We start from the raw sequence: 144,179 nt of genomic DNA on the forward strand, positions 1-144,179 counted from the left end.
CTACGATTTAAAGCATGTGGTGGCTTCCTCAAAACTTCAACTTGCATAATTTTTGAAAAAAAAATACAAAATAAAATTCTTTGTTTACTCAGTTTACACTGGGTAAACAAAGACATGTAGCTACTTTTACCATGGCAGGTCAGTGGAAAAGTAATGGAAATTACACTATTCTCTAACTAAGTGAATTTTATATTTGATGTTTTTTTTTGTGAAAAGTCGGCTATCCTGCAAAGGAAGTGTTAATCACAAAGCATCCATCTGCAATGCATAACTAATGATGGGCAACATGTTGCCCTTGGAGTTGGTGGGTGGGAAGCTGGTGGCTAGTCAGATTAATTTCAACACATTTCTGTGTTCACGTGTGCAGGGCGGTCGCTCAGCAATGACAGTGACGGAGGGTTAACTGAAGGCGCGCAGTAAAAGGGATATTTCTTCTTCCCCTTAACATGCGCTGACAATGCATCGGATTAGTCACGTGACCGTATTGTGTTGTGTTGTGGTTGTGTTGCATACTCCATGTCAACCATTAGTTTGTGACCTGCGGATTTGTGGCGAGTTTTTGCAATCTAGCGCCAAACGTGCTGATGTGGTAAATCAAGTGAGAAGACGGATGTTTTTTTTTTTTTACTCACTGTAGACACAAACATATTTCACTGTGTAACCGGTGGAGTCGCCCCATTGGTTATTAAAGAGAAAACACTATTCAGACCCCATTCCCCATTGACTTCAATTTACGGACTCAAAACTACCTCAAATCTTTTTTAATATACAGTCAATCACATTCAGCCCGACCGTTCCATTTGCTTGTCCATTAAGCAAATGCAGTGAGGCTAAAGGCGATGATTAATAATGGATGGCTAAATCATCTCTCGGCAAAGTTACATGAACGCATACAGCTACAGTAACAGAGTGTGTTGTAAACTGATAAAGGGAGCAGGATTTAAACTGTGAAATCAGTTTAAGTTCCAGCTTTAACTTACTGTAATTACTCCTCATATATTTATTCAATTACTCTTAAAGGGAAATTATTCTTTCGTTTTTTTTTGTTTTTTCCCAAAGTTGCTGGCACTTCAAGTCAGTGAGAGAACACCAACAGTCTGTCAGATGATGTGTGTTTGAAACACAGTTCAATGTCAGTTCTCTACAAACAATTAGTGGAAACTATTTTGTAAAACTCAGTTATGAAAGCAATCGAATATGAAAAGGCCCTGAGCGACTGTCCGTCGTAGCGGCAGATCATGAAGATAATAGCGACTTCATACGCTTCAGCATCCTCTGGTCGTTGGGACAGAAGGCAGACAGGGGAAGTCACAGTGAGAGGGGGAGTCTTTCGGTCTGTTTGTTTCCATCCCATTCTCTGAATCTGAAACACATGAATATTCATCATTTAGGTGACATGTGACACAACTGTCTCCATGTAAACCACAGAGTGTTACACTGAGATGTAAGGTGTTCTTTTTTAACCAAAAAATTAAGTATTTATTCATTTAAATCTTTTTTTTTCTCTTTTTCAATACATTTTCAAGTTAAGGTCAACATTGAATAATTTGTGGACAACAGTTCAGGATCAGACCAGTCCATTAATCATCACATTATTATCCTCAAACCACTCCCTCTTTAATTAGACACAAACATTATGTTGTTATTTCCCCAAAAGGAAAAGGAAAAAAAAATATATCAAAAAAGCATAAACAAACATCTTAGGATATAAAATGAATGAATGCACACAGATACACACACACACACACACACACGCACGCACGCACGCACATACACACACGCATCTGGAATGAAGATTGGCTGTCTGTGGGACAAAGCTGGCCAGCGGCCAATTCCATGAAACTGTCATTTTGATTAGTCTTAAATCACTGCTGCAGTTTGTGCCTTATTGCCTTACAAATGGCCGTGGAGAGGATAAGAAAAAAAAGAAAATTGTTAACACACAGTTGTCTGCAGTTTGTGACCTTCAAAAAAACATTCTTAATAAATCACCAAAATACAGCGAAAAGTATGTCAGCCTCACAGCCGTCACTGCGTCTGTCCACTGCCCCCCCCCCCCCGCCGCTCTATTCACTTTTCTGCTTTTCATTATGTCTTAAGTTGGTTATTTTTACAAAACTGGTCATAGAAAATAAAATACAAATATTTTCCAGAATGTCATTTCTTTCACGACCCAGACGGCACTGCTGCGACAGCGGGGAGTCAAGTCCTCTGCCCCCCCCCCCCCTCCCAAAGAGTCCTTTCTTTCTTTTGTTGTCTCCGACTTTCTCGACGTCCTCCTCTCTTCCCGTTTTTTCTACGGCACTGGAACAGAGTTCACTGTTACAAATCATGGACCGTGAATAAATAAATAAATATATAAAAACAAATAAATACATAAATATTTCCCCTCCTTAAATAAATACATGTTTGTCACAGAGTTTGCGTTTCCTTTTTTTTTTTTACTCTCTAAACCTTGAAAACAGTCTTACAGCTTTAACATAAGGATTCTCTTTAATGGGAGATGAAACAAAAGACAGTCGTCGACTCACACGTGCCTTAGTGGCAGTTTTGGGTGAGTGATTAGCTTTCGGGAGTTCAAACTTTGACACTGGTAACTTTCTTTCAAAGAAATAAAGAAGCTGTGCTCTGTTTTAAGGAGTACACAGTGCTGGCTCTGATGATCTCGATAAGAGTGCCAGGGGGTAACAAGAGGAGGCAGAGAATGAGAAGAAGGAGATGTGGGGGGGGTTCATATGTCTCTCAGCAGGGGGGGGCAGAAGCGATGCTAGGATCCTTCCTCCTCAGGGTTTCCTGGAGCGTAGTACCCTGCCAGTTGCCTGAAACGTGGTCCCCAGTCGCTGAGGTAGGAGAAATCCTGCTCTGAAGTGGTGGACGGCGTGTGGATGGAGCTGAGCGAGAGCGCCGGTGAACTGCTGCCCTCAAAGGCATACGTCTGAAAGGAGTCATACGGCGGGACTGACAGGTCAGCGTCAGCCTGCTCCACTTTCTTTCGGATGTAGCCTTTAAATAAGGAGAAGTCCGCCGCCGCCGTCGTCGCCGCCGTTGCCGCCGCTGTCGCTCCCTCCGCCGCTCCTCCGGCCACTCGGCTCGCTTGTATCCACTGTGGCAGCGAGCGAATGTCCGCGCCGGACTCGCAGTTCTTGGCCTCTGGGAAATCATAGAGGTTCCTCAGGGCGCTCATGTCATACGCCTGTGTGTCCTGCTCCCCGCCGCCCTCGTCGTTGTACTTGATGACGTTATCCCTCATGTCCTCCTCATCCTCTGCCATCCTCTGGCCTTTCCTGTGGCGTTTCAGTGTCAGGATCAACAAGACGAGGACTGATGGAGAAAGGACAGAAAGCAAGACACAGAAAGAGTTATATTACATTTCCAAATTATATATGCACATGCCAATTGAATAATAATAAGAAGAAAACCCTCATGTTTTTTATACTGACAGCATAAATGATATGTATAATGTATAACATCTATGTCAGGGTTCTCAAACTCAAATGACCTGGGGGCCAATGCACATCTATTGTGGTCAAGAGGGGGCCGGCCTCGAGAACAAAAAGTGGGAAAAAAATCTGTTCACAATATTACATCATGATATCATACGTATACTTAATAATACTATTTATGATGCAAAATCAATGTATTAATATCAAAAACAGACATTTATTTTAAATTGCATAAATAACAGTGTCGACAACTGTAATTAAAATTCGTACCAGGAGCCGTTTCATCAACCTAACAAGCGTATTTATATATGTAATTGAATGTTGTATATGATACATTTAATAATGGGATAATTATGACCAAATGTCTTATTGTTACTGTTATAATAAACATTTCTAGCAAACATATATTATATTCTATCACCTCACTGGCAGCTGAGCCTCAGCTACACACTGTGTTTAAAAGACGGTGAGGTCGTGGGCCATGTTTTTATTATACATGATATTAAGTGGGGGGCCGCATGTAATCGATTGGTTTGAGACCCCTGATCTATGTCGTATGAAAGCCAGAGGAAAGCCAGGCTCTTATTTAACAGATATTAGAATTGAAACAACTGCAGCGTTCACTCTCATTTTGCACAGACGTGGATTAAGAGTTGTTAGGCTGAGTTAAAAGAGGATTACGGCAATATGGTACGCCTCTTTATGTGGCTAAGAATAAGGGGCATTCTGTAATTATTATATTGATTTTCTAGTATTAGTATAATTTCCCTATTTTTTTTCGTCGTTACAATCATCGTTATTTCTGTTCTTGGTTGTTTTAGGTTTACGGCATACGGCATGATATTGCGACATATTTTCTCCACGTTATTAACATTATTCATGTTTTCATGTGCGCACACGGTTCGGCACATGAAGCATGAACTGTGCCTGATGGATTTGCGAGACGTGTCCGTGAAAGAATATCGCTGAAAGTTAGTTTCACCTCTCAGGGCAAAGCAGCACAGCGGGGGGGGGGGGTAATAAATGATTACGTTTTACATTAGAAATGCATGAACATTGATTTTTTCACACACCTGATTGCTTTGCCCAGAAATATGATTCAAACCCAAGCCTAATGGAGAGCAATCTGTATATCAATACTTATCCAAGTTGAATGAAACTTTGTGATGATCCCATCACTGCTTAAAACAAAAAAAAAGGATAGAGAAGAGGAAAACAAAGGGTGTCTGTGTAGATAAATCATTACAGCTTAATTTCATCTTAGATATAATTGATACCATCCATCCACTTTCTTCTGCTTTATCCTCCACATGAGGGTCGTCGGGAGTGACATAGGGTGAAAGGCAGGGTCACACCCTGTACACTTCGCCAGTCCATCACAAGGCCACACATAGAGACAAACGACCATTCTCTGTCACACCTACGGTCAATTTAGAGTGTCCAATTTACCTAATCCCCATATTGCATGTTTTTGGACTGGGTGGGTGGAAGCCGGAAAACCCGGAGGAAAACCCATGAACACCAGGGACCGGGTCTCGAACCTGGATCTTCTTGCTGCAAAGGCTTACCACTGCACCAACCGTGTGGCCCCTGACATTTCTTCAAAATATGACTATGGAAGAATAAGGGAAGATGAATACTCAATAACAATAACAATATAAAATCCCATTCAGTTCATTTGCTTATTTATTTATAATAGCTAATTGAATGAAGGGCTGGTGTCTGTTTTAATGGATAATTCTTTAGCTTAAATCTTAAATCAGGATTCTTATGGTTTCATTGACTGACCAGTCGGCTATGGACTTACTGTGTAACCACACAGAATCCCCTTCATCTTGAACACAATCTTTAAAAAGAAAGAAGCCAGTAGAGGCACTTTTAGATAGATCATTAACCAGTGGGTACCATGCATCTTCTGGAACAGATCGCCTGTTACCTAAAACAAATGCCTACAAGCCCAGATAGATAAAAAGACTATCAATTACGCTGGGACCATGCAGTGTTTTCCAAGACAGCATGGACTGTTTGACGCTCTGAAACCTCTAGTAAGTCAAACTGAATAAATGCCGAGCATTGTATCCTGTGTGTATGGAAAATGTACACATTTAAGCAGCCATTACTTATTAGCATGCCCAGTAAAGCCCATAAACAAACTCTCAAAGTCACCGTGAAAGGATGCGACTTTAAAACACTGTTTTCACCTGTGCTTTCTATTGCTTCCAAGGTGCAAACAAAAAGCACACAATCTGCACAAAATGACTTGTTGCTGCTCGCGGTAATTGCCTTCATGTGTAAATGGCCCAAAACTAACACCCAACGTGTTCCTTTCCCTGAACAGCTGTGCTGATCCTGAATGGGGGGGATTGTGTGCAGTATATCTGACAGATAATGTTTAGTCATTCTTCTCTTACATTGTTTGCTTGGCTCCGGTAGGAAAAGAGGTGTCGGTAACTATTGTGCTTATGCACCTCCGCCATGAATGGGGTAAAGTAATTGCCACTGGGTTGAGAAAGACAGTCATGGTTTGTAGTAAATTGCGGCGCGCGCTGCCGTGCATGCTAAACAAGCAGTAAGACAATTACTCTAAATTCACTCTAATGAGGAGTAACAGGAGGTAGAAAAACGTCATTTTATGAACTCTGTCATTCCTACAAATCAGCTGCTTTAGCCTTGTTCTCAGACAACGCCGGTGTCATCACCTATTACGTGTGCAGACGCTTGCAGACTGTAAGCCATCGGAAAACCTATTTAACTTGGAAATTAGCATGCCTCTGGCAGTGCTAATACAACACCGTGTACAGATCTTACCTTTGTGGGAAGCATATGTAGACAACCACATATGCTGCACACCACCCCCCCCCCCCACACACACACACACCTCTACCCCCCTTTACATACAAAGCTGGTCCCCATGTGTACAGATGTTGTGAAAAGTGTTCCTGACAAGATGGTTAATTTACCCTTAGGCTGTGATGGTTGCCCCCACCCAGGAGTTCATCACAAGCAGATGGGAGGTAATTGGAATGGATGCATGCAGATGCTGCGGCGCAATGGAATGAATTCATCACATCAGGTCCATAAATGAACTGATGGAGGGACTGTTTGTTTGTAAGGTAATTAGGCAGAAATTTGTTTTCATTTTTCTCATCATCCGACAATTGATGTAATAGAGGTGGTCCGGCCTCTTGAGAGATGGAGCGCTGGCTGACTGGTTAGGTAGTCACTGTGTGTGCGTGTGTGTGTGTGTGAAAGAAGACAAGGTAGATGGTATGCAGTAATGTGCTTAGAGAGAATGGATGGCATTGCATTTAATAGGAGAAGAATGATTCATCTAAGCAGGTGGATGTGTGCTTCGCATGCACGAGTAGACACGTATTAAATTTGTTGTTAATTTGGCTTGTGTGTGTATGTGTGTGTGTGGGGGAGGGGGGGGGGGGTATGTGTTAAGCAAAGAAGGAACAGGAAAGAACTGTGCAATGTGCAGTCGATAAGATGAGATTGCTGCCACATGCCGGGCTGCTGTCTGTTATTCGCACCACACGATAGTTGTGAAAACACTGCTCACGCTCCCTGATTCCAGCACCTGCAGTCAGGAGAATTTACTGACCACATTATGACTGGCAGAAGCCAAGTGCTCTGACTTAGCCTGTACTCCAGTGCTCGATGAAGCGCGCTCAGTCAATTTTCAACCAATCTCTATCATTCTCTCCAAGTGGAGTGGGCTTAGCCCTGATTAGAGTCACTGACACTATTAGAATCATAACATCATTTAATTGGTGGACCCGGTGGCACGAAATATAACATGGCAATCGCTCACAGCCTTTAGCATGAGCATAATGTACGTTGTCTTCCTGGGTTAAAAAATAAAAAAAATCTCTACTAAGTTATTTCAGAGGATCTGTCGCAGGATGTCGACATCGAGATACACGACAAACAGTCGTTCTTTATAGGCAGCTGGTTGCCTCAAATTTGTACATAGCATTCTCGTTGAGGCTTTTTAAAAAAAAAAAACAAAAAAAAAACATGATGAATAAATTATGCTCTGCTTTTGAAGTTCACTCCAGTAGATGGTTCGGTCAACGGAGACCGAATTTTAACAACTCTCATTAGTATCGCTCTTAAAAGATACACAGATAGAAGCGCTGGGCACCATTTACAACCCGAGTACTGTCACACAGTCCATCATTCCCCGCCGCCCGCGTAATGTGAAATGTGCAGAGGCAGGAGCGGAGGAGACGAAACAACATGACGGCGATGTCTTTTCGCGCTGTCACCGAGGAGTGGGATGCTAAGATGTACAGAGGGGAAGAAGGGGAAGCTAACTCATAAAATTTTCAAAACATGACAATACCAAACCTCTTCAGTCCCTGAGAGGGTGAACGTGTGCGTGCATGTGGACGTTGTGTGCATGCGTGTGCATAGTCTTGTGTATAAAAAAAAAATCAAAGAATGTCTGGAAAGCTTAAAGCGTGCTGTTCCATGGGGACGCGGATGCTGAGGCAGCTCTTTTCTCTACTTGTGCTCTTGCACCACTCTCCTCCGCCTCCCTCTACTTTACTCCCATTCATTTAATCTCTGTCTCTGTTTGTAGGATCAAAGTGGCTGGGTGTCATTTTCCAGGCATCATCCATCCTCCTGTACTTAAACGAAGGCCTCTCATAAATGCTCTAACAAAATATTCTGCAAGACGGCCACTCAGAGAGATCAAAAATAGATTGTACTTCTTTTAAGCCACTCTTAGTCTTTGGTTGTCTTCCACTGCACGTGCAAGTCCATTCATGAAATATAGATGACTTCTAAATGCGGTCGGTCCATTAAACGTCACAAGTTTCATAGCATAATTTTTTACGAGCGCGGGACACGGAGTCATAGCTTTAGGTGCATCCTTCAGACTTCCTCGTTCGCGGTACATCTGTCTGTTGAACCTCGTTCCCCAGTGAGCGTTACTCAAATAATAGAACTTAGCACCTGAGGAAAATCAAGCTCATCCATCCATCCATCCATCCATCCATCCATGAGTGCATCCATCTGCTTACCAATGAGGATGAGCATGCAGACCAGTAGTGCTATAAGTGCCCCGGGGCTGAGAGCAGCACTCATTACGTATGCTGTGGCGTTGCAGGATTGGATGGCTCCCTCTGTGTAGAAAAAAAAATTAAATAAATAAAAAATATCTTCAGATTCAACAAAATCATTTACATGGTCATATTAGTTTTAGAGAAATAAATCATTTTAACATGCAGATGCTATTTCCCCCCTGCTGTGATTTTATTCCCCCAAAAACAAAACAACATATAAACTGATAAGCAGACAAAAACAATGCCACTCGAAAGAAAGGCATGACAGTCACAGTAGCAGTGCAGGATTCTCTCGTAGTTCTCACCTGTGTCACAGCCACAGACATGAATGGTCAGAGTGCCTGTGGAGCTGAGGGAGGGAGGCCCACTGTCGACCACCAAGATTGGGAGGAAATACACATTTTGCTCGTGGCGGTTAAAGCCTGACCTCTGGGTCCGGATGCCAGCGGTGTTGTCTGGGTGGAAAGTGGAGAATTGCCTTGGTGACTTCACGTTTAAAGCACAAAAAAATACAGGTTTTGTTTGCTCACTGAAGTGTGTGTGTGTGTGTGTGTGTGTGTGTGTGTACTTGTGAACCAGTAGAACAGGGGACTTTGGTGTCGTAACACACCCACAAACAGGGGACTCCACGTTGAACAGGGGACATTTTTCAGGTCCCCTCTTTGTCAAGCATTAAATCAAGCTAAAATCATGTTTATGATGCTCTAGTGATTTTTTTTTATTTATATTAAGCAAAGTGGGGACTTGCAAGTGTGTGAGTGTTAAAGCCCATACTCAGCAGTGCCCCTGCTGGCTGGAGAAGGGATTTGAACACTTCATTCACACAGTTAGTTTCTTAACACTCCTAACTAAAAACTGGACCTCAAAAAGCAGAAACTCATCCCCAGACTCAAGATTTGAATTGTGGTTGGGTTATGGTTAGGCTTAAACATTAACTGGTAATGTTAAGGTTAGGGATAAGGTTTTGGTTACACTGTCCAGATGAATGGAAGTCAATGCAGTGTCCTAAGAAGAATAGCTGGACAAATCTGTGTGTGTGTGTGTGTGTCACCTCCCTTTATGTGTTTTACTCCCTTGTCCTCAACATTGTCAAATACGTAGAGAAAAAATATTGCGTTGATAATGCAGAAACTTACTTACTTAAAACTTGATAGTTGACAAAGAAATTAGTTTGACATTTGATTAAAAAACATCTGTGGAAATCACTTATTCAACAATTGAGCAAAAGTGTCCGTGTTGAAAAAAAAATAAAAAATAGAAGACAGAATTAATCATATTAAATAATGCAGTTCAAGGACTCTAAACTCAGAGGTGCCCAGCTTCTGTCGCTTTCTTCTCATATGGCAAATAAACATGGGCGTGTAAATGAGTGAGAGAGGTACCGTTTGAATTAAACCTCACTGGTATGAGATGTCTGCGAGAGACATAGATGAATGTAACAAAGAACACAAGAGGAGGCTTTGACAAATAGAGCCGGAGCAACTTCCTGGAGAGACTTACATGGCGGATACCAAGCAATCCATCTCCAGAACATATATCACCATTACCCATATCACTCTAGAGCTCCTCTGGCACATGTAGAACAATCCTCATATTACCGTTTATGTACTGGAACGCTATGCCCCTACGTCTGTCATTTTGACTGTGACATAGCATTGACTTCAGTGGCTGGTTCAGAAAAAAAACATCCTCTCTGAATACAGAGGATGTCTTAGTTGGCCATTATTTAAAGATATGTAAATTGTATTGCTGACCTTTTTCACCTTTTTTATTGTACTGTATTTTCCAAGTAACAGTTAAGCATGGGGAGGTTGGAGCCTTTTCATCCTCGTGTGTCAAGGCTTGGAGACAGAACACGATGTGAGGCCATGATAAGGAAAATAAGTGACAGATTGAAAGTGACAGGTTGACAAATGTGTCCATGAAAAGAGACACCAGAGTGGGGGGGGAAAGACCGATAGGAGGATAAGAAGGCTGTGGAGGGGTTTTGTGTCTTTCAAAGAAATGAATAAAAAAGAAATAGGATAACAGTCGGATAATAATAGTAACTACAAATGCATATGCGTGTGTATTTATATGCACTCACACACACAAATATCTTGGTTTATTTGTTTATCCGTTCAAGTGAAAGGAACATGTGCAGAACCTCCCTGCCTCGGCACAGTGACATTTCCTGAGTGCAGGCTGCTCCCCTGACATTTGCTTGGTGTCAGATCGATCCTGATTAACCAGATGTCACATTCACTTAGGTAAACATTGCTAAACATGGAATGTGCACATATGTTTGGCAAAAATGCAGACAAGCATCTATAAATGTTTTTTTTTTTGTTCGTTTTTTAAACACCAGCAAATATTCTTCCTGACAAAGCAAAGCCATCTCTAGTGGACAGTGATGACAGTGTTCCCTGTGCTGATATATAAAAATACCAAAAATACTAGTGTGTTCCAAGAGGTGATTTACTTAATGGATAATTTATAGCAATGCAGTTCACAGTTTTCAGCAGTCACTCTTTATCAAAAACATTGTGGCAGTGTACTGTGATCCACCTTATGTCAAATCCGTCAGCAATCTGGAATCTATTCAATAATAATAAATTCAAAAATGAATTATTCCTTAAGAGGTTGGCTATTATTTTCAACAGATCCTTGTTCAGGGCGATGGCGATGACTATTATGATGGCGAATTTCAAGTCATTCCGAGATACTTTTTGTTTTTTTGAAGAAAGTCAGCTCACTGTCAAAAGTGCATCAGGGCAAATGGATCATTTCCTGAATTTCAAAAATTCATTAAAATTATTTCTTAAGAGGTTTGCACATATTTTCAACATAGCCTTGTTCACGGTGATGCCGACTATTATGATGGTGAATTTCAAGTCATTCCGAGATACTTTTTTTTTTGAATAAAAATAAATTCACCTCACTGTCAAAGTGCATCCGGCATTTTGTTGCGGCAGTATTTTAAACTAGGTCATTTTTGTTTTGAGGTCTACATCTGCAAAAACGTCCTGAAGCATTTATTATGAGTCTCACACTCTCAATCACTCTGGGGTAAGTCGAGATCACATTAACTGTTCCGTCTTTATGTGCTTCATCCTGACGCTGCATAAGTGTCAGTCAAACTGTTCCTGCAAGTTTGCAAATTTTCATTATACAAATAAATAAAAATAGGGTTTCGACCAGCAGATGAATATAACACTGCATTTTTCCCCCCACTAAATCAGTGGTCAAATCAGTAATCACCCCTGATGATCAGACTCCGAGTGGTGTGGATCATCTGCTATCCAAAACCTGAACACATCACACCAATATTGGCCCCGCTCCACTGGCTACCAGTTAGTTTTAGGATCACGACTGGACTGTGCCCCTACACAGTCCAATCAGAGCATTTAGGCCGGCAAACCAACTGCTTTTTGACGTCCCTAAGACAAAGTTAAAGACCAGAGGTGACCGAGGCTTTGCAGTGGCAGCTCCTCGGCTCTGGAATGCTGATTTTTTTTTTTTTGTTATTTGACATCATACTGTACAGCACTTTGGTCAACCTCTGTTGTTATTAAATGTGCTCTATAAATACATCTTTGAGTTGAGTTGAACTAGAATTCCCTCTCTACATTTCACCCTGACATTAAAGTAACATAGTGCCAACGCAGGCAATGCAGACCTGCTCAGGCTTTGCCAGAGGCGCCATTCACCCTGCTGTAAGTTGATGTACCATCAAAATAATCTCAGGGACATTAATTTAAAGGTTGAAATCCGACATTCCATCGCATTAAATGATGCTGAGAATGCAATAAACCACACAAATACGGTCATTTATACACATCACCACAAAGTAGTCCAATAATCTCTCACCTTTAACATCCCAGAGGGTGAAGTGTCGATTGCTGGACGCCTCGGGGGCCAGGGTGAAGTAGAAACGATGTCCAGACTGTGGTTCGTCTCTATCGACCACACTGATGGTGTGAATTAGCTAAGAGAGGAAACAAAGGTGGTGGAAAAAGGAAGTAAAATATAAATATCAAACACAGATTTCAAATGCCCTTTTCATGAGGGAGGACGTGAGGTGGAGTGAATATACTTGGATGTAACAGACACAGAGGACATAGAGGGTTTTCTATGGAAGTGCAGTTAAAAGGGGATAGAGTCTCAAAGAGATGGAAAAAACCTTTGTCCAGAGAAGCTAGCACGGCAACACAGAAACATCTTTATGTTAGAAATGCAAAATATACCGAACTGAAAGGCTGGAAAAGGGCAGCGCGTATGTGAGGCTGCAACTAAGAAGGAGCAAAATGAAAGAGAACAGAAAGACAGAGACAAAAAAAAGAGGGGGGTATATTTCTCCTATCTAATAAAGTAATGCACATTCATAGATGAAACTGAACCGTGATCCGATTTCAAGCACTTTGTGTGGACACAATAACACGAGATATGATTCACTGCGAGGTGAACGGCTTCAAATAGTCCCCAAAGATCCTTCCACCTTAACACGAGGGCTCTCAGTGACAATCTCTCCTCCTATTACTGTCATTATTCTGCAGCCAACATTCACTTCACAATGGTCATTGATGCTTCATCTGCTGGCACAATAGTATAGCCCATTTCATTGTTTTCCTTCATATTTCTGTATGTATCTAAAAAAAACAGCTAATATAAAACAGTACAGTTACAAGAAACCGACATACTGTTTGTTTTTTGTCTTAAGTACATCCTCCAAATATCTTGATGTGAAGAGCTGCGCAATTCAAAGCATCCCGTGACCCGGAATCACGGAATCTGAGCAGGTCTATTACTCCGATTGGCTTCAGGCTATGACATCAGAACGACTGACTCACAGGCAAACAAGATCCCTATTCCTGCATTAGCTGAGACAGCTCACACAATAAAAGTATAGGTGAGCGGCTGGGCAGAGTGTGAGGAGAAAGCAGACAATTTCCCTCATGCTAGTGTGGTATTTATAGTGGATTTTGTGTGTCATCAAACGTCCATAAGCTGTGTAAGCTTCTACTAGGAAATGTTTCATTATGAAATTAGTATTAGTTAGAGCTGCAACCAACGATTATTTCCGTAATCGATTAATCTGTCAATAATTGTTTCGATTAATCGATGAATCGTTTGGTCCATAATAAAAAATGTTTGCCAAACCTGGAAATGACAATGTTCTCGAATGTCTTGTTTGGTCCACAAACCAAAATGATTCGGTTTGAATGATTTACTTGTTATGTGGAGCAAAGAAACAAAGAAAATATTCACATTTAAGAAGCTAAAACAATCATGTTTTAATCATGAAAAAAGCTTCATATCGATTAATAGATTATCTAAATGTTGACGATTCATTTAGTAATCGATTAATTGTTTAAGCTCTAGTATTAGTGTTATAATGACTAATAATACAGTCACAAAGAGTCATGAAATATATGCTTATCTTTTTATTGATTTATTGCCAGAGAAATCAACATTTTTGTCTAGATAGCACATATTGCTACTAATAATAATAATTATACTATTCTTCATTTTGTTTTGTTGATATTTCTACTACTGCATTTATTTTAGTAGCATTTTGAGCCTTTGAGCCACATGCATCATCTGGTTCCCATGACTTCAGAGGACATTACATTCATTTCCTGGAGACGTACTGTAACCATAAGGAAGACAAGTCCCCATAGTGTGACTGGGGACTCTGTCCACTCTCTCTATGACTTGCTTTTCCTTCCGATTCCTTGTTCTTAGCATCTCCTCCAAAGTACCCTCATAATAATCCCCTGTCCGGAAAAAAAGGTGCCTCTCATTCGTCATTCAACCGCAGACCGATGACTCAAACAGCAGCACCTTTCATCTGCTTTTTATTCTTCTATTTTTTGATGTTTTAATGTTGCCCAAGAATGTGAGACATGCTCATGAAGTTTATTTCATCCGCAGCGATGCATTGTGAACCCGAGTGATGCCTAAGCATTACACTGACTAAGCTACTGTCGCACAGACCTCTGGGGGCCTTGTGCTCCTTCACAATGAACCACTCTACAGCAATGACATCTCATCATGGAACAGGCTTAGTCATATCCTCAGCTCAGTGGGTCAGGGAGTCTGTTTGGAATAATAAGGCTTACCTTATAATTACAAAATGGCACAGCATACTTTTGGAATAAATCTCACTGCTGCAACATCCACACTTGAGAGACACAGAAATGTATGGAAAAGGACCAGTCACTAAAAAGAAATAGGAAAATATCTGCAAGCATGCCTATTCTATTGTATACATGTTTAATTTAATGTGTAAAATAAAACTTTTTTGCGCCTGACTGAAAGCAATACACATCAGCTGTGAATTATGTGTGTCAACATACCATAATAGCATCTCTGCAAGCTGCAACTATCGTGAATGTCCCACCCATTCAGATTTGAACTTTAAAAAAGTCAATGCTGCTTATACACTCTTAGAAATAAGGGTTCCAAAAGGGTTTTTCTACAAGGGCTGAGGTTCTACCTGGAACCATTTGCTCCTGAAAAACCCTTTCCCGAAGAAAGTTTTTTTCAAGCGTTCTTGGTAACACTAATGGTTCCAGTAAGAACCATTTTGATCCAGAGAACCCTTTAAAACCCCTTTCCTGGATAAAGGGTTTTAAAAGGGTTCTTGTTGGAACCCTCCAAAAGGGCTCCAGGTGGAACCTTTTTAACCTGGAGCCAAAAAGGGTCCTCCTATGAGGACAAGCCGAAGAACCTTATATGGATCTATTTAGCACTTTTATGGGGAGTGTAGGTTTAGCCTTGAACTTAAAACTTACATACTTTTAGATTCTCAAAATATAAAACTGTTTAAAAAAGTGAATGAATTCAGGGAACTAAAACTGTAGAGTGCTTTTATTTTGAAATGGGTTGTATTTGTGACATATGCAACAGATTGACGTTGAACAAAAATAGGCGAGTGGTCTATTTCCAAAAAGACTGCTATTGTTATTATTATCTGTAGTATTATTAGATGTTTAGGTTTCTCTTTATTATTTGAGCTCTCCCTTACCTTGAGATAATTAATGCTGTGGTGTAGTGATTTTGCAATATTGACTCAGTCAATGTCAGTGTCAGTTTTGCTTTTGGGTTTCTGTGTAACTATTGAAAGCAATGCATACACTCTCTCACTGAATAGTCGTACAATCAGTGTTTACTTCATATTCAAGTCGCCTATTTCCCATTGCATTTAATGTACACATAGGTTTTCACACACAAAGGCAAAGCAAAGTGAGACGACGCAGAAACCATTCATTACACAGTGATCTGTTAAAAAAAAAACGAAAAAAAAAAACGACGCGCTGAATATCAAACCAGACTTGATCTTATCTTCTCATTGCTTTGTCCTTTTCAGCTTTGCGATCGGAAAGGTAAAAGAATAATGAGCAAAGAGTCGGAACTGTTTGCAAAGGTTCTTCTGAAACCATTTTCTTTGAAGAAATAAGAACAGCAGTGAAGATGTAATAAGTGAGCTATGATCTGAATTCTGTGACTGTGCTCTCAGCGGGAGGGACGCTCAGGCGGCATCGAGGAGTGAGCATGAATTGCTGAGGGAGAAAGAGAAGCAAAAGAGGGAAATGAGAGAGAAGACGAGTGAGTGTGTGGGAGTTTATTGAGTAGCGGGTGAATCTCCCTCGAGCACAATCACCTAATTAGGTTTTTTATCGAGCAGGCCCCTACTCCTGACCTCCTTAAATCTCTTGCATCTCTGGAAAACTAGAAGGGAAGACCCAAAAGTAGGAGCCCATCTGTGCAAAAGGTGTCTGTAAGGTCAAGGTCATAAGAGGGAGGCGGCTTTCTCATTTACTGCAGAAGTCTGTGGTTAAGATTGGCAGAAAGTCGGAAATGAATAAATGCAATAGAAAATACACAAATACAAACAAAAGCCGAGCCAACAGACTAATCATCCCACAAACCCGGAAGGCACTGTCAGCGGCAGAGGTACTATATGTTTTTAACTGTATTCAAATTTCTCAAAATCACTGTTCTGAAATTGATTCAGTTTCCATTATGCCAAGATAAAAGGCATTCAAAGTATAAAAGGGATAAAAGCTACAAGACACTTCTCAAGTTTTTTTTGGGGAAATGATATATTCTCTTGCCATTGATCACATCTCACTATGTCCACATAACATACACCCAGGGCTTTGTATGAGAAATCAAAATCAAGCAACTACAAAATGCACTGTGGTGATTTCAATCAGCTGCATAAAGGAAGCTCAGCCTCAAGAGAATAGACACGAGTTGTCGAGTCAATAATGTAAGTTTTACGTCTCTGAAGGCCACGATAAATCACGCTGTGAGTCTAAGACTTACAGCTGAGTGACATCATGCAAATAAAAATGGTGATTATTCAAATATCAATTAAAGGACTCATATTATAACCTATTTTTAAGTTAACCCAGTTCCCTGGTGTCCTAATGAACATGCTTCAAAACACCTTAAGGATGAAGCACCACGGCAGTTCAAACACCCTGCTCAAACCGCCCTGTTCAGAACGTTCGGTGTTGAGTGCCTGTCTCTGTAAATGCAAATGAGACACAGGAAACTACGTCAGCGTCACTGAGGCTCCGGCAGCTAACAGCAGTTAGCATTTGGAAAAGTGATCATTTGCCTACTCTAGCCGGCACATTGCCGTCATATATAAAATGTATCCACTGGACACGGATACAAACACGGAGAAAGTTTGTGTAGAACTCTGTGCTGCACTGTGCAGCCAAGAATAGAACACTTTGCAGACTTCCGCTCTTCCCGATACTATTGAAGTCAACATAGCTTGTTTTACCTCCTGCACTTAGACTGAGTCATCTTTTGTCACACTTTGCCTACTCATAGGGCCTCTAGAGTCCCAAATATAAGTATTCAAATGATTAAAATAATTTTTTATCTCTCTTAACTCTAATTGTGTACAATTGTTCAGTCAAGTATAACCAGTCATCAAACGGTCAATATTTTCTCAATAAGTTGAACCCTCTGAACATTGTTTTTCGCTACAAATGTTTGTGCCATAGTTTAATGATTTCACCCTGAAAACAATTCGGAGGATTTTCCACCTACACATAGCCAATGAAACGTCAAACGTTGTATATCAAAAATGTGTCGGACCTGTACGTTTACTCCGAAATCACTAAAGGTGTAACTGTGACTGCATTCCACTCTGTGTGGTCTGATGGTTCCTTCGATTCAATGTTGACCATTAAACAACGAAAGGAAAAAGGCATTGGGTGAGTATACAGGGGAACCGGAGGGAGTCTTCAACTTGTAAAATACTGCAAATCGGTCTCAGTTTGTCTACGTTGTTTGTCTTTTCCCTTACACCTTTTTTTTTTTTGCACTGTGTGTTACTTTTTGTCCCCTTTCTGTAAGTGGAAGTGAAGTGAGTCAGTGTTGGGCTCATAAATGACGGGAGCGTTGGCGTTCGAGACAGGCTTTAACATTTATACAGTATTTCAAAAAATGACTCGCAGCGCTCGGAGGGCCATGGTCAAACTGAGGTGATCTGTCACAGTGACCCACTCAGCCAGCTGTGAGTGACCGCAGCAGAGCTGACAGGCCTCAGTTACCCCAGGCCATACTTAGTATTTGGCTTTCCAGCCAGCTTTTTCTCTGTGCACACATGTCACAATATGATATGTGTCCCTCTGTATTTAGCCAGATAAATACAACGAGGTGGACACTGAGGGGGCCGAGAGACAAAGACTCTGCTCATGTCTTATTAATGCGGGATGGTGAGAATCAGTAGGGGATTTAACATGCTCGTGAAAAAGAATAACATTATTTAGCTAAGATTTGTATTATCGTTTATCTGATTCTGTAATTAAACTGGATCGCATCTTAAAATATTTAAGACCCTTTTATGAACTGTGTTTTAGGGCAGCCCTTTTGCTCACCAGGTGGAAAACATACACTACCATTCAAAAGTTTGCCGTCACTTAAAAATGTCCTTATTTTTGAAGGAAAAGCTCTTTTTTTTTTCAATGAATATAACATTAAATGAATCAGAAATACACTCTATACATTGTTAATGTTGTAAACGACTATTCTAGCTGCAAACGTCTGTTTTTTAATGGAATATGTACATAGGTGTATAGAGGCCCATTTCCAGTGTTCTAATGCTACATTGTGTTTGCTAATCGCGTTAGAAGGCTATTGGATGATTAGAAAACCCTTGAAAACCCTTGTGCAATTATGTTAGCACAGCTGAAAACAGTTTTGCTGGTTCTTTGACGAAAGCAAAGTTTGAAGGGCAACATTTTTATTTTGAATACAAATTAACGGCGGTTAATGGCGTCAACGTTAGCGCACGTTAACGCATGACGCGTTTCCATGACGACTGACCGGAAAAAGACGCGCGTGCCGTCATGTTTGCGTAACTCCGGATTGTTAAAATGAGTTTCTAAAGTAACACTAAACTTTAAAGACAGAGGCACACATACGCAGCACACAGGTACGCTGGTTATTTGTTATTTGTCAATAAACACTCCAGTTTCGACTGTAGGCGCGCTAATGGCGCTAAACGAGCTAACGGAGCTAGCTGGTAAACGGTGCCTGGACTCCAGTGTTGCGGCAGATAAACATGACTTCACGCGCGTCTTTTTCCGCTCAGTTGTCATGGAAAGGCGTCGTGCGTTAACCTCATGCCCAGCACTAAATAAAAATCATTATTTCTCATCATGTCAATGTCTTGACTATATTTTCTATTCATTTTGCAACTCTTTTGATGAACAAAAGTGTGAGTTTTAATGAAAAACACAAAAAAAATTGTATAGGTGACCCCAAACTTTAGAGTGGTAGGGTACCACATGGCAAAACCTGGTTTCTCTATACTGCTTATGAAAAATAACTGAAAACAATGTAGAATGTGTGCTTTTTTGGACAGTCTAGAGATGAATCCACTGTTGGCTTTGTTTATATACATTTATGAGCAACATAAAAAAAAACAATCGTATTCCTATTTAATGGATTTGCATACCACTATTTGCCAGAGAAACTTGCAATTACCGATACAGCACAGCATAATTAGTATGAATATAAATAAGTCCAAGAATGTGTGTGTGTGTGTGTGTGTGTGTGTGTGAGAGAGAGAGTGGGAAACAAAGACAGAGTTAGAGGCAAATTCTGCTAGGACACCCCTCTCTGCTTTTTATGCAGCCATTGCTAATGACAAGGACTTGCTTCCAGTCAAATTGTGAGTAAATTAAAAAAAAAAAAAGAGGAAAGAAAAAAAAAAACATTAAAAGATTAGAACTGGAGCATGATGGAACAGAGCTAATAATAATTTGATGTGCAATGATAGCAGGCACAGGCTGAGAAAGAGATTGCTTTAATTTAGGCTTCACAGTATTATAATATCATATCTACAGTAGAGTAAGTTTGGTCAGGGTACATCGCTTGCTCCAGTGGCGTTATTTATGTTCCATGCCCGTCCGTCATCCATCTCGTGCGTGCATAGTCGTCGCTGTCGTTTCCTCAGGCTAACATTTTGAGCGATCAGATGCTCATCACTGGCTCTGACTCTCCAGAAACTCGGCAGCGAATAATCTCTGTTGCCCTATCGTCTTGCCGCAGTCTTTTCAGTTCATTCATGCCGCTGTAACACACACACACACACACACACACACACACAACTCCCCGTCATCGCCCTGTCTTCACAGTATCGTTAGATCCATCATTCTTCATCTAAACCACGAACCACCATTACAAGTGTCTAGAATCTGAGGGGGGTTCACCTAATGTTGGTGCTAACTCCCTGCTGAGTCCAAGCGGCATAAAAATCTATGAAGATTTCATCATCACGTTGTATTTTTTACAACATAAAATGATTGTCATTCACTTGTCTCTCATGATTTCTTTAGTGTTGTCATGGTATAAATAAAGCATACTTGGGAGTTTCGCAGTCTCAGTGAATCATTCTTCAAAAGTTTGAAAATCAGGTTTTTCGGACGGATGTGAAACTAGAAAATTTAGAGGCCCACTGTGTAACATTAAGGAGGCTTTATGGGCAGAGAGTGAATCTACGACCCATCGGTATGTTTCTGTACAGCAGTGTTTACCTCCCTTCTGGTATATAAAGGCCACTATAGTTCCCTGACATGCTCGGGAAAGCAGGGGTGAGCAGAGGGCTCTGTTTGTTCACTGTAAAAAATATAAAAATATAGAAAATTGAGAAAATGCAACATTTCAAGGCAACTTACTGCAATCAATTTTTACAGCCCAACAAAAGATCTTGAGTTTTTTTTTTAAAGTTCCATGAACTAAAATTATTTTCTTATACAAACTTGTAAATTGTGCCAAATCAAAATTCAAAATTGAATTTTCTAATATTAAGGAGTATATAATACTCAAGATCTTTTGTTGGGCTGTACACTGTAAAAAAGAAAACTCAAAATTTCAAGGCAACTTGCTGCAATCAGTTTTTGAGTTTATCAAAATTCTCAATGTTATTTTTTTTTTTTTAAATGTACATTATCTGAACAAGATTAGTTTGCCAAACTCTTTGAAAAGAGAAATTTTGAGTTTTCACAACTCTAACTTACAAGTTTGTCTAACAAAATGATATTAGTTGATGGAACTTTTTTTATAAACTCGAGATCTTTTGTTGGGCTGTAAACTCAAAAATGTATTGCAGTAATGTTGCCTTGAAATGTTGACTTTTCTCTACGTTTTCTCTTTACAGTGTTAGAATCTTTCTTACAAAGTCTATTTCTTTGACAAGACAAGTAGAAGAAGACAAAACATATCTATTGTTGCATCCTAATGTGCTAAAATGTTTGGGATCTTTCATAGCAGGACGCTAACTAATCCATCTCGAAACACTTAAACACCTTTTGTGATATTTTGGTTTTCATCTAGCATTTCAGCGGGGGGATTTTTATGCCAAAAATCAAAAAGAAAGAATGAAAATAAAGATGTCTCGTAGTGTGCAGACGAACCTGTAACGGATGCTCTAAAAATACATTCCTTGCTGGCATAGATGTGCGCTAGCTCCATATGGTAGAAAGAGATACAATGAGCGTGAATCCCATCTGAATTTACCTTGAGAATTACATTCCCTAAATGCTCCATCACTGGACATCAAACACAGACTCCTCCAAGGCCCCATTAAAAAAGAAAAAGCGGTGAGAAGTTGCTGAACACATTCAGTGTCTTGAATGGTATCCCACAAGCGAAAGCTCCTTAGCCAATGTCACCCATTTTTTTTATTTATTTATGAACCAACCCTCCCCGCTGCATCCCTTTCTCCCTCGAAACACAAACAAAATAGGCCATGTTGCCAACTCTCAAATGAGATCAAATCCAACCGCAGTTAAAAGGCTTAGGTTAATCTGATTTTCTCTGCGGTTCCGTGGAAAAGCCTCCCGACCTGAGCCAGGGAGCTGACACTCCGTAAACAGAACTGGTGATAACACAACAACGCACACAACAGGAGACAATAGATCGCTCCTCGTTAACTAAGTATACCGGAGTTGGTCCGAAGCCTGTAGCGGCGGAGAAAATGTGCGAGCAGCATGTGTGTGGGTGTGCGCATACATGTCTTTATTTGGCTGTGAAGTGTTCAAGAACAGGCGTGCAAGCCTGTGTTTATGGTATAATTTATGGTAAACAGAGAGAGCTGCAGATATATTCTGTTTCACTTCGCGGAGGATTTTCAACATGGAATCAAACTATTTGAGTATATGTATTGAATATGAGACCCCGTGTGTCAATGGGATAACCTGTATAAGTGAAGGTTAAATTAAAAAAAAAAAAAAAAAAAAAATGAATAAAGAAAGAAAAGAAAACAAAGTAGATACTGAATAGAGCAGCAATAATCATTTTCTGAAGTGAGCAAAGTGCACGTTCTCTGTGTCTGGAGGCATGCATGCAAAGAAAGGTGAAAGACAAATTTACTTAATTATGGTTATTTTCAAAAAAGCTGTTGCCCGGTGTTCAAGCTTTGAAAGTGATTAACAACATTCTGGGATGCTGAAAACAAATTGAAACGTATTTCACATGCAAATATCTGTGGGCTTTCACCTCGAGACAAGTCCTCTGGCAGCGTATATTTCTTTTTCATTTTCTTTTTTTTTTACTAAAGAAATAAGTCAATTCTGGGAGGCAGAAGGCGTCAAGGTATTTCAGCAATTCAGAGCAACATCCCTCAGCTTTAACAGATCCTTGTATTTTTGACCTCTGAATTTGTAACTAAAAAGAAAAACGCTTACAAGGGGCGGAAAAACCTTGTTTAAGTTACAGCTCTATTCCAGGCAGAAACAAACATCTAACGTTTCACTCTTTTCAGATAATGTCACATATCAGCCCAACAGAGCTACTTCAAAAATAACATGGTTGTCCTAGGCTCCGTCCCATTTCACCCCCTTAAAATTCCCACTTGGTTTGGAGTGCCCTCAACCGTAAATTCCCCTCGTTGAGGGAAGTGGCTTCCCTATGGAATTGGGACACCACTATATGCAAATTAGTGTAGTGATCGTAACGAACATGCTAAGCTACGCCACATGTTGACAATTCTACCGGTGGAGCATGCTTCTACTTTCATTCAGGGAAAAAGTCGGCTAAACGCTACATCACGAATGAAATCTGACAAGTCCAGGGTATTCGTGTTCAAGTGAACGTCGGTACACACATCCAAAACACTGACAAAACTACCCAAATGTAGCAGAGCTAGCTAGCTAGTGGCTATTTGCATAGTGCTTCGAGAGCGTTTGCCCGTCATGTAGCTCTACATGACAGGCATACTCTCTCGAAGCACTCGGCAAATACCCCCTAGCTAGCTACTTAGCTAGTTAGCTAGCTGCTTTCATAAATCGTCAGTTATTTTCTGACATTAGTGTTCAAAGCTCAACGGTCCTATGGATGTATATCAAACCAACATATTCCGACACATTTCGACATTGTAATGTCCTTATTAGTCAAAATATATTACAATGAAATTGTTCCTCGGCAGATGTGGCCGCCATCTTTGTTGAAAAAAAAATCAGACGGTTCGCTGAATTTGCTAAGCATCATGGGTAATTTCCTCTTCCACTTCGTTTTAAGCCCGCATCAGAGCTCACTACAATTTGAGGGTTGATTATAAGGGAAAAATCACACTCCCCCTTGCTCCCCCCTACACGTGAACGTGCAAAATTTAGGGTTAGGGCAAAAATGAAGGGTTAGAGGAGGTATTGGAATGGCGCCCTAGTCTACAAAGTTAAAGTCTGCACAGACCAGCACTTACCTTTACCTTGATTTGCTTATATTTTTTACTGCACTGATGTCTAGTGACGGCAAATAGTAAGCCAAATACGGTACATAATTGGTCAGAATAAGTGCATCCTATGTTATGTGACAGGAGTGTGTTTGTAACACAGAGTCACTCTAACCTGCAGAAAATATCCATCAATATAATAAATGACAGACATTGTCAGTGGCCATGAGACATTCCTTTGTCCTACGTTCTTTCACATAACTGCATGCTTGTGTTCCTTGACCACACACACAAACATCCATGATAAACATATATATGTATCTATATATATATCTATATATAGATATATATACAAACAGTGGCCAAATTGCTCTGATTGGATAGTTGCCAGGCAACTGAATTACACCTCGAGAGAGCATGGCTGAGTGCCAACACCCATGATTTTCTCGGAGTATTGTGATTCACGTTTTTAAACTTTTTGACAGGGAGGAATTTAGTGGCATTAAGCTGACTACAGGTTTGCAAAGCAATTTTTTGGTTCAGTGCTCCTTATCTTATCGGTATCTAAACTTTTTTTGGCGTCTCGTCAGTGAAGGAAAAACACAATATTGTATTATTTTAGTATTGAGTTATTCATTAGTCATTAAGTTGGTAACTTTTTCTTTTGTTTGGATGCTGGAAGTCCAAGAGTTTATCAGTTAAATGTGCTATAAAATAGCAGCTGAACACACACCAAATACAGAACTCCAAGACCTTTATGTCACAACTTAAGGTAAATTATGTAGTGGCTGACAACTTGTGAAAAATCTGTTGGTTGGGTTTTTTAATTGTTATTCTGAAAATAGCATGACAGGGGGTAATTTCTCTCCTCCGTGCCTTCAAGTAGCTTCCCCTTGAGGCTGAAAATGAGTGTTGGAAAGCCTTTGACCCTGGGCTAACACGTTTCTATTCAATCTCAGCAGGTGACTCAGACAGTGCTCACCACAACAACATCAAGAGCAGAAAAAACAAACATGAAAATAAAATATTGAAAAGACAGTATTGGGTGATTTTGGATGGATGTATGGATGGGATAGATGAAGTGATAAAATGCAATATGTCCATGTGTGTACTTTTAAATGCCTTTTTGCAATTTGAGCCCAGATTATTTCATTGCATATTTCCCCCTAATGAGAGCATTAAAAAACATTTCTTGTTGCATAGCTGGGAGCCAGGAATGATCTTTTTGGAGGAAGACTAATCATCTCTGTGTGATTAGAAGCTGAAGGTTAATGTGAGCTCTTGCAGATGGGAGAGGGAATCAAGACGGTCTAAGAGAGGAGAGGCCAAACAATGTTGTAGAAAAGCACAGGTGGGTAGCTTTACAGAGGCACAGGGGGGGGAATAAGTGGTTAAGAATCTGTCGATCGGGGCAGGCTGAGCCTCATTACACATGTAAATGCAGCTTCCAGCATGGAGGCCCCACTTTAAAGCCTCACTTTTTTTTAATTATTCCTTTGCTTTGCACATGATAATTGGGTCTAACTTAGCCCAGGGCCGGTCGACAGTGTAAGTAGAATAAAACACTCTAATGACTTTGTCAATTTTTAATGATGATCGGTGGAAGGAGCTGGACTGGTACTGTCTTTGTCCTCATTTTTTTTTAAATGCGTCCAATTTGATTTGTACCGCAGTGATAATGAACGTCATGCTGGAATTGTTCATCGCAACATTGTCCTTTAGTAGGCGACTGAAAAACTATTCCAACTCAAAGCATTTACATAATCATGCAGTTTTAGAAAGATGCTAAATAAGCTGTTGAGCTTGAACGGGGAAGCAAATCAATCTGAAAATATCTGTGGGAAAAAAATCTATATTAAATTGCTACGTTTAATTCAAAATTGACTTTTAATTTTTTTGTATATTTGATGTTAACGTGAACATATTTCAGACAGAATAAAGATATAGTACACTAATTTATTTAAAAACAGGTTATACAGTATATGAAGGTCTAGTGTTTATATACATATATATAAAAAAAACAGACCTAAAAACATATGCCAGTTTTCATTCACTATAACAATATTCATTTTATAGTATTTTATAGTTTGTCTGAGTGACTGACTTAAGAGCAATCTTAATTAATCAATTTCAATTTTGAAGCACTATTCATATAAAATAAATACAGAAGACAGTAGCAGTGGATGCAATGTTGGTCTTTGTTGTTCTCTTTCTATGTTTCATGCAATTGATTTCAAAACCACGAGCCTGCCTGATGCAATACGAAATTAGTATTGTTCTAATATTCAGCCCACAGCTAAATAGACTCCAGCTCCATTCATATAATTCCATAATTAAATGTTGTTTTGTGCATGAATTAATGCGTCGTGTATCATGTGTGCTACTCTCAGGACGGTTGTGAAAAATAATCACCAAAATCTCACCAGCGATCACGTTAAGAAAGCCTTACCTGGCCTGGTTTGGAATCTTCGCATATCGAGGCTTCGTACGGCGTGGCCAGTTCAGGAGGATTGTCATTAACATCCAAAATCCGAATGCTCACTGCCGAGTGGGAGGCCATCGTATGGTTATCTGCAGGTAAGAGAAAAATACATCAGCAACATCAGCCTCACTTCATGTGCTTGAGCTTGATCTGGAGCAACAAGTTAGCGTTATAGACTGAAGAGAATCAGAGTTTAGGGTTTTGGATGGACCCTGTGTACACTGGCTTCTTTTGGCCCTCTTACACTATGGCCCCAGTTCGCCACTATAAAAATAGTCCCTAATCAGTGCGGGCGGAGTCATCACTGCACCGCTGCATGAAACCGACTTCGACACGATTGTACACACGATTGTAGACATTTCCTTGGTAATTCTTGGAGATTAACCCACATTTTTAGTCTTTTTAACTGATCTACAGTTCGGCATTGTTCGGTTTGATTCTAGTGTCGGACGTCTCTTCCTGTGACGGCACTCTGACCAATCAGTGCCAGAGCAGGTACTAAAAAAAAGTATCTAGTACCAGGTACTATGCTAGTGGAAACATAAACCATGCCGTGCCAAGGCGAGGCGAGTTGTATACATAGAAATTATTTGCATGCAACAGCACATATATTATGCATTTACTTCAATCAGTCCAGCTGTCTGCACCAGATTCAAAAGAGCCACATGTTTATTGCACATTACGCATAACTGAAAACCTCATCTATAAAGAAAAAATTTACGTTTCGCACTCATTACGAACGATGTGCTGTTGTGTGTAGAACCACAGGGATCGTGAGCTGAGCAGATCCAGTGTAAACACTAACTGACACTTCTGCCTCCGTGCAGTTGACCGTCCAATTTTGCCCTAAAGAGGTTGGTGTGTACAGGCTTCCAGACTCCATGGACTAGACTCGTTATGTGTTTGTAGCATAGCCTTCATTAAGAGTGAGGAAACAGTCAGGGGGGGATATAATTTAGCAAAAATAAGCAGAACCTAGGAGGGCTTTAACGTAATGTCTCCTGAAATTGCACCAGTTACTTGAATAACACTTTTTTACGAACACCGGAGTGACATGAAAATTGCAGCACATAATCCGTCGCTTCTTTTTGTCCCCAAGTTCTCTTTATCTGATGTCTTCACAATAGCATGTAGCTGTTTTATAGTCGGAGCGGAGCAGCATGGTGATAATGTCAAATAAATGTTTTTATTGTTTGGTTGTTCTTTTTGTAGTGTTGTAATTTTATTTATAATAGCGTTTCAAAAAAGGACGAACACAACAATGTAGTCTCAAGACAATTTTCCCTAATATGCTAGAATTTAAAAATGCCAGTGGAGAAGATTATATAATTAGTACAATCAAAAGCCACTTCAACTGAGCTAGACTTTTTGAATCTTAATTCCCGTTCTTAATCATATGATAATGTCTGACTGAGTTTTCGTTTTTACTTTCTAAAAACACGACCATGCAGAAGGAAGCCTGTAGTGTATCTGCATATGTGAGTGTGTTACCGAGGCAAAGAGAGGGAGAAAGAGATTATCCCCGTGTTAAATGAGTGGTGTAGGTGCTTCAAGTGTTAGTCTGGGTATTCCGGTTAATTTGAGCACACGTCTTATGAATAAATCAGTACACACATCTGTCGCAACCCCTGCATCGGAGTGACACGCTACAGGAAAAAAAAAAAAACGCAACACCATGCAGTCACTGACAATTACCCCGTGATTAAAGGCAAACAAACAAACAAACGAAACAAAATGCGTAAGCGCGCGCATAACTCTTTGCAGTCACTAAAAAAAAAAAACCGGCAAATTCATTTCAATTGTTGCAATTATGTGACTATAGCAGACAGTTAAGTGTAAGCGCAATTATGTTACTTCACTCTCAAGAATTGACTGCTTTCATAGAGGAAGCACTCAGAGAGAGAGAGCAAACCTCTGCCAGGGCTGCACAGTTTTCCCAGAGTGTCAAAACTATCTCCTGTCTCATAAGGTTTTTGTTTTGTTTTATTTGTTTTCTGTGTTGTGTGAAAGGGCAAAATGATTATTTTTGAATAAAAATCATTATTTCTAATCTTGTCAATGTCTTGACTGTCTTTTCTATTCATTTTGCAACACTTTTGACAAATAAAAGTGTGACTTTTAATGTAAAACACAAAAAAGTATATAGGTGACCCCAAAGTTTTGAACTCTAGTGTATGTCAGGGGTAAAGCTTTCCCTTCTAAAAAGACAACAGGAACCTATGGCTGAACTCGGAGGCACTGTATCTCTGACGATCTACCATCTACAACCAGAGCTGATGATAGAAATGTTGACAGCTGACATGCAGGCGGGCCACATGTTACCAAAAAGCCTAATTGGAGTTTAACAACAAAGGCAAGTCAGAGCAATAATCATCAGACTAAAGCAGTTTTTCTCTCTCGCTCCGTCGCTCACTAACAACACACTTCTGTCAAACAGTGGTGCAGCAGCAGCAAATGAGAACGCTGCTCTGGACTAATAGCATAATCCTCACATCAATGCTGAGTTTTAATTGACTGCTTTTTGCAGGAACAGCAAGAACATAAATATACACAGAGAGAGCTCCACCAGTGCTCGCTTCATCCTCTTCCTCTAATTCGGTCTCCACTATTATGCTGCTGTCCCCACTCTCTCACTGCAGAATGAAACCGTGACTTGAGCTACACATTTTACATTTCAATTCAAAGGATTGATGAAACAATATGAGCATGCCCCACCCACAACCATGCCAAACTCTCGTCATGGGGGGAAAAAAACAAGAGTATTCAGCAAGATAAGTTCATTCATCTGGACCAAGTGGTGCTGTTCTAAATCTGTCTGCAGATAGCGCAGGAGAATAAAAAGGATTTCAACAGATTATTGGCATGCTCTGCTTCTGCGAGGCACACACCAGCTGTTACAAATCTTCCAGAAAAGTAGATCTTTCAGGCACTGAAATATACTGACATAACTTCAGGGAAGACAGAGAGTGTGGGAGACTGTAAGTGTGTCTGTGTGAGCGTCTTTGCATGCAAGTCTGTGTGTGGGTTTGTGTCAGGAGTGTCACGCTGCTTTTGACCAAATGGTTCTTTGCTGGAGGAAAGAGTTTGGTGTAAAATGTCACTTTTGGCAGGAGGGGAAAAAACGAAAAATACAGCTGTACAGTGACTGCTTTCTGCTCTCTGTACTGAGCCAGAGACCCATATGAAGGCAGAGGCTCTGGAGGAACACAGTCATTTGTCTTCAACGACACAGCGCCGATATTACACAGGTTCAGCGTGTCAGACCGAATCGTCTCATTATGTTTTCCGTTTTCGTGTGAACGCTCCTGATGTTAACAGCAGCACAACATATTTCAAATAGTTCACACTCTGTGTTCACAAAAGTTGACTCACATTTTTCTGACATTTAGCAAAGGACTTGCTCATTTAGACTTAGATTTGTTTTCTTTGTCCCTAAACACAGCATCATTTCAAGAGATAAATGGTCTGTATTTATGCTTCACACTACAGTCTTGCCATTCTCCCATTCACACACAGCGCATCTACAGTACGTGCAGCGCGCTTTTCTATCAGTCATCTTTCACGCTTCAACAACCTTCAAGTTAAAAGACGACTCGCTCTTCCGCGGAACTACGGTCGCACCACCAGATGTCTTCATCCACATGAATTCCCCCATAACGACTCTAAACACTGTCGTAAATCCAGAGAAGGAGACGGTAAGCATGCGGAAACGGCAACTGTTTTTTTATTCGAGTAAAAAAAAAGTATACAAAATGTATACAATTACAGAAACAGAGACAGAATGAAGACAAAGCCAGGGCGAAGGAAAGAAATGCAAAGTTATCATCAAACGAATGGACCAGAAAATGTCAAAATACAAGAAGATGACAAAGCAAAAGTGAATGCAAGCACAAGAGAAAGGTGGGATTATGGGACATAAAAAAAACTGAATTTAAGTGCTCCCAAATGCAATGTAGTATCAGGGCCAAAACAGAAGAGAAAAAAATTATAGAATCTTAGAATAAAGTTGTAGTATTAGAAGAAAAAAGTTGGAATGTAACAAGAAAAAAGTTGGATTTTTTTTTTTTTTTTTTTAATCATTATTTATTTGAATGTATTATTATTATGAAATAGCAACAGAACGGACTGGAGGACAGCCACAGTTCCTCTCCTTCTGACATCCAACAATGTAATTTATCGTTTCTTGAGAAACGATAAAAACAGCACACAGAAGATAGCCTTGCAGTCGAGCACTATACCAGCCATTTTCTCCTCCACAAAAGAGATGATTTCCTCCAAGTCGGTGTGATTCTTCCCTCAAAACAGACTTTCTTGCACAATCTTTTCAAAGTCCTGATGCCAATGATAATGTGGTGCTGATGTGCCAAAAGTACTCCCTTATTTGTGAAGACCAAAGCAAAATTCTTCATCTTTAGGCAATATTAAGACTTCATTCTCACAATATTTCGTCTTTAGTTTGGACCTAATACGCAACAAGCCATTTCCATGTGGATAAAACGCTGACCCATTAGCTGATACAGTCTTTGCATCGACAGCCTCTCATTGATCTTTGACTGAGATTCAAACACACAGTCAATAAGTAAAAAGAGAGGGCATGATTTATTCACTGTCAATGTCAAGACACATCTTAATTTACCATAAGACAGTTTACACCACTGCTATAGACGTGTGTAATGCTGTCAGAGTTGCCCTCTTCAGAGAAGACATATTTAACATGCTTTTATTGAAAGGTGAGAGACCTGACAATGAGGACCCGTGTCTTTACCACGCACACCTCTGATGCTGACTGAAAACTGTGCTGAGCCCTGTCATTCAACATCTGTTACTTGTGTGTGAGGTTGGCACATGCAAATCTTTCAGACCTCTGCAAACGATTCAAACACTTCAGCGTACGTATTTCACATACTCCATGGAATTAGCTAGGTGAAGGTCTACAGGCGACTGCTGATGAAAACATTCGCTGAAGACCAAATACCAAGCAGATCTGAAGTCAAAATGAGGAATCAACCATTCCCAGTGTTGTCAGCTGAAGACAAAATGATCTAGATTGCTGTAATTTTCAGGGTTTCTCAACAACGTGTCCCTCTAAACAAAGCAATCATATTAACATGCCAGTGAAAGCTTTGAATGACACACTGCAGATGTCTTCACCACAGTCATTGTAAGTGCTACCCTGGTGTGGTGCATGTATCAAAACTCTGTGTAAAGATCCCTTTATTTATCCCCATAGGACCATATAACACATCAGTAAACAATAAACAACAAAAAAGGGGGCAAAAAGCTGATCACACTGACTGTTTGTGGATCCATAACACTAATTACTAATGCAGTAATACAGCACGAGCTAGACACTCAACTGTGTCTTTCACTGCCAGGGATTTCTCCACAGCATCGTTATCCTGTATTCACTGCATAACCACGCTTTGACAAACTAATTATGTAAACCTACCAAGTGTAGGAAAACAAAACACAAGTGACTTTTTAGAGGATTGAGTTTCTCCTCCCCCTCAATCCTCCTCCTCCTCCTCCTCCTCCTCCTCCTCGACACCACACAGACAATACAGCAGGTGAGTGATTATGAAACAGAACACACCAGCTAGGTCGCAACCTCTGGTCCCTGACTACACATTATTATGTTTCCCTGTCCAGTTGACAAATGTGTCTAAGCAGAGCACTTTAAACCCCCTGTGGTGCATACGTTTGGAGCAAAAATAATATATAAAACCGTACCTTATTAACAAATTCCTCCAAATTATGACTTCCTCTCACGTGAAATAGTTCATGTTTTCTGAACATCTTTTCCCCCTTTGCTCTTTAGTGCACATTTGTTTGTCAGAGAACAAGTTAGAAAAGTTACAGGGTAGAAAAACGTCTTTCCCCCTGCAACAGTGCTAGAGATAAAGCCTTCCCAGCTACTTCGGTATCTTTTCGCCCTCAGGGTGATTCTCTACCTGTCTGGGTAAGAAAGCAGTTTTTCTCGGTGATATCATACTAGCGATCAGCCCTCGGAAATTATATGTCACTCTAACTTATTCTGATGTGTTTCTATGGAGAAGGCTGTCAGGAAGTAGTGTTGATGTCAGTGTGGTTAAATACTACCCCTGTGCTAAGTCGTGTCTATGTTCTCTGGAAGGTTTAAAAATACTACACACATCTGAGGTTATGTCATATTTAGTGTGATCGTATCTGCGAAAGGAGAGACGCTAATAGCAGGGACACTTCATTGGTTATAAACATTCTGTGTGTGCATTTTAGTGCTGGGTTAACGGCGTCAACGTTTTAACGCACATTAACATGACCCGATTGTTAAAACGAGTCTCTAAAGTAACGCTGAACTTTAAAAATAGAGACACAGGTACACTGGTTATTTGTAACGCTGCTCTTTTTCGTTTAATAAACAGACCGCTCCAGTTTGACTGTAGGTGCGCTAACGGCGCGCTAACGGCGCTAAAGGAGCTAACGAAGCTAATGGAGCTAACTAGTAAACAGTGCCTGGACTCCGGTGCTACGGCACGTACACATGACGTCACATGGTTCTTTTTTCCAGTCAGTCGTCATGGAAATGTGTGATGCGCTAACGCGCGTAAGCATTGCCGTTAATGTGTTAAAGTCGTACTTGAAATAAAAGCCTACTTACTTAGCCCCCACGCACACGTCTTGTACAGTAAATAAAGGAATGCATTTAGTATTAGAAGAATAGGGGTAGCATTTTTGTAAAATTGTGCTTCCCAACCTCAGTTTCCCCTGAGTCAAGAAATATCTTTGTTCTTTGTTTTGTTATGTGCCCACCAGTGACACTTGGTCCTGAACCTTGGTCCGAGGCTTGAAACTGCAACGCTAATTCCGCACCCATTCCCAGAATGTAAACAGTGTATCTTTGCTAACAGTTACGCTAATAAGACCAAGTGTCACTTTATTGCCGTTTCTTTAGCTGGGATTAATCCAAGGGCACAGAAATTAAGCACTGTCAGAAAGGCTGTTGTTACTAACTATACTGATTCAGTGGCAACACGACAGTTCAAAGGTCACTAATGGACTGAATAATTAAGGTGACTTGTGCAGAAAAACTGTCTTCAGACAAGTTAAATTCTTCTTTAAAAATAGTCTTCACAAGTCCCCCCCCCCATGACAATCTCTCATGTGGCTATGTTTATTTTTTTGTCTACTGTGCACATATCTCAGCTCTCAGGACTCTGTGAGCGAAACAGGTGATAAAGAAACATTAGGGACGGGGACTGTGATGGCGCCGACTGCTGACTCTGTCTATCCGAACGCTTCATTGAAAGGCGACGTGAGAGGCTTTATCTTCCACGTCCATGCATGTGTTTATGTCTGATATTGGACAGGGTCAGGACAGGTTTTAAATGTTCAATTAACATTAAAATGTGCCTCTGACATAAAACTAAGAACAAAGAAGCAGAGCACAAAAGCGGCCATATTGCTCAGGGAATTGCATGACAAAAAAAAACAACAAGCAACTAATTTTGCCTTTGTGTTGTGTTTTGGGGCCGCTGCTGACTATTCAGTGTAGATTGTATTGATTATTGGAAACATTAGAGTCTGTGGCTTTATTAGAGAGAGGAACAACTATGCAGACATTTTAAAAATAAGTTTTAGATTATTTGCTTTGTTTTCTTCTTCATTCTCATGTGCAGCGGTGGTTACTCGTTAGATACAGCATGCAATATTCTTTGCTTTCCCTGCGATGCCAAAATTACATCTGTATGAGATTGAAAAAAAGTGGGGAATAGTCCTCCTCCTCCTCCTCATAAGTTTTCTTATAATGATATTGTAACTTTCCAATTTCCCCAACTTATTATATTCTTAATGTTCACCGCTATTACAAAAGAAAATGAAAAAGAAATCTCTGTAAGCACTTTGGTCAGGGAGATAATGAACTTGATGGATAGACGGAACAATTGGAAACTTGTTCAGTGTGATTAGAAAGCTAACAATAAACCTTAAAGCTGCAGTGTGTGACTTTTTGATACGTAAACAAATGTCTGTTACATTCAAACCATTGTCAAATGAGTTCACACAATGTTGATTAAGCTCCAAATGACACTGTGTTTCTCAGTATAGCAATGTTTTTGTTGTTGCAATGAAGAACACGGGTGAGTGAATGAATAACATGTTTCATCAGACTGCCTATAGGCTGAAAAAAAAGGATATAAGACACTCTATTTTGCACATTCTTATAGCCTCTGTATATGCTGTACTGTCTAAATTATAGTAATGGAAAAAAGCAGCCCAAATGCTCTGTGTTCTAAGGGTTAACGGCGTTGTATAACATTTTACATAATGTCACAAGTCTGTGTTTATCTCAGTGTGTCCTTAATATTTCCTTCAGGCATCGGACATGTGCGTGTAATCCAGTGCATCTCACGTAACACGTCAGAACAACAACGTGCGGTTATACAATTCGCACGTACCTGCTTCTACAGCCTTCACAGATATATTGTGCCAGCCTGCTGTCTCGCGATCCAAAACCTTGCCCAGTGTGAGCGCCCCTGAATCAGGATCGATATGGAAGATCATCTCCTGGTCTGTGGTTCGATCAATGGAGAACCTGTTAGGACAGGAAGAAAAGTAATTGTTGATGTTGAAGTGAGAAGCAGTAATTGACTCGTACATGATGTATATATATCTGTATATATATATATATATATACAGATATATGTATATAGATATAGAGAAATAACAAGTTATATTTTAATTATATTTAAAAGCTAACAAGGACATTTACTGTAGCTGGCGAGGGTCCAAGTATTACAATTAAAAAGAGAATCATAGGAGACTTGCCACAGTTTTGACATGTGAATTATGAGAAGTTGGTTTTTATCTTTATCTTTATATAGTTTTATGCTATGACTTGTTTATTTATGTTGTTTTTACTACTTTCTACAATATTTTATTGTTTGTTCTTTGGTCTATTAGGTCACACGCTGTCGTTTTTTTAAAGTGCTTTATAAATAAAGTTGGATTGGATTGGAATTATAGCACTGTGTCCCTTAACCGCAAGAAGCTATACACTGACTTGCTCTTTCCATATTCAGAGTAAGCAAACAAACATTACATTTTCAGCATGTACTCGAGAAACAAAAAAAAACAAACAAACAAAGCGTTTTTCCTTCTTTCCGGGTACATTGGAGATTGGTGAGTTACCAGAAAGCTGCAGAAAGGAGTCATTGTTTTTACTTCCCCTCCCTCATCACACACACACAGCTGGCTGCCTCACTCATGCCCACCTAAACTTATTGCCGATTTCCTTCAGCCTGTCTGATGACAAGCATTCTCTTGGGTCTCATGGTGTGGAGTCAAGAGAGCCATGTGGTAATACAGAATTCAGTTTTTTCATAAATAACAGTGGTTTGTTGATTTGCAGGTGTATTTCATACTATTTGCTGGTTTATGTGAGACTAGATTTGAATGAAGGCCCTCAAAATAATTTGTCTGTTGGCATTAAAACCAATCATTTCTATTTTTAATGAAGTAAACCACTGTGTGTGTGGGGAACAAAAATATAATACATGCATAAAAATATCCCAGTAAGTGCCAGTTGTGGAGTGGTCTCTTACTGAACTATTATTCCTCATGAACATAAAATCTTCCCCCATCAAATCCCGTCTAATGTTCTCAAACATCTGTGGCACAAATGTGGCTCCTTTACACATGCCTTTTCAGAACGTGAGCTGAATTAACAGTAGAATAAAAAGGGACAATAACCCCTACGTCCTGTAAAGATCCTCTCTTTTGACAAACGTATCCACATATGGAATGTCTTGGTTAGATACTAATCCTCTCTCGGTTTTCGTTCGTTTTATTTGCTATTAGACGAGTAGTTCCGTGTGCGGCTTTGCTTTGCTTTCAATGTGGAGGAATGGATCTCTCACCCAAAAAGGATGGGCCCTTTCATTCGCTCATACAATCACTCAGTTCACTTACTTTGACGCATGCGCACACAGTCACAGCCACGCTCCCAGCTCTGGGCTGCCAAGACGCTGTTGAACGACAGCGCTACCACTGTGTTGTACTTTATTACACCTGGATCTCTGAGCCTCATGCATTTTTAATGGAGGTAATTTGCACAGGCCCTGCATGTGTCGGTGTATATTCCGTCAGTGGAGAACTGCCTTAGTCCTTATCTATATCCCCCCCCCCCCTCTCACGTCGCAATTGCTCTTCTGAGGACATATAAACCACAGAGCTTGGTAGAGCAGATGATCGGATGATACTGTCTTTATAACACAGTGATCTAAGCGACAAATAATAAAGTCCCACCTTCCACGGTTTGCTTGGGATCTCACTCATCACCGAGATGTATTGTTAAAAAGGACATGCTGTGCTTTTAGGCCCAGTAGTTGCAGATATATTATTCCAAAGATGTATTCCAATAAAAACCTAGGTCTACAATTTCAAAGCAATATGTAGCATAGGGTATTATGTGCATGAAGTGCATGCTTGTAGAGACCGTCTGTGTTGCAGCGACAAAGCCTTTTGACCTTCCACAGAAAAATAATGTATTGTGATGAAGAACTTTGCTTTGCCATGGCAGATTTTTTCCTCAAATCCTGACATCCACCTGCTGATGTAAAAAGCCATGCATCTACAGAACTCATGTATTGCATAATTCCTATAATTAGTTTTCTATATTATAATTGCTTTTTTATATTATAATGAAGCAATTAGAGTCTGATATCTAGGTCTCACCGACTTAAAATCCATAACAATTTTTTTTTTTTTTTTTTTAATTGAATCGATCCATCATACCTAACGGGTTTATTCTTCACATCTGGATCTCTGGCAGTGACGATCCCGACCAGTGCCCCTACTTTGGTGTCCTCCTGTACTTCCATGATGGCGCCCTCTGCCGGGTGGAAGATGGGCGGCTCGTCTATGTCCGACACGCTAACTCGCACGATGGTCTGGTCTCTGAAGGTGTCCAGGTTTTGGAAGCGAGGATCGACGTGTTTGTTTACCGCCTCCACCACGACATTGTGTGTGCGCTTGCTCTCAAAGTCCAGTGGCTGGAAGAAAAAAAAAACGGATCACGCCCAAAATGTTATCACTTGTTGCTGGTCCCATTGTGGATTTGAATTTCATCCAAATCCATCCATGACTTTTCGAGTTATGTTGCTAACAGTCAGACAGACAAACAAACAGACAAGACAGATTCCGGCGAAATCCTATACCTCCTTGGCGGAGGTCAATGAGCAGTTGAACACAGCAGTTGGTCAGTCAGTAATTAGAGTGGCACCATGTTCACAATAATACAAAGGAATAGTAGTATAGATATATATATAGTAGAATAGGAGTATAGAGTGTTGCAAAATAGATTAGCAGTAGTGTCAGTAGTGAGCAAGGTCATCACTTCTGGTGGCTGGAATTATTGCTCCTGGCTAAATGTCACATGCATCATATGTTGCTCTTTTGGAGATCCACTTCAAACACATGGCATTCTAAAAAAAAAAATAACAACACAAGGTTGATTTCCATGCCGTACCTTTTTGATGACAACAACGGCTTCCTGTGTCTCTACATCAGTGGTGACCCTGAAAAGATCTCCTCCCTCTTTGATCAGATAGCTCATGTCCGTGTTCTCTCCCATGTCTGCGTCCGTGGCAATGACGCGTCCAACTGGCGTCCCGAGCGCCGCTCCCTCCGACACCGAAAACTGGTACATCTCTAGTGTGTGGTGAAGGTGGCCAAAGATGTGGACAGAGAAAACATAGTGAGAGTTTGCTCTTGTGTGGGTTAACATGTAGAAAGCACCAAAAACCCAGTGAGGGAAGGAAGAGGAAAAGATGAATGATTGGTAGAGAAAGGGGAGCATGTAATGAAAGGATATTTGTAGTAATGGATAGGGACGAGAAACGGTGAAGTATAATGCAGAAGAAGATTAGAGCAGAAAACAGGAGACAGGAAATGACTCACATGGTATTATAATGGAAGAAGAAGAAGAAGACAGGTACTCTGCAGGCAGTTATTGCCACTGTGATCATCACATTCACACAGAACATCGTCAAGTACTTGATCACATTATCGTATTAATAGAGACAGATTTGTCATCTTTTGCTTTTAGTCTTTTCTTGTAACCTATTTGTAACCGACCGTATCATGTTTGTTCATTAGTCGTACATCAGTGGTAAATCATCATATAGTGATAATCTATAAGTAGTAAACAACAACGCGAAGAAGAATGTACTAAATTAAAGGGTGTGTATGAAGTGACTGACAGCAAACAGGGTGTCTGCCACTCATTTTGAACAAAATTAAAAGAGGCAAAGTAAGAAGAAACTGTAAAATGTTATTGCTCGTCAGAGGGGAGTGGGGGGGACAAGTCTCTACATACACAGTGTGCCTTTTGCATCTTATTCATGAATCTGCCTTTCCGAACTATAATCTGTTCTCCATAGCATTCAGCGGAGATGCTGTAATCCTTCAGGGTTTATCCCTCTGACTGGGTAAATATGATTTACGGAGATGAAAAAGGGATTTATACATAAATAAGAAAAAGGTGTGTGAAAACATATCACATAAAATCAACCGCATTGACAGATGGTGTTCCGCCAATAAAAAGCAATACTCCCAAGAAGTAAATGCGGAAAAAACATCTACGAACATGGGGAAATTTACTTTCGACAGAAAACTGATAATAGGTTACACTCACTCATTTTGAAAAGCCGTTTAGACCCAAAACCACCTGAACATGACAATTATATACAATTACAATGATTATATTCTGCATATGTGCAATGTGTACTGTATAATGATTAAATGTGCAGTGGGAAGAATCAATTTTCTACATCTGACTAGGACCATAAATTTAAAGTTCCTCATCGATGTCAGCAGGCTGCAGGTCGTTGTATGCATTTTGTCAAATTCCTATGTCTTATCTTCAGTTCTCGCATTCTCATTTACACTCAGTCATTTCCCAGCTCTTACGTCTCCCCCATGCATCGTGCCCCCCGTCGCGAATCCCCATTTTTCTCGCTTACTGTCTAAAGAAAGCAAAATGTGCAGGAGACACTCACTCTGTGGGAAGCGCGGCGGGTTGTCATTAACATCTGTGATCACTATGGTCACCGTGGTGGAGCCGGAGAGACCGCCCATTTGTCCTGCCATGTCTGTTGCCTTGACGACCAACTCGTAACGATCCTGCGTCTCGCGGTCCAAATCTGCCACCGCTGTCATGATGATCCCTAATGATTGAGGGATGAAGGCGAGAGACAGAGAGGGTGAGGAGAGGTGAGTGGAACTTGTAAGTGGGGCCAATGAAAAGGTTGCATACAGTAACTACATTTCCCCAGTCAGTTTGAATATCAACTTCCGCTAAGCGCTGTATTATGGAGGCACAAGTGCAGCACATTCAATTTCACCCCCACAGACATGCTGGATGGAAGAGATTGTGTCACATTACGCCTCAGCCTATACACCATTTTATGGCTCGACTGTATTAAAATGAATAATATATAGGAGCAGAATGAAGGCATGCCTGGGCCACCCTGAACAGCATTACAACTCTTCCATGCTGGATGAAACTGTGCTCAAAGTGGATGTCCAAAGAGAAAACGAGCGACACGGAGAAAAAGCTATAACGTTGATGTGAGAGAGAAAGCGCCCACAGAGAGGCAATAGAAATGTAATAACTCAATTTATGTTGCATTTTAACAAAGTCAATCGTCAACACATGGGTACATCAGTTTTTTATAAGAAATTACATGGATGTTTTTAATTTATTTTCAGCTACATTTCAGCAGAAACAACTTGTATGTATACACCTAAAAGTGACAACCTGACCAAGGGGTAGAAATGTATGTCTGTAAAGTTTTTTTGCTTAAAGAGTCGTTACCCTAGTCTCTCTTTCTATTCTATGCCTCCATCTCTCACTTACAGAAGGTCTATCTTGGTTTAAAAAGACATCCCCCTTATTGGCTCAGTGGCAAAGGCATCAGTAGCCGGCTGGTTTGTTGTGCAGTCGTAATATAATTCCACTTTACCCCCTTGGGACTTTCCACATCAGAATCTATTGATGCATTTCCTGGGCTTGTTGGCTGTCTCATTCCCAAAGGTTTGCACTGTGCTGGGTACACAACTCACTGATTCCAGTCACATTTAGCCCTGAGCACTTTCCTATGAGTATCCAAAATACAGTATATGTGGCAGTAAAGTTACAGAGCAAGGCAGATAACATGCTCGTCGTCTTTCATCCACCAAAGACCAGAGGGGATGCATCTAATTTGGATCTGTCAGAAATAAAGTGGCATTCTGAAGCGAGTATGCAGCACCATTGCACACCATCATCGTGTTGGAGGCTGTATGTATAGCATTTATAATTGCATGTAGCATCAATTAGAATGGTCGCCTCTGGAGAGGGAGGTTGGTGGATTACACCCTAGCTGTGTCAGTCCAAAGATACGAAGAATGCTTCTCTACAGCCTCTCTGCGTACCAGTTAGGGAGCTATAGGGACAGGTCGCCTTCATGCCACTAAGAATGTTCAGATATCCTCGTTTTTGATGGTGGTGGCCTGCTGGATCAGAGCAGCTGAGTTTGACAACAGCTCAATGTTGTTGCCCTCAAGCACCAACTCTTCCTTCTGGGCAGGTGAGATTGAACAGATAAATAAATAAATAAATTCTCCTCATCACTGCATACTATGGAAACGGGCTGGATACTCATCCATGCTCCGTATAACCTAGTCAATCTGTTAAATTGCCTAGCTTCTTCAATATTAAAGCTCCCATAGACGGGAAGTTCCAATCAACGCTGTTTTTTGGCGTGTATATGCACCATTACCTCATTTATGAAGCACCTAAAGTTTCGAAACAAACAGTTCAGCCACTGCTGAGAACGCTGGGTTTTATTGTATTCTCTGGCTCTGGAAGCCGTCTGAAAAAGCCTGGAATCGTTACGTAAAGATCCCGTCTCCTGAACAGCAGATCCTCCTGCTTCGGTCACTAGTCCGTGCACATTCGGTTTTGTACATAGAACCACAGAAGAAGAATAACGTCCGTTGTGGAGGTGTTTTACTTGCGACAGTGTCTTCTGACTCCGGGTCAAAGACGTAAAAGGGACTGTGGTGGGGAGTCGTGACGAAGCCATTTTTAAACATTGTTAAAACAATGTTTTGATAATGAGTAGCATTGCATCCACTGTTCCAGAAGGGGGAGCTGGGCTTCTGAGAGCTGATGTGCTAATTACGCCACTTCCAGGTACCTGGCCAATCACAAGACAGTTGGGATATCTCTCGTTGGCTGGCCAATCACAACACAGTTCTGTCTTCTGGGGGTGAGAGTTCAGTCTGAAACAGTGCGGCTGACAATAGCTTCAGTGAGGAGAGATTTTGATCAGCTCATTTGCAGCAACTAGGAGGTTTTTGACCATAAAAACAAGTTAATGTACATAAGTAGACCTCCATAACTCACATAGATGTGCGATAGGACCACTCCATGGTCGCTTTTAACAAATTAACCAAAGTATAGAACTGTGAAACAGTGCTTCACTATGATAACGCATTGCATTATTCACATGTTTTCTCTTACGATCTGGCAAGGCAACGTGGAATCTATCTGTTCACTTACGAGTTGTCCGTTAAATTGGACCTTCATGGCTACTGAAAGATTTAAAAGCCGTGAAAGTAGTTTTGGCAGGTTATGTTGTGTTAGCTGGCTTTTTGCTTGCCAGAAGGGTAATTTCCCCTGTCAATGTGCACACTGTCAGCAACCAGTGTATGCAAATTTTGGGGGGAACTTTCCATTGTAATCTGACACTGCAGAGGAATTCGTAGCATGTAGGGCAGACATCTCAGGTGTGGGGGGAAAAAAATAAACTATTTCACATATTTTTCTTCTACCCCTTCAACATTTGCATTGATATAGAGCCTATTGTTATTATTATTGTATTAATTGCTCCTGCAGCCATTAAAACATAAACATAAACTGGTTTTGGAGGGAGGTAGATGAGGTAGCTACTGTAGGTGGCTTGGTGTTATCACAGATCACAAATCCAATCTGAGCTTCATACAGTATAAACACAGCCAAGCGATATCTCATACCTCTGTAAAATGACATGTCAGGGACATTGTTAACAATTTTCTTAAAAAAAATAAAATAAAGAATGAAGTAACCAAATGACAACATAATTGGAAACGGAACCCAAAGCTAATGGACTGCATTTAAAATGTGATTAAATTGCTATTGTATGACTTGCTTGAAGGTGGCATATAAATAAATGAATGAATAAATATCCTTATGTAGACTGTGTGTTTCACTCTTTTCACAAAAATGACCCCATTGACTCAGATACTCAAAAACACCCAGAGTCAATTCCAGGATGATGAAAGCAACAACAAAAAAACAAAAACAAAAAACCACTGACTTGCTTTTCAGTTTGTTGTCATGGTGAGTGTGAGTGATATTAATGAGGCAGAATTCACAGCTGCACCATCTTCTCTACATTCTGACCTCCATGACTTGCACCTATTAGGCGAGCCTGTCCGCCTACAAAATGGAGAGCGGGTGCAGGTAGAATTGGGGTCGTGAGACAGAAGCTGGAATGAACCATCCAGTCTCCTGGCTAGTCCCACCTCGGCAGAGCCATTTATCATCCAGGCACCAAGGCCGACCAAATCAAAGCGGTGGACACCAAAAAAGGAATCATTAAAACTTTAGTGCTTTTCCCTTGGGGGGGCATTTGAAGGCAACACTGATGCTAAGCTACACCTGAAAGACTGTGGGTCGAGTCATATCGCTTGTGTAAGCTCCAGCCCAAGAGGGAATGGGTAATTTTCAATGGGCAAAAGAGAGGCATTCTTCATAGTGTAAATCTGGACCTGGTGGAATAATAACCCTAAGAATTAGTGAGGGAAAACAATGGCTCAGTGCCTCAAGATACAATAACACATTTCTTTGTGTTTGGCATCATTAGCTATGCTTATGCCTTTTGTCCGTTCTCCAATAAAGGTCAAGCTAAATATAGTGTTGGGCCAAGCAATGAATGCCTTATGGTATGTACTGTACTTGCTGAAGAGCAACTAGTTGTTATTGGCTCAATACATGTATTTAATTTTGCTGCTATTTAGCAATTCTTTCAAGTTTTGGTCGCCAAACTTTCATCGATCTGAGCGTTAGGTCTGTGGAGAATCTTGTGAGGGGGGAAAAAAAACAGTGAGTGCATTGAGTGCTGAATGTGTAAGACGATGATTGTACTCCTCTTACCAGTTTGTTTATCAACAGTGAAAAACCTTTCGCCATCCAGTACGCTGTACACCACTCTGGCACTGCTGCCGTACGTAGGGTCATCGGCATCCGAGGCAGTAACCTTCATAACAGACGCTCCTGTTTGAAAGAGACAATAAAATAGTCAAAAAAAAATAAGGATAGAAGAAGAATAAAAACATTTGAGCCAAAGGTCACCAGGGAAACATGAAAAGCACTGGAATCTTAAAATGTTAGCGTTCAGTCCGACTGAAAGAAGAAAGGTTTGTATTTATTTTATTAGCAAGGACGGATGTGTTAATGTACATGATTTCTTTCTACCAGTGGACCATTGTGAGTTTTAAATCTTGAGGATATCTTTTAAAAAAAAAAACTATGAAGTTTCATCAAGTTTCAAGTAAAAATACTAACTTACAGTCATTGGGTATTATTTGACATTTATTCCTAGTAAAATGGGCTACGTGTTTCCTGTACCATTCATCTGAAACAACACTTTTACTGTTTTATGTGGAGGGTGGATCAGGTGGAGTGAAAGTTACTTTCTTTCTCAAAATTTGAGAAGGACTAAACTTAACATATAAGCCAGGCTGAAATAGAAACTTTTGTAAAAAAAACAAACAAAAAAAAAAAAACCTGCCACTTTCCATAAACCTGGAAACAGAGCTGTTAGAGAGCAAATTCTAATTCTACAACACAAACCACAGGTTTATCCTGCAGCACGTTGACTGTAACCATGGCGATGAAGTGATACCGTCGTCACTCTCGTAATAATCAATCATTTTAATATACCCACAATTAGCCACATTAACTGGTCAGCTAATCAAGCAAATAATCCAATGTGCAAGCCCATTTCTAGTTTATATCAGGGATTCACTACTATAGTGCTTGCATCTGTAAACACAAGTCTGTTCAGGTTACAGCAATGAGGATACCACTGTGTCATACATCTGTACATTTCAAACTAGGGGTGGGGGAAAAAAATCGATAGACATAGGACTTGCGATTCTAATCATCAACAATTCTGAATCGATTCATAAACTTAAAAAAAAGTGTTTTTATTTTTTCCCCCTAAAGTTTATATTTTAAAAAAACACACAAAACACCAGTTTGTGTTATTTGTGTACAGTTTAGTTTTAGCCTAAGCTTTCATTTATGCAAGTTTTTTGTACAGTAAAAATCATGTTTTTGCTCTGCCATTTATTATATTTTCCTTTTACAGGCACAGAAATTGTGCTCTGAGATGAAAGGCAACGCACAATCGTAAGGTGGCACGTGTCAAGTAAAAGCTAAAAAAACAAAAATCTTCAAAACAATGAACCTTGATTACTAACATTTAGGCAGAGAAAGAAGTCACTTCCACATGAAACCTTTAAAGTAGGTTTTGTGGAGCGACGGTATTCAAGTCAGTATTCCCTACTTTGTGTATCGTGCATCTCTTAAATTTAGTCACACAGTTTAGTTTAAGCTTTGCCTAAAGACTATGAAACTGTAAAGGTCTTAATATTTAGGGGGGGGGAACTGCTCACTTTCAGGTAAGCACACTTCTTTCTATAAATACTTACACTTATGGGCAAAAGAAGATTAAAAAGGGAGACGTTCCTCGGTGCCATAGGTCGTCAAGGACAAGGAGTCAGTCTTTGTCTCTGTCCCTCCAGCCAATGCTACGGCTAATTAGTGACAGCTGGTGTTGTCCACCAAAGGTCACTGCTGCAGCCTTTCTCAGAGCCCTGTCATGCTACTGTCCAGCCACATAATGGCTGTATGCTAATGATGCTAATTAGTGGAAAGTGTCAGAGCACTGTTTGTTTCCTGTCATCCAACAGAGCTCCTAAGGGGGAAACGAGGGAGAGGCCAGTGGATTATCATTAAAGTCACCCGGCCATTAAATCAGACAGCTTAGATCACTACCCCCGCCGCTGTCACCTTATAGCATTCCTTTGTTTACTATGAAGGCAGCTAGGAGCTGTTTACATGCTAACACACACACTGCATGCCTTTAGCTTAATGATGCAGTACTCCTACCTGGTCTATGATATGACTGAAACAAATGAGGGTTTTTCTAATCTGCAGCCACTCTGAGCAACCTGGCAATGTGACAAATTAGCTAAATGGCAAATTATCCTGAGAAACAACCGGCGTTACACACAAAACGGATGGACCTGCTTTTCTCAAACATCAACAATCTGGCACTCTCGACAACCTTGTGAGGTTCTCGCTAAATCCTGATATATTGCAGCTCCCATTGGATTCAAAGCACTACATGTTAACTAGGATGGAATTAGCTTTTAATGTATATACAGAAGGGGTGTAACAAAAATGATGCAAAACATGCATATGTATAAATAAATACATATACTTCAATCTATGTACGTTTATATGCATAGTTTAATCGAGCTAAGGCTGTAGTCCAACTAAGACAACTTCAAGCCGTGGAGGAGAAAATCGATTATTGTCCATGTACAGCAGACTGATCATGCTGTGGTTCTGTATGTTTCGTACCTGCTGTATGTTAATCGTGATACAAATTATATATCGAGAATGGCTATTGAGGTTGCATTTCATGCGAAGAAAGCCATGAATGTCAAGTCTGACTCCAGTCCGACTCAGCGTACATTCAGGAGTAATCAGACTATGAATCATATTGTCCAGATATGTTAGTCTGACTTAGACAAGCTCAATTATAGTCGGACTAATGTGTTTACATTAAGAAAACAGAATTATTGTCTTAGTCTGACTAACATTGGACTTTTAGCATGCATGTAAACATCGTTCAATGTTATGAATCATTTTGATGAAGCTGATATGCAGTTTTTTTGTCTGTAGAGAAGTACTAGACACAATGACATGTATGTAGTTCGGTAATCATCATCTCCCTTTTTTATGTGTCATAAAATGGAAAATTTAAAAGGTTATTATCAGTGGCGTGCACAGGCATTTGGAAGGGCAGGGGGCGAACATTAAAAGGGCACCTACTGTGTGCCGGTGAGGCAGGGCCATTAGTATATAATTTGCCCACATTCTCACACACCTTTGTATCCCAATAAAGGGACATCCTTTACAGCACAGCATCTCACTGAATATAATTTCCTCTAAGGACACCATTTGGAACACCAATTTGGGGCAGTCAGGAACTTCATAACGGCACCCTTTTTGATTGGAAGGGCACCCATAGGATACGAAGTTGCAAGGTCACCTTATAGGGTACTGCATCACTTCTCAACTAGAAAGACACTCCTTTAGAGACAACAATTTGTATTTATAATTTATATTTTGCTTTAGAGGCCATTAATGGCCAGGGCAAGGCCACTAGGGCTAGGCCACTAGGGGTAGGCCACTAGGGGTAGGCCACTAGGGCACTCCAGACTAGTGCGTTTTTGTTCCCCCTTTTCATTTGATTTATTGTTCCCCCCGCAGCCATTTGATTTAATTTGATTGTATTGCATTAAATCTAATTGCATCAAACTATACCAAATCATTCCATAATAAAATTCCAATCGAAGCCCATTTATCGAGATACATATCAAATTGTCCTCTGAGATCAAGATGCACACTGCAACATGCAGGCATAAACTCGGCCAAATATGCAGAACTACACTCCAGCTTAATCGTTAGAGGATCAAGACATGCAACAATGTCTCCCTTATTGCATTAAAAATTTAATAATGTATACACGACAGACTATGCATTTTTATTGAGGTTTGTTAAATCTGGTCGGCTCCACTGCTGTGGGTCCAATGAAGCCATTTTCATCCAAGGGATTACGCTCTTATCTTAATTTTCCCCAGGTAACAATCAGTTACTCAGCTGTTTTTTTGGGTACTGGCTGGCAGCAATGTCAGATGGCTTGGGAGAACTATATATATGCAAATGCTATTTTTTTTTTATTTTGTTTATATTAAAATGAGAAGTGAGGAGGTGAGTTTGCCACTTATGGTCTTATTAAGCTTAGGCTTGCATCTGTGTTTCCAGTGGGAGCAGTCATTTGTTACACTATCTGTCAGCGTGGTCGGTGTCTCAGTCAAGCAGATTCTGCTTTTGACGGACTTTTGTGACTTCAATTTAAATGATTTATGATATTGTTGACTTAATTGACATATTAACTGTAATAATACAAATACACGATTAAACATAAGGTGAGAAAAGAAGTATGATTAACTAAAATAAGTTGCAGATATTCATGAAAGAGAGTGTTATTATATACAATATATTATATTGTAAAATCTGAAGAGTCTCTCTCTCGTGATAGATTAACACTTGGGTAGATAATGTTTTGCTAGCACACAGTGTTCTTCACCTTGATCCATTAGTGACAAAACAATAACAACAATAGCCACAGAAAACATTTAAACCCAGGTGGAGAATGACTACGGGGCAACAGGGGTGATACATTTCTGACAATAACTTGTCAGAAATGTCACAAGTGCAACTGTCGAAAGTGGGAGCCGCTTCAAGCCGTAGCCAGGTTTTAACACTGGTTTGACTAATACATATTCAGTCATTTCACTTACTCATGCTTGCAGTGCCTCTGTTTTGAATAAAAAGAATGTATGCAGCCTGCAGATATTTGCATTGTTTTGTTTTGCTGTTTCCCCTATAGCACCATTCATGGGAGAAACTCTGTTTAGCAAATATTTCTCCCCAATGTCTTGTCGGACCACGATGGAGTCATCAGGGTTGCACCTTTTCATTGCTGTGCAGTGACGGGTTTGGCCTTGTTATTCGATGGTAATCATCCTGCAGAACACACTAACTGGCAAATGTATCGAATAGCTATAGTTCTATTCATAAGCTATTATAACTCAGTGCTGCTGTTTACTCAGCACTGAGGGCTAATTAATGAAATAAGCTGCCATGTATATTAATGATCATGATGACATTGTTCGCAATTGTAGGAATTATTGGGGATGGGGCCGATCCGATCCGGTATCGGGTTCCGATACAGACATAATTCACGGAATTAGCTGGCTGGCTGCAAAAAGCGCAACAGACCTCCCAAACGGAGGCGCGCCTCAATGAGACACCGGGTGATGATGCACGCGTCCGTTCGGGAAATCCACCCCACAGTTTACAGCCAGCCAGCTAGCGAGCTCCTCTGCAGCCGACGTAATTTCAGCCGTCACCGTTTTAAAACGCCTGCTCACTGAGGAGAACGTTAACTGTTATATGCCGGCTTTTGGCCGTTGTCACGTGAATTTGGCCGGCAAAAAAAACAGTCACCGACCAGAATATCAGTAAAGTCGCTGTAAAGTCGTACATATCATACGTTCCTGTATAAAGGAGTTTATTAAAGGAGTTTATTATGTAAAATCAACAATAATGATGATAATAATATTAAAGCAAACATAGCATCCATATCGGAATAGTATCGGTATCGGCAGATTACCCCATTGAAATATCGTTAGAACATGACAATAAACGAATCACCATTAAAATAGTAATGCAGGTTGTGTTTGTGCATGGTATTTCTGGTTTGTGCCCAATGTCCCATGAACTATAAATAACATTCAGATTAAAGCTAACTTTGGAACTAGCTCTGGTGAAATGAAATAAGAGGATGGAATTTTTTGGGGGGGCGGGGGGGGATGGTTGATGATGGCCATATACGTAGATTTATGTGTGAGTTTGGTTTAGTGGTATCAACACATTCTGTTGGAATGGCTTCTCACACCACTTCACCACTCTGGGAGAGATAGTTCAATTACTGTGAGGGAAGCTGGCGTAGTGTGCCACGTGTGAGACACTAGACTGACAGCTATTTAAGAGGCAGCCTCGTAAAAGAGATTTGTGCCTATCTCAGCTTGTGCCGTACTGGTGCGAGCTTTAGTGTAGGGGTCTAACAGCTCAACGCTGCAGCACAGAGCCCCTTTCCCTCTCCAAACCACCTTAATCTGCAGGACTGAGTGCTCCCAGCCCGCATTATGGATCATTTAGTAAAGCCATAAAAGCTGAGGTGTTTTCACATGAAAAGTAATTTCTCCACTACTTCCACTGTGATTCATTCCTCTCCCATCCACATAAATGCCCCGGGAGAGTGAGAGAGAGGAAGGTGGAGAAAGTGATGGAGGGAAAGGACGGCGGGAAAAAAAAGAATTATAAAGGAAGAAGAAAAAAAATTGCTATGTCATAAAAGCCAATGGTCTGCTTATATTGATCCTCTTCAAGATCTCCTATAAAGAATTTACAGATATTTTTAATCTTTCCTGACAAAGACTGTAAATCTAATCTTTGTTAGCCTCGCACTTTGTACTGCATCTTTTAATAGATTAGATGATTATTTTCTCTGTAGACAGCACTGTGTCAGTGTTACATGTTGACTTTAAATCTTTACTACTCATTAGACAAATTGTAATTAAAAGTGCTACCAAATATTATGAGAACTGTAGAACTTTGAGAACTTAAAGAAAAATGTGTAATTTAAGATTAAAGGAGACAAATTATACCCTATTTCTTTAAGTTAACCTAGTTCCCTGGTGTCCTAATGAACATGTCTGTGACATGCTTTGTTCAAAATACCTTAAGGATGAAGCACCACAGCAGTTCAATCACCCTGCCAAAACAGCCCTGTTCAGAACGCTCGGTTCTGAGTGCCTGTCTCTTTAAATGCAAAAGAGACACAGGAAACTATGTCAGCGTCACTGAGGCTCCGGCAGCTAACAGCAGTTAGCATTTGGAAAAGCCATAATTTGCCGACTCTAGCCGTCATATATGAAATGTATCCACTGGGCACGTAAATCCTCTGAGGCTGGACATTTGTGTAGAACTCTGTGCTGCACTGTGCAGTCAAGAATAGAACACTGTCTATCCTTCCGCTCTTCCGGATACTATTGCCCTGGCCTGCACTCTCACATGTTTTAGGGACAAAGCGGAGCTCCGTGAGACAACAATTCCAGGAATTTGCATAATGTGACGTCAAATTGCGTGTGGAAGTCAACATTGCATGTTTTATCTCCTGTACTTAGACTGAGGCGGACGACAAAAACATTAGTGAGTCATCTTTTTTCACACTTTGCCTACTCATAGGGCCTCCAGAGTCCCAAATATAAGTATTACAATTATTAAAAAATATTATTAATACAATATATTATTGCATAATATGTCCCCTTTAACACAACCAAGAGAACAAGAATACCTGTGGGCCAAGTATGAACATTATTGTAATGGACAGTGTAGACACGCTGCTCCGCTTGACTGTCATTATCCAAAAATAATAACAAAATCAGAGCCTGAATCAATTTCACAATTGTGACTTCATGGTGCTGCTCCTGTCATACAGATCTTGCACGCCTCTTCTTCACACACAGAATCAAACATTTTACCTCTTGCTCACTCTCTCTCCCCCTTCCCCTTCCCCCCCCCGACACTGATTCATATACATGACCACACACAGTTCCGCCAAAATCAATTATGTCAGGCACCGTGGTTGAGAGCATAATGGTGGATGTTACCGGTCACATACATAAAGGTGGTTGGCAGAGAATATTGATTGTAAGTTGCTCCTGCCTTGTTGCATTGCTCTCTCCTGTGATCTCGCTGCTCTAAATGTCTCATCTACTGATAGCATGACAGGCCCCAGCTGTCCTGATCATGACTCCACCAATTTGCAGCCCTCCTGGGTAACCTCTCTGGACCGAGGCAATAGGAAGGGTGATTATTACTTAAATCCCCTTGTGGAGTTCTCACATTACATACAAAAGGAAAGGGGGGGATTTATATTGAGTGCCAAGTGTGAGATTTGAAGATGAGATGGATATCAAAAGAATAGGAGAACAAAACCAAAATAAATAAAATGTGATGCTTGTTTTGGACAAAGGAACCCCTACCGAGCGTAAAGGTTTATTATGTGGCAATACAATTGAATTCCTAAGAAAAAAAAAAAAAAAAAACATATTTGCTCTGTGCAAGGATTGCCCAAGTGTCTACACGTCTCCCGTCAAAACATAAAAATGGTCAATAGATAACAGATTAATTACTGAGCGGGACGTTCTGTTAACTGCCTCATTTGTTGCATCATTGATTCTACTGCTACTCTGTGTCAGTAACCAAGGATGCAACATTTTGTGCCCGGTGTAACATCTACACACTTGATAGTGCAGTGACCTTCAAGAAAACACATTCCACAATGCCGCCTATGCTTCTCCGGGCTTTCAGTGCCTGTCATTGTGCGAACCTGAACTCACGTATTCTATAAAGCAACAAGAAATGTTTTGGAGGCACAAAAAAAAAAAAAATCTATTCTTACTCTACAGAAAACCCAGACTAATGCATTGATCGGCTTTTTATTTGCCAATAGAGAATATATCACAGTTGAGCAGACAATGCCAGCCACGTTCATAAATATACCAGTGGAAAGTTAAACAACAACATCATTTTATCACTTTTCATTTGTTCTCACACACACACACACACACTATATCTGCACTACACATATATATATCTATATTCACATATAGATATATATTATAAAGTGTAGAGCAATGCAAGAAAATCTCTGTCTTCGAGCTGTTGGCCTTTGTTTCTCATTTTCTGCAACCTTGCCTACTATGTGATTGTGTTTTTGAAGCAGAAAATAATAAATGCAAGTTTCAGGGAACTGTTGTGCAACTCTGAACTCTATTGTTTATGTTATGTTTATGTTAGTTCTACACAAACATCAGCTTGTGTTATTAAGGGACAGATGCTGAGGATAGCGGCTTAATGTTGCTGCACACTCGCCCTCTTTTTTTTTGTTATTTCTATTGGAGATCATGACTCAGACGTCGTGTTGTGCCACGTCTCTGCTCCTCTGACGTCCTGAGGTCCACGCTAATGTAAGCACATCAATTACAGGATGAACACCGAGGACACTTTTCACCCGTTTGGACCTCTGTCCTCTGTTTCTCTCTCCTGATTGCAATGCTTTTTTTGGTACTCCTTTATTGTATTTTCGCTAATTGCTGTGACAAAAAAAGTGGCAAGTAGTGGCATGGAGAAAAAATAATTTCATTGCAGAGATAAAGAGTGGGGTTTTTTTTTGTTCTTTTTTTGCCTGACAATAAAGCCTTTGAATCCTTGAATTTCCACCCGACTTGCTTGCTTGTCACTCGACTGCTCAGTCATAGGAAAGGAAGCCTGCCTCAACGACTAAATGGCTTTAAAGCCAACAAACTGTGCTACTTTGTCAGTCAGCTTGCATAAGGACAGAGGAAATGAGTGATGGATGTCTTAGTATGCATCTTGTAACACGGTGTAATACTGATTTCAAATTGGAAAAGGCCTGTCTTTATTACTTCAATATTAGCTGGGCGTGCTGAGCATAAACATTAGCTTGGGGTGCAACTGTGCCACAACCAATAATGTCTCCAGCAAGTCTGTGTGCGCTAGGAATTGTGTCTGGAACCTCACTCTATCCAGTTTTAAGTGTAGAAGATGCCATACTAGTTTGACATTCCTTTAGCCTGTGGGTTTTTAAGCCTTTTGATGCCTGACTCAAAGCCACATGAATATTTTAACACTGACTATAGTTGGGGGGGGGGGGGGGGGACCAAAGGGGAAAAAAAAAAAAGATGGATCGAGTTGAAATATTGATGACGATGTTTTCCAAAACATATACATTAGGAAAACATGCCGTCATGTGCGAGTCATCTCGCATTAACAAATAAACAAAGTGTAAAAGCAGTCTCAGGGAGAAAATCCACTGCTGAAATCCTTGCTAACATCTATTAAAAGCCCTGCCTGCATGAGGGAGTGCAAAACACAATTTATTTATTTTTTTGTTTACCATTATTGCAGTGCTGGTTGTTGTTGTTCTCTGGATACGTATATAGACACCAAAGCTTGAAATGCACTGATCCGTTTAGGATAAGATTATTTTGACAAATATTTTTACCACTTTCATGCTGTCCATGGAGTGATGACTGATAACAGCAAATAAATAAATTTTATGTCTCTGAACTATGTTTCTTCCTGTTCAGACTTAAAGGGGACATATTATGCAAAATCAACGTTTTAATCATTTTAATACTTGAGACTCTGGAGGCCCTATGAGTAGGCAAAGTGTGAGAGAAAAAAATGACTCAGTCATGTTTTTGTGGTCGGCCTGAGTCTAAGTACAGGAGATAAAACATGGGTTGACTTCCGCGCAATCTGACATCACATTGTGCAAATTCCTGGAATTGCTGTCTCGCGGAGCTCCGCTTTGTCCCTAAAAAATGTGCTAGCAATAGTTTTGCGGAAGAGCAGAAGTCCACAAAGTGTTCTATTCTTGGCTGCACAGTGCAGCACAGAGTTCTACACAAACTTCCAGCGTCAGAGGATTTACATGTCCAGTGGATACATTTTATATAAGATGGTAATGTGTCCGCTAGGGTCTGCAAATGATGGCTTTTCCAAATGCTAACTGCTGTTAGCTTCCAGGGCCTCATTGATGCTGTCGTAGTTTCCTGTGTCTCATATGCATTTAAAGAGACAGGCACTCAAAAGCAACAGGGCTGTTTTGGCAGGGTGATTGAACTGCTGTGGTGATTCATCCTTAAGGTATTTTGACCAAAGCATGTTACAGACCTGTTCAATAGGACACCAGGGACACCTAGGTTAACTTGGGGAAATGGGGTATAATATGTCCACTTTAAACTAAACAACTGGACTGAAGGCAAAGCATTGCATCAAAATGTGATGCATTTTAAAATGCATGTAGCAGGTATTTTTGACAGCACAGTCTAACTGCAGACAGACACACAGACAGAGAGGAAGCCACTGCGAAAAGAAGGGAGAGGTAGGTGCGGAGGCTATAAAGCTATGAAAAAGACATGGACTGGGAGACTTGACAGGAGTGATAAGTAAAAATGAATATGCCTCAGGCAGCGGACTACTGATTACTTTCTTACTATTACGGCCTCACGTTTTCCGAGGCAGTTTGCTATACGGTCGGCCGTAAAACAGCACAGTGAGCACATCAATGGTGTGGCTAATGCTTGCAACCTGCTTTCATCACAGCATAAAACACAGCCATGGTTTAGATCGCAGCAGCTGTGTCCAAATCACATAAAAAGTACCGATGCTAACCAGGTTTGAGAATAAAGTGCAATCAGAAAGGAAAAGAGTCAGAATTAAGTATACAGTACTAAAGATGTCAGGATGCTTATCTATCATTTTTGTGGTGTTAATGAACTCTGTAAAGTACATGGGGAATGCAGGAGCTACTGTACTTATAGCAGGAACAACTTAATTGTTGAAGGTACTAAAACAGTTATAGGGACACATCCCAAATCAAAGAGATGAACAAACAAGGACTTTGTGTAAAAAAAAAGGGGGCTGGTGCTTCTAGTTTTTCAGAGAGACACTATGTAACTTTTGTTGTGCATGCTGCTGCTGTAATAAAGATTTCACAATGAAAAAAATATTTTTAATAACTTTGAATTATTGCAGATTACTGAAGAAACCCAGAAGAAAGAACGAAGCCCTCAACTTTCTTTCTCAAATGTGACGGGGAACTATGTTGAACTATGTTGGCCTTTGCATTCCAGAAACTATGCAATGATCTATGCTATCGTTCTTCACTTTTCTAAGTGAAGAATGATAGCATAGATCATTGTGGGCTGGTTTGTCTACTTCATCAATAGAACCATGGTTGCACAAGTTGGCAGCCTCCATTAAGCAAGGTCGATGCCTAAGGTGTGTACAAAAGGCTACAACTATACAAACATACAGTCTCTGACAATAAACTCTCCATGTTACACACCGGAGCTTTAAGTTACAAACGTCTCACAGATAACGTTTGTGTTCAATAAAGTTATATATTTGAATGACAGAGGCTCAGGGTGCAGAGTACAGGCACCAATCAGAAGTCACAATGACATTAAAGCTATGTTATTTTAAGGTGGCAACGTTACTTTGTGTTTCTTTAATGAAGGCTATTATTTACAGGTATATTTGGACGCATTTGTTTTTCCATGAAGCAAGTATTTACTGAGCAGAACATTGTGTCTAAGACTGACCAAAGTGTCCACTTTCATAAAATCATAACTCAGAAAAACTCAGTGTGATGTGTTTTGTTCATCTGTTGACAGCAACAAAGTTCAGCAGCTATCAGACTTTGGTTCGACGGGCAGAGCTTGTTAAAAGTGGCGTTGGAGCTCGTCTGTCTGGCACCTTTATTTATTAATTGACTAATTTCTCTCCAGTCTCTGTTATTGGTACATTACCTTATCACTGAAATGCCAAAACAATACAGTTTTGGCCTTGCTGATGTTTCACAGGAGAACAGCAGAAAGAGGAGAAATATGCTTGACTAAGCACAAGCTGTTACCTCATTAGGCTAGTGTACCACAGCGATGTTTAAAACATGAACTTCACAGTTGTTTAGCGCATAATTTGACTGAGGTGCAACAGGGTCAAACAAGCACAGCCAGTGTTGAAGGGTCTTGATCGTTAGGGTTCTGGAGGATTACATTAGCCGGCGTTAACTGGGCATAGTTTCTATGACTCAATATCTCATTTGAGGGGACAACTTTATTTCCTTCCCGGGGGTTTTTGCATCTTTTATTTCTTACTCCCTGTGTCCTTGCTGTCTCCAACTCTTACTCATTTCCTCTCACAAGCACATGCACACATGCCTCATTCAGTCTTGGAGAGCACTGTAGGCGCCGGTTTGCATCAGGCTGAGGAAGCAGGAATTAATTCTAATCAGGCTCCAACAGGAAAGAGCTATTCCATTTTTCAGCACTCCTGGAGTCACTCAAACAAGAAGCCGCCCCAAACTCTACTACCTATGACGAGACACACACACACACACACATGCATACATACACACAAACGGTATTATGATAACGCTTGACAGCTACACAGAATTTTGTTTATTAAACATCAGCTGTGGTTTTGACATTAATGCCATGCTAATGAAACCCTCGACACCCTCATTCACCTGTCTTTTCCATTTCAGTGAGAATTTTAAGCAGCCATGGGGCCCTGCTAGCACTCACAATAAAAACATGTTTGTCAAGATTAAAAGCATTGTGGTTTCAGTGTCAAGCGCCTGTGTAAATATGTGGCGTACTTTTGCTATTATCTACTCCTCTGAAGAGGCTCTCCTTTGCTCCCCCCCTCCTTATTCCCCCGTTATCATTTGCCTCATAACAGTGTGTCAGAACACAGCCACAAAGCTCATTTGGGAGAACGGCTATACATCTACCGCTCTCCTTCTTTACATGCCAGCATTGTCTCGTTCATTTTCTATCTCGCTGCTATGGGTCATAGTTCTGACACAGTCCATGTGAGGGGGATCATTTCCTTAACGTCCATGTCACCATTCTGCGATTCATCCACATCTATTTTCATCTAGCATCTCCACTCTGCTTTTTTTTTGTCTATTCTGCAGCTCCATGACAGGAAAGAATTTCACCATATTGCACTTTCTACTTTCCCAGGACATTATGTTGTAATGTAACGAGTAAATCTGTTCAGCTCAATCCTTCGGTTACCTCTCCAGGTGGCACAAGTCTTACCTATGGGTGACAGCTCTGCCACACTGCCGATATATGGTCCCTCCAAGAACTTGGGCTCGCTGTCGTTTATGTCCTGGACCTTGATGACAAACTCGGACTCCGGTTCCAGGGGGTCGCTGGAGAGTCGATCCCGAGCCTGAGCCCGGAGCGTGTAAAAAGCCTTCTCCTCGCGGTCTAGTCTCTCTGTGGCATGGATGTCTCCTGTTAGCTCGTCAATGATAAAGATGGAGCCTGCCCCTTCCCCAGAGATGGTGTACTTAATGTTGCCCTCGCCTTCATCTGAGTCTGTGTGAATCTGTGAATTACAACAAAAGAAGTAATATTAAGGTTTTCCTCTTGGAATTAATACATTAGTACTTGATTTAAAACATGTACAGGATTTGTTTTAATCTTTACAACATTACACATTATATGCACCACTGAGCTAGCTTAACCATGGTTAGCTAGCTCAAAACATCTTCCCATTTTACCATGGAGATTGTACTGGCAAGTTTGACTATTTCTAAACAGATATGCAGGAAAAATGCAGACAAAACTATAAAGTACCATACATTAGTACTTTTTTAAAAACATGGACAGGATGTGTTTCAATCTTTTCAACATTACGGATTATATGCAACACTGAGCTAGCTTAATCCTGGTTAGCTAGCTTAAAAAGTCTTCCCGTTTTACCTATGGAGATTGTGACAGCAAGTCTGACTGTTTCTAAACAGATATGCAGGAAAAATGCAGACAAAAAACATAAAGCAGCATCCATTCGTACTTTAGTTAAAACATGGAGAGGATTTGTTTTAATCTTTACAACATTAAACAGTATATGCACCACTGAGCTAGCTTAAGCATGGTTAGCTAGCTCAAAATGTCTTCCCATTTTACCATGGAGATTACACTAGCAAGTTTGACTATTTCTAAACAGATATGCAGACAAAAACCATAAAGTACCATACATTAGTACCTTATTTAAAAAATGGACAGGATTTGTTTTAATGTTTACAACATTAAACAGTATATGCACCACTGAGCTAGCTTAAGCATGGTTAGATAGCTCAAAATGTCTTCCCATTTTACCATGGAGATTGTGACAGCAAGTTTGACTATTTCTAAACAAATGTGCAAGGAAAATGCAGACAAAAATCATAACTGCAGAAACCGAACAGCCTAGAATTACAGCTGCCACACAAAGTCACAACAAAACACTCATAAATAAAGGAGTTCGTAAAATCATCACTGCTGAAAGAGGCTGATAAAGCAATGTGTCAGTTCACATTCTCTTGAAAGTCTTGAAAGTAGACAATGTTTTAAATCATATACCTGGATAAAAACCGCTCATGGGAACTATCTGTGAACAGTGCCATTTTGTGAAAGTGGGAAAACATAGTTTTCATGCATCTGAAGACAGTTCAAGATACAAAGGGGAAAAGGTGACTTTATCAGACCAGAACTGGTCACATTGGGGTAACTGGTAAGCAGTTAGGGGGCAAAGGTTGTCATTGAACTAGAACAGAGGTTAAAGCGCTTGTTATCGCATGACCAACATCAACAGGTCACATGATGTGAAATGAGTCAGCTCCATATAACATGATTGTCTGAGTTGAGGTTATTTGTGGGGTGTTGTGCATAGGAGTTTCTATTTTGGTTTCTAAATGTGTACACTAATGGTTTTTCCAACTGATACTTGTCAGAAAATGACTTTTGATCATCAGCCGTGACCAAAAGAAATTAGTATATTTCTTCCAATCATCCCCTTATCTAATCTGCTAATAGTAATTGCCGCTAAATGCCTTCTCCGAGCTCCCTATAGAACATCGTCATTGAAGACAACACCACATTTTAACTGATGATTTACATTGTTTCTGCACACCGTGCCCTTCACAGGTTGCGACGCCCAAATTAGGAGATCAAAGTTGCTCCAAAGATTGTCAAAGGTAGAGACATAGAGGTAGTCGAGCTGGAGAGTGTACTTAAAAGAGTACTTATAAATCAAAGCTATATTTCCCCCCTAATGTGATTAGAAGACATTCCGGAGGCAGCAATAGGAGAAGTATTGGTCCCCTGTCCCAACCTCCCCTTTGGCTCTTTAGTGAACAGACCTACTCTCACTGTTTCTTTCTCTCTCACTCACCTTCCGTCTGAAATTATAATTCCGAGCTGTCTATGCTGTGTAAGTGTGGTTCAATCTACTGAGCAGACCGGGGGAGAGGGGAAAGCGCCCTAGCCTCCCTGCTTAATATTTTATTAAAGCTTAATTAAATACAGGCTCCTATCACCCTCACGGGGGTTTTCATTAAGTATTTGTCGTAAAACCATGGAATAATGCAAGCCTCCGCCTTCATATTGCTTCCCTCTTCAATTTCCCCCCTCCCTTTTTATCTATCTGTTTGTGCCTTTTCTCACCATTCGGAATCATCCTGAAGACTAATACATGAAGAGTCAGAGAAAATATAATGCCGGATACTTTGGCTCCATCAATATTTCAGATATAATAAAAGAAGTTTCATTGGTCCAAACTGTGAGAGTTATCTAATAAAAGTGCGTGCTCATGCACCACGAGATATGTTTCCCTCCCTCACCCTCCCTCCGTATTTCTGAAATCAAATTCTGAAGACAAGAACGTCTGTGAGATGCTGTCATGTGTTAATTACATTGCACAGATCCTGGCAGCAAATATGCAAGCTCCTACCTGCTGTACATGGGCACGCAGACCTAACAAAATGTGCATGTTGGCAGGTGCAAGCACACACAGACAGACAGCCACACACACACATACATGTTTACCAGGCTAAGCGGGGACTGTCATTTAACGTCAACCAACAGTGGACATCTGTTTCTGGTCATTTTTCAATAATAAAAAAATAATAGAATGTTTTTTCTTTGAAGGTATTTTATCATAATATTACTTCAAATGTGCTTTATAATATATATATTTTTTTTTCTTAAATGGCCAAGAGGGGACCTGGATCTTCTACCTATCAAAAAAGGACCTCCAAACATTAGCCTTTTTTTTGTTTCTTTCAAAGGTTATCTGGCTGATAGCTGGCCTGTATGTAATAACAAGAATTGCAGCAACATTAGCAGCAAGACTGACTTTATCTGGACTTTAATTATATAAAGTACCATATAAAATCAGTTACTTTTGAATATTTGATTTGGACAATTCTACATCTTATACTTCGGGGAATTCATTCGTTAATTTCTTCTTTTTTGTTTCTCATTTGTACGACCTGTGTGTAAGTAAGGATTTCAAAGAAAACGCCCCTTGATCATAAATTTAGCATGATTCAAAGCACGACTAACAACAGGAGACCTGGAAAATGTATCCTGTTGCCATGGAGGTCCTCTGTAACGATGCCGAGGTCCACTGTTGGCTTGGATGACGAGTACACACACAGACACACACAGACACACACACAGAGCGAGTTCATCATTCTGCTGGGATGATGCTATTTCTCCCCCCTCAGGCTGGGTATACCATCCTTCAGTCTGTCCTCATTGGAGTAATTTAAGTTGGCAGCTCGTAAAAAAAAAGCAGACTATGCTTAGTTAACATGTTTTCTGCAAACTTAAGGTCAGAGCCAGGATGTCACTTCCTAAGCAAAAAAGTGACCAGGAGGAGACCATGCAGTAAACAACATGAGCTCAACTCTCCACACATTTAGAGCACACCACAGTACGATGAGGGCTTGATTAAACTTGGTTTGTGCAAAATGAGAAAGTGGATTTCCTGCATGGAAAAAAAAATCCACCTTTGTGTGTCACATTTTTAACTTCCACTGGCCACGCCATTGAATCATAATAGGTCCTCAGCTACTGCTACAAATTAAGAGCACAGGTATATTTTTAATCACTCTTATAATCTTGTCATTAAAAGGGTGATTAAATACTCTCTGAAATGACTAATTATATGCAAATCAAATTTGTCACAGTGGCTTAGGAGCGACAGTGATTCAGTATGTGGCTCGAGTTAAACTTTAAGCCAGTGGTAGTTAAAATGCCTTGGGGTTTACAGTGGAGGGCTGTGGGCTGACTCAGGGGTGAATGAGGTTGTTAATACCCTGGAATCGTCACCTTTGGGTCATCCCTATGAGTCACACTGTCACTGCTGCCTATCCTGCTAAAGGGTAATGACATGTGACTTCGATGCAGTGGCGGGGTTGGGCCCGGTTTGCACAAAAATGCAGAAATGATTGTCGGGTTCAGGTCAGGTTTGGTCACATCAATTGTAATTTCAAGTTATTTCAGTAAAATATAGTGTAAAGTCTGGTAAATTTAAATGGCTTTTTTTAAAATTGATGTATTGAAAATAGAGTGTGTTCACACTAGCCTGGTTTAAGTGCAGTTAATTCACTCCGGTGCGTTTACTGCCTCAGTACGGTTCGTTTGGACCACGCGTGAACTCTGTGAGCGCTCTCTATCCGCACCTTTCACTTGCATAGTATTAACCTGCTACAAGCCTCAGTGTTCTCATCCACTTTCGCAAAAAAAAGAAAGGGAGAACCCGGGAGGAGAGGCGATGACAGACGGAAATTAAAAGGGCACATTCATTCTCCGTGCCTGGAAGGCCCCCATCTCTTCCTCCTCTGCAGGCAAACTAGCACATTTAGCCAAGGATCGTCACATCAGAGTGCCGCCAAAAAACCGCAGACTTGCCACTGCTTCTCACCCACGGGGCTGTAAGAAAAAGATGAGGGCAACATCTGTGGCTCAGGACCCTCCTGCCCATGGGTGATGAATGGCGGCTGCGAGTCAGCGGTTTCCCGACACTCCTGGCTAACAATGCTAGCTCGGCTAAATGCACTAGCTTACCTGCGGAGGGGGGGGGGGGGGGGGAGAATTGGGGGCCTCACAGACCTGGAGGCTAAAAGTTTAATGGCATATGTCCTCTGGCTCTGTTCCCACTTTTCAGTGGTTATCCTCCCGGTTCTCTACGCTCCTCACTGGGGAATGTGGACGACAACACGCTACGCTACACTGCGCCCGCCCGCCCAGCAGCCACCCACCGGCCTACAGGGCGATGTTAATTACCAGAGCAGCAGGGCAAATGAAGATAACCTGACTTTGGTTCACAATTTATAGTTTTTGAGATTTGCCTCTGTGAACATGAACTGAATTGGAATTGGTGTGAATTCAAGTGTCTCTATTTACAGCAGCACACTGATCATAGTGCACAAGGCGATCGAAGCCATCTTGGATGTTATCCTTTTCCACCACAACATCTCAAAATAAACAACGGTTTGGATTGTGTAAACAGTTACCAGCGGTTACAGTTCACCAAGCATTAATAAGGAAGAACTGATGGTCGAGTCTGACATTTTAAAATATTCATAAGTGCTGCTGATAATGCATGAGGTGTACGACTTGTGTGTGTCTATGCAAGCGAGTGTGCGTTTAAAGGTCTGGTATTTGCTTTCCCTCGAGATGCAACTGTGACTCTTTTGTTGTTTTTGCAAAATGAACAAAGGCTAACAACCACCTACGTGACAGTGTGCTTCAGCTTTCTCTAAGCATCAGGTCGGGCTTGGGCAAAAAATACAAGCCACATGTTGGGTTTTGGGTCAGGTTCGGTCAATATTCCCTTTGGGCTTGTTCAGGTTTGCACAGAGGTTCAAAAATAGAATAGAAGACAGTTGAGAGGAAGAACTTTACATTTGTTGTGCCGACAGCAGAACAGGGTCTACGGCTTTACGCTGGAGCCTTGGTTTATTGGGGGATTCAAAGCAGGAGCAAATTGGTTGTCTTATATTTAAGTCGGTGTAATCGGGAGAAGACCTGCCATTATTCATCGTGGCTTGTCAAGCTGTCTGATCTGAACAGCTTCAAAGCCTTAACAAGGTAACTTGTATTAGAGACAACCAAGGTTGAAGACGGCTCCACGGGAAGGAAGGGTAGAAAGACTATGGTGAACAAAGTCAGAGACAAGAGGGGAGACCAAATGGCAGAATTGCCGAAAGGGGTTAAAGAAAGCCAGAGTGACAAGGGAAATTAAAAATAATGTCATTATCTTCTTCAGTTGCTGCCATTAAATACATTTCCACTCTTGATCGGTGGCCCTTTTTTTTTGGCCAAAGGCAGGCGAGACGCAACCTTGGTTACAAGCCACTTCCTCTTCCTCCATCTATTGGTTTACCTGTTTTCCACACTCACATTCACACACAGACTATGTTACTTCGTTGTACATCGTTGTGTGCCAATACTTGTAGTGAATATAATTTATTCATCCAAAATACCTGATTCTGAATTGTGTTATTTTAAATTTAATAAACTGTTATTTGTGTTCACAGAAACTATTAGAGATATTATAGTCCACAAGAAAAGGCAATTTTGCTTGGCTGAATTGAATTCTTGAAGAATTTGAATTTGTATGTATGAATAAATTGAATTGTATGTGCATTTGTCTGCAGAATAAACTGAAGCTAGGCTGCGTTGCTGGGTTCAAGCAGTTTGAGTTTTATAAAAATTGCATGCGATTTTGTATGAATAAGCAATAGACGTTTTATGAATCGATTGAAATGTCCTTGAACTTGCATGAAAGAGAAGTTAAAGACTTACGAGTAGTGTAAAGTAAAAATGTTCATGAATTTGTGTGATCAAGACAATGAAGTGGTTTAAGTGAATTGAAAAGGCATTAATGTCAGTGGAAAAAGTATAAATAGTGTCGAAATGAATGGCGTTGAATCAAAACGTTGTGAATAAGTCGTATTTTTGTGCACAACATAATGTGGAATGAACCTTTAAGATGTTGAGTACTTAGATAAAGAAGTAATTTAGTGGAATGTAAAACTTTTAGACAAAGTAAGACTTGGGTGGAATGTACCTTTAAATCTTTGAATGTGTGTGTAGGTAAAGCTGAAACGTCTTCAGCGTGAGTCAGAAGACTACAGCGATTGAACAGACTGATTTTTAAATGTATAAGTTGATTGTTTTTCCCCTTTTTTCACGGTGGTAGAGTTAGGCTAGTTATTACAAACAGTCAAATTATCACCAATATCATTTTTCCTCAACATCGGATTGAAATGGGATGTGGACAGAGGATTACTGTAAATAAATAGAAAAGAAACAAATAAATCTGTGACATGGCATGTTTACAATAGGTGGAAATAGAAAGTTAGCATTTTTGTCCTCAAAAATAGAAAATATAATCCCCCCCCCCCCCCCGCAAGCATCAAGCCAAGATCTCTTTACATCTGTCTACGCTTGAACTGTTTTTTCTTTGATAAAAGCTGGGTGATTTGCTGCCAAATGGACTTAACATCTGAGTAATCACAGCTAGCATCATTACAATGAAAAGAACTGCATCACGAGGCTCAGTGTGTCCAGTTCTCTGTAGAAGTCCACATGCACATGTCTTATCATAGAGCCAAGCATTACTTAAATGCTAAAAATAGCTGATTACATATTCCAGCGATTTCTCCTATTTAGTTGTTTTTGACAACATACCTTACCCACTAAAACTTCAACACTAACATAACCAAACCAGTGAATAAAAGTGAATTTATATCATACAACTCGCGGATAAATTCTGCATGTTTAACAGTACACAAAACCCGCTACAGCCAAAATCACAGAAACACCATAAATCAAACTGGGGGGGAAAAAAGGTGAAAAAAAAAACAACCAGGCAGTCTGTTTCACTTGGCTCCACGTTGAATGCAGGGAGTTGACAAAGAGGCATTTTTGGATGTGGACGGTACTAGCACATTTGTCACAGTTTATACTGTGGTGGTGTAAAGAAAACCATGCCAGGTACATCCATAAAGATCAGAGAGCTGAATGTTTACAAAAGAAAAAACACTGAAACGGCACAAAAGACCCTTGATATGCCCTTCGAAGGAATATAAATGGATGTGGACAGATTAACACAACACAACACACACACACACACTCTGGTTTCCATGACTTCAGAGGACATTGACATTAGGGGACATTATCCTTAGACCTAAACTTAACCGGTTCCTCAGAAATGAGGTTCTGCCTCTTTAGGACAAGGTTCTGGTCTCCATGAGGATTACTGGTCCTGACAAGGTCAGTGTTTATAAAGGTCCTAAAAAGGTACCAAATATACACACACACACACTTACTAGTTTCCATGATTAATGAGGACCAACTAGTTTTTCATCACTTGCAGGGGACCACCGTTTCTAAGTGATTACACACACAACAAACTGGTTTATGTGACTTAAGAGGACATTACCCATTGACTTACGTTCATTTCCTGGAGACTTAGGCTGAATCCCAATACCACCCCTTAGCCCTCCCCCTTCCCCCTACCCCTTGTTTTTGCGCGTTCATGTGAGGTGTAGTGCTGTCTCATTTCTCATAAGGGTTAAGGGGTAGGGCCAAGCCGTAGGGCTACGTAGCCCTCGAAACGAAGCTTCCTCAGGACCACACTTGGAACGGAGGGCTTTGAGGAATTTCGCAGCTTCTGCCGCGTCACCTGTCAGCGAAGTTTGAAAGCTGGCCGTTAAAGACTCGCACAAATGTATTTTCAGTATTTTAATCACGACAGTCATGTGTAATGATTGTATTGTGGTCTTCTTCAATTGTCAACGGTGTTTCTGAATCACTAGTCAAGTTTGTTTTGAATTACTAGCTAGTCGTAGCCGATGCTATCCCGGCGTTCCTTTCGTAAGTGGTTAGCTAGCTGCTATCGCTATTTTTTTTTAACATTAACAAATAGTGCCGGAGTGCACAGTTACGTCTTCAGGACAGAACAGGAGATTCTGTCCCCGCTCTCCTCCGCTCTGTCTGCGAGCAGCTTTCTCCCTCTGCACCGTGTGTGTGTGTGTGTGTGTGTGTGTGTGGCTATGATAATGCAGCGGGTCTGCAGTCGCTGTAACTGTGTGTGTGAACACTCCTCACAGCGTCGCCGCCGATGTCGTTGGTTAGCAGCTGACAGTCGTAAAAACAGAAAAATAGCCCAGGCAACAGACATTACTTGTGAGGACGGCATTTTTGGATTGTTACATCAACAAGCATCGCATCGGCTTGTTGATGTAGCAGTCCGCGAGCGTCAAGTCCGGACGACGTGATGACGTAATGGAGGTGTGTCTCATTTCTTAGGGGAACGTTCGTACCCCTCGCTCCCTCAACTCTGTTTTGAGGGCCAAGGGGAACTCTGACAAAGGGGGAAGGGGAAGGGGGAGGGCTAAGGGGTGGTATTGGGATTCAGCCCAACTCTAACCTTAACCATAATTACTACAGGCCTAATCCTAACCTAACCCCGGCCCCCGCCTAACTTTAAAACATGTCTTCACCTTAAAATGTAGTCATTTACATTAAGGGGACTTGATTTTTGTCCCCATAATGTGACTGTGTTAACAGATTTAGGTCTCCACAACATAAGGAATATCAGGCACACACACACAAACACACAGTGGTACCAAATATACACAAATACACACTTACTGGTTTCCATGATTAATGAGGACCAACTACTTTTTCATCACTTGTGGGGACCACCGTTTCTAAATGATTACACACACAACATTATGGGGACTTGATTTTTGAGTGTGTAAACATACATACACACATATTTAGGTCCCCACAACATAAGGAATATCAGGCACACACACACACGTAGGCTAATTTGGACAGCCTAACTAAAGTACAACAACAATTCACATTTTCATGCTAACTTTAACCATAGCAGAGCATGGTTTCGGCTTTGGTCCTCGGTCCTCATGATTGCTGGTCCTGAAAAAAAGAAAACTGGGTCTCACACTGACAACGTTTGTCAAAATAAAGAGTAAAAACACCGCAGAGAAAAACGTGAATCCCCCCCCCCCACCTTTCACTACTTTTCACAATAAGCACTTGCGGTGATCGGAGTTCAACAGTAATTCCGTCGTGTACAAAAGCACACTCCCAGTGTGCACCCTACACTCTTCCTTTCATTACAACGCAATTTCCGAAGCGGCTGGCAAGAAACATATTTATTGTTGTCATATCGCTTAAGTCTGCGAGAATTCATTATCTAAATGTACCGACCAAAGCTGCCAGTTTAACGTCACGTGAGCGACCATTTTATTTGTAAATCTGATTTCATTAGCAGAGTAGTGGTCGTGGGTTGCGGCGGACGACAGAACGGGCTTGGCATGTTTCCAGAGTTGGAGATAAGTAATATGAAGAGAGAAATTATCCAGTACTGAAGCATGTTGCACACCTTTAATCCTCTACTGCCCAAATTAAAGTGTTGATACTAAAATATCCAGCAGAGTCTGCACATGTGTAAGTGTTTGTGAGAGAGATCCGCACACAGGACACTCACAGCATTGGTCAGTACCCTATGAAATGCACATTTTTACTGTTTTTTATCAATAAAATTCCTTCTGTGACACTCCCTGCAGCTCTATCCTTCTATATCAGTCCTCTCCGGCCCTCTATCCTATAATGAATCACGACATGTGCTGGAGCCTGTCGGTTCCTCTGCCTTTCTTTGCAACCTTCCCTATTCCTTAATTCCTTCCCTCATGTATCATTGAGTTTCCCTCTGTCTGTTGGCTTTGTTGTTGGCAGTCACAATGGCAGATAAATAATGGCCGCGGGAAAATTACTCCGTCACGCCCAGCTATGCTGTAGGGAGCATCTGCCTTTATTTGTAAGAATACACGGACATCAGTGGATTCAGGATGCAATATCCGTTGATCCACTGCCACGTCTAAACGAGTAGAAACAAGGGGATTGATGTGTGTGTGACTCATCACCGAGTCTCATGCCATCTGCATTAATATTCAATTGTTGCACATCACGTCCTATGTAAGGCAATCAAATCGTACACACTGTCCACTCTCATCAACTCAGTGAAGTTCATCTGAGAAGCGGCAGACAAATGGGACGCGAGTAAAAAAAAAAAAAAAAAAGAGAAAGGGGGGGGAAAGAAAAATATTCTCAAACACATGCATGGCGGAGACGCTTTGCAAACAGATTGGATTTGACATTCACTCATCGTCTCTCATTACATTAGTAAAATATAATTCAATATGCACATTTCACATGTCAAGACTGTGTCCTCGAAATCAGAGAGAAGGGCGTACGGTCTTCTCTGATGCAACGTTCACACGTTTTTTTGTTTTAAAATACATCAGCTACTCTCACTCACAATACCCCAGAGTTTAGAGCAACAGAAAAGCGAGAAAAACCTGTTAGTTCTGTTATAGATTCAAAACTTCAGGTCTGCATTCGAGTCTGGACAGGCAGAAAAAAAAAAAGAGGCCTTTGAAAATGATGAAACAGTTACTCACATTTGTTTCCTGATCGACTCTCATCATTTGTGACTCGACTATCAGCTGAGAACAAAAAAGCCCTATCAGTTTCATTTTGTTATGACTCCAGGCTTGTGCTTTCCCTTTCTCTTTCTTTCTTTCTTTCTCTCTCTCTGCTGGTGAATGTGAGTGAATGATAGACTGCAGGTGTGCTTTATCGATCGGGTGCGAGTGTTAGGCTGGATCCTGAGAGGTGATTGGTGCTCAAGAACAGATTTCAGGGCAAGAGGTCAGAATTTCCCAGCTTTAGTTGGTCATCCCTTGAACCACTCACAGTCAGACCACCAGCAGACATCTCAGGCTCAGGTTTTTTTTTGTTGTTTTTTTAGATAAACCTTTAACATTGATTGTTTTGCGGTTGCTGGTTCATTATGGGCACTTGGAAAGAAGGGAGTCTCTTTTGCTCCTGCAGTGTCCATGGTTTTGTGTCCCCCTCGTCCTGGATGTAACCCAGTTTCACCTCAACATTGGTCTAATGAGCGTGCTAACTTTTCATATCATGTCAACAGTTTTCTATTCTTACGATGCTACTTCCTGTTTACACCAGCATGCCTGCTCAGTATTTGTGAATTATTGCATCATAAAAAGTTCCAGGTGTGTGTTATTTTTTTTTGTTGTATCGCTATCAGAAAAAGAAAATGTAAAAGTATGAATGTAGCCGGTGTAGCATTGAAGAAGTGTTTTACAACATATTTACAGATCGTCTTATCCTCATGGATATGTTTCTGTCATGTCATGAATGCCACCTTATGTATTCTGCCACGTGATGTGGACTTCTACTCATGCACAAGCTTCTACAGTTACTTGTATTCTATTCATCCTCATGATAAAATCTGATTTAATATGACTACAGTTGCTTTTACTGTGTGTGTCTGTGTCAACGAACATCTGGCTTTTCCTTGAGGAACACATGGGACCTGATTAGAGCAGCCACACTGCCCGCATGAGACTCAGGTCTCAGGTGCACCTCATGCAAGTTCAAGGCAAAAGCACTCCAGCAATTTGGTTCCCTGAATCCATAATTTGTTCATCGAAAAAAATAAAATAAAGTTATGTAATATTTCCAGGTACAGCTGCAACACTCCTGGCAATTAACTTAGCACAGAGGTCTATTTCTACTATTTATAAAGATATTTTCAGAAACCCTCTGTAAAAACCTAGCAGCAGCTTCACAACAGAAACAATTCATGTCTCAACAACAGTTCAACAAGATGTAGCAGGTCAGCAATGTAGCTGTCATGTACTGCCAACACTTCTATTGTGGCCCGGGTAAGGTAACCTTGGCTTTGCAAAGCAGATTTTTTTAAGGATTCAACATTCATTCAAAGTTCGAGTGAAGATATTTTCTTACCTTCCCTACATAAAGCGGCTCCGTGCCCGTGTACTCCTCCACCACAAAGAACTGGTTCCACACCCATCCTCTCTTAACTCGTTCAAGTGACGAGGCTCCTTGCTCTTGGTTTCTCTCTCCAGAGGTTGAACCACTAGTCCTTGCTGCTTCACACCAACCAAAGTTACAGCAGCTAAGAAAACCCAACGCTGCCAACAGTGTCCAAGGTCCTGGAGCCATTTTCATTAAAAAAGAGAGGAAAAAAAAAGATATCCAACCTGGATCTATAGGTAATATAAAAAATACATAAAGACAAAGACAGGTTTTTTTTTGGTTGTAGTTTTATGCCATTAAAATCTCACTGGGCAAACCTAAAAAAAACTGTGAGGACTAGTACATTAATCCATGTGATCACAAATCTAGAGTTACGTTGTGAACACAGCAGGTCATGGAGCATATTGGCTTTCTACCCCCTGCAGAGTAACGGTCTGTTTTAACACATAGTCCGTCATTCTCCTTCTCTTATAAGATCTTCCCGACCTTATAGAGTTTCTGATAATGTATCAAAGTTTGACCTTGGGAAACAAGAAAGAAGACTCCAAAAATCTTTTTGAAACAACAGAAAAGTCTAGACTGGCACACCCAGTGTGGGAAGTAGGGGGGAACTTCCCATTTCACTTCCAGGCATGTCAATTCAAAAAGTCTGTGCACGTTTTCGACTCTAAGCTGTCTAAAACTTATTCTGTGGAACGGTCTGGGCGAAAAAATATCTTCTCCGATCCAGTTCCTTGGAAAGTCATGACTGGTTTTCCTTCCTGAAGCAGAACCTTTGAACTGAGAAAAGGCCAGCGGATTTTACTGAAGGTGAGTTTGTTTGATCTTCAGTGGCTTTTCCCTCCAGAACAAACCAGTGGTTTGGAAAGTTCATCCTTCAAAGCTTCTGCGGTATTTCTTTGGCCATCATGAAAACTTCATCGGTAATTCAAAGGAGGCAAGAAAAGGACGAATCTGTAAAGCAGAAAAGAGAAGAAAACGTGTTATCATTATTGGGATTTGGACTGAATCTGAAAATGTTTTATTACTTTATACTTTGAAAGGTCATTTGAGCTTCACTCGGGGTTTATAATGCTACTCTGAATAAATTCTGATATAAATTCGGATGACTCTGCTGTAATTAGCATTGCTGCCTTTCAATTCATCCTGCCTTTTTTTTTTTCTTTTAACCTTTGTAGTAAGCTCAGAACCACGAAAGCCATAATGTCTTCGTGAGGATTATCCAGAGCAAACTGTTTTCCATCACCGATTTTATGTTCAGCGAGATTCTAACAACATGCTGTGAGCTGGAGAGCAATGGGGAAAAAAAACGGTGAAAAGAGGACACGAAACCAGGTGTGCGGAAAATAGGAAGTGGAGATGGGGAGGAGGGGGGGGGGGGGGGGTCATTGTTCATCACACATGAAACCTAAAGCATCTGTCTGTCGTCTGACTGATGGAGCAACCCTAACCTCAGTCAGCTGGTTAATTGCATGAGGGAGCACTAATTGGATAAAAGTATTAATCTATTAACTCTATCCACTGAGGCAACAAACCCCTAATACTTCAGACAAACATTGGAGAGTAGTAGGGGGAAACAGAGCTCCCAGTGTGTGTGCGTGTGCGTGTGTAAGAAACAAAAGAACAAAAAAAAAAAAAAAAATTAAGTAACAAGTGAAAGAGTAAAGGAGGGAATGCCGCAAACTGTTATTGTGTGGGGTTTGATTAATGGTCTCCTCAAAACATTTAGAACACAGGTCACAAAAAAGCAATATCATTTATTCCGTCTCTGGCCTTAGAACCCCCGGAAAAACTGGAAGACCAGTTGTGGTGAAAAAAAAAAAAAAAAGCTCTTCAGATCAGCGGGAGATTTAACCAACTGAGTTTCTGCCAGGTGGGAGAAGACTTCTAATCTTGCTCGCCTTCTGCCCGCTAGCAAGCTTGGAGCTTCCGGAAATAATTCCTTCTCAGACTGTTGGTCAAGGCAGTGTCCGTGGTATTGGAAACTGACTGCTCTGGGGGGGGGGGGGGGGGGTCCAATCTCCAGAGCAAGCAGTTCAAGAACAACATAAACAGCTTAGAGGTCTTCATTCATTTGGTTGTTAACAGCTTAGCCGCTAATAATGTTACAGCATATGGGTATATGGGTAATAAATATATAAGTTGGTAGGTAGGTCAGTGGGTAGGTAGGTCGGAAGGTAGTGAGGTAAGTAGGTGGGCACTGTATTCATTCATTTTAGCATCCTGTCGCTCACACATACTATAATAATGATAACCACAATTTAAGAATCACTCGGAGTGTGTGCATGTGTGTGTGTGTGTGTTAGCCAGCCTTCTTAACAAGCTTGTCCAACCGCTTTGAGTGCTTGTCCTTCAAGCTGCCTCTTCAATAGACTCTAGCAAAGAGGATGGCACTCACAACCACTGACTCATCTGCAGCATTTCACTCCCGAAACATTAAAAACAACCTGAGCCACCAGAGGGGAAAAAAGGGGGGCATTCTCTGCCCCCCTTATGACAGGCAGTGCCTCATAAAGCTTATTGTCCAGGTTCAAATCAAAACAGTTGCACGTCTGCATCACTAGACTGTCCTCTAATTGGAATTCAATTGTCTGAGGGTTGGCTTAGATCTTCAACAGTCCACCGCCATCTCTGAGCGAGATCGTTTCAGAGGTGTTAAGTAGGAGGCCATCGGTGATGCACCAGTCACAAAATGACATTTATGATGGCCATAATGTGCTCACCTCCTGAATTGTGCCAGTACTGCACATGTATAATAGAGTAGATTGCAGTATTATTGCGTAATATGCAGTCCGTTGTGTGACACTGGGGCTCACAAACGACACCAAATGAGTGCATCACAGTGAAGCTCACGAAAAAAAACAAACTTACAAAACTTCACAGCCACGAGCAACAACATTATGTGATTATGTGACAATGCTAATATTCTGATATTATGCAGCTGTAATGTTTGGAATTCTGTTTCGTCAACTCATTTTAATGTATGAGCATGATCATTCACACAAAATTTAAAGTACAAGTGAGGCCCATGAGGACATTATTAGTTTAGCAAACACGTGGACATAAAACACAGGCCAAGGATAACATGATATCCTATTCCATTAGAGCTGCAGCTAACGATTAATTTCGTAAAGATTAATCTGTCGATTATTTTCTCAATTAATCGAGTAATATGTCCATAAAATGTCAGAAAACGTTAAAATGATGAGGTTCTCAAATGTCTTGTTTTGTTTTGTCCACAAACCAAAATTATTCACTTTTAATGATTTCTTTGAAACGGAGCAAAGAAACAAAGAAAACGTTCACATTTAAGAAGCTGAAACAATCAAAATAGTTGAGGATTCATTTAATAATGGATTAATCAAGTAATTGTTTCAGCTCTAGAGTCCATAGTTGTACTATTGTACATAAAGCGTTGTACAGTAAGAGCTACAGTGAACATGTGTGTCGAAAAATGTTTGCACAGGTACAAATATGTATCAATGTGTTAGCATTGTACTTGATTATACACATATTTAATTAGGATTAACAATTAGTCTGGAGTTCAGAAAATAGACGCAATGGCAATGATCTGCAGACAATATACAGTATTATAGTACTGTATGCCGCACTTCCACACAGAGTGATTACAAAGAGGGCATTGCATCAGATTGATGAAGCCTGAGAAGGTGTACAAACCTTGAGTCAGAGGTTACTTAAGGTCCAATTTAAATGAAGGTCTTTTGCCCTCAGTTAAACAGGCACAGTCTGCCTGTGGACGGACTTCACTGACACAATCTTGGCTGCGTGTGAGTATATTAGCCGCAGCGCACATTTAGAGTGAACGCTGAGTACAGACGGGATAAAAGCTGTGCAGCAGTCAGAGAAAACCAAATGTAGTACAAAGTACATCAGTATGAAAATGTTTCGTTAAGGGCATAGTTCACCATCTTACGGAAGCGTATTGCATTCACTGACTAATATTTTTTTCCCCTGTTTTTCTGTCTAATTATTTTCCTGTTTTTCGGAGTAATTTTTTTTCTGTTTTTCGGAGTAATTTTTTTTCTGTTTTTCGGAGTAATTTTTTTTTCTGTTTTTCGGAGTAATTTTTTTTCCCCTGTTATTCAGAGTAATTTTTTTTCTGAATTATCGAGAACTCTCGCGAGAACCTCCAACCTGCAAGTGACTCCCATACACCCATGGATATACATCCATGCATACACATATGGTGACTCCTTCCCGCACATACATGCCTCATAAATGATCTACCGTAGCGGGTCAATTAAAACAACCGCAAAGTCCTCAGGTGCCTGCGTAAAGTCGACAAACTAATGATAATACCATCTATGTGACTTAAAGACAGGACTTTCTCCCAGTGTCTTAAACCCAGATCAAAGTAAAACTTGATTAAACTAAACAAGCCATCCATGTTGTTATAAATCGAACTCTCAATAAAGGAGTGAATGTGTTTATTATTTCAAATGCTCTCTAAACTCAGAAAAAAATTACTCCGTAAAGCAGGGGAAAAAAATTACTCTGAAAAACAGAAAAAAAATTACTCCGAAAAACAGGAAAATAATTAGACAGAAAAACAGGGGGAAAAAATATTAGTCAGAAAAACAGAAAAAAGATTATTAAAAAAATCAAACCGAAATTTAATTAGTCAGAAAAACAGGATTTTTTTATTTTTTTTCAAGTGAATGCAATACGCTTCCGTACCATCTAGATAATTACTGAAGATGTACATAAAACATGCATTTTTTTTTTAATTATAAAGTTTAAACTGATAATTAAATAGTAGGGAATAGGAGAATTACCTTAGGGTCACTGTGGATCTGGAAAAATTACCTAAGTTTGTGCAAAATAAATTAAAGTTTTTTGAAAAAGGAGCACATACTGTATCTTGTTGCACTTTGAATGACAGTCAGCAAAGGAAAACACCCCTCTTTGCTCGACTTGAGCCGATTCGACATATCTATGTTCAAGTTTCCTTTTAGATAATGTGCGCTTGAGCTGTCGCGTGATAACTTCAAAGAAATAATAAAAAAATAAATAAATGAATGAATTAAAACACCATGTATTTCTCTTTGGCTCAGAGGCAAATAGAATTGGGAGGATAGAACTAATTCATTTTTGCTTATCTACACTTTCCCTGTTCCCATATAGGAGATGACTTAACAGTATGGCAGGCGTTTGGAATATGTTTAATTAGGGAGCATTTGTATCAAATAGTTTTCTGTGAGCACCGACGGCACACAATTTGCTCTTCAAAACTGAAACATAAGTTGAGCGCCAACTGCTTAGTATCTAAAAACAAAATCCACACTCTTCCAGATGAATCTTCTGCCTCTGCGCTGCTTCCCCACTTAGGGAATCCCATTAAGTGTGTACACATTTACCCATAATTAGGTCTAAAAGTAGGAAACTCTAATGAGTTGGAGAGGGAGAGAGGAAACGATGATGGAGTTATGTAAGTGTCTTTCAGTTTTACTCTAACTTGGCAATGGTGCCAGCGAAGTCACAGATACTCACTGCTATCTGCTAATTCTTGGCACGTCAATTACTGCACTTTAATTTTTTTTTAAATTGACTCCGCGAGACTTGCTGATGATGAAAATATAGTCGACGTGGAATATAATACAAATTTCTCCCTCCCTTATCTCACAAGTCTCTTTCCATCCACTCATTCTCCAATCCTCGGCTATTGGCAAGCACTGTGCAGCCATTCGTGACCTATTAGAGAGCTGGATTGATTCTAGAGTATGGCTGCAGCCTCTCATCAGCGGGCATGCCTAGAGCAGGCCCTTTGACAGCTGGCAGAAGACAGGCGACAGCCAGGCAAGACTGATCGCTGCAAACTGATAGGCATGCGGCCAATGGCTGACAAACTGCCCCCCCCCCCATCTTATGTAGCAGCGATTGTGCTACAATACGTCTGACTAAAGAAAAGTTGTCACCACAGTGCCTCCAATCATTGGTGTTTCAATAACACGGACCAAATTATAATGCTAAAAAATGACATTTGTTCAATGTAACCATAATAAAAATAAGTGCTGTATAGGTAAAGCTGAAGAATCCATATGAATAAAAATAATAATAATAGTGGTAGAAGAAAAAAGCAGTTAGTAGCATTAGTATTTTATAATAATATAATGCAATTGTTCTCCATATGAGAAAACTGCCAACAGCAAGAAATGCTGTCATTGTGCTCAGTGTGTCATAACTCTAGTCTTTAAATATTGTAACACATGCACGGAAAATGTCATTGTTCATATAATTTTTGATTACTGGGCTTAATCAAATTAGAGTAGATTAGATGATTGGCTCATTGTGAATTAGCTGTAATACGGTAAAGGCTCAATGTGGTGGAGGATGATGCAGTCAACATATAACATATAATCATTGGGGGTATGGTAGGACACATTAGGATTTTTTTTTTTGTTTTCTTTTAATCCAAAACAAGCTTTTACGCTGTTGTTTTCATGCTGTGAAAAGCCCATCTTTGTTCTGCCTCTGCCATTAGACTGTGTTCCTTTTTTTTTCTGTTCCTTTTCTGAATAGGTGCTACAGAGAGTTGTGTGAAGTGTGTGGCTATCATTAAATTAGTGAATTATTTGTACTGTTTGTGATTTCAGACTAAAACACTCCGCACGCCATCATTCATTAAAGACACAGGTGGCTGCAACAAAAGCAGGTAAACTCATTCAGTGGACAGAAGAGATTTCATCCACATTCAGCAACTAAATAATTAATGTAACAGACTTAGCAATTAAATGAGTACCATTAAGGTTATTGCAATAATGTATTTGACATCTGAAAATCTCTTTAGCCTTAACTTAATGAAATCAGAGGTTGTGCTCTTTCTGGTATATTTACAATTTTGTGCAAAAATTTAGCAATGTTATAATGACCAGTTATTACAACACTGTATAATAACTTCAGAGTTGTCTCCACTAGCTTGTGGGATATCATAGCATAGGCATCCGTTAGATCAAGCAGAAGCAATATCAAGTTGCCACGGTTCCTCTCTGCATCCTCAATGAGGACAACAACAAGAAACAACAGAATATTTAGATCGATAGAAATACAAATTAGAGGATAAAGTACCATGCCTAATTTCGACAGGCATCACCTGAGCCGCTCACGTCGTTTCTAGATATTGAATGTGACACTATTAGTCCCAGTTTCCTTGAGTATGTCCTTCACTGCCTTACAACTTTATCTCAGTTTGTACGATGAATTCATGTGCATCTCCCACGCTCTCCTCCCTCCGTGAGTCACTGTGGACTCGACGGTGGTGTCTCCATGTCCTCCTTTGTTGCTTTCATTTGACACAGTTTGAGTTCTTCTGCGCTTTGCATTTGTCTTTGTCATGTGCATTGTGTCTTTTAGCTGTTTGTTTACTTCTTCATTTTTACTACTGTACACGATTGCCTGGAATTTTAGAGAGTGCTGGATTCTCATTTCCTGGCCTCTTCAGCCTCCGCAGTTCGCTCTCTAAGAATAGTTATCTCCTTCATCCGATCCTTCTCTAATCATTGGTTTTCTTTGGTAATCTTTTCTTTGGTTTTCTTACTTTGGACTGGTTTTCAGCTCCTTAGATACCCCCCCCCCCCACCCCCCCCCCACACACACACACATATCTCCTGCAATTCCTGTCTCCAGCACTTGGTCCACATCAGGGTCAAATGCTTCCCCATCCCTCCCTTGCCGCAGTGGCATGCCAGTTCACTGGCTCACTCTAAGCATCTGCTGTGCTGGTGTTTGGCACACTTCTTGTCTACTGGCTGGCTTCGGCCTCCTTCTGGTGCCTTGTCTCCTCTGCTACATCAGCGATGCTTTTCCCGACTGCCTCTGCATCGTGTGCTTGGAGATTCTGGGGACTGTGATTTGGCTCCTGCCCCAGCCTCTCCATCGGGTTGCCCTGTGCTTTTCACAAAACTGGTTGGCGGCAAGCACCTCATCTTTGCCTGAAAACATTCTCTATTATAGGATCACTGCAGGGCTCTCAAATTCAAATACAATATATGCCTGGACTCGAAAGAGCTGAAGCAGTGTTTAAAGCTTTTATACATGTATCTTTTTTGGGGGGGTTTATCTTTGAGAACCCTCAGTATACAGATTTTTACTACGGTTTACTGGGGTTCTTTTGGCTTAACCCTTTTGGGGTTGCCACAGTAGATCATTTACCTCCATTTTACCCCATCCCTTGTGTCCACCATGTTAACCCGGGCCTTGACTCATCTGGTACGGCAGCATTGTTTTCAGTTTTATGTCAGATGCCCTCCTCATGTATCCAGGCTTGGAACCAGCATTGGGGTATGCTCGATATGGTTTCCCCAGGGGGTGGGTTTTAAAAACAATTCAGATGAAATTCCTACATTTTTAATATAATTACACTTGTATGGCATTACGTTTCTTCCATACAGCAAATGTGATAATGCAATGTTATGTGTGGAATGCCTTCATAAGCATGGTTACTGTACAATGGATAACAAATATGATTTTTAATGCCACCATTGCGTCAAAATCGCAGTTTGTCTTGTGCTTTCATTTGTACTTTCAATGTATAGTACGAAAATGTCATCATGCTTGTCATTAGCAATGAGCTCAATGTACCACCTTGACAAGGTAAAGCTTCACAGAACTGTATGATAATGAACATTAACATACACAATATAATGATTTTGTGATTCAAGTTTCAGCCAAGGCTGATCTTGATGTCCTCTAACTTTATTACTAAATGGATGCTACAATCGCGCTTCAAAAAAAAGCTTCACAATGGGGGTTTCAAGGGCATCACAGCATGAACTACAAAAAGGTTAATATGTCAAAAACTTCACCAATAACAAAAAAAACAATTGCTGTGTTCAAGGCCTCAATTGCTGTAAAACCGTGCACAGAGATTCACTCGCTGAATAATAGGTATTGTAACAAAGTTCTGAACTATAGTCTGCTACCAAATCCTGGACTATTCAATGTTTTGAGGACGCAAAAATTCATTATGGAAATGAATCTGCCCATTAGCAGAAAATGTCATTTTTCACTGTCGTCGCTGTGTGTTGGGATGAGCCAAAAAATCTAATGTTCTCCTGCTGGGTACAAACTTGTTTCTTTCTCTGGAGGTTGGTGACTTACTGCATACAAATACAAATACATACTTTTCATAACATATGCACAAATGCAGACTTAAGTGTAAGCACGCTCTACCAAGCAAACAGATACACACTCCCACTGTTTATCCATCACTAGCCCCATTCATTCCCTTTCTCCCTTCCCCCACTGACTAAACATTATTCCATGCATCGCTCTGCTTTCTCTCCGTCTTCCCTCATCTCTGTGTCTAACTCACAGTCAACATCTAAAACATATTCAGTATTTTTGCACTCCTCTGTGTCTCTGTTACTCTGTGTTGTTGTCCTTTTGACTTTCTACTCACCCCAGATACCCTGTACCCCTACATTTACAGCTTTTTTTTTCTTACTCTGTCTACCCATCAGTACCATCATTTCTCCTTTTTTCGCTCTAGCGTCATTTTTATTTGTCCCTTTATTGCCTTTCTCCCCCCCGTTCTCTCTTGAACAGTCTCAGCATTACTCGTTCTGTGGTTTTGTAGTTTCGTTTTCATCTTGCACTTTTTAAAAATATATTTTTGTTCCACGTTGCGACACTTTTAAGTGTATTTTAACACACAAAAAAACATGCTTATGTTATCGTCGGCACACTGGTATGCTGCATATGCACAGGCACAAACTAACAACTCTCTGCACCCACACACACACACACAAACTCAAACATGCAGCTTGACAACTCAGTTAAACATGGTCTCATTAGAGAATAACGCTGCCTCCCTCTCCCTCTCTCCGTCTCTCTCTCGCTCTCTAATGACAACTACTCATTTTAGGTTATACAGCGACAAAAAATGACACAAGTGATTACTATCCGAGCTAAGAGTTGGAGTTTATATTTGGAAGTTAATAGCCTAGGGTTAACACATTGCCATTTTTTACTTCACCTGGCCCCACTTGCTCGCCACAGTATGCCTGCCTCTGATTGATATGTGCACTGATTCTGCATCTTCTCAAAAAGCTTTCTTGTGCACCCACAGATGAGCATCCGCAGCTTAACCACACACACACACACACACACACACACACACACACACACATACACACATGCACTGCTGAGAGGGAAACATACCCAGCTCCATTTTTCATTGCCAGAATCTCCCCATCAGATGGTTGAAAGCTGTCATCAAAGCCAGGCCCAGGAGTTCACACAGTCTGCTTATTCGAGTGAACCTAGCACCAGAGTCCAATCCCCTCCACCATGCTTATTAAATAGTCTATTTTTTCCCCATTTTCAATCCCAATTTGTCACAGCCATTTGGCTCAGCGGCCCCGTGCCATGCCACAGAGGGGTGAAAAAAAATGGAGGCGCAGCAGAAAACATGTATCTTTTCTTTTTTTTTTTTGTAAAGTGTTTATGTTGCAATGCTAAAGTTTTAATGGGCTGTTTGCTTTGGAGTACAATAAAGTTTCCAAGAAAACAAGAAAACCGTCTCACGGAGATGTTGTAAGTGAACAGAAATGGGCAGATATGTCGAGCCTGTTACTCAAGGTAGAGCTTGCAACAATGACAAATATCGTTTATTCTTGGAAACGCAACGGCACGGTGAGTTGTCCTATCTTTTAAATTCAACTTCAGTGACTAATTATAACTGTATACTGTATATTATTCTATGTTCAAAGTGCAATCACTCATAAACAAAGTCTGCAAAAGTATCAAACATAACACCTGTAGATTAAAAAAAACAAAAAAACAAAAACACAATGCAGCGTCACGACCACAACATGCCAGCCTGAGACGTTTTATCTCCATGAATCAATCGGTTCCACAGGAGTTTAACAAGAACACAGACTCCGTTTGGCTGCCAAACATCCTGTATACACCGAGCGCATGCTAGTTAGACCTTGCTTTTGTTTGGGTCTCTCGCTCCCCTGACTGGACTCTATATTGAGAATCCAAAAAAAAAACCCGTGTTCTATTGGCAAGTCAATGATATGCAACCGAGCGTGGCTGGAGAGAACAAAATCTGCATTGACACGGGGGAACTGTCTAGAGAATGGGTGCTGCCTTGCATTAGGCTGCCGTGTTTGCTTATGGGTTATAATGAGAGGTGACATATTGTCAGTGCCTTGCTAAAGCTGGTCTCCTAATTACACTAATTGCTGCTTTTCCACCCCCCCACCCCCCTTTTCACTTGCTCTTCAAAATCCATGCCCTCCCCTCCTTCTCCTCCCCCATGTTCCCTGCTAATCTTCAAAACTCTAAAGCTTCCTCCCACATACACGGCAGTGCCAGTGCCCATTCTCTCATTCTGTTCATATCCATTAATTTTTCTTTGATTTATTTATTTCATTTTTTTTTTTTTTTTTTTTTCTAATAACCACCCCTGTTTCTTTCTCTTCTCGTACAGGTCCCCATGCCTGGTCTGCCAGCTACACATTTACTAAATCGCTCATCTCACGGGTGGTTGGCCCCTCTGTATCCTCAGCTTTGGCTGAGAGAGAGAGAGAGAAAGGAGTCAGAGAGAGTATATGAATGATACAAACAAACAAAAAACAGCAGCAGGATCTGAAGGGATAGACTGGCCTAAGCACCCAAGCCTAAAGCATGTTCCCCTGTGTGTGTGTGTTTGTGTGTGTAACTGCTGCTCAAATATGACAAACTAAACGCACACAAAGCCACAGAAGCAGGTCTCTCTTGAAAACGAGACCCCTGTGTCTCAATGGGATACATTGTATAAATAAAGGTCATTGTGATGTCGTCACAAAGACTGCATCAGCATCTCTTCTTCGTGCGGCATGGACACCAGGATACTCACAAACTTTTACATATGTACCATTGAGAGTATCCCGGCTGGGAATATCATGGCCTGGTACATCACCAGTTCAAAGCTCAACCACCATTTTGGGACATTTACAATCACCACAGCAGCAGCAGCGGGAGGAGGAAGGCACAAAGGATCCTCTCTGACCCCAGCCACTACAGTTCAGGCAGAACGGTTCAGGAGCACCGGCAGAGGCAGCCTCTATCCACAAGCCATCAGGCTTTTGAACTGCCAAATTGTGGATTAAGGTCAGGGTTAGGCATTAACTGGTTAAGATTAGGGATAACACTTTGCTTAGGCTACCAACATGAATGGAAGTCAAGAAGAATAACTGTGCAAACCTGTGTGTGTATGGGGGGGGGGGGGTATATGTTGTTTATCTAAAAAAAAAAAAGAAACACAAAACTGTGGTATTTGTGTAACTTCTGGGAGAAAAAGGCAGCTAGCCTAAGCTTTTATTTATGCAAGTAATTTTTTTGTACAGTAAGTAAGTTTTCATTTGTTTTGAATGAATAAATGTTAACTTTTGTCTTAAGTTTGCCTTTGTGGGATTAGATCATTGGAATCAGTTTATTTAAAGATCACATTATCTCATATAAACTGTATTGTTCTGATGCCATATTTTGCCTTAACACACTATGCATTGAATACATTTTTGAATTGAGAATCGATTTTGAATCGAATCATGACCCTATGAATCGGAATCGAATCGTGAGACACCCAAAGATTCACATCCCTAGTGTGTACGTGTGTATTATTGTGTATATTACGTAAGTCAGTGCATGTACGCATGTAAGGCGTGTGTGTGTGTGTGTGTGTCTCTGTAAAAGAACAGTTGACGGCTAAGATAGTTGACAGCTGTCAGTGCACATGGGGCCAGGATGGTAGAAGACCACCGGTGTCTGTCAATACAATGCTCTGACTCTGCCCTCATAGCTTGAGGCTGACTACACTTGGGACCCCTCTCAGGACAACCGCAGACCACTGGTGCCTGCCTTTCACAGTTACTTCTGGCCAATGTAAATGTAAAAGGTGCAGGTGCTGTCAACAAGTTGGAATGTCTTCCGAGTGCAAAGTATGACAGGTGTCTTTCATGTTTCTATCAAAAGAGGCTGGATGTGGAGGATTTATTTTATATGCTGGGCATTTTTAGAGAAACATATTTATTATACACTAATACAAACAAACCTTTGGTTTTACCTGAATTATTTTTTTTTCTAATGGCTATATATATTCAGAAAAAAGGTAAATAGAAACAATTTGGTGAGCTGATTACTGCAACCCATGCTGTCCGATCTGTTGTTCTGCTCATTATCTTCTCCAAACAATATCATTATCTCCACAGGATAAATTCACCTGGGTCACCTGTGGCAACTGTGGTGCATCATAAAACACTGTCCAATCCATGAGAATCTTCCTTAAAAGCATGCTCATAAAGCTAACTTGAATCATGTTGCTTTTTGGCCCCTTTTCTTTGTATTATAATAATAATAATCCTGACTTTAATCACTATAAATAGTTGATTTGGAACAAATACCTAATTAAAACCTAATTAAAATGGAAAAGCCAAACCTCTGTACCTTCAGGCATTTGCTATCATAACTCCTGAGGGCTATAGAGCCACAAGAACAAAGGAATACGAAAAGTACTTGTTTTGAACACAACAACAATTATCAGTGAGTCCATGTGTGCGTTATCGTCGAAAAGCTGTCCCTGCATTGCTTTGGCAATTGAATAAAATTTATCTAGAGACACTGTAATTGCACACTAGCTGTACAGCCCTAAATTCATATTGGAAAGAGAACAAAAAAAATCTCATAAAACAAAAACAGGACCTTTAATTGGACAGGCATATAATGTTTTGACACTTGAATGCTTGCACTGGGTAATAAACGTGTCTCTTTAAGATCAAAATGGATGTTTACTCGGCAGAGATCTCATAAAAAATCATGGGCCAAAGCTCACGAGTTTGGTAATGTTTTGTTTTCATTAATTAAAAACAAAATCTCATTCTGGCGTAATCTGTTAATCCTTTTAGTAATTTCTGTTTATGCCTCACCTTCACTGTCCCCTGTGCAGTGTGCGTATTTGCTTTCTTCCTCCGTTTGATCACACTCCAGCTTCTTTGTTCGTCATCACGTTATATATGATTTCTAATCCTTTACTATCAGAGGAGTAAACATTTCAGCAGGACTTCAGAGGCGGCAACATGCTAATTTAACTCCCCTCGTTATCGCTGCGTGAATCCTGCAAAGCGGTGTGTTGTGACAACACCAAAAACGCGCACCGAGTAACAAGAAAAGTGTTTTGTTCCGAGTCGTCTTTGCCATAAAAAAATTAATGAAAAAATAAAGCATGTGTTCCAGAAAATGAATGTGCGGATGACAGTCTATCAAAGTCAATCATTGTCCCCGCAAGAAAAGCAAATGAAACAACAACAATAGCAGCAGCAGTGAAAAATGTGGTTAACCTCTATCTCGATTCAATCTTAATTTTTTCACTCACATTTCTATCTCCTCCTACAATGCCTTTACAATATGGCCCCACTTTGTGGTCTCTCTCATTGTAGTTCAATTCCCCGGCTGTAATGTTTGCACTTAATGGCCATGCCTTATATATATATCCATAGTCTGCCTGCTATGTGGTGCATTCAGCCAAAAGATTCCCATTAGGCCAGATTGTGGTTTCGAAAAGACCACACCTGACTGTGTGATTCTTCTTCTTCCGTCTGTCCCACACCATTCTCATTAACCACCGCTCTGTCGCGCACCAGGCACCCTTCCACGTGTGAAAGAGACACACTGAGCTTTCAATTGACTCAAATGTAAACCCACCGGTGGCGCATTTAGATGCTCAGAGCAGAGCAGTAGTAAAATAAAAGTCACGAGTACGAGAATAGGGTTAGGGATCAGGGTGAGGACTGAGGTTCAAGGTTACGGACAAGAAAAGGACTGAGGTACGGATAGATATCCAGGTTAGGCTTAGTCATTCACTGTTGGCTCACGCACTTTTATTTTATTAGTATCAACAGCATTCCCATGACCACTGATAAATCATAAATAATAGAATATATATTTTCCTTGCTTAGTGCCAACTTGATTCTCACAGCAACGTTAAAGTTTGGATCCACACTCAGGGCAGCTGCTCTGAGGTTCTAAATGCGCCCCCCCCGGTACGACGAGTTCAGACCAGGAATGAAACTTAAGGGGGAACGGGCTGTGCGTCCACGCTCTGTTATTGTTGAGTGCTTTTGAAGACCTCCACAATTTGCCTATCTCAGTCTGTACAATACGGTGTTATCCTAACCAAAATACCTTAATAGGGATGACGCACCACAGCAGTTCAATCACCTTGCCAAAAAAGCCCCATTTAGAACGCTTGCTTTTGAGTGCCTGTCTCTTTAAATGCAAATGAGCCATATGAAACTACATCAGCGTCACAGGCTCAGGCAGCTAACAGCAGTTAGCATTTGGAAAAGCCATCATTTGCCGACTCTAGCCAGCAATCCTCTGAGGCTGGAAGGTTGTGTAGAACTCTGTGCTGCACTGTGCAGCCAAGAATAGAACACTTTGCAGACTTCCGCTCTTCCGGATACTATTGCCCTCGCCTGCACTCCAGGAATTTATCAGTCTGATGTCAGATACCCAACATTGCGTGTTTTATAGCCTGTACTTAGACTGAGGCATACCACAAAACATGTCTGAGTCATCTTTGTTCAGTATTACATTGATTAAAAACTAAATATTTTGCATAACATGTCCCCTTTAAGAATTCCCTACGTTACAGCACAAATATTGGCACGGAGTAGCAAAGGTATTGCTGTGAATGTTGCCACTTCATACACGAGGACACGTCAACACATTATTGAATTGCATTAACACACAGTTAATGCAGTTTACAGATTACTCGTCTTCACATGATTTATTTTGTAAAAGCAACGCATGTCCTCTGTCTTCTGGAGGTTGTCAATGAATTGCTTTTTTGTTTACTTATGCAGGGTGACACAAATATGTAATTATATTGCTGCTATTGCCAATTATAAAAAAGACAAGCTTCTAATGCTATTAGTTGCATGTTGATTTGCGAGAGTGTTGACTGACTGCTTATGTTTGGACGAATCACTGACCTTCAGTGCTGCGCTAAAGTCTTAGGGCACTACCGGCTTTGATGTTTTTTTAATGTACATCAAATTCTGTGATCTTTGATATTTATTTGGACTGGAATGCTGAGTTCAACTCGTGCAACCGTAAACCGTAAACCATTTACACAGCTGATACGTGTCAATATAAATGGCTGGGTTTCTGATTTTTTTAATTTTTTTTATAAACTGCATACATGTTTTCCATAGGGTGATAGAACAATATGTATAGATATAGATAGATAGATAGATAGATAGATAGATAGATAGATAGATAGATAGATAGATAGATAGATAGATAGATAGATAGATAGATAGATAGATAGATAGATAGATAGATAGATAGATAGATAGATAGATAGATAGATAGATAGATAGATAGATAAAATATTAGGTGCAGTGAGCAGATAAGGTTCCATGAACAGTGTAAAACATGGAGTGCCTAAGGTGAGTATAAGCATCCGAGAAGCATCTATAATTATGCTTATACCTCTTGACAACGTTTGTGTTGTGTCAAAATGTGTCACATTATTGTGTTAAATACATAAGCGAAGTTCCCAGTAGCATATTACCCTCTCTCCACTTCCACTTGCATTATCTCATCACCTGCTTGTGACCTCTGTCTTAAAATAAAAGCAAAGAAATAAAATTCCTCTAAACAGTGTTTGAAGCCACACTTGTTGAGCATTAGCATTACACCAACAACAACAACAACAGACTTTGTTTAAGGGGATTAAGAAGCAAGGCCATCAAGTGTTTCTACTTACAGCTGCTATGATTGTGGTCGGCCTACATGAACCTGCAAACCATGCTCAGGCATCGGTGTGTTCTTAAAACTAGGGGATTTGAATGAAATGGGCTGCATCCTAAAGAGATACAACCTAAGCTGTTTCGGTGGACTAGAAGCAATGAATATAAAGTACACAGGCCAACAGCAACTGATTTCACATAATAGCCACTTCACGGGACACACCTTCTCATCATCTCAGTGAGAGCCTTTTCCAAAATCAATAGCTGGCTGAACATCCACTTCCTCATAGTTACACACACACACACACCCACACACACACACACACACACACACACACACACACACACACAAATACAAATGTCTCCCGCTCTGCATCATCTGCACACATGAACACACAAGCACATAATGTATAATATCTGAAAAACAAACATTTCAAAGTATTCCTTTTTTTCTTTCTTTCTTTCTTTCTTTTTTTCATATCAGCTTTCCTGAAGCCTCATTAATGTTTTAAGTCATTCCCCAATTTCTCTCCCACTCTCAAAGGAAGTGAAGAAACCCATGAAAATATTTAAGGGTAAACACTGAGGCGCACAAAGTGAAACTCAATATTTATCGCCCTTGTTATGGACAAACAGAGCAAACGTTCGTGAATGAATACATAGATCTAAAACCAAATTGCTCAGCTTTAGATTCAAGCCAAATCTTTTGTTTTTCCATAGCGAGCACCGAAATAAATAGGATGACATGGAGGATGTAGGTTCATAATGCACTCATTCACACTGGCATTTCTATTCGTCATAAATGTATAAGCTGCTCGTGTGTCTTTTCAGGATTTAAGATTTGCAGTGGATCTCAATGAACTTGTGAAACGCATTCATTATTACACTTTCAACCACTTCAGCAGTTTACATCTCGCATAGATATGTGACATATGACGTGCAAATCCACTGATTACATTTTTCTGACGTGTCAGTTCATTATGATGATACTACTGTATTAAAATACCCCCCCCCCCTCCCTCCCTCTGCCCCCTCACTTTTCCCGCACAGCATTTTCTTGGTCAGACACTGTCCACTGTATGATTGGCAGCCTCATTACCCCATCCCCATTACGATATTGCCTCATCAATCTACTCATCGTATTCTTCTCGAGACAGAAAAAAAGGCAATCTTTTGCAAAAGAAATGTGCGGGGAGGATTTTCGAGAAGAAATGATGAGAGTGGACGAGTGTTCGGGTTTAATTTTGCGGCTAAGCAAAGAAGCGGCATTTTACTGGAGAACTGATCAATTTCATTGTCAAGATGTGATCTGTGTAACTTCCCTTTTTCCGGTCTAATCAAACTGGCCCAGTGAATAGCCCCGATGGAGCCATGATGGAGATGCTACTAAATGGATTGGCAGGTAACGATGGATGTAAACGATAGACCAAAGTCTGAACAGCACTTATAAGCCACTTTTCCACCAGTGGTCCCAGCTCAATGTGGGCGGAGTCATCACTGCCCCGCTGCATGAAACTGCCGTGACTTTGTGACTTTACACACGGAACACAAAAACAGGTGACTAGTGACTTGTAAAGCAGTTGTTTTCAGTGTAACTGAGTCATTAGAATTAGCTCATTTAAAAATATTTGACTGAAATACAGTGGCAGGTGTTTGTGATGCCGCTCGCAGATTATTAAGCGGGATATATTATACCCTATTTCTCGAGTTAAACTAGGTCCCTGGTGGCCTAATGTACATGTCTGTGACATGCTTTGGTCAAAATACCATAAGGATGAAGCACCACAGCAGTTCAATCACCCTGTCAAAACAGTCCTGTTCAGAACACTCTGTTTAGTAGTATCTCTTTAGGTCCACCTTAAAAAAAAAGTCCAGGAACAGGATATTAGTGAAAAAAAATGATAATTTGCAGGCTCCACTGTACAGCTAAATCCTCTGAGGGTGGAAGTTTGTGTAGGACTCTGTGCTCCACTGTGGAGCCAAGAATAGAACTTTTTGTGGACTTACGGTTTTGCCCTCGCCAGCACTCTGGCGTGTTTTACGGACAAAGCGAAGCTGCGCGAGACAACAATTCCTGGAAATTAGTGCATTGTGACGTCCGTGTACTTGGACTGAGGAGGACCACAAAAATGTGTGAGTGTGTACAAGGATTTAAATGATTAAAAAGTTGATTTTGCATAATATGGGACCTTTAAGTATTTTGAAGTGATCTACAGTTCCGCATTGTTCGGCTTGTGTCTCGTGTCGGACATCTTGCTCGTGCTTCTTCCTGTGACGGCACTCTGACCAGATCAGTAGTCTGGCATGGCGATGTCACGCACAGCATCATACCAGGCACTATCGCTAGTGGAAACTCAAAATAACTGTGTCGTGCCGAGGCGAGTCGATGGCCCGGTGGAAATATAGGCTCAAACTAAGAAGTTCACAAAGAAGATGACAACCGCCCACATGTGCTGCAGTGCCCTGCACTCCACTGTGAGGTAAATCACACCTTTGAAGTCAGCTCACTCACTCCCTGCTGTGGTTGCCACACACGCTATCAACAACACTATTGGTAGAGTGAGTTCCCAGCATTACCGCGGTCATTAGGAAAAACACTGAAGTTACTCTTACCATCAGGAAGATAATAATGTCCATTAGAAGCCAATCAGAATCGCGGCATGTGGCCAGGAGTGGACTGACAAGAGGAGGGTGGAGGGTGGCTGTATCACCTCAGCCATTACCCCTTTCTGTGGACTCTAGGTTTCACACGTGTTCAATTGAGTGCAAACAGATAATGATTATGTCGATACTGTTTTGCATCAATACAAAAACATTACATATTGTGGGACGTTACTTCAAATGTACTGATAATGTGAAAGAGCAGTTACCGGAATAGATTTGAGGATAAATATTATTTAGACATGAAAGTGAGGAGGGAAATGTGGGTAAAATGTGATTGAAACACACAAAATAAGACAATATACAGTACACTAATAATTTCTGCCACAATATGCACACCTGAAATAATCTGAAATACACTAAAATGTAACAAAAAATAATAATAATAAAAAATATACTCAGCAAATGTAAAATCTAGAGGAAACGTTGCTGTGGTGATATTCAGTACAACAGTACAATATGATATAGGTTTTATACACTTTTACAAATGCTATTTAAATGTTGAAAATTAGACACAACAGATTATGAAAGGTTTATTATTATTATTAGTATTATTATTATAATATTTAACCAGTTTGTATGGCCCTGCCAACGAAAACAGTTCCACAACTGGACAAACACAAATAATGAGCATCTCATATACTCCATTACTTTGATTCATGCACATGTATTTGTGTTTCCATGTGTCTTTTGAGAGTTTCTTTGTTGTTTTGTATGAATGAGGCCCATTGTCAATATCTCCCTCGCTGATGTCACAGAAGCAAACAGGGACTGCAGCATCTCACACGTGTGTTCACACACCACCAACATGATTAGGACTTCAGTTTCTGATTTATAGGAGACTTCAGACAAACAAAAACATAGAGTGTGCTCTTTACCTGATATAATTATTAAAAAAAGCTTATAATGTTCATGTTTTTCATGTATTCAGATTCAGCCTAGACACTCAAACTACTGCGACAGGTGTCAGTTTTTATGTAATATTGCTGGTAGAATGTCCATATCATTATCAACAGATATTTTCTCTGTATTTTCTCGTGTCTAATCTGTTTAGAAGGGTGTCAAAATTTTAACTAGCAACGCACATGCACACACCCAGGCGTGACAGTGTGGGTTGATCGTGCTCAACAGTTAGTGTAATTGATGATTGTTATGCACACCTGTAAATGGAACGCCTCTCATCCAATCAACTTCCTGGTCAGAACTATAACTGTTGCATAACTGGGATTTAATTAGTGATTCTTTTAAGACCTCCTAACCTTTTTGACAGTAAAATTAACCTCATAGTGCTCAGTAGTAACGGTGTAGTAAACATCATTGTACTACCCAACCACGCTTTCCTAAATCTGGTCTAGAGCAATTCCATCATTTCCTTTTTCATGTGCGTGTTTTGAAAAAAAAAGAAAAAAGAACCTAGGATAGAAATCTTGGCAACCTGATTAATTTTGAGCCGTCTGCTCTCTGCGTTTGCCTCAGAATAGAACCGACTCGGCTGTCAACGCAAACCCCTGTTAACAAGTTATTTCAAATAACAAATCCACTTTATTTTTGTATTATTTTGAAGGACAAAGTCTCAAAAATCGCTAAATGCTTAAATCGAAATTACAATAGGCATCACATATTTATTGACACTGGCATTAGCAGCACTAGATAATGAAAAGTACTGAAAGGTGCATCCCCTCTTTGTGATGGAAGGTTGGCTAAGTAGATAAATCTCTTCCTCGTCGATTAAAGCCTCTGGTGGATTTCTAATAGATAGTTTCTGATTGAATAGAGATGTAAAAAAAATACAGGAATTTGCCAGCAGTTTAATCTGGCATAATCCCAGGCAATGTAGAACATTTTTTGTCGCATTTTTGGCATCAAAATTAAATCTTTAATTTATTTAATTCCAGTTTTAAATGTGTCCATGACAAGCTGAAGTACAAAATTAGTCTACATCCAGATTTACTGGGCGTCCTGCAATGCCCAGCAAAAAAAAAACAGTATTTGAGGCTCTTTTGGTAATAATATGTTTCTAAATAGTTTTTCAAGACGTCCAGCTGTGTTCTTGGCGAGAGCGATGCTGCTGCTCAAGCAGCGGAGCAAACCTATTAACCTTTGTATTCAGTGTTTGATAAACTCATAACTAACAATCTGAGGTCAGCATTTCCGACTTTGAGATGGGTTTTCAATCTGGTTTCAGGAGATGATTTGATGCAAATGCTTTAAACGCCTGTTGCCTTGTTCCGTATTTAGCGAAAATATCTCGGTGACCTACGCAGGCGACCTATGAGACATGATTTAGGTTGCCATGTTTGTCATCCTCAAAGATGTGCAAGAAAGTGCAACTTCAATTCAACAACTATGTAAATGATCAACCATTAATATGATCATTTCCATTCAGAATGTAATCGATTAACCCACTGACAGTAAAGCATACTTTGCATCGCCGTAATTACTCGATGGTTTGCACTATTGGAAACATACCAACGGTTTCTGAAAGCTAAGAAGTTGCAGGTCAAAGTAAAACATGTAGTTATTATGGTCATTTCACTCACGCTGTTGCAGGAAGCTGGCGAATCAGCATCTTTGTCGCCAGAAAGGGAAAAGTGCCTGTACTCTGCATGGTTTACATTTTTTGGCCTGTTTTTGAGACAGAAACTCAAGAAATGTTATTTTAAATACAATACTTTGTTTTGTTTTTCTTCATTTTAAAATGTTAATACAATATTTTAAAGGTACAATATGTAGTATTTATGGGTTTATATTACCCAAAATCCACTTTTTTATACATATTATGTGCTCCTGCATTGTCTAGTCGCTGTATAATAGTTTTTGTTTCATTTTCGTAGTGTTTCAAAAAGTCATGTAAAATAACATGACCGCGGGCGCGGTTGCATAGCCACTGTTAGCAGCGAGACGCCATGTTTCTACCGGAGCCTGTAAGGACAAACGCGAGAGAACAAAACAAGCGTCTCTTTACTTGTAACGGAAGTCCCGCCTCCTCTCTCTCCGCTTCGTCTGCTACAGCCGCGGTAGCTCGCCCTCTCCCTCGCCTCACTAACCTCATCTGCTGACACGGAGAAAGACGTCGAGGACGACATTTTACCAGCTGAGGATACCGTAGCACTCAGGGAAGGGAGGGGGTGAGGAGAGCAGCAGGTCTTTGTTGTTAATTTCAGCCTCTCCTCTAGATGGCACTTTAAACTACTTATTTCCCCTTTAACATGCAGTAAATTGCAAATAACTGCTAGATATTGAAAGTTATTCTTACTCACACAACATTTTCTGGCCCATTTATGGTTAAAATAAGCAAAAAAAAAAAAAAGACGATAATTAATTAACTTTGTCAATGTCTGTTTCTTTTTTTCTGTGAGTGTCATTTCTTTCGTCATCGCATAGGGTTTTGTGTTACTACTTCAACAAAAGCACTTACGTTATTAGCGGGAGGAAAAAGATGCCTGGAAAGTGAAGAGAGATGTCTGAGAGCGACGGAGGACAATGCAACAACATCCTTGATGCTGCTGCTTGTGGATCACTACTTTTCAAATGCATCTAAAATCACTGACAACTTCCTTCAAGACAAACTCTCTCTCCTCTGGATGGAAATGTTGTTGACTGATGATGTAGATGATGTAGAACACAAGTTTCCCCAGATTAGTCAGGTAATTCCTGTGTATCACAGTGAGTCTGTGTCATTAGAGGGAGAACTGCAGTGCAGCCTGATTTAAAAGACCACACAGAGCAACGGTGTCAATTTTCACTAAGTGCTCCTAATCTTCAACGTTTAAAAGATCTCTATCATTTATTGTTAACAATTAACCAACGATCAAGTCATTCAACTAACAGTTAAGGGAAATGCAAAATCTTGACAAATTTGACAATAACGATGACAAATTCTCACTTGATTGTGGAGGTGAACGGAAAGAGAGACAGCGAGACGGGGGGAAAATGAGTGAGAAACAGACAGCGAGACAGACAGATCTAAGACCTGCAAAGTGTTAAAGCTAATGAGACTTAAATTAAGGAGAGCGCACTGGAAAAGTATAGCCTATGCCACACTCCCACGTCAAGGAGAGGACAATTATAGTGTGCATCCATGTCAGCTTTCAAACTCCACTTCCTTTCATTTTTCTTAATTACCAGGCGAATACTCTCTCCTCTTCCGCTTCATTAGCTACTTTGTTGAGCGATGAGTGATGTCAAAGACATGATGGAGGGACAGAGCAGTGAAGCAAGAGAGGGGGAAAATTATATCACCAAGAGCCCTTGTCTTTAGTCTAAGATTAGGTCCCTTAAGAAGGCCTTCTGAGTGCCGCCAGTCTCTATAACTCAGCCAACAACTCTGACAACAAAATGACTGTAGATTATGGTTTTGATGGGTGACCCACTCCTGTCTGGCAAAGTTAAAGGGATGCTCAAGCGTTATGAATTTCAGTGGGTTATCTCTCCTCACCAGGCGCCTCTCGTTTTAGGAAAAATGTCCTTATATTGGTGCTAGGCCATTGTTTTTGGATGAGTAATGCAAACGGTGCAAACACAGCCGTAGAACAAATGAGGCGGCGCTGCTCGCCCAACGCACACACAAATGCACACGCGCACATTAGGGAGCAAAAGATATGGTCAACAATCAACGCGACTCGTATCAAAACATGACAGAGGAAAATACTTCTTAGTTCATCAGTTCTACCTGTCTGAAAATGCAAACCCTTATCTACTTTGAAAAACCCACAGGGATTCTGACTATTTTCTCCAATTTAGAAAAATATTGTTAAGTCGTCCGCCTGTGGAATCTGTTCACTTATGCGTGCCTCTCCTTTTTTCCCTCTCTTCTGTCTTTGAGACCTTCTTTGTCTCCTCTTGCTCTCTCCTTTCCAGCGCCTTCCCAAATGGTGCAGCGAAATTGTTATTCCCAAGTCATTATCTTATTTGTGCGTCTCCACTCAGCTGTAAATCCTCTAGGTATTTCTCTCTATTCTCTATTAACTCTACTGCAGCCAAGACTCAGCTGCCAATCACGGAAACATTGCTGAGAGAGAGAGAGGGAAAAAAAGAGGAATAAAGACAAAGACAAGGAGAAAAGAGACATGGGGACACAGGTGGGCGGGGAAATACCGGAGAAACCGTCAGAGACACGGGATAATTCACAGCAGTTGCAGAGGAAGAAAGAAAGAAAAAAACAAAAGAGAATGAATGATACAGAGGACCAAAAGAGTCTTTCAGGGCTAATAGGGGCTACAGGGCCAAACAGTGTCCAAACGAGAGGTCAGGAACTCTGTTTTGCAGGCAACTACAAACAGAGATAAGTCCATTCCTTTTCTCTTTCCATATTTCTGTGGTAAGGATAAGACTGGGGTAAAACAAATCTATAATAACACTGATATTTGAAGACATAGTTGCTCCATTATAAAAGAGATGACAAAGATCTGGGCATGTTTACGTTCAATACGAAACGCTTGTGATGCTAATGAAGTATTCAAAGTGTTTAGGAGCTCATAGTTCCACATACGCAACACAAATATAAGCACATCACTTTTGCTTTTGCTCCTGTTTGCCAATAAATTAAAGTCAAATATCTAAGATTTCCCTTAAAACTAAATGCTTATTTCTCTCAAATGTGGTTCAGAAATCTTGTTAAAAATCTATATTATTGAGCACTGCAGCTCATCTACAATGTCCCATGTGTGCCTTGGACTGGTCACAATAAAAGACCACTTTAAAAAATGTGCAGGTCATCATGCATGCAGCACAATGCCACAGATGCAACATCTTTTCAAGGAGCATGCATGAACTGCAGATCCTTTGCTCACAAGCTGAATGTTCACATTCACCACCATAAGCCGCCTCAAATGTTTTTCTCGAGGATTTGGCCGTACAGCCTGCATATAATCACATAAACGTAGACCACATGTCCCTGCCATGCCGGTCCAGGACCATGCACCACCGTCAGGTTTCTTCACCCAATGAGGTGGCATTTTTAATGTTGTATGAGAATAGTGGCCCGTGGTGAGGTTTGAGGTTATGGTATGGTCAGCCATAATCTATGGACAATGAACACAGGTGTGTTTTATTGCTGGCTATAATGTGCATAAATGTGTGATGGAATTCTCGGGCTCCATTGCCTTGCCATTCATCCGCCGTGCGTTTCCATCACCTCGTGTAACAGCCTCATAATGCGCTGCCCTATAATATGGTCGGTTCCACATAGACCACAATCAATATCCTGATCAGCATTATGTGAAGGAGACGTGTCACACTGCAGAAAGCCAATGGTTTGGCCCCCTCTTTCCATTTTTAGAGTGGCCTTTTTATGTGACCACTCCAAGACTTATCTGTGCAATAATTGCGCTCTTTTATCAGCATCTTGAAATGCCTCAGGTGGATGGAATATTGTAGCGAAGCTGTAAAACTCACTCGTACGGATTTAAACAAATGTGGTTTTCTGACATATGTAAGTGTTGCATTTATAACTTTATTATAAATACAAACCGCAATACAAAATCACACAGTCAGAAAAATACAATGACAAGTGCCGGCTGTTACAGCCCTCATGTAAATAACATTCCCCAGTTTTAAATTGCATTGCAATATTTTTGAGTCTGTATTTTACCTCCAAAAATAAATCTGTTGTGAGATAATCAAAATAAAATGAATTTGACTGCATGAGCAGAATTCTCTTCGACTGTGTCTCAGTTTAAAAGGGCACAGTGATGCACGCGTGTGGTACATTTTTGTCACTATTATTATTGTACAGATGCACTAAGGGAATGTTGAGGAGAACAAGACGTGTTGTGTTGTGTTGTTTAAGAGTCGGTAATTACAGCTCACCCGCAAAACAAAACTCACTCCGCTATGTTGACGTTTGAAGACGGGCGGGAACGTTCGATCCGAAGCAGTATTTTTCTGCAGGCTCTTGAGAAATGTTGAAAAAGCTCAACTTGGAGACTCTCTGCCCCCACAGCTAAGAGGATTACTAAATGTAGTCAACCGATTAGCAGCGTTTACAGCAAAAGATTCGGAGAATTAATGACCAACATAAAGCACGAGGTCTCTTCTTTTTTTTTTTTTTTGCCAAAAAGAGATGATCAGCTTGCCACAGTTGCTTTAGTTGGATTTGCTGCATAACCAAAGGTTATAAAGGTTACGCACTGAGGTTACGTCTCTTTCTGTATAGGAACAGAATGTGTGTGAAGAGTAACAGCTTCTCAACATATCAGCGAGTGCATATTCTTGCCTAAATGTGTTTAAAGCGGAACTAGGTCGGAAGTTCCTATTAACGCTGTTTTTTTGGTGTGTATCTGCGTCATTACCTTGTTTATGAAGTCTGACAGTTCGAAACAAACAGTTCAGCCATTGCTGAGAACGTTGTGTTTTATTGTAATCTCGGGGCTCAACGAGATCACTGAAAATCCCGTAATAGTTACGTAAGCAGCGGTTCTCTTGAACAACCGATCGTCCTGCTCCGGGCGGTAGTCCGGGCACATCCGGTTACGTACATTGAACCGCAGAAGAAGAATAACGTCCGTTGTGGAGGTGTTTCACGAGCAACAGTGTCTTCTGACTCTGGGTCTGACTCCGGTTTAAAGTCATAAAAGGGACTGCGGCGGGGAGTCGTGACGAAGCTATTTTTAAACACTGTTAAAACAATGTTTTGATAATGAGGAGCAGTGCATCCACCGTTCCAGAGGGGGGCGCTGCGCTTCTGAGAACGGATGTGCTGGATAGTACTGGCCAATCACAAGACTCTGTCTTCTGGAGGTGAAAGTTCACTCTGAAATCTCGCAGCAGAAAAACACCGTCAGAAAAGAGGATTTCTATCGGCTCGTTTACAGCAACTAGGAGGTTTTTGACCCTAAAAACAAGTTAATATATGTAAGTAGACCTCCATAACTTACAACAGGACCACTCTATGTGACCTTTAAAATTTAAAGCTGCGTTATGACTAATGCAGATTAAGACTCTTCTTTCAACTGTCGGTGTACCAATATTCTGACACGCAAGGCCAAATTAAAGTGTTTTCATACATGCACCTGAACTTTTCTCAACAAAACCAGCCTTTGTAAGAACCAGCGACTGAATCTTAGTTGAATGAACCACTCTGCCCTCTCACTGGAACCAAGAATACTTGTATAATAAATCTGTTGATGATTTTTCACTCCAAACAAACCATTGACAAGAGTTGCCTCATTTTATCAAATATGTCTGAAGCTGGCATTTGAAGATTTCCCATCCAGACAAGATTTACAAAATAATAATAATCCTCTATTTCATCTTGCCGTTGACGATTTCTTTTTTCCTACCACTTTATTGTGTCTCAGACAAAGATAGTCTTTTTGGCAAACTGCATCATCATTTCTTAAGTGACAGACGGTATTTGAGGCAAAATTGCACAAAGAGACGGTTTGTGGTTGGGTTCAACATTGTGAGGCATCTACCAAGCAGTCGAACCCAGACTTAATATTACAGACAGACAGTATATGAAGACAACGTGGGTTGCCCAAACTAAGCCCCACTGCAAAAATGTATGGTCAGTGTGGAAATGTTTGCCGAAAGCGTTAGTGACCATGTTCACTTAACTGACTATTCTAATTCAGCCCCCTCTTCATCTCTTCCCTCTCCTGTCATCTGATGGGATTCACCGAGTCCAGTTCAAACCGCTCTCCCCGAGTGAGAGAACTGGTACTTCTTGTTTGTTCTCCTCATCTATCTCAAATTGGTAAACACAACTGTTGTCTGTGCTCTGCATGGCAATAAGATGGGGGGAGCGTGCTCAACCCTGTCTGCTTGAATTAATACTTAACAGTTCAAGGTCAGACACATTACAACAATGCCAGCACGGTAATAAGCATGTCAGAAGATTTCGCAAGCTCTAATTTAATTTCCAGAGTGTTATGAGACAGGGTTGGCGGACAGAGAAAGGGGGAAGAGGGGAAAAAGACAAGAGGTGAAACAACTTAGTAGTTGAATTAATGGCGGGACTGCTGCAGGACCATCGCCGCGGCACCGCTAACAGTTTCCCCTCTCGAAACTCCCTCACATATTATCTGAATGTGGCAATCAGCTTCATTGGAGAATTAACAAGAGCATTAGAGTGGAGGACACAAGCAATCAGTGTCTTCTAAGTCTGACGTGCCACCTTGCCAAAATAAAGCATTAAGGCTCGTCTGATCCTACTTCAGAGAAAACACATTTCGCCCGGGCCGCAATGACACAAACAGCAGGAGCGAAGCTTCAGGAAAAATTATTTCTAAACAAAGCGTGATGATTTAACACGACGAGACGCGACCATGCATTTGTTGGCCGTCTTACGGGACCTCTGCTCTGCCTTACTTCTTGTTATTGCACTCAGTGGTAATAGCCTTATATATCCTGGTAGGCCAGGGTTGTTAGAAGGGATCCCTGCTGGAATTTGAAAATCTCTTGACAGGTTTTAGGGATATTTTAGTTTAGCATTTAGTGTATATATTTTTTTTTTTCCTCCCCGTGTTCTTGCTATTGTTGAACAAAAAAAAAAAGGTGAAAAGGGCTTGTAGATTTTCAACGATGCAATGAAGCAACATCAACATTTTTCGGTTTTGACAGAAATAAAATGACTGATTAAAGATAAAAAAACAAAAAAATACATATATATCAAATGTGACAGCCTCCAGCAGTAACTGTAATGCGAAAACAGGATATAGAATTCTTGATAGGCAAAACTGATTGGAATATAATTAAATAGATTGAAGCTGTGAAGGTGTGTGGGTTGGACACTATCAATGTTAAATTATAATATATTAAACGCAAATATTCAGAGTGAGTGATGACTAGTATAGGGCCCTATGATTTCCGTGTTAACGGAATCGCGGACGGAATCGCGGAATTGGCCAATAAAAACGGAATCTAATGTTAAACGCGGAATATCGCGGAAATTGACATAATTTGACTGAAATGCTGTCATCGTGAGGAGAAGGAACGTTTGTCTGGAGAAATGTTCCGGGGAACGCTCATTCGTGGCAAACACTCACCCGGTCAGGGTTTCCCCCAGTGCGTGTTGCTTGTTTATTTACTTTATATACACTTTTTTTTCTAAACCGCGGAACAAGCGCGATGCGCTCGCATGTAACCGGCGAGCGTCCCCTTGTCCAGGTGCCGATTGAAACTCAAGTCACACCATCAAATACGCGATTATTACGGTTATATTTTTATTGTCAATAAAGATGTTATATTTAGGAATGCGCCGATAATTCGGCGGCCGAAACACGGCGAGTAAACTGTGGAACATCGCCTGTTAAATGCTGGAAAGTCTCTGCGCAAAAGTGAAACTTATGAACTCCCCACGACTTTCACTTCACACCAGAGAACATTCTCTCTCTTTGAGCAGTTAACTAAAGACATCGGCTCATCTGATGCATCTGTTATTCCCTTAATTGCAGAGTTGTAGGGGTAATATTGCGTGTAGAGAAATGATCCAGACGGATACGGAGAAGCGCACGGCGCAGGAGAGGGAGAACAGTACAGCGCAGGGGCGGTGCGCAGTAATCCGTCTGCACCAGGGGGCACTACCACATTTTTATTTATGTTAATTATTTTACTTTTTAATGTGACCAGCATTGCATGGCTTGTTTTAAGATTCACTGGAATTTACTTAATTAGGATTTAACTTAAGTCCAAACAATTGAACAATTGAGAAGTCAGTGGATTCAAGAAGAAAGTTGCATTTCAGTGGACATTTTTTTCACTGACACAAAAAGCACACATTCTATGGTGGTAAAGTAAGTATAAAAGGTAAAAAAAAAACAGAATAAAAAAAATAAAACGGAAAAAACGGAATTCTAAAAAATTAAAACGGAAAAAACGGAATTTGGAAAAAAATAAAACGGAATTTGGAAAAAAATAAAACGGATTTCATAGGGCCCTACTAGTAAGTCACTAGTACAGCAGGTGCATAGAGGTGAGTAAATCATCAATTTTACAGGCACACGCACGCACACATAACAGTACATGTCATTGTATAAGGGGTACATAAATCCTCCAATCAATTAATGTTGATTACAAGCAAAGATAATTGATGATCACTCAGGTAAAATCCATTACAAACTAATAACGCGACTAATACAAGTCCCCTCACTCCATGCTTCAAGGGCAGATGTGCATCTGTGGCTTAATTCGTTTCTTGGCCGATGATATGAGACTAATAGTGGAATATTTTTCACATATTTTTGTTGGCGATTGCAGTGTTTTTTTCTTTCATGTTTGTTTACGAGTACATGCTATGTATATATGTGGGCGTCGATTGCCTTCACACTTTGCGCAGTTGAGTGGAGCTCACCATTCAGCGTTGATGGGTGTACCTTTCATGAACGAGGTTACAGCCTTTTTGCACGAGAGAGATTGGACGTCTACGTGTTTATCAGTTGGTGTGTGTGTAGGTTGGAAACGTGGTTAGCTGTTGATCTGATAAAAAAAAAATCCAAGAAAAATCATTCTTGAATTAAAAAGAAAAAAACTGCCAAATCCATACCTGTAGTCAAATATGTCTCCATCTTTGAAGACGGGTGCTATCAGCATGAACAAGATGAATAAGCTTGGTTTTTTGTTTTCTGGTGGTATAAAATCTCATTTAGATGCCAAACGGCACACACACTGTTCTATGGTTGAGGCGTTTTAATGAAACTTCTTGGCGAACGCTAAATAAATACTTTTAAAAAAACCTAGTGCTATGATGTTCCCAAAATTAAAACTGCTTCTCCACCGTGTCATGCATTAATTACCCATTACTAATCACACTGAATTTAAACCAACCATTTCCTATTTTAAGACACCAATCATATTCACTAAAACACTACCAGGAAGTTCAACAGGCTCATTATTTGAATGATCTGCGTTGTTAATCACATAAATAACAACGTTCACAGTGGGATTCCATCAGGTCAGCGATTCAACATTTGTCATTTGTTTAATTCGTGTGGCTAATTGAAAAGAAAAACATCACAACTAAAGACGAGGGGTGGAGAAAAAAAAGAAAGAAAGAAAAACGGCAACAGTCAATAGATCCATTCCAGTAATGATGTGTCTGAACACAGTATGCACTGCTCCCGCAGGTGCCAGCTGGACCTTTTCATTTTAAAGCCACACATGCACCGCAGTAGCACGTATTTATCATAGAGCAATGGGAGGTTGTGGACCCTGGGAGAAAAGAGCATTGTAGATTGCAGGCGTGCGCACACAGGTACACTTTACACATGCTACACGAGCAGAGGTATGATAAATATGAAGGCGTACACACACACACACACACACACACACACACACACACACAAGCATAATATATATATTCCTTTTCATGCTCATACATACACAAACACAGCTGTGAGCCTTTGGTAACACAGGAAAAACAAATAGTCACAGCTGCTAGCTATATAATGACACCCTGTTGGGCTACTATGACAGTAATAGCCCTCCAAACAGCAGTGGGATATTATGGCTAGTCACACAACACTATCAGCAAAGAAGTTTTCAGAACCCTGACACCAAGCGAACACTTGGACGACGGTTTTCATTATTAACGAGGTATTGGCCCTCGGTTTTGCAACTGGGCTAACTATTATTTTTTTTTTCTCCCTTGGATCCGTGCATATGATTAGTAACAATATTCATCAAGTAACCCACTGCCGCTGCTAGAGTTGCATTGAAAATGTAACATAAAAGCAACAGTTTTCCTTCTTTTCACGATTCGGTTCACATCACGACGTTCGAGTTTTTTTGTGGCCAATGGCTAGAGCGTCCACATTCTGTATATAACGTAAATTACATAAATTATTGTCAAAAATAATCTCCTCCTCGCACTGAAGTACCAGACTTCCAGTCTGTGCTTTGTTAAAAATAACAAACAAACAAAAAGTAGTATTTTTGTAACCTTGGTTACAGTACCTGTCATATTGCATTTACAATAATTTATGATGCCTTTTTTTTAGTTGCACATAATAAGAAATTAAGCTTATTATAATATCTTATTATATGCTATAAGATATAATAATTATATACATTGCATATTATACATGTCATAATGTTATTATCTTGAGCTGATTCTCATTTATGTTTTATTTGTAGCCCTCTTGCTTTTGGTTCCTAGATTATAGTAACAGGGTTATGGTTGTCTCAATTAGTTAACTGTTGACTATATATATATATATACATAATATGGGTGATTATTTCAATGTGCAATGTATATAAATATTATATGTATTAGCATATAAGAAGATATTATGATAAACTCAATTTGTAATTACATGCAACTCCAAATGGCAACATAAATTCATATAAATACCAAACCATTCATATGTACCGTAACCAGGGTGACGTGTATTCTTTCTTTTGCCATGCACAGAACAAAACAGATCTCTTTACCTAACTCCATTTTGCGAGCGTATTCAAAGCGTATAAGTACAGGCGGGTTGAGCAACGGCTTGGCACGTCTTTCTTTTGAACATTTTACAGAAGAAGCATCACAAAAGCTACTCGACAGGTACGGTAAACGGTGCCAGCGCAGAAGCTCGAAGGCCTCTTTTAATGACAATCTCTGTCATGGCGAGTTTACACACTTTTGCTCAAGCAACGCAACACATCCTCAACTTTTTGGAATTACACACTCTGTAGTTATTTAATTGAACATCAATATGTATTCCTCAAATATTATTGGCATTATCACGGCATGGATCTGTGCCACAGGTGCACCCATGGTAAATTGCCATGGTAATAATACACAACTCCTTATATCGACATCCTGGGGAGGTGTTTATAGGTCACATATTCAGGCTTTAAAAAAAAAAAAATTTTCGTCTTCTTATGTGTTGTCGAGTCTAAGTTATGATTAATTTTATATTGCATTTTAGTAGTGATATAAAGTAGCAATAATTGTGCAGAAGTCACAAAATAGACAACACTTTCTTTTATTTTTGTTCATAAATACGAGCCAAGTGAACTGTGACCTAGTTTTTGGTCAGGCGTGTTTATATAGATTTTTTTTTTCTCGCCCATCTGAGCTCTTTTTCATTCATTCTTTCTTTCTTTGTATACTGTAGAATAAATGACTTTATTAAAAAATTGACACAATATGTTGCACATTATTATAGCCTCTGTTTATACTGTAGGTTTAAACATAGTAATGGAAAAAAGCAGCCAAAATGCTCTGTGTTCTAAGGGTTAATGTAATTATTATATATAATTAATGTAATAATAATGATTTTGCATCAATGACCAGAACAAATTCTGACTTCACCTGACAATAAACCTGATTCTAAATGTATCCACTTACACACCATTATTTATATTATCAGGTACGTAATTATATTATGTCCTTTTTAAAAAAAAAAAAAAAAAAATCTTACTCTTTGGTTTGTTTCGCCCATTCTTGTGAGTTAACAGAATAATAGAGTGACTATAATGTATTTTATTACTGACTGAAACGCATAATAAGCAGAGCCATGTACTGTATATGATTAAATAGTGATGACAGATAAACCACATGCACAGTCCACAGAAAAAACGGAGGCCATTACGAATAAATACACACTCATGAGCGGCCTGTTGAGTCAGAGTGATCATTTTCCATTTTCCCTCCGACTTTAGACACTTACTCAGCGCTGCCATTTGGAAAAAAATCAAAAAATCAAAGACACACAAGTCAGAACATGTGACAAAAGGAGCAGAGAGAAAGACTCGTTAAAATTGAGAAGATGGAAAGGCATTTGGCTCTTATTAACGGATAAAGAAAACAAGAGATGGCTGAAGACGGAGGAGAAAAAAGGACAAGTGCAAGATAAGAGAGAGAATAAGAAAAAATCCAGAGGCAGTGGCTAAGTGACCATTTGTGTCTTATTCTTTACCCCAGTGTAACACAGGGCTCATTCAAATTCTTCTAATTCTTGACCGTGCATTAGCTTTGCAAGCAGGGACCTTGTTTCACTCCCACAATTAAACGCCCACCTGCACATAATTAACGACTGTTTTGTCCACAGATCAATAAAGGGCCTGTTCATTAAAAGTCACTTTGCCTCTACAAATATCCCCTTCCATGGTCACTATTGCATCTGAAGAGGTGGCAGAGTGCCTGGCAGAATTTCCATTCCATTTTAAAGTCTGTTTTTGTTGTTGTCGTTGTTTTTTTTTTTTTTATATAATTATATATGTATGTTTCTTCAGCTGGCACAAGATGGAAGACAAAGAGAGAGTGAAAACTTACAGAAAAAAAAAAAAGCTTTTGAAACACAGTGACAAGACTTGGGGGAATATAGCTGAATTTAAGAATCACAGAATCCCTTGTATAAGAAACAAATACTATAATTTAGTACCACTGTACAACAACAACAACAACTCCTCAGTTTTGTTTTGTGGTTGCCTTTGATAAGAGGCTACCCATACCATGAAGAGATACAAGGGTGCAGAGAGTTTCACGGGGGGAAACGTCTTCAGATTTCTACGCACTAACCGTATGTAAACGGCGTGCCAAATTCACACACGATGTCTGCAACTGTCATTGTTGTTTACAGATGCGAAAAGAACAAAAAGACCTGTCTCGGAAAGATTAAAGATCGATAAAACCCGACAGCGGCAGAATTTAACATGGACCACGCCTAGCTGCCAACCACCTGCCACGGCTAACACACCGAATGATTAAACCAGTGGTTTCTTCATTCTCTCTGGTCACAGGCACATAAACGCAGTTTGCCAAAAAGTAATGATCAATGCACCCATACTGTTGCTGCTCCCCTCTTCCATCTGCCATGGAATCACAGCGTCTCTGGAGATGGATAACAGGGTTTGAACACACAGCGCTCTCAAAGTGTACTTGGATGCGTTTTTCATTGTGTTCATAAGATCATTCATCTGAGGCAGTTTCTTTTGAATTAAAGTATAAAACCCATGTCATTTCTTTGCACTGTTATACCAAGACGAGGTTGACCGCTGATAACATTTGTGGTAACAAGGTTATTTCTGCTTTTTTCGGTGATGTTATTATGTTTTATTTCAACCTCTCATTGTTGCCTGTGGGGATTTGTACTGATTTGAAATGGACTGAATGGCAAGGGCTAGTCTTCATGAAATGAGTGCTGTTTTTGCAAAACATGGGCTACATTTGTACATTCTGTTCAGAAAATAATGTCTGAATGTTATGCTTAGGCAAATGCTTACATGCACTCATAAAAAGAGTTCTATATTAATGAGAGTGAAACCTCCAGTTCATGATCCAGTCGAGACCAATCACCACTGGGCCGTTCTTGTGATACGGGGTGTTTAATTCCTGCGTCATGACGTGTTGTAACAGCTGTGTTACGAGTTCAATCGCATGTGTTTTATTGCATTGTCGAATCACAAAATTCTGTGTTTCACGACATCATACCTGTGCTTTAAAAACAGCGACGTATGATTGATCCTGGCAACTGGGTTGTTATTTTCTCGTGTATAAATCCCACAAAATAGGTGTATTTTGCAATTCTCTTTTCATAAAGTCCCAAATAATTGTGATGTACATTGTGATGTTGAAAAAACAAATATATTGCCTTGGTCCACAATTGTGCTTGCCATCACATGCGTTTAAAATCTGCCTAGTTTGTAAATGAGAGAGAGCTGCTGAATTGAAAATGTTCTGTTCTCTCAATATTCCCTTAATCTTTCTGTGTGAGAACCCAATTTTTCTGCACCAATTTTGAATCATTCCACTCTGAGTCGGCTTGGCTGTAGATGGATTGCCTTGTGCAACATCTGGCAGTCTGCAGGCAGTGTGCATCCTCTATTCATTCACGTCCTCATCAGTTGGTGTAAAATTCCGTCTTTGAATCTTCTCCACGGGCAGATTTCTCATTCAGTAAGGATTCATAGTATAAATCTTCCTTTATTTTTTGTTTAATTTGCTAAACACAGCCACATGAATTCTCTCTGTCTGTGTCTTAAGTCTGATGAATGTGGCAGAATGGCTCTGAATTCCCCAGCTCCCAACGCTATGATGTGTGCCAGTCTACTGGATTAGAAGACATATGGAGGCACATGAGAACACAAGCATGAGTAAACAAACTCAGAAACACTAACCCACCCTCTCTGACACACAAACACACACACACACACAATTACATAAACAAAATTCATGTACTGTATGTACATGTAACCTGATGGGGGGGGGGGGGGGAATTACCTGTATTTGAACTCAGATGATCTGTACATGTTTTTTAAAGCTTGCATGTTTCCAATTTTACTAAACTGTGAGCCTCTGAGATTTGGAAGTCATTAAAAGCCATCTATTACAGGCACACAGACTTAACACACACAGTAATATTTTCATTTGATGCAGTTAATCCAAATCTTTGGTTGTTAAACCTCTGAGGCTTGGGCAGCACGCTCTAAAAAGCACCTCACTCCCTCACACATTTCAGAGCCCCTGCAAAACTGCTCTTCGGGACTAAGTTTGATTTGAACATAATTATTCAAACACCATTCCTAACAATAGGGTTCATCAGTAATAAACAGTGTTTTAGAGTAGACCAAGGGCTTAGTATACGCATGAACGCTGCAGCCTCAATGCCCTTATGTTGTGGGGACATACATTCAAGTCCCATTTCATAAAATACTACATTTGAAGGTGAATACATGTTTTAAAGTTAATTTGAGGTTAGGGTTAGGATTAGGCCAGTAGAAATTATAAAATGATGGTTAGAATAAGTCCCCAGCAAATGAATGTATGTCAATGCAATGTCCTTAAATCACAAAAACCAATGTGTTGTGAGTGTAATCACTTAGAAAGGGTGGTCCCCACAACTGATGAAAAACTACTTGGTCTCCATTAATCATGGAAACCAGTAAGTGTGTGTGTGTATATATATTTGGTACTTTTTGAGGACCTTTATGAACACCTTGTCAGGACCAAAACCTTGTCCTAAGGAGGCAGAACCTCGTTTCTGAGGAACCGGTTAAATTCAGGTCTTGGATTGCAGTCAGGTTAAGGTTAGTGTTACGCATTAACCGGTTATGGTTGAGGTTAGGGAGAAGGTTTTGGTTTGTCCTAAGAATAGTTGTGCAAACCTGTGTATGTGTGTGAGAGAGAGAGAGAGAGAGAGAGAGAGAGGGTTGGAGAGAGAGAATCTGTTTGTGTATTTGTCCCAGATTCTGTAGATTTGTGCACAATAAGTCTGGTTTGATCAGTGCTGAAGGATTTAGAGTTAGTAATGCCTTATCCTGGCTCGGTACCAGTGTCATACTCTCACCACTCTACCTCTTTGAACTGCAGAGCCACCACGTGAAAAAAAAACAAAAAAAAAACTAGCAATTGACTTGTGACATCATCTTATCATGTATTTCCGGAGATACTGCTTTGAAGTGTACTGTGGCTGCTGCTTTTATGATGACAAATGCTGTTGCTGAACCTTGTATAAACAAACAAAAACCATTCGGCTCATGTTTGGATTTTATAAGCAGGGTTCACCAGAACTGCTCACCGAGATAACCTAGTGCTCCATGGAACAGAGAATTATACATAATAAAACAACGGGCACAGAAATGTAATAACAAAATTAATAAAATCAAACGTCACCTTTGACTACTGTCTCAAGTCTGTGTCTTTTAAAGAACCATACACAGACATAACACATGCTAATTCAGATGTATAGATATCATTTTGGGCAGAAACAAGATTAATTTTGGCCGATTCTTCCCAATTTGGCATTGCTGGTCAGTGGCGAGGTGGCTTTAAAAGATAACATGGCTTTTAGAAAAAAAACATGTATTGTATGTGTCATCAGTGGTTGCTGTTACGGTCGGTAGAAGTGAAAGGCTTTAATGGAATCGGAATGTTTTGATCACTGGACTCAAACGAGACGGGAATGTAGATACAAAGCATCGTACTCCTCCAAGGAAACACTTCGCCTGAAAGCCACCGAAGTGTCCCTTTGTCTGTCCGTTTCAATTTGTTGAAAATAAACCTTCTGGTACTAAAAGTACTGGAGAATTGCTAAACAATGAACCGTCAAAGGCAAAAACTTCCAACGCACCATCTCATAAGGACATCAGCAGCCGTAGGTAAAACTACGGCTAATTATGATTAAGTGTTGTTTGTGGTTTGAGTTTGTGGCCCAAGTAACAGTTGATATAGCTGTGTAATTAAAACCGGGTTATTATTCCGTTCGTTCATTTAACCATCTACACTGAGTGACAGCACGCATTAATTCAAAATATATTCATATGGTATATGAGGCCACTTGCACGTTGTCGTCCTCCCACTCCACTAATATGACACAGAACTGTTCTACCATTTCGTTTTGTTATTGAGAGTTCACACGACGTTGTTATTCACAGATGTGAAGGAAGCAAACACCAGAATAAACCTTGAGTGACTTAAGTTAAGTGAAATAAGGTCTATACAGCCTACACCTTTATAAAATGGAGAGGATATAACCATAATGGGTTAAGACTGTAGCTCGGAGACTATAATTCACTGTCAGTCATTACAGAGCATCTATGGGCTCTGGAACACTCTAACGCCACACATACACACATGAATGCACGCACACAAACACACACACACACACACACAAAATAACAGCAGTAGCAACACATCACCCCCGGATGTATCAGATTATGCCATGCAGTGCATTCAATTACATTTGATGGCAGATGGCGTAAACCAAATCAAACACACATAATGTACAAGATTGGATCCCTCAGTTATATATTAACCCTGATATCCAAAGACCTGACACAGGGCGAGACATATTACGACCAGGAATGATCTGTGGAGGCCCTAAAGTAACTCTAAAGCACTATTTCTTTAAATAAAATCCAATTCAGATCAATGGGAAAACACATGTTGCAGTTTCAGCACTAATGAGGAAAGAATATTGAGTGAATCAGACATTGACAGGAAACACTGTCTATTTCCTTGTTTACTGTAATTGACTCGGCTTTACATGAAACTAACTCACTCATTTTATTATGGTAATCAAGAATTAATTACCCCAAATATTATGCAACTGCTGTGTTTGCAGTCAATGTAAAGTGATTTATTTGTAATAATAATGCTTCACTCTAATGTATTTATTCAGCGAGAGATTTTGCTACGATAATATTCTATTTCAATTTGCCTATGGCGTTAATGATACCTCTACGGTGCTTTATAGTTGAATTATTGGGCCTAACTTTCTCATATCACTGTATTTAATGGCCTTTCAACCGTTTGCCATATGTTGTATAAAACTGGACATTTAATGACTCTTACCAACATTAGCTGTGCAGGCTGATACTAAATCATATTGATGTTGTGTTTTTCTTTTGATTCTCTCAAAGAAAATGTTTTAAGATAAATCCTATCCTTAAAGTACATAACAACCAGCTAAATTTATAAAAAAGATATTTTGGTCTGAACACTTTTTTAAAATTATAAAAATAGGGAAGCAGGACAGAACTTATTACTTCATAGCTGACGGTATATGCAAATAAGAGACTCACCATTCTTCTGTCAAATGACCTTTCTGCCACTCTCTGCAAATGATGACTCACAGGACCTTCTGCTTTTCTTTAGTATGCCCAACAACATGAGTCTTTCTCTATCTCTGCAGACCGCCTCCAACTTCTGAAAAACAAAACAGACACGACATGAACTTTATTGTTTGTCCCTGTTTAAATAAGTGCATTCCACGGTTACTTTTTCGAAGGTGAAGGTTAAGGGACAGTTGGGCAGGTGGAAACGGAAAGAAGCTGGAAGGAAGGAACAGCAAAAAGCAGGAGGTAATTTGCTAATGGAACATGGAGAAAAATGATGTGGATTCAAAGAGGATGAAAAAAGCACGGGAGGAAAAAGAGCATTGGTATATCTGGAGAGAGCGAGCTATAGGGCAGGAGCTAAAGTGATTTCAAAAACACCATCATTAACTGCCATCCTCCATTTAGGTGCAAGGCTGGAGAGCCAAGGGTTAGAGGAGGGAAGAAGCAGATGGGGGGGTGGGGGGGGGGAGATACTGTATTTGCCCAGGAGAACATTTAATGGCCTACAATCTTCATTTAATTACCTGCCTTGAGCCTCCAAAAGAGTCTTCTTTCCTTACCTTGGGTATAAGATGCTGGGGTCCTCAAGAGATTGTGCTACAGCTATTTAACTATGTTAATTAAAGTCTAACTGGAATCTAATCAAACAAACTTGTGATGATGGCTTTACAAAAAAAAAAAAAAAAAAGCTATCCCCAGACACTGGAGTTCCCCTGCAAGTGTGTCCAGCTTACAAGCCACAGACTCTGTCAGCAAGATGAAGCTCCAGGATTTGATGTTCTTAATTCATTCATTTTCTACCACTTCATCCTCCACAGGAGGGTCATGGGGGGCTGGAGCCAGTCCCAGCAGATATAAGGAGGAAAAGGCAAGGTAGTCCATCACAGGGCCAACAGTCAATTTAGTGTGTTCAGTTAAGCCAATCCCAAATAAGCATGTTTTTTGGACTGTGGGAAGAAGATAGCCCGTCAGTCGAACCAGGATGCAAACCAGTCACCGTCTTGCTGAGAGGCAACAGCTCGAGCCACTGCATCGCCGTATAACCCACTCTTAATTCAGTAAAACACAATTTACAGTCTTGCTCAACTGGCAGGAATAGAGGTCATTTAGACTGAATGGATGTTTGGCGGAGTGAAATGCAAGCACATTACATCAAGCATAATTTGGAGACCTTTACAGACAGGAACATCCGGTTGTAAGAGTTGTGCAGTCTGCTGCATGTTTGCCGCGGTGACACTATTAGTATTATTACAGTTACAAAGAAGAAGAGTTCGACAATGTGTGCGGAATAGATAAAAAGCACACTCAGCAGGGTTGTATCTTTAGATATTACACACGCATAAACTTTCCATGTTTGAACATTTTTATTGAGCCTTTACACAATTCATTAACCTTAAGGAGAGCTATAACCTTCCTGTGCGAGCTAAACCACGCAGAAACTACATACTGTCATGTATCGTAAGTGTTTTCTTTAAATCACGGCGGAAAATTAAATTTCACTTTAAACGGGCGGTGCAAGCGACGGGTCCTGGAATGATTAATGCTGTATATCTGTGTTAAAAACAAACGCCACTTTTGTTTTCTCGTGGAAATGAACACACTGGTTCCACAGTGCTCTGTCTGATCTTTAAAAACCTGTACAATTGTGTATAAGATACCAGCATTTGCGGTATTTGGACGCAAGCAGTCAAAAAAAAACACACTCGGACGTGGGGAGCAGAGATTCTCTTTTGGAGCATGTGTCACAGAACAACCCAGGAGCATTCCCCTGTTTACGCCATCATTAAAGACTTCTGCGGGCAATATCACACGCCTGGTTAACCACATCCTTCTAATGGCCTGTCATGTTATCTGAGAGTACAGGTGATTTTGATCAAGTGGCGTTGATGTGCAGTCAGTGAGTGTGGGGGGGTGTGGGGCGGATGGGGTAGTGGGCATGGTAAGCTAAAACCTAAAAAAGAACTGCTATTGCAATGATGCATTAGCATAGCATCACAGCTGTGCAGCTACAAATGTGTCTTTTTGATTTATTTTACATTTGTGTCATTATTCAACAGCGTACTACGCGTTTACCCAGTGGGTGCAAACGACCGCTCGTGAACGCACCACACTCAAAGTTGGGGGGAGATGTTATATCTGTCCCTATGTGTGCTAGTTTAGTGCGTGGGGAAATATTTATGTAGATTTGGCCGTGCACAGTCTGTTCTCAACCTCAACAACGAGGCCGAGACCGAGTTTGGCTCGCATCGCATGACATCTACTCGTCTCTTGCTTGCGCGAAACCAACCGTAAACCTTTTACCACCACGACTGTGGGGAGGAGCTTTTACTGTACGGATCTACTGCTACTATTTCAGATTATTATCCGTTATAAGGATATAATGAATACAAGAATACAGCATCATACAAAATGAGATCTTGATCAAATTAAGTCTTAAGATTTCAGTCCTTTCATCGCAATTTATAGTAATACCACTATCCATAAGCAGGTTTTGTTTTTCTGTAACAGAGTGAAAATATATATTTTGTAATTATTTTTTTCAAGTTGGAGACATTTTTTGTTGGTTTATAGTAGACCTATGTTACTGAGCAGACCATGTAAATGTCAAATAGTTACTACTTGATACAAACAATTAAAGTAGATTTGCACACCACACTTTGTAAGACATTAAAATTAATTATTTTAGCTCTGCACTGTCATCTGTCTCTTTAATTTTTCAAATACATACAAATGCAAAAAAGTCAATGTCTGATGCAATTATTTTTTTGGGGGGAAGGGTTTGTAAAGTGGACCTACATACCACCTCCGGAGACGTCCCTTCAGTCTTTCACGTCTCCATTTTTGTATCAAAAGTATCTGTGTTTCAATCTTATTCTGCTGCAACAACAACAGTCTTTTTCTCTTGGACGCCATTGCTCAATGTAGCCAGAAGCACAACAACCTTGCGTAGCAACCCCTACTGGTCGGGTGGGAAATTGAAGTGCGTATCCAGGACCACGACGGAAAAAACTATGAGGGGTCGAGGGTTATCTGTGGTTACGTAGTTGGATACCGCATTACACAGTTGCAGAAGTATAATGTGGCCTTAAGTGTGAGAGTGAATGTTCTCTGGCGACCTGTCCACCGCTTCTAACCCTATCTCAGCTGGGATTGGCTCCAGTCCATTGTGACCCTCATGTGGAGGATAGGTAGGCAATGAATGAGGGAGTTGATTAAGACCAACGTGGCCCATCCCCAGAAACACGGGGGATGATCCTCTGTGAGGTACCCAACATAAATTCTGTGAAGCCTCTGCACCCCCAGTCGGTATTTTTCTTTTTCTCACTACTTTGCCTCTGAGGAAAGTTTTCATAATGATTCCCAGGGGGCAGCAGTCTATTTTTACAGGATCCTAAGACAGGGTAGTCGTGTGCAGCCCCTCACGGCGGCAGCTTTAGGTGACACACAGCCACATGATAGTCCAATCTAATCTTTTAATCGCTGCGGTAACTTGATGTCTACGGGTGAGTTGGGGCAAGCCAGCGGTGGGGATTGTATATCGTCTGCAGAGATATGATATGATCCTTGAACACATAACAAAAAAAATACACACTAACTCACACACACACACACTGCCTCGCCCCACCCCCAGAGAACTATGGTAAAGCCTTGTGTATCTGTGGGAATTAACAGATCAGTGCAGAGGAGCAGCCACCCTGCTTTTTAAGTCTTTTCCTGAGGTAGTGCTTCAGAAGCCTGCTGCAGAGGAGGATAAATGTGTAGCAGTCCCCCAGGCCCAGCACCTCCTCAGCTCCACTCAGCTCTCTCTTTTACTGGCCCCTCCTTTTCCTCCATCCATCCTTTATCCTCACACCCCTTCTATTCCTCATTATTTCTATCCCACTTCTTTTTTATCAGCATCTAATTCTTCTTGTCCTACTATCTGTCCCCTTTTTCCCCTCAGGCCTCTGTTCCATGCTTCCTTATCCTACTCCCCCCCCCCCCCCCCCCCCCAAGTTTGTGTCCCTTTCCCCCATCTTTAGAACTCATCTATCTGTGTTCCTCCAGATTTCAGTAATGACCACGGCATATGGCCAGCTACAGAGTATATCGTAACCTTAGTTAACAGAACACCAGGTGAGCCTTGTAACTGGGTCACAAGGCCACTTGCTGCAGTGTCTTAAAAGGCTAAACTCTCGTGATGTATCATACATCACGTTGTTAAGTGACTAGCAGATCGTGAAGGTTCATGAACTTACAACACCTCTACAGATGTGACTGACTTGCGACGCCGTTCTTAATAATTAATGAACAACTAAGTGTTCCTGGACTTGGCTACTTAGACAAATTTAATGGCATCTGTAACACAGACAAATTGCATCGCTTCCGAAAGAATTAGATTCCATCCGTTGTGCTAAACCAGATAAGGGTCATCAGACAAGTCCAGTATGTCCTCAAGCACACACAGATGACAGGTAAGCAGATCTGCTTAGTGAATCTGACAAACACCGACAGATTTATTAATTATTTTGTGCGCAGGTCCACTGACCCGCTCATGAGACTGCTGATTGATGAAAGTATGAAGTATGGATGAATGGATATGAATGTTATTTTAATTTTCCATTTAAATACGCTACTGTTCAAAAGTTTGGGGTTTTTTGAAGGAAATTTTTGAAGTAAAATTGTTTTCAATGAATATAATGCAAACGTTTGGTTTTTAATGGAACATGTATAGAGGCCCATTTCCAGCAAACATCTCTCCAGTGTTCTCATTGTGTTTGCTAATTGCGTTAGAAGGCTATTGGATGATTAGAAAACCCTTGAAAACCCTTATGCAATTATGTTTGCAAAACACAGCTTGTGCTGGTTCTTTGACGAAAGAAAAGTTTGAAGGGCAAAATTATTATTTAGAATAAAAATCATTATTTCTCATCTTGTCAATGTCCTGACTATATTTTCTACTCATTTTGCAACTATTTTGATGAATAAAAAGTGTGAGTTTTAACGGAAAATTAAATATAGGTGTGACCCCAAACCTTTGAACGGTAGTGTACATACATTTTACATTGTATGTTACGAAGAGTGCATTACTGTGTGTATGTATTGATCTGCCTGCCTTTTTTAAAAAGAAAACCAAAACAAAACTTTGCTTTACATGAACATGTGTGTGTACAGTAACATGTGGGTGGTTATCGTTGCTAAACAGCAAACACAGGAGTCTGTTTACTACTAACGTTGTCGGGACCTGAATCAGTTTCATCGTCACAGACGAGTGGTTCTCTTCCTTAGGGGGACAAAAAGTAACAATGAGCTGCATCATTCAGAATGAGAAGGACTTTATTGTCATTACACAAGTACAAGGCAACTGAGCAGCTCTCGTACCAGGTATGATTAAAAAAACACAAGGATAGAAACAAGAAAGAACACAATATTTACCTGGAAATACAAAATAAAATGGGAAAAAAAATAAGAACGTTAAGAATAAGAGCCCAAAATAAAAGATTATTAAATGAAATAAGTGTGAGCTAAGTATTTACAACTAAAAGGAACGTAAACGATAATTATACATGAAAGTCTCCTCACTGTGAGAGTACTGTGCCAAGTACAGGAATACTGCACAAGGAATATTTCACAGCGTCTTTATGTATATTGTGTGATGACGATTGAGTGATTCAGGATTTTGTGGGGTAAAGGCATGTCAGAAAGTTTCACAATAAAGCTTTATCGAAAAAAGTGTTTGGTCCAGACGTCCAGTGTTTTTGCCAGAATATCCAACCGTTTTCCTTTGGTCACTTGAACAATGACACTTGACAGCGATGACAGCGAATACAATTAATTATAATTAGATTCAACCTGTGGCGTCCATATATGTTCCGTCTCCTGCTGAGCCTTTCTGATTTTCTCCTCGTAACACAGAGAACTGAAAAGATAAACTGCTCTTACTTTGTAACGGGTGCAAATGAAATGTGGTTTACACTTTGTTCGGGGTGTCCAAATACATGAAAGTCAATGTACTGTATGTCCTTTAAAGAACAGCTGCAAACTGTGTGTGTGTGTGTTTGCATCTGTCTACTTGTTGTCTCTGTCCTCACGGGGGGCCACGCATTGACAGTTTATATCAATACTTAAATGAGACTTGAAATGCTTTCTGAACAATTAACACAATCTGTTTTACTCCACTCATTCACACGTTCAACGAAAATCGACTTAAACGAGTGATATAACCAGTCAGGCTATTGATTTGCAAGTCAAAGTTATGCTGATGAGAGACAGGCTGTCAAATCTGACAAGGGTGACGGTGATGTGTTTTGTTTGTGTGCATTGTAAGTGGCTTGTATTTGTATGCCTGTGTTTCTATTTTAGAGAAAAAAATACTATGTATGTGTTTCTTGACAGCGTGCGTCTGAGAGGGTTGCAGGGGTTATGATATGATTTGGTAAGCAATAGTTTGAAGAACGCATCACGGCAGGTGAATTTACACTGGGAGCTTGAGAGCCACAAGGTTTCATAAGCCTGCGTCATACTTCAAATGGCAATGAGAAAGCAAAACAACTTCCCAAGTCAATCAGCCACCCTCTCTTCTCTCTCATCAAGCTATCGCCTTCAAAAAACTTAAAAGGTAAGTGATTACAGGGATGGTTATCCACCAACAGAATTTCACTAACACCTTCTCATTTGATGAAATAAGAAGAAAAACTACACAAATTCAATCAACGTATGTGTATAGAAGGCCAAGTGATTTGCAGATTTAAGTTTGACATAAGCTTCAACTTCAAACACATCCTGATGTTCATAAAAGGCTTTCAACATACTGTTGAACTCGAGTGTATGCAATGAAAAAGCACTATTTACTACTAAGTAAAAGGGAAAGAAGTAGCTCTAGAGTCAAGAAGACAGAGGGAAGGGGGCAATTTCTCTTACTCCCTTATGCAGAGCAGAGAAATAAAACATGGGCTGAGAGACGTGGCAGTATCCAACAGAAGTGAGAAAATGTGCCTTGAAGATAACACAATCAAGGAGAGGGAAAAGGTTTGCTCAGTTGCTCTTGGTTATTCCTATCTGTTTATGCAGCCTGAAGTCAAACAATGTTAAATTGGTCTGTCCAACACACACACACGTACACACAAACACATTCTTTTTTCTTTTTTTTTTCAATGCATGAGTCAAGTTTTTCCAAATAAGTGAGTCATGTTCAGCTATAGTACAACAAAACAAAACACTCTCCAACTTGCCCGAACAAATTAATTGCAACATTTCAGTGCTTAGACCTTTTAGCTTGACGAAGCATTGAGTGCTACAATATGGATTTGTTGACGCAACCTGGAAAGCGTGCGCTTCGATTGTTGTTTTGAGTTCTTTGTTGCATCTACAACAATATTATGCCACCTGTTTGCAAAAAAAATAAAAATGGACACCAACAATTTTGAAAAGTACAAAAACTGTACGTTAGGTACAAAATAAGAATGTATATTTTTTTTCTGGTGCTGACACTGAATGTGTTTAACCCTTTCGGTTACCATCCTGTCGTCTCCGACAGGGTTTGGAATGCGTACTATCTAGACCGCTTGTGATATCTAGAAAATTTAAAAACTATGGACTGGCGATCTGTCCAGGGTGTGACCCCGCCATTCGCCCTATGTTGGCTGAGATTGACACAGCACCCAGCGTGACCCTTATGTGGAAGATAAAGTGGTAGAAGATGGACAGATGGATGGACCCTATCCTGACCCCTAACCCACCAAGAAGAAGCAGTAAAGCTGGTGACACGAGTTCAACGGCAGCGTCAACAAAGACGACACTCTGGAGTTGTTGGATGTTGGAAGCTTTGCACCCATATACTTGTAATTACAGTAGCCCTCAGGACTTCAGGGGAACAACCGTCCAATCACAGACGAGATTCATCAGCGTGGCACACGTTTGTGATGTCAGTTTCTCAGTACCGTAACTCCTAATAACTGCCAGATATTGAAAGTGAAAGTTATCTTGGAAAAAGGGGCTGAAGCAATCACTCACTGAACATTTTTTGATAATTCTACAGCCATAAAATCAAAATAAATCCAGACGGCCTGATTATCTTTATAGTCATAAGAGGGTTAATCCTAAGGCAGTGTGTATCAGTTTTAGGGGATGGGTTGCCATGGAATCAAACACAAATCTCATGGGTACGGGAACATACTGAGATTGCTGAAAATATCAGACGTGCAGTGAGCAAAGTTAATAAATAAATAAAGTATTTTATTGAAAAAGTGAGTAGAAACTGTGACACCTCCTGGCATCTCGCTCTCTTTTTCTGTGTGTGTGTTGTGTCTCCAAACAGTTGAGAACCACTGCTCTATTGTGACAGATGGTAATGGAAACAAGCAGACTCAAGTTATTTGACATGTGTTGTACACTCCACTAAGGAGGTAATAGTCAGAAATCTTAACGGAATTGGTATTAAGAAAATGTTCCACAGCAGGGTTCTAATTCATGTGCCTTTTCAGTGCATCAACGCCAATATTGAAAGCAATCGGTGAGTCTGCAAATCATGCTTTATAATTATATGATTCAAGGGGTGTGTTCATTTGCAATCAAAGCAAGGCATTTCATCGCAAAATGAAAAAGCTTACAGTGTAATACATGTTTCCATAATTTCCTTTGTTAACTGAGAGTAGTCGGCCTACATACTACATACCTACATTACAGTGTAATTTAATGCTAAGAATAGTTTAGCCTACTGCCCAGAGGGCCTGGCAGTGGTAGCAATTGAATGAATGCTGATCTTGCCAAGTCTCAAACTCAACTACAATAAATCATTGTATAAAACTTTGTATGACTATGTCGGGTTCAATCGAATAAAGTTATCGTTAATGATTGTGTAAAAAAAAAATCCTTTGTATAGTCAGGAAACCTCCAACTGGAAAACATGGTTTCATCGGTTTTAATAATGCAGTGCATTAAAGGGCAATCAAAGCAATCTTTGATGTAGAAACCTGAAAATATTTTATTTTGGTAGTTTGTTTTCTGGAATTAGTGATAGAGAGGAAGAGAAAGTGAGGATTTACAGAAAGGTTTGTAGTAGTGTGTGTGTGTGTGTGTGTGTGTCAGCTTCTGCTTCCATCCCCATTCTGATGTTATCCACATATGATCAAATTCATGTGGCGTATCAGCATTGTTTGTCATAGAATAATTCATGTTTGGCACTGTAGATACGCTGAAAATATTAGAGTTTTGGGGCTTAATATTGCAGTGTCTTCACCTGACAGCGCCAGATAAGAGTTTGTGGATCGACTCTGCAACATCTCACGGCAGCTCCAGAGTTGGCAATATAGCGGGGGTGACATAAATAAATAAGTAAATAGATAAATAAAAATCTAGACAATTAGGACATTTCCTCCCACAGTAGCCACTACATAAACTGTGCTGTTACAGGGATTTGTTCTCCCTTCAGGAAGATTCCTTCTGCAGTAGATTCTCTGAAATGGCCACCTTTTGTCTGTGTATACACTCCGAGTTGTTTCATGGTTCGGTCTCTGTTTTGGAACTCTGATCTGTGCCAATTTTGTTTTTGTTGCAGGAATGTTGTCTAGGATGTGGTCTATGAAGATTTTACACGCTTTTTCCAGGGTGTCACATTCACACTCACACACACATTGTTTTCCCGGTCCAAGAGGCGCTCGTGACAGCACGTCAGCTGCAACCAGCTGTTTCCCTGGCACATGAATGATCCTTTGTTGGAATATAAATCTCAGCCTGAATCTGAGAATACGTGGAGGTAAGTCATCCAGTGGACTGGTGCCTCAACAATGAGATGAGAGGCTTGGTCAAATCTAATCCCAGGAGATAGGCACTCGAGTCTCTCGCATGCCCAGTTCATTGGCCAGTTCAATGGCTTCTTCCTCGACCTGTGCGTATCATCGACTTCTGGATATGTGCACCAATAGTCTGCATTCCCAAACTTGCTGCCTCTGCATTAACACTCCACCGAGGCCATAAGACGTTTTGTGCTATGGCGAGCTCAACTCTTTCTTCACTGTCTCAAGAGCGATCTTTTTTGTTGTGTGTCCCATGTCCATGAGCTGTCAGTTTTAAATCGGTCTCTCGGGGGTTTTGAGAGTGGGCAGGTGAGGGGAAAACTTGCCAACGTAATTCACATTACACATAAAGCCTCCCTCAGGGTTTTGCAATTCAGGCATCTTGTGAGTAATTTTTATTTTGTCTAGTTATTATTTTGTCTACTTTGTCTTTAGGGGAGTTGAGGAAATCCTAAAAGGGAGGCTCCTGAAACAATACCCTCCAAAAAGCAGCTCTGAACATTGTCAAGGGCAAAGGGTCTTCATTTGCCAACATTCTGATGTGGCAATCCAGTTTTGAGAATTCCTAGCTTTGCAAGTGTGTCATCAACAGCAGGGAGTACGTGTTGCTCATGGTGCACACTCTCATTGAGCCTTGTCAGATCGATGCTGATCCTGATGTTTCCATCAGGCTTAGGGACGACCACCATCCCCTGCACACCACACACTTGCTTTATTCGGTTGGCTCTCAGATCTGTCAGATAATGCCCACGTTTTCCATCCTCTGGAGCTCTGACTTCACTTTGTCCAAAAAGGGCAATGCTACAAGTCTAGGAGCTGACAGGAGCTCCATCAGCTAATCTTATAACTACCTTGCAGCTTCCCTAAGCCTGATAAAACTTTTGGGAACATGATTTTGAATGTGTTTCCCCATGGCTTGAACTGCTGCTGCAAGACTCTGGATGGCAGAGCAATGGCATTACTACAAATATTTCCTGCTCTGTTCTATTCAACGACGATATTTAAACATTTCGTCTGGTTGAAAACCATACCGACAACGCTCCATGAACTTGTAAACATCAGTGATAAAGTTTGCCACTGTTTCTCCTGGTTGTTCAGATCTGCTTTTACATTTGGCTCTCTCGTTTATATCACTTAGTCTTTTCCACTGAAATGTCTTTTTAAAATGAAATTTAAAAGGGACACAAATGCAACAGGCACAGAAAGATAAATTGTGACAACGGAATATTAAGGCAAAAGTTTATAGTGCCATCACTCGCAGAGCTAAAACCTTTTGTTTTCAATAAAGTCAGAGTATGACTGTAATTTGTGTACCTGCATAAAAAACCAAGCTCGATTTTAGATATTCCTCTGAACAATAAGAGACAAGTGCTACAGCTTGAACAAGTCTGCAGTACAAAGTGCATTCCTACAATCACCTTTGTTGAGGGAATGGCACAAATCTCAAGGGAACAATAAGACAACAAGGTATTACGAAAGTAATGTCTCAGCCAAGCTTTATTATTACTGACTTTGGTGTGTGTGTGTGTTTGCGTTCTCTTGTTTGTGTTTCCCATTATTTATCTGGACAGTGGTAGTTCCCCCATATTCTTATTCGTCCCACCATGGTTTCATAATAAACTTTTTTTTTTTTTTTTTTTACATTTGTCATAATAACATACGATACCTCTAACTTGGTGTTTGGCTCTGTTGCTGCACTGAAGAGCTGTGTTCATTCACAGAGGTACAATCGTCCATAAAGTTTTCATCTAAAGCAAGACTTATTTTCTGCACTTCTGCTGCATATACTCCACATGCAATGCAGTAATCTCTCTCTAGTCAGTGTACCTGTCACTGTTGTGTGTGAGAGGGTGAACTGCATGCATGTGCACCTTTACTGCCACCATATATTAAATATATCTATGTCTAATAAATCTAATAGAATGTGACATTCAATGAGAAATAATTATGTAGGGAAAAAGAAAACATAAAATGTGGAGTCATGAATACTAATATGGCCTTAAGCCTAGTTAACTCTACATGATTTTTCAGCCGATAATCCTCTTGCCAACAAGTTTTACAAGTCACAGCTTATCACCGCTAATCGGCTTGCGATCCACAGTCGCTAAGTGGGAAATATTCAAAGACATGGCTCGCCGAGATTCCACTGAGAACACTTTGCCAAGTAAGAAACAGGAACCACGTTTAGAGATTTGGAGGTCAAACTGTAGACATGAGGACTTGTGACTGATTTGATTTAAGCCTACGTACACATCATTTCACCTGTCGCTTCTCACGTGTGCTTTTTGGCTAACATAGCATGTGACTGAAATCGGATGTTTTTGCAGTGGCTGTGAGAAAATCTAATCGTCAATTCAAAACAAACTTGTGCTACTGGTGCTGAGTGAGTCATTTCATGGCATAATGGTCGTATCAAAATCCAAGCTATTATCGCTTCTGTTTCTGGTTATCAATATAGGTACATCTTACCTTACGCTTCACCACACACACACAATCTCCCAAAATTACAATTTCTGTTGTTGTTGATGACACATGGATACATAATGTCATGGAGGCAGTCACATTCACATGAACGCCAGCCCTAGCAGTTATGAATGTGAACCATCACATTTGATCTGTATTCAATCACAATTCAATCTGATTCGTCCAATAAGCTTTCATCCATAATTATACGCACTTGTAACGGGGGAGTGAGGTTGCTAATTTAACAGTCCAACAAACACAATTGTGCGTCTGGTTCACAGCAGCGCATGCTGTGCAGAACGGAGCTACAGGGTAGAAGTGAGGGATGACTTGAAGAAAAGGTGCAACATTTTGTGTGAGAGGATTTACTCTAAAGGTGTAACACCCAAACAAAGGGTAACCGATGCTTTTTAGGATGATGTCATCCCACGTGTCAATTATAATCATGCTATTCAAGGATGTTTCTGACAGAAAAGTATAATCATGTGTGATCCTGAACGCCCCAAAACCAGTCCAAAATGTGCTTGTACTGGTGCCCCAGTGCATTCCCGACACTCATTCAGCAGCAGCATTTCAGGTTTCAACACCACCACAAAATTTCAACAAATTGTGTGTTTGTGGTCCACTTTGCTGTACTTTCCCTCATCCTCCCTTCCACTCCTCCACACTCTCTCTCTCATAGCCACAGACAGCATTGGTGCAGCATTCTTTGTGAGGACAGTCCTAATGCATTCCCTCGTCCCTACCATTCACAATTAAATGACTAAATCTAACCCTTAATAAATCCATTTATATCCCTAAAACCAAGTTAAAACTTGGAATTTGTGAGAACCCACCAAAATGTCCTCACAAAGGCATGCACACACACACACACACACACAAAGTGGTATTTTGAATGCAATGCTGTGTATCCGACCGCCGAATAACACGCCATTCAACCTTTACCAGGTTAGGCCTCGAGCACCTGCAGCTGTGCTGTGGAAATACTCCTAGTAGTTACTCCTTTAGTGTAAAAAGATGCAGTATTTAGTATAAAGATGCATACATACATACATACATACTCGATATATATATATAGACTGTAGCACTCAGGGCACAGTTAAACTCACAGGAAAGCGAAGAGAATATCGATAGAGTATAATAATAAATATTACCAATTGGCATATAATGATTTTTTTCTCCGTCTCTCGGGGTCGCCACAGCAGACGATCCGATTTGATTTGGCAGCGATTTGTACACCAGATGCCCTTCCTGACGCAACCCTCCATTTTGAGTGGGGGACCGACCAATTAACAATGAGCAGCAATGAGGATTGGGATTACTCCCGGCCCTTGACCTGGCAGGGAGCCAAACTGGCAACCCTCCGGTTACAAGTTCCCTTTCCACTTGGCCATGGGCTGCACCACATTGAAAAAATATATATATACTGTATATATTTCTAAATACAAATACATTACATTCTATTTAATAATGTCAGATCAGATATATAAAGATAACCATGCATAGTGTTTTATATAGGGTGTTTTACATAACTTATTATTATTTTTTGCCTGTTTTCACTATATCTTACATTCATTTTACATCTTGTTTTGCACTGTAATAGCATAATGAGGTACTATTATCAGTAGATGGTATAAGTACTTGACAATGTACTAAAATGTTGGACAAAAGTTCACCAAATGACAAAAAGACTGACAGCCGAATGTCATAAAGCACCACATTCTATAGTGGTTATACTATAAGAGCATAGAGACTTTGTTAAATGTTACTTCAATACGTCAAAAATGGACTTCTTCAAGAAATGTGAATAATGTCCATCATCAACAACAGCAACAACAAAAAGCATCAGAAAGAGCAATGGACACAACTCTTTATTTTCAGACTACTTACTGCCCACTGAGGGTCCCCTGACACAATATCTATGGACACTCTCCCTGACGTGATTAACAAAATGAAGCCTTCATTGTGCGCTATTGACGTCCTGCCTGTGCATTTCTAAAGGACGTATGTGGAGCCATTTCACTATTGACTGGTCCTGCTCCTGCCTATTTTATTTTATTTATTTATTTATTTAGTTGTAAAAACCACAGGATATTTTTTTTTTTTAGACCTGAGAAACAGCAATATTTCTACAAAAAGCTGCAACGATTGACTACTTAAAAAGAATAAAGATATTTCAGTTGGGCTTTCGGGGGCACATCACAATACAGAGACAGTTTCTCGAATCAACGAACCATGTGCTGGTTAACCATGCAAAATCTTTGGTTTTATTTGTAATAGCTCTTAATGCTACATTCAAAATATCCAGTACAGTCTTTTTTTTTTCCTCATTCGGTTTTAAAGTGTTTTTATGGCCTCAGCGAAGCTGAATGTGAGCTTTCATTACTATGCAGTTCACGCTTAATTATTTAACGTTTAACTTTGTCAAATTAAATGTACTAAATGACTGCATCCTTGATCTCAAATTCTGGCTGATCAGCATTTTTGGGGGAAAATGCTTTTTACATAAGGAGGTGATTACATTCTGAAACAATCAGTGTTTTACATTTCAAAGCATTGTGGCTTTCAGTCCCAAAACACAGCACATAACTACAGCGCTATGGAGCAACCATGCTGAGGCACTCTGGCAAGAAACAGTTTGACAGTGTTCATTCTCATTCTCATACAGTGTGAACTCTTTTTCAAGTCACTTCCAAAGAAACTTCAGAAAGCTATTTTCCTGGTTCTTATTGCATTACTATTACGTATTATTCGAAAGATTTTTGTACATTGTTGTACATGGTTTCTTCTATTTGTTCTCTTGTAAAGAACTGTAGATAAATGGATTTTGGTAAACTTCAATTACAGTTATGGTAACTTTAATTCATAATTTTAAAGCTCCCATAGAGTGGTCCTATCGCATATATGCGAGTTATGGAGGTCTATTTAGATACATTGACTTGTTTTTGTGGTCAAAAAACTCAGAGTTGCTTCAAACAAGCCAATGGAAATCTCTCCTCACTGAAGCTCTCGTCAGCTGCGCTGTTTCAGACTGAAATCTCACCCCCAGAAGACGGACTGTGTTGTGATTGGCCAGCTAAGGAGAGCTTTCCCCAACTGTCTTGTGTTTGGCCAGGTACCTGGAAGTGACGTAATTAGCACGTCAGCTCTCAGAAGCGCAGCTCCCCCTCTGAAACGGATTTGGGCCTGGAGCAGGAGGATCACCTGTTCAGGAGACGGGATCCTTATGTCACGATTCCAGCCTTTTTCAGAGAGCTTGCAGAGCCAGAGAATACAATAAATCCCAGCGTTCTCAGCAGTGGCTGAACTGTTTGTTTCGAAACTTTAGGGCTTCATAGACGAGGTAACGGCACAGATACACATCAAAAACAGCGCTAATTGGAACTTCCAGTCAATTACAATTGCAATTACAATTATGACATATTAGGGCGACCAGATGAAAAAGGCTCACTTCCTCCGTGAAGGACAAAATGTGTGGTCTGTTCAGTATTAATGAGAAAATAACCACGGTTCAATTTAGCAGCTGATCATGCGAAGGGGAAAAAAAAATCACATATTGAAAGCTACAGCGGCTGTCAAACAGAAGACGTGTCAGAAATAAGCTTTCAGTTTGATTGCCCCCCTCCTTCCTCTCTCCCTTTCTTTGTCTGCCAGTTTCTGTAGCTCTTTGTCTCCCTCCGCCTTGTGAAAATTGAAGACTGCAAAAAAAAAAAAAAAAAAAAAGTCTCACAAACTACTTTATGAAACTGCTGAAGTGACACTGGCGTTGTTAAATCTACGGCAATCGTAATGCTCACCCCATCAATATCATTGATTTCCCATTCAGTTAGCATCCCGCGGCAAAGTGTTGGCTGTGGTCGGCAAAGTCAGTGGAAACGAGGACTGAAATACTGTAGCTCCATGTTCAAAAGCAGCAGTGGCTTAAGTTTAAACTTCAAACTTCTCTAATATCAAAACCTGCCAGTCAGAAAGCAGGGAAGCTCTCTGACAGCAGAACAAGTACCTTGTCCGTCAGCTGTCTGCTCGGCCTGTTTTATACTTCCCTTACTGTCCCGTTGCTGCCAGAGGCTCTAACCTTGTGTAATGTCCTCCACTCAATTGGCCACTCACAACACTCTCCCCACTTAATGAGAGGAATGCCACGTGTTAACCAGGACTATCAGCTTGAGTTCCTGTCTCTAATTCTCCCTGAGAAAGCATTTTGACCCCAAATGTTACACTGAGAGGGAAATAAAAAAACTAACAAATATATCTGCTACATGAAAACAGTCTGTATTTATTGAGCACTTTTCTAGTCTTGATAACCACTCAATCTATTGTTCGTGTTTCCACCGGCTTGAGTTGCATTTCCACTAGCATAGTAACTGGTAGCAGGTACTTTTTCTAGTAGGTGGAGGAGCCAAGCGAGCAGAGTAGGTGCTAGGGGTGGGGAAAAAAAAATCGATTCACATAGGAATCGCGATTCGAATCATCCACGATTCTGAATCGATTCATAAACTTCAAAGTTTGTATTTGTTTTGAATGACTAAATGTTAACTTTTGTCTTAAGTTTGCCTTTGTGTGATCACATTATCTTATACAAACTGTATTGTTTTGATGCCATAATTTGCCTTAACACACTATGCATTGTATCAATTTCTGAATCGAGAATCTCGATTTTGAATCGAATCGTGACCCTAAGAATCGGAATCGAATCGAATCGTGAGCCACACAAAGATTTACATCCCTAGTAGGCACTGTGTGACTAAAAGAGATTGGCGGCCACTGATTGGTCATTTCAGTGACGTCACAGAAAGAGACGTCCGACACAAGAATCAAGCCGAACAATGCCAAATTGCAGGTCAAATTAAAAAGACTTAATAATTCTAAAAACGTGGGGTCAATCTCCAACAATTATCAGGGAAATGTCTAAAATCACAATATTTAACAGAGGACATTTAACATCACAAACCCTGCCACTGTATTTCCAGTCCAGTGACAGACCGAGTCTGTGCTCCGGTCAGGGAGGAAGTACTGAACAAATAGTTATATAATTAACTGATTCTAATGATTCATTTACACTGAAAACAACTGCTTTATAAGTCACTAGTCACTCGTTTGTGTGTGAGTCGCATGTAAAACGAAGTCAGGGCAGTTTCATGCAGACGTGCAGCGAGGACTCCGCCCACGTTGACTAGGTACTATTTATGTAGTGCTGTGTCGAGGCAAGCTGGATAATATTGCGATGTTTTGTGTAGTGACACAGTATTGACACATGTTTATGAATTCAGTTGCAGTTGTTGTCTCAGGTACTTTGAAAATGCTTCTCAAAGCGAAAGATGGATATGCATCAGCCCCAGTAAGAACCTTTGAACCACACTGCTGCTAAACATAAACCTGGAAACAAATACTGCTGCATCTCTGAACAATGCACTTGCTGGGATGCTGCGTGTCGTAAATTCTGCTCAAAATGAGAAAAATCAGGCCAAAAATATCCGCGTTATTTAAATGCTCGTTCACGGACACTGCACTACTACAGGGACTTTCACTCATTACCACATTACTTCTGTCTGAAAAGGATCACGCATAAATTTAAATGAGAATAGAGTCATGCTGAGCACACACCTGACTAATCACAGCCAGCCAACGCTATAAAGTCCCTCGGTCTGTCTCCCCAGTCAAATGTCAGCGCACGGGAAAGGAGAGCAGATGTAGCTGCAACGAAGACGTCAAAGTGTAAATTCTGCAGAAAGAAAAACATTTTTTTTTATAAAAACTCCTGGTTTCAATATGAACTCCCGGGCCTTTTATCTTCACATTCGAGTCGTGTCTATTTCTGTACACCTGAACTTCAAATTCTCCATCCGTTTGATTGGAAAAGGGCAGCACTCTGACTCCACTAGAATGACCACTTATCGACCTGTACAAATGGAGCCATTGTCTGTTGGGAAAATGTGACAAGTGGTTGTAGCTCCCGTGGCGACAACATTATGAAGAAGATGACGGTTGTAACTGTGTCGGACGTCTTTCAGACGCTCCTGTCTCTTCATCTACGTCCTGATGGAGAGGCGCAACGCATTAGGGCACGCGGTCTTTCCTGAAGGATCTACAACTAAAAGGCAAAAGTCGAAAAGTTCACATTTTCACAATTGATCTCAATGTAAAAAGAGCCGAAACTTCAAAATTGGAAGTGTCATGAAGGCAGCCTAAGAAATATTTTGTGCACGAGTTAAAATGATCTGTAGCTGCAGGGGAAAAAAAATGGCATATGCAAAAATCCAGTCACTGTGAAGATGACCTGCCTCTGATTCACTAATCCCTTTAATGTGACAACCGCTAATTCAGCTTATTTGACCGAAACTGATCCTACAATAGGTGGTTTGGATTAAAAATCCTCCCTCTAGCGTGTACCCACACAAACTGAAAAGAAAGTAAAGGTTCAAGAACCGGTTCCATACGGCACGGTGCTCTTAAAATGCACACAAAAGCTTAGAAAACAACAAATGTCAAGGGCAAAGTGTTAAAAAAATAAATGCCAAACTACTATTAAATAAAACACTTAATAATTACCTGCCACTTTATTCTCAAAGCTTTTACAAATTTTAGAGAATTAGACTTAATATAGAAAAATGTAGAAAATTAAGACAGTGGTGAGGAAGAATCAGTATTTTTCTTTTCTTTTTTTAAACTGTGCTCATTCACAGTGTTGTTTTCTCTTTTTCTTTATCTCCCCCTCAGCCCCTGTGTCTCTCACTCGCAAAAATAAATATTAAATCACTAAAATATTCCTCTGTCCCAGGAGAGGTGACCTGCTTATGTTGTGTGTTTCCCCTTTAACCTAGCTGTAAGCCTTTCTCACCTGTCAGATCATTGCTGTAATGTGTGTGTATGTGTGAGATACAGCGAGAAAGAAAGGGAGGGAGAGATGCACTTATGAAGCTTCATTTAAATGGCTCGTATGGAGTTCATTTTGTGTCTTTAATGTGCGAGCAAACGGAATAAATTAAAAAACAAAACAACAAAACATCAGCAAACAAAACTACGATCACTTTTTGAGCATTTGCAACTATTTTAAACGTTTTGTTTGCAAGTTCAGAGGAAAGTTTTGCTTGCAAATCTTTACTTTTTTGTTTGTGTGGCATCTCAAGAGCGGGACTCAGCAGCTAAGCAGACAATGAGGGAGAGACAACGAGGTGTTCAGGTAAGTTTGTACGTAACTTTCCCGTCATAGTAAGAAATCGTAACAGCTCAGATACATATTTGAAATGTTATTACTATGATGGAAAAGGTTAAGTACAAACTCACCTGTCCAGCTGTATCTGGTCCACCTCGGTCTCCATCCGTCCTTCCTGTGTTACAGCTGAGGATGCTTCTTTTGTATTTTTAGAGCAAAAGGATTTGCAAGTAAAAGTTAAGGATAGGCAAAAATACATTAATAACAAAATAATAAATAATTATTTGCAGACAAAAAGTGATAATAGAGATCATAGTTTCATATGCAAATAATTTTTGCTTTTAGTTTTCAAATCCTTTCTGTTTGCACTCACATTAAAGACACAAAATGAACACCGTCAGCCTCAGGCTGTTGGCAAGAGTTGAGAAAAAAGCTTTTTTTCCTGTTGTTTGCATGACATACTCTTGGATGAAACACACATTCTTAGTGAGGACACTCATAGACATAATGTCTTCCCTTGCTCTTACCATAACCGTAATCATAACAACTAAATTCCTGAACCTGAACAGTGCTTTTAAAGTGTGACAGTACGCGGGGACCAGCCAAATTATCACAACCTCACAAAGATCGCACAGTATTAGCCCACACAGTAAAACTGATATATAGAGTATTTTGGTCAGTTAACAACATGGAAATGATGTGAGTAAATAAAAAAAAACATATTTGTGTTTTATTTTGGTAACCCTTGTTCCTCATCACTTCCTGTCATGTTTCCCAGCATCTGTGATTGTCTCCTCTCGTCTAAAGTGTTTCCACCTGTGCCTCCGCTCTTCCCTGTATCTTTAAAGTCTTTCGATCTTCCTCCTTCTTTGCCAGTTAAGTGCATTGAGTTCCAGCCATTTTTTTTCTTCGTGTTTTCCTCCACAGTCATTTTTGACCTTTGCTTGTTTGTTTTGAGCTGCGTTTCGCCTGACAATTTCAGAGTTGTTGACCCCAGTTGCTGATTTTTCTATGTTCCATCTGAACTTTTGAGTGAATTATTTCATTATGTACTCATTGTAGTAAGTGTTGACAATTTAATTTCAGCTGTATAATAAAACATTATTTGTAGATAAAGTGTTTTTTTTGGTGTGTATCTGCGACATCACCTCATTTATGAAGTCCTGGAGGTTCGAAACAAGCAGTAAAGCCACTGCTGAGAACGCTGTGTTGTATTGTAATCTCGGGCTCAGCAAGATCTCCCTTCTGGTTACGTAAACAGCATTTCTCCTGAACATCAGATCCTCCTGCTCCCGGCACTAGTCCGAGCAAATCCGGTTGCGTACATTATACCACAGAAGAAGAATAACGTCCGTTGTGGAGGTGTCTCACTTGCGACAGTGTCTTCTGACTCTGGGTCTGACTCCGGGGTCAAAGGCGTAAAAGGGACTGTGACGGGGAGTCGCGACGAAGCTATTTTTAAATATTGTTAAAACAATGTTTTGATAATGAGTTGCAGTGCATCCACCGTTCCATAACTCTCCCGCTGGCTGGCCAATCACAACACAGTTCTGTCTTCTGGGGGTGAGAGTTCAGTCTGAAACAGCGCGGCTGACGAGAGCTTCAGTGAGGAGAGATTTCTATAGGCTCATTTACAGCAACTAGGAGGTTTTTGACCATAAAAACAAGTTAATGTATGTAAGAAGACCTCCATCTGACATATATGTGCAACAGGACCACTCTATGGTCGCTTTATGTAATAATTGAATAACCTTTTAGAAAATACTGAAATGCCCTCTGATGAAAAAGGTTTCCTCAGCCCTGCTTTAACAATGTTTATTGACATATACTTATTATTGCTGAATAGTAATGAGGAGGAAAAAGCAAATAGCATTTCAGTTGGGATTACGCCACTTAATCCTCCGAAATCAAACAGAGTAAATATTCACCGAATAAATATCTGATAATTGAGTTTGTGACCAAAGCCTTGTCGTCAATATTTGCTTAAAGAATAGAGGAATCTAAATCTGCAATATTGACTTTGAAAAAATGTAAAGGGAATCAAAAAATTGTGCATGAACATACACTGTATATTTTTTGTTAATGTTAGAAAAAAAAGTGATTACCTCCTACAATGAGAAGCTCAGTAAAGGGAAGAGTGTTTTGTTTGGGCTTGTTCTTAGGTTTGAAAGCTAATTAGGAAAATGTATTCACACCATTCTCTTGAATGTGTCATACATTTAGAAATCCTTTTTTTTTCTCCTTTTTTTTTTTTTTTTTTAAATCTTAGCGATCATTATTTTTGTTCAAAGGCTGGAACTAAATGTGTGTTCTTTTCACCTTGAGTCTGCCAATTGAAAACACCAGAGGAGGAACGAGCTGAGGGTTTTACAGTTGTCAAAACATCGATGTGGTTAGACGACAGCAAACACCGCAGTGTTTTCGTGGTCATTTGTCAAAAGCAATTGTGGAGAGACCAACATCAAACTGCAACAAAAAAAAAGTTCAAGTTTATGCAAATTAACCACATGAGAGTTAGGCAGGCGTTTAAATCTTGAATTCAGATGGACACATGAAGAGAAAACACCACAAATGACGTGTGCACAGAGCATTTAAACCCATGCCGATTTGACCTAATTGAGGAAATGTTTCTTTGTTATTCTGCCACTGTTATCTCGACTCATGCATCCATGGAATAGAATTCCTCTGCGTTGCTTTGTGGTCTTGTCCACATCACCCACTTGTTTATTTTCAGGCTTGGCCAATAGAGTGTCTAGAAAACTGCATGAAGGGGTGTTCCGGTATACCACCTTGCAAGGCCTGAGAATGCATGCGTGTTCTTACTGCGCTTTAATGCCCTTTCTTGAGCAGTGGTTTGTCAAATCCATCGGTCAAATTTAAGTCACATTGTCAAGTCTCTGTGGAGCAAACTGCCAATCAGTCGCGCTTGCTTTCGCACAAATGCAAGTAGTGACCCCAGTTGCCACAATTCATGCACACAAGCAAAATATACACACTTAGAAATAAAAGTGCTGAGTAGAACCATATAAGGTTCTTTGGCTTGTCCTCATAGAAGAACCCTTTTTATAAAGGTTCCACCTGGAACCCTTTGGATGGTTCCACCAAGAACCCTTTTAAAACCCTTTATTCAGGAAAGGGGTTGATACTCTGGATCAAAATGGTTCTGACTGGAACCATTAGTGTTACCAAGAACCCTTGAAAAACCCTATATATATATATATATATATATATATATATATATATATATATATATATATATATATATATATATATATATATATATATATATATAAAATAAAAAAAATAATGACAATTCCATCTGTGTGACCTGTGTTTGGTCAGAATATTTTTTTTATTTTATATATATATATATACATATATATACATATATTTATATTATTCTATCCCTGGAATTTTGTGATACTGCATTTATTTGTTTACAATAAAGTTGTTGGGGTTTTTTTTATCTTTCATTTCCAGCACCAGAAATCACTATGAAAAGATAATAGAGAAAATAAATATAACTGGATTGCTGCATTGCTGATCCAGTCTTGTGATAATATACAATATACAATCATTTAGTTCACGCAATAAAGTGAAAATATCTCGTTTTTTGTTATTATTTAGTGTAACTAAACACATAAACTATTATTTTCAGTGTATGTTGGGTAATGTTATTTGCTGATCTAGGTACAAATCTTCATAACGTATGTAAATAAAACATGTCCAGTGCTGTGGTTGAATGAGCTTATTTTTGAGACATGCATGATGTGTTTTGTTGTTGAGAAAGAAGAGTTTTGGAAGTGAGAGGCTGTTTGGCTGACTCGAGAGTTTTGGAAAAAGAAGTCCAAGTATTGATTGACCAATGCTTGTTATGTTGGAAAAAAACTGTAATCTGAAGCATGGCACTGAGAAGAGAAGAGATTTTTTTTTTTTTTAAATCCTGACCACATGTGTTCCCCACCACAGTCCTCCTGCCTTGTTCTGTCTGAAAACACTCTGACAATCTTGAAAATGACTTTCTCAAGTTTTCTGTTGGCTAATTCCTGCCTCCTTGTACCAGTTTGGTAACCGCAAACTGCGAATAAACCACATCAAGCATCTTCCAACTCTGCTTGAAAAAGAACCAGGTTTCATTCAATTTTGATTGATCCACTGATTGCTTTATTGTCTTTCTTCTTTTTTTTGTTACGGTGTCACATGCATGGCACAGAGATAATGGTTTTCAAAAATGCAAAGGGAAAGTATAAATTAAAGGCACTTTTTTTTTAGCTGTCTCTTATTCAAACTTGCAGGAATAAGCTAAGTGAGGTGACAGTGCGGAACTGATACAGACAGTGCCTCTGGCTTTCTTCCCCTAAAAGGAAAATGCATGCTAAATAGCTCTCATATTTGGCAAGTTAAAACACGTCAAAACAAGTTATCACATAGACAAAGTCCTTACTGCTGTATATATACGTACCAAACATATACGAACAGTAACAATCTGTACAGGTAAACATTTTAAAGAGAGCATTAAATAATTATGAATCTCAGCAGTAACAGTTCAACTGATTCAGTGCCATTGATAGCAGTGTCAATGTACACTACCGTGCAAAAGTTTGGAGTCACTTAGAAATGTTGAAGGAAATGCACTTTTTTTTCAATGAATATAACATTAAATGAACCAGAAATACACTCTATACATTGTTTATGTGGTAAACGACTATTCTAGCTGCAAATGTCTGTTTTTTAATGGAATATGTACATAGCTGTATAGAGGCCCATTTCCAGCAACCATCTCTCCAGTGTTCTAATGGTACATTGTGTTTGCTCATCGTGTTAGAAGGCTATTGGATGATTAGAAAACCCTTGAAAACCCTTGTGCAATTATGTTGGCACAGCTGAAAACAGTTTTGCTTGTCAAAAGAAGAAGAAGAACGTCTTGTCAATGTCTTGACTATATTCTCTATTCCTTTTAAAACTCTTTTGATGAATAAAAGTGTGAGTTTTAATGGAAAACACAAACAAAATTGTATCGGTGACCCCAAACTTTTGAACGGTAGTGTATGTGTAAACGAGCTCATGACTGTCTCTTTGGAAAATGAAGGAAATTTGATTTAGATGAGTAAACAATGTAAGACTTAAGTGAATGTTTTGCATTACACAGGGGTTTTAAGTGAGAGAGCCCATGGGACGAGATGAGCTGAAAGAGATAAACGTGCAACCCAAGAACTCGACGTCTTCCCCGTGTAATTACGACACACTTCAGGGGCTCTTTGTCTCTGTGAAGTGAGTTGTGAATAAAAATGAAAGCAATAAAAATGAAATAATATTATTGCACTTGTGCCAAAAGATATGCAGCCTACTGATTTTATGCAAAGCAAAAAATCACGGACAAACAACATGGTAATGACCTGTTACATTCAGAAAGAGGTTTCGCTCTCCAGCTCACAAACAAGAATTCATTCAAAAGAAAATCACCTACTGTATCTTATGAGTTTTCTTTCATTCCGTGTTATATATGATATGTTAGATATACAGTAGATGTGCGTTAAAGAAAAAAACATGCATGTTCTCTTCACGACAGCAGGGAAGTTTTCCTGACTTTACTTCATACCGATGCTGATATATGTAAGGCAATCAGTCCCCCGTTGGGCATTTAGTGCTTGGCTTTAATAAAGTGTCACCTCTGGGGCTCAGAGGCTGAATGGAGCTGTAGTACTAAACCTCCTGCATAGCAATGACACAGAGAGGAGACCAGTGATGTTTCACTGACTTCCCTTACACTATTTTAACGTCCACTCTGAAGGCTTATCGACCCTGCACCGATGTTGTAGCACCCTTTTTGTACCTCGTTCATTTCATATTTACTGCCCTTAATTATGACAAACTCAGGACACGGCGAACGCGCAATTCTGCATGTTTATCATGTTTCGGTGTGACGCGATGATAATAATAATAATAATGATAAGCGGCAAATGCAGAATCCACCTTCACGATGACACCTTAAAAGTGAGACGGAGCAAGAAATAAAGGAAGACCACTCAAGTGAGAGAGACGGATAAAGCAGCTACTGTGTTGGCAGCTTTCAAGCAAGAGGCAGTGGAGTAAGAAAATAGGAGGACATTCCCTGTCTGTCTTTTCTTTACCGGGTCTTTTTTGATCTGACCCTGATTGTAAACCCACCCACCCCCCCCCCCCCCCCCCCCCCACCAACTCTTCGGGCCCTCCTCACCTCTACCTGAGCATCACATTTCCCAAAGGGCATTACACTCACTGGCCCTGTTTGATTTAGGCAGGTCGGGAGTCAGTGTTCGCTACAAGCCCATGGTGAACCATGAATAATGGATCTGCCATGGGTCTGAGTTCCCCCTGGGACTCCCAGCTGCCCCCTCTCCTCACTCCCGCTGTGACTGGAATAGTCAATGTCTCATTAACAGCAAATGATTCATAAAGGTTCTCTCTGCCAGCGCACAAGAAACAGGAAATGTGTGTGCGAGAGCAATCAGATAATAGATAGTGTACCCCCGGTATATGCATTACAATAAGGGAGAGGAGATTCTGGATTACAGCTATTAGACACATTGCTTTGTTGAAATAGGTAGAAGATCCCACTTCCTTTCTCTCTCTCGCTCTCTTAAAACGCCAAACATCTGGATTCTGAGTTTTAAAAGGTAACCAACAGTTGGTGTGCTTGTTTATGAAGAAAGTTTTTTTTTAGGCCTTGTGGTGTAGTTTTACTTCTTAAAAGTGGTTGTATGAAGGATTTCAGGGCATCCAGCTTTGTTCTTATCCAGGTCACGAATTCAAAGTCCCGCCTCAAGCTTCGAAAGTCCTTGTTTACATAATCTTTTGTTGATCATTTCCTTAAAGTTTTACAATTCCCTTCACTAATTTTTTCAGAGGTTCAAGATTTACATTGTACAGTACAGTGTGTGTGGGGAGGTTTTCTCCGGGTTCTCCAGTTTCCTCCCACAATCCAAAAACATACACATTTGAGGATTAGGCAAATTTGACCCTAAATTGACCGTAAGTGTGAGACTGGATGGTTGTTTGTCCCTATGTGTCTCTATGATGGACTGTCCAGGGTGTGACCCCGCCCTTCGCTCTATGATTTTTTATTTGGGTTGAAAGAGTTTCACACATAATAATGAAGGGTTGTTACCAGTATTGGGAAAAAATTATGACAGCTGTTTTGTGTTCTTTTGTTTACGCTTGTGCATCCTCTTGTTTTGTGTTCTTCATTCCTTGGCATGCAATCTTAAAAAAAAATAACATAAGTAGCTAATTTTGATAGCTGTATTCACAACAACAAGTCAGAGCATAACTGAAATATAATTGAATACATATTTTTTGGACTCTACTAAAAGCACCTTGAGTAAAGTTTAAAAAAGCATTTCAAATTAATTTATTTCTTCCAGTTTCCAGCACTCTATTGTTGATTACATTATTCTTGAAAGAGCTGTGTCAATGCACCACATACTGTACTTCCTTAAGTCTATCATATTTCTGCAAGGACACTTCCAGTTCCAGCCTCAAACTTCCCCCAACGGATTATCCCCAACATCGGGATGATCAATCTTATCGTGGACAGGGATGTTTACTGTGGTGGTTTGAAACTGTCTTCCACTAATCCACAGAAGCTTTACCAGCAGGCAGGTGATGTTATGTACACTTTGTCATTTCACCTTCAACACCCTGACTCTCTTTTTTCATCAGCCTGCCGTTTCCTCCCATGTGACACCACACCGCCACCACTTACATGTTGAAACATGACCAGAAAGAACAAAATGGGGACAGGTTCTCCATCACACTGATGTTGATAACTTTGATTTCCCCCATGGCTGCAAAACTATATAGGGACACAAAATGTATACTTCCAATTTACCAAAATATAAAATGTTTTTTAGCAAGCAGCTGTGGAGAGCAATTAAAGCTCCCATAAAGTGGTCCTATCGCAAATATATGTCAGTTATGGAGGTCTACTTACGTACATTAATTTGTTTTTATGTAAATGTAAATGTAAATGTACTTTATTTATACAGCCCTTTACAACAATCCTTTCGGTGATCCAAAGTGCTTTACAAGAAATAAATAAATAAAGAGGAAACACATAAAAGTAATTAAAAACAATAAAAACAATAAAATAGTTCAAAATAAAATAAGATAGAATCAGATAAAAGATAAGAAGACAAAAGATAAAAAGTGTCACCATACTACTCGGTATTAAAAGCCATCCTAAATAAATAGGTTTTTAGCCTTGATTTGAAGAGGCCCAGGTCAGAGATAAGACGCATCTCAACAGGGAGTTTATTCCAGAGCCTGGGAGCAGCAACAGCAAAGGCTCGATCACCCCAGTGTTTATATTTTGACCTGGGCACTTCCAGCAACATTTGGTTGTTTGACCTCAGAGCTCTACCCGGATCACGAACAGTTAAAAGCTCAGATAAATAAGATGGGGCAAGATCATGAAGAGCTTTAAAGGCAAACATTAAAAGTTTAAAATCGATTCTAAAAGAGACTGGAAGCCAATGGAGAGAGTGTAGAACAGGGGTGATGTGCTCTCTTCTATTAGTGTTGGTTAAAAGACGGGCAGCAGCGTTTTGAACAAGTTGAAGGCGACTGAGAGAAGTCTGGGAAATGCCAATATACAGTGCATTGCAGTAGTCTAATCTAGAACTGATTAGCGCATGTATGGCTTTCTCAAGGTCGTGACGGCTTAAAAACGCTTTAACTTTGGCCAGCAGACGCAACTGGAAAAAACTAGTCCTGACAACGTTACTAATTTGTTTATCAAACCTCAGATGACTGTCAAAGGTCACTCCCAGATTCCTGATGTTCGGACTGAGTTTTGAGGACAAGGAGCCAAAGCCATCCATCACAGAATCCCCGAACACAATACATTCCGTTTTCTCGTTGTTTAAATTAAGAAAGTTTTGGGCCAACCACTGCTTAATGTCAGCAAGACAGCTAGACAAGGAGGATTGTGCGCTGTTGCTGTTAGGCTTCACTGGCAGGTAGATTTGTAGATCATCTGCATAGCAATGAAAAGATAGGTTGTGCCTGGCTATAATTGACCCAAGTGGCAACATATATAATGAAAAGAGTATGGGGCCAAGAATAGAACCTTGTGGGACTCCACAGGAGAGAGGAGCACTGGAAGAAGACAGATCACCAACCATAACAGAGAAGGTCCTGCAGGACAGGTACGATGTGAACCACCTTAGTGCAGTGCCGTGGATGCCAACGTAATTATTTAAACGTGACAGGAGGACTGAGTGGTCCACCGTGTCAAAGGCTGCTGTGAGATCAAGTAGCACTAAGACAACAGGGCTCTTGGCATCCACAGACAGCGCAATATCATTGTGCACTTTTAACAGTGCAGACTCAGTACTGTGACGAGACCTAAAACCAGATTGAAATTTCTCCAGAATAGCATTGTCTTCCAAAAAGGACTGTAATTGTATAAAAACAACTTTTTCTAAAACCTTGGAGAGAAAGGGCAAATGGGAAACAGGTCTAAAATTAGATAAAACTGAGGGGTCAAGATTAGGCTTTTTAAGAAGAGGCCTGACCACAGCATGTTTAAAAGCAACTGGGACAGTTCCTAATCTAAGGCAGGAGTTGATAAAAATCAGTAGACTGGGCCCCACAGTGTTAAAAGCCATTTGCAGTACTTTGGCAGGGACAATATCCAATGGGCAATTCGTAGGTTTCAAAAATTTCACTACGTTACCGAGAGAGGAGAGAGAAACCACTTCAAACTGGTCTAACACAGCAGAATGGGTAGGGAAGGCAAGCAAATCCTTGTTAAAACTCGTGGAGACACCTATACTGGTGTTTTTTCTGACAGAATCAACTTTGTCAACAAAGGAACAGAGAAAATTTTCACAGGCGGCAATTGAGACATCAGTCACAGCAGAAATGCGTGGATTAACAGCAGCATTGATTGTGTCGAATAACACCTTGGGACAATGACTGCTGGCAGAAATAATATTAGAGAGGTACTGAGACTTCGCTTCTCGTACAGCCCTCTGATAGTCACTAAGACAGGTCCTTAACATTTCCAGAGACACATGCAGTTTGTCCTTCTTCCATCTGCGTTCTGCCTGCCTGCAGCGCTGCCTGGCGGCCCGGGTAGTGTCATTCAACCAGGGATCTGTTCTTGGCTTGGCAGATTTTTGCCTAAGAGGGGCAACAGAGTCCAGAATTCGAGTGCAGGTAGAGTGGAAGATGGAAAGGAACTCATTAGGGCAAAACGGGGAAGCCAGACCGTTCAAGGTAAAAAACTGTGAGTCATTGAAGGCAGCAGTGAATTCAACAGCTGTGGAGGAGGTGATGATGCGCCGCCGATGGGATGGAGCAGGAGGTTTACCAATTGCTTGGGGGGCTATTAGTTCAAATACAATAGGGAAATGACCTGAGATTGCAGTCTCAGATATCTCTTTGAGAGAGACTGAGAGCCCAGACGAAATAACAAGGTCCAAGGTGTGCCCAAGATGGTGCGTTGGTTTATCCACGGATTGAATTAAATTAAAAGTTGCCAACAAGCTTTTGAAGTCAGTGGCGAACTGATCAGATGTGCAACAAACATGGACATTAAAATCCCCACAGATCAGAAGTTTATCATATTTTGGGAGAATATCTGCCAGAAACTCAGAAAACTCATGAATAAAGTTCTTATTATATTTCGGAGGGCGATAGACAACAGCACACAACACAGGACTTTCAAACTCCACCACAAACAATTGCAGTTCAAAAGAGGAGTGTGTACCTGTGGGAAGAAGCCGACATTTAAAACTGTCCCTGAACACAGCAGCAAGACCCCCTCCTCGGCCCGAAGCTCGCGGTGAGCTGAAGAAAGAACAGCCGGGTGGGAGGAGCTCAGAGAACGCGCTGTTTTCACCCGTTTTCAGCCAGGTTTCAGTCAGCAGTAAAAAATCCAAGGAATGTGAAGTAAAAAAGTCATTTAGTATGAAAGTCTTATTTACAACGGATCTGGCGTTGATTAACGCCATACGAACCAAACGCCGACCCGTCAGTTGGGAGGCCCGGTTTACCGGGCGGAGATTCTCCGGTGCGCATCCCCGTCTGCGGATCCTCACGGGCCGGCGACATGGAACTGGAAGCCCGGCCTCCGGTATAGCCGGCAGCAGGCACCGGTAGGAGTAGATCGCGGAGCCACGAATATCGTAGCCGGCGCAATCCCGGGAGAGATCAGACGGCGGACGGCGAGGGTTGTATGTGAAGGATGAAGCCAGGTAAGCTCTCAACCGGCATAGTACTCCACCTCTCTTTCCCCGTCTTCTACGACGGCTGTTGCGTAGCAACCGAGCAGGTAGACGCCATAGGAAACAGGGTACAGACGCCAGAACCGGTGGCGGTGGCTTCGTCTGACCATTAAAGTCCTGGATCGGTAGTTTGTCCACACAATCGCGGATATTTAAAAGACTCAGGCGATCATACACCAGCAGTGATGACACTTTGTGAGATAAAAGCGACAAAAACAGGACAATATACAGAAGTGGTAGCAGAGGTAGACGGCCAGCCTCACACAGCGGCGCCATCTTGTTCCCACCTTCTTTGATATGGTCAAAAACCTCCAAGTTGCTGCAAACGAGCCGACTGGAATCTCTCCTCACTGAAGCTCTCGTCATCCACGCTGTTTCAGACCGAAATCTCGCCCCCAGAAGACAGAACTGAGATTTCTCAACTGTCTTGTGATTGGCCAGGTACCTGGAAGTGACGTAATTAGCACGTCATCTCTCAGAAGCGCAGCTCCCCCTGTGGAACGGTGGATGCACTGCTACTCATTATCAAAACATTGTTTTAACAATGTTTAAAAATGGCTTTGTCACGACTCCACGCCGCAGTCCCCTTTACGACTTTGACCTGGCGTCGGACCCAGAGTCAGAAGACACTGTCGCAAGTGAAACACCTACACAACGGACGTTCTTCCTCTTCTGTGGTTCAGTGTATGCAACCGGATGTGCCCGGACTAATGCCTGGAGCAGAAGGATCTGCTGTTCAGGAGACGGGTTCCTAAGGTCACGATTCCAGACTTTTTCAGACCGCTTGTAGAGTCCAAAAATACAATAAAACCCAGCGTTCTCAGCAGTGGCTGAACTGTTTGTTTCGAAAATTTAGGGCTTCATAAACGAGGTAATGGCGCAGATACACACCAAAAAAAACAGCATTAATTGGACCTTCAGGTCTATGGGAGCTTTAAATAACATTTCAATATTTATACTTGTTTATTTTTCCTTATACCCTTGACTCCAGTACAATCAAGTCTCTGTAGCCTTTGATGTAAGGGTAGAGGATCAGACATGCTAGGGTGGCAAAATGTGTTCATGGAGATACACAAACATACTCCCAAAGCCTATCTGAAGTGTCATCACTGCATTGTATCCCCCACAGACACAAACACAGTGAGTAACTCACTGCTGTTCTGTCCTATACTCAAATGGTGAGCATATTCAAAGCACTGCGACAGGTGCATGCACAGTTCTCATGCATACTGACAACCCAGTCACTGTGGACACCAAAACCTTTCAGACATCACAAAGACCCAGGTGCACAAACACACACACACACACACACAGTCACACTCACAGACACACTCATTGTTTCTTTGGCACACATTCTCACAAGGAGGATGACATATAAACACACGCACGCATCACAGAGTCGGGAATCCATTCCTGAGACTTTATATATAAAGCCTGCAATGCCACATAATCCCTTATAAGTATGCAGGTACGAGGGCAAAGATTCATAAAGCTGGAACCTGTCTTTCAAATCATATCCCCATCACTAACGGTACAAAGGAAGAGTATGGGGGGATAGGAGAAAATGATGCCTCTTCACTTGAGAAGTTTGAGCTTGGGTACAATTCAGATAACCGCACTCTCTGAAAACAATGTAAATCAGAGTAGATGGCCAATGCAATTTTCGTTGATTCAGGAGGCAGCATCATTTCTAATTCAAAGTCGTGAGAGCTGAGACGAAAAAAGCATTGATTTTCTGATACGGCGGAGGCTTGATAGACAAAGTTTCAGCCAGATCCATCTCATTACCCAACGATAAATGCAATTTTACAGCCACATATGAAAGACACATAATGTGATATCAAAACATAGATGGTACTCAATTATTGTACTTACAGTTATGAAAGGCAAGTGATGCGTCCGATCGTGACCATGGAGTGCAGGAGCATACAGGAGAGGGAGATTGATCAGGGACTGGTTATCTTCACACCTGTATGGAAAAGGAAAAACATTAAAATAGAACAGCAAGTTGCAACGCCAACCAAGAAATGACTCACTGACATTATTATATGTAATCAGTGAGGTTATGACTCTCGAAGCTCTCGGTTTTTAGAATAAATAACATATTTCAAAAGATTACTGTGTGATATTTGTGCAGATCTGTGAGAAACAAAGAGCTTCAGTGTGTAGAATATGATGTGTTCAGGTCAGGACAATATTTAACCTGAAAATGTAAAAATGGAATTTAATACACATTTGGGCTTTTAGAAATATTGCACCCTATTTCACTGCGTAGACAGCGACGCCGATATGGACTGGCGGTGTTCCCCCAGCAAGCTAGTCAGAGCAAGCATGCTAACCTCGCAAGCCGCGGCAGACGTCTAGCAACGCCGTCCCCTTTTGGTGAGTTTTTCTCTAGCCAGCCTGGTTCCAACAGCCATGAAGCATATCTAAGATATAATTTGCTTTAACTAAGGAGTCGGGTCGAATGTGGGTTGTAATGTTATGGTTTTTCAGGTCCGTGCGGGAGAGTGGGATGCAGGTGACGCAAAATAAATGCTATCCTGTCTAACATTGTGAAAGTACTAACTTAAACCACAGTGGCTTCAGAGGTAGATTGTTGGATAGATGGATTAAAAACAGGCCGAATGGTTGACTTATTAAACAACAAAATGTAATAAACTGCAGACTTGATACACAGTGGTGTTAACGTGAATTACAGCCAAAGAACTGGAAGCCAAAATGGTACTCTCATCTCGTTTTCTACCTCTTCAATATATTAATTGGCTGGATAAGCAAACTGACTGGCTGAGAAAGTGACATGCTAGGTATAAAATGAACCGCTATAAGATTGTGGGGCAGGTTAAACTATGACCTGTCATGAAAAATGGAGGCCAGACATTTTATGTTTTAGTGCCAAATGCCCTTATCAATACCAGCTAAAGGAGCTCGGAGCATAATTGTCAGCTTTATCAGTTCTATTACAGGCCTTCTAGAGCCATCAAGCTGGGGCAATAAATAAACAAAGGTACTGCAGAGTTACAGTGCAAAACCCATTTCACTTGATATATCTCCAATAAACACTGCATCCCTCACAAAAAAGAATTATGCTATCTATTTCGGCGTCTTCTAGAGTGCAACGTCTCTCATATCAAAGCAATTACCCCAGGAGCCTGATACATGCCTCTGTCAAAAAAATCATCATTAATACCTTAAGTTGTCCATGGCGAATTCCACTGTTACAGTTTAAAAATATTCTTTATAATCTTTTAGAAAAACAAAACTCAAGTCAAGTCCATAGTTGCAGGAAAATGGATTGAGATAGGAAAAGAGTAATTTCTTTAATTTTAGCAGCAATTTGGTAGAGCAATTATTTGCATGGTTGTGCGTGATGGATTCAAAGTCACCACTGCTTAACACAAATGAAACAGCACAGTAAATTATGTGAAAGAAAATACTCTGGCAAAATTCAATGGCTTCTGTTTACATCAATAAACAAAATGAGACAACAAAGGTCAAATAAGGAGAACAAAAACAGCAAAGCAAGAACGCAAACTGCCATTCTGCAGGCAAATGATTTACCTATCGGTTGTTTTGGTTTTGTTTTGCCCCTACAGGACAAAGAGCGCAGTACAGTTCTACAGCCCTCATTGGATAAAAACCATGTCATCAACAGTGAAACAGACAAACAACAGAAGCAAATGTTCAGCAAATTTTAACATGAATTGTATCTGAGTAAATGGGAATGATAAAAAAAAAGCATGTCCCATCTCTCATTGTTCCTATCCCTCTAAAAGCTTAACAGTATCACCACTTATTTTACTATAGATGAAAAACTCAAAATGAAGCATGAACAGAGGCTCTGTATACAGTGGATGGATGAAAACCAGGCCTTCACAATAAGAATGGTGAAATGTACTGTAAGTAGCCTCTTTTGTAACTTTACAAGTAATGAATGGATAAAAAAAAACAAGTCAATGCATTCATCTTTTTTTTTTCTTTTATTACACTTGCTTTATTTGCTCCCTCAGCAAAAAAAAATAAAATAAAAAAAGGTTTGAGAAATAGAAACTGCTAATGTAGTACACATGTGGATTCTGCC

At 40.3% G+C, this 144,179-nt stretch overlaps 1 protein-coding gene across 1 annotated transcript; it reads right to left on the bottom strand.

The window, feature by feature from the left end:
- Positions 1–2,767: 2,767 nt before the first annotated feature.
- On the bottom strand, positions 2,768–69,711 carry cdh22 (cadherin 22; the record flags this gene model as incomplete). Its single annotated transcript, XM_083893057.1, has 12 exons — positions 2,768–3,321; positions 8,480–8,581; positions 8,827–8,976; positions 12,371–12,488; positions 26,155–26,276; positions 34,620–34,756; positions 36,958–37,214; positions 37,691–37,872; positions 39,222–39,389; positions 43,406–43,525; positions 56,884–57,178; positions 69,493–69,711. 12 exons carry the CDS (start codon positions 69,709–69,711, stop codon positions 2,768–2,770), a joined length of 2,424 nt encoding a protein of 807 aa, XP_083749183.1.
- Between the last annotated feature and the right edge of the window lie 74,468 nt (positions 69,712–144,179).

This window comes from Microchirus variegatus (assembly GCF_963457635.1).
Source record: "Microchirus variegatus genome assembly, chromosome: 7".
Lineage (NCBI taxonomy): Eukaryota > Metazoa > Chordata > Actinopteri > Pleuronectiformes > Soleidae > Microchirus > Microchirus variegatus.